At 34.7% G+C, this 144,179-nt stretch overlaps 2 protein-coding genes and 2 long non-coding RNA genes across 5 annotated transcripts; 2 read left to right on the top strand and 2 right to left on the bottom strand.

Moving 5' to 3' along the window:
* Window positions 1–2,105: 2,105 nt before the first annotated feature.
* LOC127858397 (uncharacterized) lies at window positions 2,106–7,767 on the bottom strand. The gene is made up of 3 exons (XR_008038882.1): window positions 7,717–7,767; window positions 7,040–7,105; window positions 2,106–6,012 (listed from the first exon to the last, which is right to left on the bottom strand). It is a non-coding gene; the product is annotated as an uncharacterized LOC127858397 (long non-coding RNA).
* Window positions 7,768–37,489: 29,722 nt separating this feature from the next.
* Window positions 37,490–57,854, bottom strand: LOC127857945 (uncharacterized). 2 transcript variants are annotated; one of them, XM_052394721.1, is made up of 13 exons: window positions 57,644–57,854; window positions 52,048–52,570; window positions 51,191–51,319; window positions 49,839–49,883; window positions 49,259–49,577; window positions 48,788–48,936; window positions 47,785–47,944; window positions 46,343–46,482; window positions 46,048–46,183; window positions 45,477–45,646; window positions 43,237–43,348; window positions 41,331–41,497; window positions 37,490–40,491 (listed from the first exon to the last, which is right to left on the bottom strand). In XM_052394721.1, exons 2-13 carry the CDS (start codon window positions 52,253–52,255, stop codon window positions 40,475–40,477), a joined length of 1,752 nt encoding a protein of 583 aa, XP_052250681.1. In that variant the 5' UTR covers window positions 52,256–52,570; window positions 57,644–57,854; the 3' UTR covers window positions 37,490–40,474. The 2 variants fall into 2 exon arrangements, with proteins under 2 accessions (XP_052250681.1, XP_052250682.1); XM_052394722.1 differs by lacking the exon at window positions 57,644–57,854 and adding an exon at window positions 57,581–57,623.
* A 2,788-nt stretch (window positions 57,855–60,642) lies between these two features.
* Window positions 60,643–109,875, top strand: LOC127857944 (erythroid differentiation-related factor 1-like). The gene is made up of 22 exons (XM_052394720.1): window positions 60,643–60,773; window positions 62,120–62,373; window positions 63,244–63,307; window positions 66,279–66,404; window positions 70,700–70,762; window positions 71,096–71,175; window positions 72,117–72,210; window positions 73,524–73,642; window positions 75,177–75,288; window positions 78,657–78,804; window positions 81,679–81,896; window positions 82,504–82,617; window positions 85,145–85,303; window positions 86,251–86,611; window positions 100,096–100,296; window positions 100,780–100,980; window positions 105,509–105,738; window positions 106,113–106,265; window positions 106,857–107,009; window positions 107,552–107,699; window positions 108,763–108,988; window positions 109,637–109,875. The coding sequence occupies exons 1-22, from the start codon at window positions 60,750–60,752 to the stop codon at window positions 109,818–109,820; spliced, it is 3,432 nt and encodes a 1,143-aa protein (XP_052250680.1). The 5' UTR covers window positions 60,643–60,749; the 3' UTR covers window positions 109,821–109,875.
* A 17,446-nt stretch (window positions 109,876–127,321) lies between these two features.
* LOC127858429 (uncharacterized) lies at window positions 127,322–138,564 on the top strand. Its single transcript, XR_008038887.1, has 3 exons — window positions 127,322–127,370; window positions 134,300–134,367; window positions 137,697–138,564. It is a non-coding gene; the product is annotated as an uncharacterized LOC127858429 (long non-coding RNA).
* The last annotated feature ends 5,615 nt before the right edge of the window (window positions 138,565–144,179 follow it).

The following is a 144,179-nucleotide window of genomic DNA, read 5'->3' as shown; positions in this document are numbered from 1 at the left end:
GTTGATGAAACTGATAGAGAAAAACAAAATATCAGATTGCTTTGTAGCAGCCTTTCAGATTATATTTTTTAATTCTTCTCAATTTTACTCTCGAAAATGGACGTAGATTTATGTAATTGTTATTCTGGGAAATACACTTGAGTGTAACGTGAAATAAAATTCTGCTTGTTTGATTTGCAATGCCTGCATAATTAATAATTCAATGAAAATAATTTACTCGTATTCTTGTTCGAGGTTTGAAATCGCAATCGTCTTTAATGTTTTGTATAAGGCCATATTGTGAAAGAAATTTAAAAAAACACATCGGGTGTCCAACATCAACTAAACTTGTATTGCAGTTTTAAGCGTTAAGATCATACACAAACTATTTAATTATATGTTTACATTGTTTAAATTGATATATGTTAACATCGGAACTAAAGAGTAAAACAAAAAAAAAATTTCATGAAAAGGAAAAAAAGTTTACCCGACTTGAGCTTTCACCACTCTCTATTGGATTAAAGGTATCCACGTTTTGTCACAAAATAAAACGTTAACGGCAGGGATACTCATTAAATCGTGTGTAACGCTTTATTATTTCGTCATTTTTTTAAATTATAATAACCGGTATTTATAAAACGATAATGTTTTTTTTACTATGAATCCACTTTATAAGTGTTATTTCTTTCACTGATGTTCATACTTCTTTTTGTGTATGAGTCTGAAGCAAAAAGTGTGGAAAGTGTCATTTTAACAACAGCGGGTTATGCCTTTTAAATGAATTGTAACCGAATATTATTGAAATCTTAATGAAACAGCAACACGAACGAACAATTATCAATTTAATTAGAATACAGTATGACAACTCAATAGGTCGATATTCAGCAGGGAAGCACAGTTAAACAATTTGACGGCCACCAACGCAAATCACGTTTTCATTGATGTTTTGTTTTTTGCTTTGGAAACAATTGACATCTATCACGATTGAACGTCCTTAATCTCTTTTAAATTAATATGATTCCAAAACCTCACAGTATGCCCAGATTTACTTTCAAATCATGTTTTTGTAGATAATTACTAACTTCATAGCATGATGATAAAAATAAAACGGCATTAAATAAGAAGTACAAGATAAGTATTGATGCAAAGCATCAAAGGGCGTCGGGAATTTCAGTATGAAAGGCACTCAATGAAGTTACATGGAACTATTTTTTTTCTAATGTAAATATTAATATATTGGCCGATTACTTTAAACAAAATAGAAAAAGATATGGTATAACCATTATCTATGATTTTGTGTTATAACCCCCAAATAACCAGCATCTATGAAGTTGTGTTATAACACCCAAATAACCATTATCTATGATTTTGTGTTGTAACCCCCAAATATTCCATAGTTTATTTGATTAACATTGGTTTCCTTTTTTACTGACATCCGTGTGCAATTTTCATTAATGGAACAGAACTGTGTAGGTTTTAAAAAATCTGCTTCATCTCACAAAATGCGCATTGATAGTGTCACCTAAAAAAGTCCATACCAAAGGGTCCATACCACCTGGATAGAAATACGTGTCGCGCTTCGCGCTAATTAAGGAACGGAAAGTGTCACAAAACGCGCATTGACAGTGTCACCTAAAAAAGTCCATACCAAAGGGTCCATACCACCTTGATAGTAATACGTGTCGCGCTTCGCGCTCTATATGTGGTTCTGAAAAAAAAACTCCGAGGAGTGCTTGGCTCTAGGGAAACGGGTTGCTGGGACACAGCTCCTCTTTGATAAGCGGCTGCTTACTTTACCACAACTCATTGTTACAATCAAAAATACGTGTCGCGCTTCGCGCTCTATATGTGATGGGGATAGTACTTAGGTCCTATGATAGACAACCATAAACAACAACAAAAATACATGCATAATAGATGTGTTGTTTGCATTTATTTGTTAATATAAACACACGTGTATTTTTTATAAGATATTTAAGTGATGTAAGAAATTTTAATTAACGGTGTCACCTCGCGGCATCCATTAATTTTAATAAAAATGTACTGTAAAAGTTTTAATGTGTTTACGACCCCCCCCCCACCCTCTCACACATATATTTCATAGGCATAATAAAAACAAAAAATGGTAACAATAAAACAGCATATTTATTTAAACTAAAATGTCTACATCAAAACAAAAAGTTAACATAGAACACAAATAAAATAATTTTATTATACAGGGGCTCGAACCTTGGACCTCTCACATGCGATGCGAGCGTGTAACCACTACACTACGGAACCGCTTGAAAAATCACCTTCTAACCAAGATATGTGGCTGGGAACGAGATTTTGACCCATCTGGTAAAAAAATGACGTTTTAGTTAGGCATATATTATGAAAGTGCTACATCTGACAAAACAAAATCTTAAATTTGAGCATCCAATTCCTAACAAGAGGCTCACGAGGGCCTGAATCGCTCTACTGATATGAACACTGTGCAAGTTTGGAAATAATAAGATGGAAACTGTGTACTTAAACGCGCAAACAAGGAATATTTTCTCAAATTCAAGGGGAGATTGTTGTGTACTTATTTCTCCGATACTGCTCATATATTCAATAGGGTTCAAGTCCTCATTGATATAAAGATACTGTGCAAATTTGGAAACAATCGGATGAAAACTGTGGAATTAATTGCGTAAAGAAGCGGAATTTCAAAATTTTCTCATATTCAAAGGGAAGTATTTCTGGACTTATCGCTTCGATATTGCTCTTTTTAAACAAGGGCTGTTTGTAAAACATGCATGCCCCCCATATGGGCTGTCAGTCGTAGTGGCAGCAGCCATTGTGTGAATACGTTTTTGGTCACTGTGACCTTTACCTTTGACCTGAATATCAATAGGAGCCATCTGCCAGTCATGATCAATGTACCTATAAAGTATCATGATCCTAGGCCTATTATGTCTTGCAGCTATTATCAGGAAACCATTTTACTGTTTTGAGCCACTGTGACCTTGACGTTTTACCTGAAAATTGATAGGTGTCATCTGCCAGTCATGATCAATGTACCTATGAAATTTCATTATCCTAGGTGTAAGCATTCTTGAGTTATCATCCAGAAACCATTTTACTATTTCGAGTCACTGTAACCTTGACCTTTTACCTAGTGACCTGAAAATCAATAGGCGTCATCTGCCAGTCATGATCAATCTTTCTATGAAGTTTCATGATCCTAGGCGTAAGCATTCTTGAGTTATCATCCGGAAACTATTTTACTGTTTCGAGTCACTGTGACCTTGACCTTTGACCTAGTGACCTAAAAATTAATAGGGGTCATCTGTCAGTCATGATCAATGTACCTCTTAAGTTTCATGATCCTAGTCGTAAGCATTCTTGAGTTATCATCCGGAAACCATTTTACTTTTTCGAGTCACTGTGACCTTGACCCTTGACCTAGTGACCAAATAATCAATAGGGGTCATCTGCCAGTCATGATTTATGTACCTATGCAGTTTCATGATCCTAGGCGTAAGCATTCTTGAGTTTTCATCCGGAAACCATTTTACTGTTTCGAGTCACTGTGACCATGACCTTTGACCAAGTGACCTGAAAAATTAATAGGGGTCATCTGCTAGTCATGATAAAGTTTAGTTTCAGTTTATTAGCAATCGGCAAAATATTTGCCTTTGGCCATTTACAAATACATAAAACTTATGGCAAAGACAATCATATACATATATACAAATACAATTTCTATTTAAACTAATTTCATATACATATAACAAAGAACACAACAGAATATTACATAACAATCAGAGAACAGTTAGGTTTTCAAGGGCATATTGTCTTAAACAGAGAGATTCTTTAATATATTTTGCAAGATTATACATACATTTTTTACTTTTTGTTGACATTTATAAAATGAATTTTTTTAACAGTAGGCCATGAACAATTTCCAATATATTTTGGATTTATACATCTATACTTTGAGCAACATAAAATTAAATGATATTCTGATTCTACAGCATTTTGACTACATAATTTGCACAATCTATTATCTCTTTCTATGTTAAAATATCTTTCTACTTCTATCTCTAGACTATGGGAACATAATCGTATACTTGTCAATAATTTTCGTAACTTGTCATTAGTTATAACATCAAAATATTTTTCAAAACAAAATTCGGTTTTATATTTGCAATAACTATCAAGTTTTGACATTGCATTAATACTATCATGCCATTCCTGTACAAATTGATCTCTTATTTTTGATTTCAACAAACTATAATAGTACACGCTATGATCGAAAAATAATCTGATATGTGCATAGCCTAGATGATCAACAATGGAATTTATTCTACTTGCCCAACAAGGCGTATTGACATTATCGCATAGATCATTATAGATAAATATACATATGAAGTTTCATGATCCTAGGCGTCAACATTCTTGAGTTATCATCCGGTAACCATTTTACTATTTCGAATCACTGTGACCTTGACCTTTGACCTAGTGACCTGAAAATCAATAGGGTTCGAGTCCTCATTAATATAAAGACACTGAAGAAGTTTGAAAAGAATCGGATGAAAACCGTGGACTTTATCGCGTAAACAAGAAAAAGTCTAACGCACGGACGAAAAAAAAACTCGCCATCCCATAACCTGTTCTAGCCTTTGGCCAGTAGAGCTAAAAATGACGAAGTTATGTCATTTTTTATGTGTCATGTCATAAACGCCCATAGCGCCATTTTTAATGAAATGACGTGTTAATTCAATAAGTATCAGTACATGTGATGTTGATCAGTACATGCTGATAATAACTCCATTATTCGCATATGTAGATTAACATAATTGATTACAAAATACACAATTAATTGTAGTATGATAAATCATAAATACTCGTGGTTGCCATGGAAACAAAAATGTTCTTTTTCCATATTTATTACCATTTTAAAGAATTTAAGAAAACATAACAGAAAAATAAAAAAATGCCCTAGACAGATATGTAACATCATAAATATGTTTATAAAAAAAATGTTTGCACATTTTCTTGAAATAGGTGTGTATTCAGTAATTGAACTGTTTGTATAGCTACAAATTTGAAACTAAAATAAATGACGGCTCATGATACAATTTGTGTTGTGCATCTATACTGTCAGACATTTTCTTAAATTAGCAATTCTAGTTTATTCAACAATTGATAAAATTAATTAGACAAATTTAATTAAGTTACTTTACAGCTGCTATGGAAACAGTACATTTTCAATTGCATATACATGCTATGTGTTATCAACAATATATTTATAGTTAATATATTATTAAACTCAGTATAAGTGTAGATAGAAAACAAATTTCACTCATTTCATATGTAGAGGTTCAAAATGACGATTTGTAACTTAAACAAAATTATTGCAATCAGCAAGACATATTTAATGGCACACATCATCATAGATTGAACGTTACACTTCTTAATTTTTGTTTACCGGTTAAAATAATATACATGTATACATAATTTGACTACATATATTTACATCACATATCTTGATGTCAATATGAACTACAACAGTAATTGTGATTTTATTTTTAGGACACATACCAGGCATACAATACAATTTATTTATTATACTGGACAGAAAATTTTATAGTGAGATCACTATGAGTGAGTTTTTCATCATTAATCATAAAACAGATTTTCGTGTATCTGATTTAGTTTGCAGAAACAACAAAAATGTATACATTATATTCCCTAAACATACTTAACATGCTTAATATGTTTACTTATGGATGACAGACTGTTAAAAAACCAACATAATTAACACATTGTTGATATAATGTACTACAAATTCATGCATATCAATGCAATTGTATTTTTGTTATTCCTTGATGAAAAATGACATGTTAAGTCTGGAATATAACACTTTATCTGATAAAAAAAACAGTCAATCACAACACAATATATTGTCCATATTATCATCTTCACAATGTCCAAAGTGACAGTAGGACGTAAATTTGGTAAGCTCAGGTTGCACCAGGATTGGAAAAATGCATTTTCAAAGATCTGCAATGATAAAAAATATATAAATAACTGATTACCTATAAGCACCCTTCTACGAACACATCAATAATACATCACACAATGGAGACAACATACTTGTCCACAATTTATTGAAATTATATTCTATATAACACGCAATATTTGTCAAACTTCATCGTTATTGTTCTTTTTTAAATTAATCTTTGCAAAAAAAGCATAACAAATTATTAATAAATTTATATCATTACGATGAAAATATTCTTGTGTTGTACATAATTCTCTCTGAAATCTGTCTTCAATACATCATTAAAATTCAATTGTGTATGCTTATATGTGTAAATATTTTTCCCAAACTGAAAAAAACACATTTATTTCTGTTCACACTATTTTTGCCCTTTCATAAATCAACCACATGTTAACATTCCCTTTTTTAATTTACTATGCAATGTCCCTCCAGGATAAAACACTTAAAATTGAGGCATGTGAAATTAACAACTGGCATGTAAATTATTTCTCCTCATAGGCCAGTCTGGCAAGAAAATTGTGACGGTCTTTCGCCATGTCTGCAAGACATGCACAGAGAACAGAAAATAGTCAATGTTCTAAATTAAAAAAAATACAAATAATAAAAGTATAATGCTTATTAATTAATATATCATACATGTATTTATTGTTGTCACCATAGTTTTGAAGACAAGGATGAACTTTGCTGGTTACATGCTAATCTCTTCCTTGACATGACTGCTTTATTAAAAGCATAAACTGTTGTCCATCCTGTTACATAATACACATTTCTTTAAATACATAATTCTCTGTTTTTAACAAAACATCCTTTGCATAAGATAATCTTTATTTATTACACAGAAAAAAACTGTTTAAAATCTTAACACATATTAGGTACAAAATGTAGTTTGTAAGTCTTCTTTTACTTCCAATCCAGCACTCCTCATGAATAGAAGATGTGCCGGCGCTTATAGGTTATGGGTTGAAAAATGTACAAAGGTGCTCAGTTTGGTGTTAATTTTAAATTATTTACATGGTCATATCATACCTGATAATAATTAGCACATCTTTTGGTGTTCGCACTTTGTCTTTTCGCTCAATCTGTATTTTTTGGCTGAAATAAATAAATGAAGAGTTGCAGTTTAAAACAAGAATTTAAATATTTTTAAATTAATCATGAACACATTCATTTATATGGACATAAGCAACTAGATCATCTGACAAGAAAAGAACATAAAAAATTATTCTATTAATTATCATTAAATAGAATGAATAACATAATACATTGCTGTCACATTGATTGTGTAGTCACTTCGATTAAAATTGTTATTGCTTACATGCTATTGTGTGATTGCACAAAGTTTTGCAACGATATTTTGAATGTTGATTATACAACCCTATCCAGTTCACTTTATCTTAAAGTACATAAAGTGATAGAATAATACTGAAAGGGTAATATATGGACACAACTTTTAAACGACATGTCATAACTTTCATTATTGAAAAGTTCAACAACAAATGTTAAATTGAGAAGTGTTTTAGATTTTGACAACTTTCGGGTAAAACACACAGACTTGACATAGCAATATCGTGTAAAATCTCCATTGTGACACCCACAAGGCCACAACGGCTCATACACACACCGTGATTGATGGAAGAGATTCAGTTTACCAACAAATTTGCAATTTGTTGAAGAAAAACAACTCAAAAAGTAAGAAAACTCACCTTTAAAAAAGCAGGAAGTTTATCAGAAAATGAACAATGTCGAACTGTGCCCTACTGTATTCATTCAATGTATAAGCTGAGGTTAATTTAAACCATATAAAAACCATAAGAAAATACGGAAAAGTATTGTTCCCTAAACTTAATTACCATGGTTTAGGTTATTCTTCAAAATTAAACTATTGTTTTATCTCAAGAAGTGTGTTAACAAAATACGCGAAACGGTCATCACAAGTTAAAGTCATTATGGAAACGACGTCAGCGCCTAATGGGTCAAACTCTCATTCCCGGCCACATAGTGCCTGTAGTGTAACGGTTATTAATAAAGCAATTAACCGTGTAATCGCTGACGTCTTGTAAAATTGAAGAAAATACGCGTTAACCAATACTTGAACAGCAAACGTCTGCGCTATTGTTAGAAAAACCACAAAATAAATATATTTTGATTATGTTTTGTTTTTATACAAAACCAGAAAGTTTCGCGTATTTGCCCAGTCCCTGTGATCTTTCCCCTGTGATCAGTTGTGGATAAAGTATTAATGAAAGCAATAATGTTGTAATAAATGTAATAGGCACAAATGCAGTACTTATTTACACTAATTTACACAAAAAATCACCACTTTGCAAGATATTCTTAAAACAAAAATATATATATTGATCCGTAAAATAACTTCTCCCCCATAAGCGAAAAAAAATTACATTACTCCAGTGCGACGCCAATAACGCTAGTCAGTTGTTACAGAAGTATATTTCAGTCGAATTACTCGTGTAATACCGTGTCAAACAAGAGAGCGAGTGCAATACAAATTTCCACAACCAACGACAACGGTACACAACATCGGAACACCACACAAATATTATATGAAAAACAACATGTCAAGTCACCGAAGCAACACACGATGTTTAAATTCAGAACATAAACATAACGTTTAATTAAAGGACACAACGTGGAAATTCTATCATGTCGTAATTAAATATGTAGATTAATAACGTCATTCAAAAGTCCGTTTTCCGGATGTTTATAACGGAGACAGATTTCAAACTGTGAGATACGGAATTCTGATAATTTCCTCTATATTTTATTCTTAATATACACCAATGTCAGCAAGATTATCTTTAGGAATATAAAAATTATACAGGTTTCAATTCTATCGTAATTTACATACATAATATTCTATAGTTATTCAGATCAACAGAACTTAAACTTTATGAGGCGTTTAAAACCTTAATTTTATTGACTCAATAATATTGACAGAACATTTTTTTGCACTCAAGCGTACACAAATATTATCAATATTCTGTTCATTTGTACATCGGTCATCATTAAAACAAGAACGAAAATTGACAATGCGTCAATAAATATTTGAAATCTCTGATTTTAATCAATATATTGACCGTGTCTTCAATATTATCCATTCACTATCATTTGTTTTGTCAATCTTCATTATTGACAATAAAATCGACAATCATATTGTGTGTGGATGGGCCGCTTTAATGAATGTACTGTATTTATTATTCTGTTTAAAGCTGATACGAGAGGTCACTTGTAACATAATTGCATATGGCAAGCATAGCCTACAAATAAGCGGTAGATGAAATGATTGTTTTGAAGTCAACGATTATGAATGGACTGCAAATCATCGTGCCACGTATTATTTGTGTTACTGGGCTTGTCAGATTAAATGAACCAGAAGATGCAATAAAAAAACATAGGCATTTGTAAACAGGGGTAATTATAATTGTCCTAATGGAAACAAACAAACTCTCGTGTCAATACATATGTGATATGTGTTTGCTGGACAACAGTTTCGATTCGACATTAATCAACAGCAATTCACAGCAAATTGAAGTGCATGGCATACATTAACGTCACTTTCAAATGATATGCATGTGTTACTGGAAGTAAGTTCATATACTGTCAGTTAAGGTCGCAACGGTGTCCAAGTTCGGTTCCACCGTTTGAACCTGGAACAAATCGGTAAATGTTGTTTCAATTGTTTGTAAAAAATGTTTTTCGTAAAGCTTTAACATTTGTTACCCTTATTTTAATATACGTGTTTTTCATTGCGGCAATAGCACTTACATAGTGACATGGAATCCTTGGAAGTAATCCCGGTTAAGGAACTGAATAAATATCACAGGAAATACTTATTCACCGACCATTTTCAAAGCACTTACCTCCATATTTACTACAGAATGACAACTATCTCCAAATGTTTAATGGAGATAAATGGGTCAATTTAAGTCGATACACGCACTGTGCATAATCGTGATGAACAATAAATAATAGCGTATCCCAATTTATTATTTTAAACTAATGTTCATAATTGTGTATAACTATGCGAGATAGAATGGACGTACGTTTTAACAAGAACATGCAATTGATATGTGTAGCACTTAACAGTACACGTTTTGGCAGAATTCGTACTAATTTGGCTCGTACATGTATCATTTTGGAATTCAAATAACTACACTGTATAATCTATATAGACCGTTTATGTATATAGCTACATATAGCAATTGTTTGATATAGATTTTCCAAACGACCATACACAGAGTTTAACGTTACCCACACGAAGTATGCGCATTCAATTAGTCCAACAAGTTAGAAGAATGCGTACAATTAAGGAATACCTGTGATACAGTTCACCTTAACACGAGCAAAGATAAATGGACGAAGAGCTAAAAGACAAGGTATTAATTGAAACGAATTTTGAACAGCGATATGATGTGACATGTTTGGTATGAAAATAAAAACCCGTGTCTTACAATCCAATAACCCAGTAATACAGTATGATAAGTTATGAAATAGTAAATTGGTCTTTAGCTTCATTATTTACTCTATGAAAATAATGAATATACCATAGGCACGAACCTTAATGTCTTAATATAAATAATTGTTTATTTCACTTTTTTAAAGTGCATTACATACGTAACAAAATATATAAAACTATTAAATTTCCTTGTGTCTGCAATCTGCTTGCTGATGATCATGATGTACTACAATTCAAAGCCTTAATTTACCAACATGAATCAACAAGCACTTATAATTTTGAGCTTTGTTGTTTCGTGCTACTTCGTATTCATGGTTTTGTGGCGTTGTTCCTGACTTCTATTTTTTAGTTTTTGCGAATCGCAATATAAAAATAATAAATCAAACCAATATAAATAACTAAAACATACCAGTGAATAGCATGGTAATATCTTTAATAAAACTGGAAGCATTAGAACTTTTAGGTGCATGAAATACTGAAGTATTTTACAATTCCTGCCGTTAACAAGTTCAACATCTTCGTCAACATATTTAGTTGACATACCTGAGTTACAAATAAGTGTTCGCCGAAAGAAGTAAGATGCAAAAATAAAAATATACAGACAAATACAAATATTTCGGGATATTATAACATCGACTAAGCAAACTATTTTCTTAAGTTATAAAAATAAATTGAATATAATCATTTGCAATCATCAATTTCGCGAAATAGTATATCAAAGTTGACAGCATATTGTTAAGTAATAACATATAATAACTAAAAATTTAGTTAACGAGATATGGGGGCGTTGTTCTTAATAACCTCAAATTATTTTTTTAGAAGTTTCACAAGTTTACATATTGCTTTCTCAGAAAAACACTGTGATTGCTCTTTTTTCAATGTCACACATCTGTAAAAATCACGTTTACCACCCCCATTAATTGACATGTTGTTAGCACTCTGGGAGAAATCTGTAACCAATAATGGGCTAAATAATGGACGTACTGTCTAACAGCAACTGTCGTCGTATATAAGAGGGCTGAAGCATTGGTTCAGAATTAGAACCTGAACGGCTAGGATTGTCAAATGAATGTTTAGATAACGGACAAAACAGTGATACGTATATGAAGCGCGATAAAGTTAACTATGCTCACTCTGTAGACTTGTAAAAAGTTATATAAAAAAAGTGGTAAGTTGTTATTGAAAACGACAATAGTTCACTGAGATGGGTTGTAAAGTTTCAACTATTGCCAACGCGAAATCCTCGTGCAAGATGATGTTAGAACCTTATCCGAATACTAACAGAACATCTGCGTTAAATAGCGCGTTTGATGAGTCAAGGATTAAGGAGGAGATTTCTCAGGAGGATATGGTGATTGTGAGACGCACTTGGCCGTACCTGTGCAAAAACCTTCAAGATAATGGGCTTCAGGTGTTTCTCAGGATTTTTGAAATTGCACCAGAAATTAAACATTTGTTCCACGTGGAAAACGTGCGGCATACGGAGTTAATAAAGAACGCGACTATAAAAGGACATGCATCGCGATTTATGAACGCGATTGGTGCGGCAGTAGACAATCTTGATGACCTAGACTCAAGATTTGCAAAACTGTTAATTACGCTAGGAGAACAGCATACTAATTATACAGGGTTTAAGGTCGAGTATTTTGAGACATTCTATGAAGCCATGATGTGGCAATGGGAACGCTGCCTTGGCTCGATGTTTACCTTCGATGTAGCAAAAACATGGAGTCACGTGTTTGCGTATATAATGGTCAAACTTCAACAGGGATATTACTCCGTTAGAAAAGGGCTCGAGTCGAAAGGAACAATGGCAACAGTAGTCAGGGTTATTAGCAGACATACTTTGAAAACCTCAGCATAGCAAGTTGTACGTTTTTCCATTCATATTATAACCAATATGCACGAATTTCAGAATAATGCACACATAAGGAGCGTGCTTCATTTAGTTCATTTTCCGATCTGTCGAACAACCCCTTGTGCAGTCGTCAAAGGCTTTTTATAAAAAAATGAATGTCAAACGGTGATAGGGACTTTATTATCGAAGTTATTGTATTTAACATCCTACGTGTCAAACAAAAACAATGCAGTCATCATGTGCATTTGATAAGTAAGTTCAAACGGTAATGTGGGCGTTCTTGGAGAAGAAACTGTATTTGAATTTTAAATCATGTGGTCGTATAATGCTAAAGGACGCGACTTTGGAGTAAACGCGTACTAGTTTGTCAACAATTGTAACAAGGTACATGACCAAGTGAAGTTATATTAAATGCTCGTTTTTTGTCTAATTTGTTTTGTTTCTCTTAAAATGTTTATACAAGTAAAACCTGACTTTTCTGTTAAAGATTTGGAAAATGTGGCTGATTGAGCTCATAATTGCTGTTGATTTTAATAATTAAAAAACTATTACTCATTTTTACCCTGTTTGTTTGTTCGTTAACCTTAACAAAGGACCTACAAATAAATTGTATTATATATAAAGTTATGTTGTGAATAAAAGTAATGTCATATATAAAGTTTATTGGGTTTTTTAATGTCGAATGGCTTATTGTTTCCTCTTCATTGTTGTAATTAAGGCAAGGTGTTCACAAGTCGCTCTAATTGCTCGATACTGTTTGTTATAATGATGGTGAGCAATTTTGAATTATACTTACTACAACTATAAGATTCACATGTTTATATTTTATACTCGTCATACAAAAAGTTAAGGTTCAAAAGTCTGATTGTTCGTAAACATCAATGGCAGAATTTAAGATAAATAATTGCAATGAAACCCGGTAAGGGTTTGATAATTAGTCACCATACCGGACAGGTTGGGTTACTCCTCGGAGTATTCCGGCTCCCTTACCCACAAAACAAGACCACATCAAAATAGAAAATCTTTTTTTTTGCAACAACAAATGGCTTGAAATTACAGCTATTAAGTATATATATATTTATACTTATTTATTTATGTATGTGGACCTAGCAAAATTTTAAGGTTCGGTCACACCCCGGGGCCGCACATAATGCAGCCTTAGGCTTGGAAGGACCTACATTACTTCGAAATGCATTCATACAACCCAGACATAAATGCAGTACTGTTTAGATAGCTTATCCGAAAACTAAAATGCGTAGCATCGTATCGTTGTGTGAAATTGTTATGGTAAGCACAAAATACAATTGTTATATGGCGCGTTGCAAAGTCGAACATGGGCGAATCAACCTATCAAAGATACAGAAATGTTTGATCTAGCTTAGAAACATCATAATGACATCATAGTCTTCGTGACTGCATTAATGGTTTGCTTTGATGTTATTAAGCCAGTTTTAACACATGACTGCAAGTGTTTTTTTGTAAAGAATGCGTCTGGAGAACAGCATTTAAATGTATTGTTTTAATGTGTATAACAATTTCTTGTCCATCTAGTTCAAAGCCTAGATGATGACCTATTGTTGTTGTTTGTAATCTATAACGGATACTAAATCAATTAAACAGCCACGCATATCATGCTCAAACTAATTCGATTATAGATAGCAATTTTGTTGCAACCTAACACCTCACGTTACCATATGACTTGTCATGTTAAGTATTTTATTTCAGGAACGTGTCATAAAGTATGTTTAAATGATCATCCCAATAGACACATGTACATTATTGAGCGCTTATCCGTTATCGCGCATTATGCATATTCTAATCAGGCGTGTGTCCTTAGTGTCCTTACTTTGACTTACCTGTGTAAGATACCTTCAAACGCATGATCGTAGTGACGCACGAAAGCTCGGAGTCTAGTATCATTTAACGTTCGTTAAAAATGATAAAACGAGACATAACAGCAATGGTATAAACAAGATTGGTGTCCGTTTTTTTCTTGTATTTACAACAAAGAATTCATTGTGGCGTATCTTATTTCTAAACATTGGCGTCAATGTAGGACAAAAGGACACGATTAATTTATGAAAACCATGCTGTTTTTCAGATGTGAAAAGCCGAGTTGTAAACGGTTTAACTGCAGGTTATCACAATCGATTAAACGGTTTATTCAGGATATTGCATGGAATTTGTAATTGACATGAAATGGTGACGTATATCCATCTGTCAACTAGGCTTGAGTAAGGTTGTTAACCTTAAACTTGACCGTAATAGCGGCGACAACCACACATTCAATTTGAAATCTATTAGCCATACATTTACTTCGCCTACTAGCGAGTGGATTTACTGAGATATCCATTAATGCTGAATTAACAGTGTGCTAAGGTGATACAAGTGGTTTGATGTTGTTTTACTGATATAAAAAGGAAGTTACATAAAGACATCTCAAACTGTGATTAAAAGCAATGTTTTGTTTTGTCCAACATTCACTGGCACTGTTATATTCAAAAGACTCTAATATTATCAATTATCTGGTGATAATAAAAACACGATACAAAACCATGTTTAAAACCTATTTACCAAAAGAGTTATTACAAAATTAATATTTTATCAACAAAATGTTTTAATTACACAACTAATACGTTCATTAAATTATTAATTTATAACATTTACATTTAAACAAATATATAATTTAAATGCAAATCTACTAAATAAGAAAATTAAAAAAACGTTTAGCTATACGTTTTCATGTACATCAAATATATCGTTTAGATCGCCAGTTTTCAGAGAAAACATCACAATGTTAATTTGAATAGAAAGACGGTGATAAAAAAGGAACTATTTAAAAAAAAGGAAATATATTATTGAAAATATTAAAACGTTATTTTGTTTTCAATAACTAATGTTAACATACCGGTACTCGTAATAAATATCTGTAGCTGCAATAAAGGACAATCAAAAATTTATGACACGTATGTATGTACTTAATTTCGTAAGTACTATTCCATACGCATCTTCTGTAACGACAAAAATAAATTCTCCGTGTGAAAAGTAACACGATTAACTTCATGACAAATTATCAAAAGAAAAAGGTGAATAATTAAACTTAAAACATCACGATGCACTTTAAGTACTCATAAGTACAACGTATTTAACGGAACGGTACTATTTAAAACAAAAACACTTTTCCGATAAACCAGATTCCGTATTGCAAGCTCAACATTTACTCGACCTGGGTCTTATAATATAAACAGCACGTGCTTAATGGAGACGTTGTCAAGCTTTGTCCGAAATTATTCATAACATTCAAGTCGAAACAAAACAGATCATCACGTTATTAAAATTAAAAAGATATGACAGAGAATACACTTTAATGTAATAACAATTTCACCACCTTATTGTTGGACACAAAGCAGAACACAAGTATATTAATTTTCTGAGGCAGGATAAAATTTAATAATTCTAAGAATATACTTTATCTTGTCTTTGATAATCAGCTTTTGAGACACAGCGTCATCTAGTTAAAAAATCAGATCATCGTAATGCAAAAAACGACTACCACGCACAATCTATTCAAATTATAGCCGTTAAGCTCAGAATTTGGATATAATCAACTCGATATTCAACTACAGCACTGATTCCCTTTAATTATCAAAATGCATTGAAAATGAAACACATTGACACAAAACAATAACCGAAATTGACACAACATGTATATAAAGCTCGGAAAACTATGTAAATATTCGCGCTACCGGTACTCAATATGAACATAATGACAATTTAAAACAACAAAACATAAGAACACAATTTATTAAATAACCTTAAATAAACGATAAATTCCATTTGCGTAGCAAGTAATTACACTCAATTGATGCATGCGTATATTATTTAGATAGTTACATTTTGATGCGAGATGATTTCCTGATATTGAACTGTGAATAATAACAATACAAAACCACAAAAACAAATGTTACATTTAAACTATGCATGACAAAAGATTACAATCATCTCATTTATCTGATGCATTTGTATACAGTTACAGTTTGGGGAAAGACGCTTTTCTTGCCGACCGAAGACGAGCGGAAATATAGAACATTTGCATAGAGATTATGAAGATTTGTTTACCAAGAAGAAATTACTGTGATATCATAAACAAATCGATGGGCTGCAACATTTGTTTCACAATCATGTTATTATTATATTAATGTATCTCGTCCGAGAAAGGAGCAACAAGCTGACGCCAGATAAACAGTGTAACAGCTATGTGTATTGGTGGCTCAAAGAAATGATGACAGAACATTTCTTGTAAACGCTATTTGTCAGAGTTTTGTTATAAATGACATAATTTTTTTAGAGAATCAGATTCAAGTAATCGTTGTTTTTTATGACAAAATAGCGCACTCAATTGCGTTTTCGCGTTCGAAACATAATCTTATTGTAGAACACAGATGGTAAAGCATGAGTTTCTTGCTTTTTGTAATAGTGTTTATTTCATATTTGCTTTTACATGTCACATTGAAGATTAAGTAGCAAATGGTATAAGATAATAACTTTTGAACGAACAGTTCGATGTATCATGAAACCTTTTATACATTTGTAGATGAGGCTTACATAACTATCTTGCAACTTGTGAAGGCAGTGGTTCACATTCACCGACAGCGATTGACATGTTTATATATAAATATACTCAACGTATTTAACAAATATTTACATCAATATTTGATTCAAATAAGGAAAGAATATTATATATAACTGTGTTCTCGTAAAAAACATTACCTATGCTAATCAATGGTGGATAATGGTATATCAACAGGACGTTACATACAACCGTGGACGCATCCCATAACACCATTAATGTGAATATGTCCTGTCTTACTAATGCAAGTTATATTTGCTCATAACAACAACTAACTGTTACGAGTGTTTTAGGTGACGCGCTCATATTTAGAAAACAATCACTAACAATCTTTTTTTGTGAAGTAAAAGATACACATTTAAACAAATTAATTAGTTAAATTAAATCTATGACACAACAAAGTGACGGTCTTTTTCTTCAATTCGTTTATCAAAATTTATGAAAATTTTCACTTGCGTAATATGTCTCGTCGAATACACCAGAATTCTTATTATTACCTCGTTGTGGAAATGGAGTTTAATTGACCCTTCCTATTAGACATACTTGGAAAGAACGGTCTATTTTTATTTTCAAATATTTAAAAAATGTGTTTCAAATATCATCGTTGCAATATCTGCTAGTATTTAATTCTTTTTGAGTGAAGTAGCTTGATTTTTTCATCGAGTTTATTTGTTCTTATGGTCACAAATTGAAGTCTCAAATTTAAGTTGTCTGGACTAATTCAAACTAAAGGAAAATAATTACACATTTTTGTGCATGGATTATTAATAAATGTCTACAGACTGTTTTCTTGTCAGAGATTGTTCGATAGCGTGTCATCTTTTACTAAATAATCAGCACTCTTTCCGCGTTAGATGACTGTTAAATGTATATGTGCGACGTCGTGTGTACGAGTATAATGAAGCTGTACATCGTTTGATGTGTATGCAAATAGCCATAGAGTTATTTTTAATCGATAAACACATCAAAACGGACAAAGGCACTTCGTTACTTGCGCGTCGTTTCGTTAGCGGCTCGTTTACAAAAAAATCGCTTTTAGCGGTCAGTTATTTTTGCGTTTAAGTTTAGATTTTCGTCAAGGTCAAGGAACGTGAAATACGTTTATTATGGGGAAGAGGCAGTAATAGTTCAAGGTTGTTGATTGTCAAAGGGTGGAATCTAGTTCTAGTGAATGGAAGCCTATATGTTGGATACAAACGCCATTAACAAACAGGTAAAATATATGTCCAAAATATACCTTAAATATACTGTCAACCTCACAGTTTTAGTCCATTAGCACAATGTACTAGCACTATTTGTGTACGTATATTTTTAAAGACGTGGAAATATAAGAGTTAAGTCAAATATTCTGATGTGCCGAGCTAGACAGAAATAAAATAAGTCAACAACCTCCATTAATGAATGCAGTACATGATAACATTTGTATAAATTTTAACAATGCATATTAGTTACTCAAATATAATAACGGTTTCATAAAATGTTCATTTAAACTTAATTTTGAAATGAATTGTTTTGTAAAAAAATCTTTTAGATGTACACAGATGATAGAATGTATTATTTTATACTGTTTTCTACTTAAAGGATTGTTTTATTTTACATGTACGATATGACAAAACTATGTAACAGTTCAGTATTAGTCAGGATATGGAGAAACAAACACTTTATGTAATATCTGCAAAACGCATAATTTGTCCGAAGCTTTGATACGACACTTAATGAGCACAGAGAAGTCGATTGCAATACCAGATATTGATGATGATGCAATCAGAGATACTTTTCAATTTTGTTACACGCATGCACACTTTCCAATGTGTATTTCATATGAAATCAATTTGTATAATGAAAACGAATACATCATGTAAGAGCTAAAACTGTGGTGCTCTTTCATTCTAATGACTAAAAGAACTATTGGAAAATTGTGGTGAATTACCAACTAATCAAAGTTTGTAAAATTAAGACATTTATTATTGGTTGACATTGTAGCGACCTTGCGCTTTAATATTCTTCATTGGTTGATTGAACACATATAATACAATTTTGTATTTATATAAAATACAAATTTAAGGTTTAAACTAATTAATTCAATTACTTTGCTCATTTTTAATGCAGTTTGTATTGCGCAATAAGCTGTTAATACTCACTGTGAATAAGGACGCCTAAGTTTCATATTTCAATGGCTATTTGTAAGCAGTGTTATGATTTAAACTTTAAAATCACATTGCAACATATACGTGATGATCTTGTGGACAGCAGAACGAAACCAAATGCATTTGGGATAAGCACTCAACAGATTCGGATCGCAGGTAGCGATGATATTAACTAATTATCCGCAGACGACCGTTGGAAATATTAAAAAACGTTTTTGTTGCTGACCCGTTTCCGGAGCAGATCATCAATGCAAACATTTTTCACTTCATGCACACAATTAGAAATATCGTATATTGACCGAAAAAATAATGCCAATGAAATTGTAAAAATCTTAAAAGAACTCCAAAATTGACGTGTGGATGGTACATATGGCACGTGCAAGGAAATGAATAAAAAAGCACAAAGCATACCACGCTACTTTACATATGTGAGTTGTCTTTTTTTCCTGTTAATGACAAACAAACTGTGATGCACAGTTGCTTCACCGAGATTTATAATCTATTCGAGTTCTAGCTTTTGAGCTAGTAAAACATGGATTGAACCAGACAAATATATATCAGTATCTTTAAAGTATCGTATAGAAACTTGGTTTGTAAATGTGTCGTTGCTCTTGCCACCAGTTAATGATACAGAAGGGCCATTATATTTTAGTACACAATTTAACTACTGTGATATGTTCTTGGTGTATACAACATGAATATTGAATAGGCAGTTAAGCGACCATTTTATATTCTTGATGCGTATACAGTGTAACAATCAAAATTATATTGCAGTTATGTTGAACATTACCTTAGTTTTCCGATAGTTATAACTTAGTTGTGCTACCTACTGAACATTGTGAAATAAATATAATTATTGAAAAATTATCAACATGTTACATAAAAAAATTTTCGTATATTTTGAAAATGCCATTAAGATTTATTGATGCTTTTATTATGGGCTCGAGATCTTACATTACAAATAACGAAATGCCATTCTCATTGTTGAGTAGCGCTAATAGGTATCGAACTAATGAATTTCTCACTTGGTCTGTTTTCATCAACTTTACGTACTAGAGATTCCCTGACATTGCTTATATTAAACACGGTCACAAAAAGCAAATGGTGGGCGACTGTTTTAGGAGTCGTCAGTAGAAATTGTAGATACTCTTGTATCAATACAAACCAAAGCGCGGTTTTAACAGGGAACTAGTGAACTAATGTTCAATTCTAATGACGAACTCACCATCCGTTGAAATTAGTTTAACTTTAAAGCGTTTGAAACGCTGCAATTTTGTGTCTTTTTATTGATTGTAATTGTAACTGTATTCACACGACAATCATACTAATTATGTCTTGATATAAAAGTACGTTATGTAACAGCATATATATGAGAGAAGTGCATATTCGTGTAAGTAGGCTATTCACAATCATCTTCAATAATATAAAATTGAGCGTAGTGTTTCATGACAAGGATGCACCCAAACTGCCTAACGTTTACTTACATCCAATACAATTCGAATATACAACTGAACCAAAATACACACCTATCAGTATGTTCTACACACACACAATTTCATATCCAAATAGACACGCACATTCTCAAAATCAATAACACAAATAAGTTAGATCTACATGCAGATCTAAATCCTTCGTCTCACCAGTTCCATCCGAAGGTATAAGATAATAACTTTTAAACGAACAGTTCGATGTATCATGAAACCTTTTATACATTTATAGATGAGGCTAACATTACTAACTTGCAACTTGTGAAGGCAGTGGTTCACATTCACCGACAGCGATTGACATGTTTATATATAAATATATTCAACGTATTTAACAAATATTTACATCAATATTTGATTCAAATAAGGAAAGAATATTATATTGAACCAGACAAATATATATCAGTATCTTTAAAGTATCGTATAAAAACTTGGTTTGTAAATGTGTCGTTGCTCTTGCCACCAGTTAATGATACAGAAGGGTCATTATATTTTAGTGAACAATTTAACTACTGTGATATGTTCTTGGTGTATATAACATGAATATTGAATAGGCAGTTAAGCGACCATTTTATATTCTTGATGCGTATACAGTGTAACTATCAAAATTATATTGCAGTTATGTTGAACATTACCTTAGTTTTCCGATAGTTATAACTTAGTTGTTCTACTACTGAACATTGTGAAATAAATATAATTATTGAAAAATTATCAACATGTTACATGAACTTTTTTTCTTATATTTTGAAAATGCCATTAAGATTTATTGATGCTTTTATTATGGGCTCGAGATCTTACATTACAAATAACGAAATGCCATTCTCATTGTTGAGTAGTGCTAATAGGTATCGAACTAATTAATTTCTCACTTGGTCTGTTTTCATCAACTTTACGTACTAGAGATTACCTGACACTGCTTATATTAAACACGGTCACAAAAAGCAAGTGGTGGGCGACTGTTTTAGGAGTCGTCAGTAGAAATTGTAGATACTCTTGTATCAATACAAACCAAAGCGCGGTTTTAACAGGGAACTAGTGAACTAATGTTCAATTCTAATGCCGAACTCACCATCCGTTGAAATTAGTTTAACTTTAAAGCGTTTGAAACGCTGCAATTTTGTGTCTTTTTATTGATTGTAATTGTAACTGTATTCACACGACAATCATACTAATTATGTCTTGATATAAAAGTACGTTATGTAACAGCATATATATGAGAGAAGTGCATATTCGTGTAAGTAGGCTATTCACAATCATCTTCAATAATATAAAATTGAGCGTAGTGTTTCATGACAAGGATGCACCCAAACTGCCTAACGTTTACTTACATCCAAAACAATTCGAATATACAACTGAACCAAAATACACACCTATCAGTATGTTCTACACACACACCATTTCATATCCAAATAGACACGCACATTCTCAAAATCAATAACACAAATAAGTTAGATCTACATGTAAATCTAAATCCTTCGTCTCACCGGTTCCATCCGATGGTATAAAATAATTACTTTTAAACGAACAGTTCGATGTATCATGAAACCTTTTATACATTTATAGATGAGGCTAACATTACTAACTTGCAACTTGTGAAGGCAGTGGTTCACATTCACCGACAGCGATTGACATGTTTATATATAAATATATTCAACGTATTTAACGAATATTTACATCAATATTTGATTCAAATAAGGAAAGAATATTATATTGGACCAGACAAATATATATCAGTATCTTTAAAGTATCGTATAAAAACTTGGTTTGTAAATGTGTCGTTGCTCTTGCCATCAGTTAATGATACAGAAGGGCCATTATATTTTAGTGAACAATTTAACTACTGTGATATGTTCTTGGTGTATATAACATGAATATTGAATAGGCAGTTAAGCGACCATTTTATATTCTTGATGCATATACAGTGTAACTATCAAAATTATATTGCAGTTATGTTGAACATTACCTTAGTTTTCCGATAGTTATATAACTTAGTTGTGCTACTACTGAACATTGTGAAATAAATATAATTATTGAAAAATTATCAACATGTTACATAAACTTTTTTTCTTATATTTTGAAAATGCCATTAAGATTTATTGATGCTTTTATTATGGGCTCGAGATCTTACATTACAAATAACGAAATGCCATTCTCATTGTTGAGTAGTGCTAATAGGTATCGAACTAATTAATTTCTCACTTGGTCTGTTTTCATCAACTTTACGTACAAGAGATTCCCTGACACTGCTTATATTAAACACGGTCACAAAAAGCAAATGGTGGGCGACTGTTTTAGGAGTCGTCAGTAGAAATTGTAGATACTCTTGTATCAATACAAACCAAAGCGCGGTTTTAATAGGGAACTAGTAAACTAATGTTCAATTCTAATGCCGAACTCACCATCCGTTGAAATTAGTTTAACTTTAAAGCGTTTGAAACGCTGCAATTCTGTGTCTTTTTATTGATTGTAATTGTAACTGTATTCACACGACAATCATACTAATTATGTCTTGATATAAAAGTACGTTATGTAACAGCATATATGAGAGAAGTGCATATTCGTGTAAGAAGGCTATTCACAATCATCTTCAATAATATAAAATTGAGCGTAGTGTTTCATGACAAGGATGCACCCAAACTGCCTAACGTTTTTACTTACATCCAAAACAATTCGAATACACAACTGAACCAAAATACACACCTATCAGTATGTTCTACACACACACAATATCATATCCAAATAGACACGCACATTCTCCAAATCAATAACACAAATAAGTTAGATCTACATGTAGATCTAAATCCTTCGTCTCACCGGTTCCATCCGAGGTAAGTAGTCCATAGAAAATGCACTTTTTCATAATTACATCCAGGATACATTAACACGTAACAAATGCGCGTCTTCAATGTGTTATTCTCAGACATCGCATAATAGTTTCGTGTACACCAAAAGATTACATCACATATTTTTTTGGAAAATGACGCAATAAGTATGTTATTTTATGACGCCATCAATCAGCTGATTCATTATACGGATGGCGAAAAATTATGTCCCTTGACTAGATCTAAAGGTTGAAGGTCGTATACTTTTAAAAATAAAGTTTTCTCGACTCAACAGATTTCTCATGAACAATCATTTAGTGGTAGAATAAAAAGTCCTCCGTGCACGCGACAGGTATATTCAACAAGGTGGGATACAGGGATACAGGCTAGTTTATTCCATGTGGTGTTATACTGTCAATATGTGTTTGAATCTAGAAACACATAATGCATCCTCAGGTGCGGAATAACCTACTACACTTCGAAATACATACATACAACCCAGACATTAATGCAGTACTGTTCAAATTGTTTATCCGACAACTTAAATACATACGTACGGAGTATCGTATTGTTGTGTGAAATTGTTATGTTAAGCACATAATGTAATTGTTATATTGCGCGTCGGCAAGTCGAATATGGGCATATCAACATATCAAAGATACAGAACTGTTTGCTCTCATAATGAAGAGTCTTTGTGACAACATTGACGGTTTGCGTCGAGTCCATGCTATTTTGCCAGTGTTAATACACGACTGCAAGTAATTTTTATAAGCAGGTTTATGGAGAACAGCGCTTCAAAGTATTGTTTTAATATTTATTCCAATTACTAGTCCGCCTAGTCCGAAGCATAATTTACACATCTAAAGAAAGGTGGCGCGCGTGATTAACGGCCCTAAAACATGTTTATTACCTGTTTTTAATCTCTTTTTTAGCAGCCACGTATATCATGCTCAAACGAATTCAATTATTGATAGTAATGTTTGTTGCATCCTAACATCTCATTACGTTACCTTATGACTTGTCATGTTACTTGGTCCAAATGAGGATTAGTCCATCAAATATATCAAATGTATGCACGTTCAAGGGTATTTTATTTCAGACCCGTGTCATAAAGTATTTTTAAATGATCATCCCAATAGACGCATGTACATAACATGATATAATTATGCGTGTGTACTTTGACAGAACTCTGTAACATACATTCCGGCGCATGATCGTAGTGACTCATGGCCGCTCGGACTCTAGTACAACGTAACGCCGATATAATTGGCTAAAACTCAACATAACATCAATTTATTAAACAAGATTGGTGTCCGTTATTGTCTTTTATTTACAATCAAGAATACAGTGTAGCGTATCTGATTTCTAAACATTGACATCAACGGAGGACAAAAAGGCAGGATTAATTTATGAAGACCATGCTTTTCTTCTAGATGTGAAAAGCCGATTAGTAAAGGTTGTAACTACAGGTTATCCTAATCGATAACACGGTTTATACAGGATATTGCATGGAATTGGCAATTGACATGAAATGGTGACGTATATCCAGCTGTTAGCTAGGCTTGAGTAAGGTTGTTAACTTTGAACTTGACCGTTATACAGCGGCAACAGATTTACTGAGATATCCATTAATGGTGTAATTAACAGTGCGCTTAAGTGATAAAAGTGGTTAACTGTTGTTTCAGTGATATAAAAGGAAGTTTCATGAAGACATCTTACAATGTGCTTAAAAGCAATGTTTTGTTTTGTCCAACATTTACAGTCACTGTTGAATTCAAAAGACACATTATCAATTATCTGGTGGCTATTTAAACACGATAAAAAACAATGTTTCAAACATATTTACCAAAAAGAGTTTTTACACAATTAAAGTTTCATCAACAATATGTTTTACTAACACAACCAATATGTACGTTAAATTATGAATTTATAACATAACATTTAAACACAAAAACATTTAATGTGAATCTTGAAAATAAGAAAATTAAAAATAACGTTAAACTATACGTGTACATCAAATCTATCGTCAAGATCGCCAGTTTACAGAGAAAACATCACGTTGAAAATTTGAATAGAAAGAATGTAAGAAAAAAGGAACTATTAATAAAAGAAAATATATCATTTAAAATATGTAAACGTTATTTTGCCTTAAATAACTTTAGTTAACATACCAGTACTCGTAATAAATATCTGCATTAAAAAACCATACAATGTTTATGAGCTGTGTGCATGTACTTAATTTCTTAAGTACTATTCCATACGCATCTTCAGTAACGCAAAACATGAATTTTCCGTGCGCAAAGTAATACGATTAACTTCATGACAAATTATGGTCTATAATTATACTTAAAACAAAAACGATGCAATTCATGTACTAATATGTACAACGTATTTAACAGAACGGTACTTAAAAACCCACTCTTTACCGATTTATCAGATTCCGTATTGCAAGCTCAACATTTACTCGACGTGGGTCTTAGTATTTGCTTATAATATAAATAGCATGTGCTGAATGTAGGCGTTGTCAGACTTGGTACAAAATTATTCATAACATTCAAGTCGAAACAAAACAGATGATCACGTTATTACAATTAAAAAGATATGACAGAGAATACAGTTTTATTTAATAACAATTTCAGCAGCTACATGTTATTGTTGGACAGTAAGCAGAGCACAAGTATAATAATTTTCTGAGGCGCAATAAAATTTAACCATTCTGAGAATATACTTCATCTTGTCTTTGAGAAAACAGCTTTCGAGACACAGCGTCATAAAGTAAAAAATTCAGATCATCGTGATGCAAATCGGGACCACCACGCACAATCTTTTCAAATTATAGCCGTTAAGATCACAATTTGGATCTAATTAACTCGATATTCATTTACAGCACCGATTCCGTTAATGTATAAAAATGAAACACACTGACCAAAAATACCCTATAATACACAAAACATGTATATAAAGCTCGGAAAATTATGTAAACACTCGCGCTACTCAATATGAACATAATGACAATTCAAAACAGCAAAACATAAGAACACAATTTATTAAATAAACGATGGATTACATTTGCGTATCAAGTAATTATTTTTAATTGATACATGTGTATATTATTAAATAGTTACATTTTGAGGCAAGATAATTTTTTTGTATTACATTGTGAATAATAACAATACAATACAAAAAAATGTTACTTTTAAACTATGTACTACATTCGCATAACAAGTGATTACGATCATCTGATGCATTTGTATAAAGTTACAGTTTGGGGCAAGACGATTTTCCTACCGACCGATGACGACTTGAACTATACTATATAGTACATAGACATGATGAAGAATTTGTGTTATCAATAAGTAATTAGTGTGATACCGTAAACAAATCGATTGTCTGCAACATTCGTTTCCCATTCATGGAATTTATTTATCTCGCCCGAGCAAGATGCAATCAGCTGACGCCAGATAAACAGTACAACTGCTTCATTTGTGTGTGTATTAGAGATTCAAAGAAATGATGACAGACCATTTCTTGTAAATGCTATTTGTCATAGTTTTGTTATAAATGGTATCATCTTTAGAAGGAAGATGCAAGTAACTGGAAGTTGTATGACAAAGTAGCGCAATCAATTGCGTTTTCGCGTGCGAAAAGGTATTAAAGGGATCTTTTCACGCTTTGGTAAATTGACAAAATTGAAAAAAGTTGTTTCAGATTCGCAAATTTTCGTTTTAGTTATGATATTTGTGAGGAAACAGTAATACTGAACATTTACCATGGTCTAATATAGCCATTATATGCATCTTTTGACGATTTTAAAACCTAAAAATTATAAAGCGTTGCAACGCGAAACGATTGAATAATTTGGAGAGTTCTGTTTTTGTCGTTAAGTTTTGTGAAACTACGAAGATTGCTTAAATAAGGTATAAAATACGTCTACTAAGTGTACTCGGCGGAATAGCTCAGTAGGCTAAAGCGTTTTTACTTCAGGACTCTGGCAGGACTCCAGGGGTCACTGGTTCGAAACCTGGTCCGGGCAATGTTCTTTTCCTTTTTTTACTTTTATTCTTGATTTTTTACTGGAGCTTTTACGATCCAATGTTTACATTTATCGATATAAAGCATTTAATGAATTAGTTAAAAAATGCCAAAATCTGTGAAAAGGCACCTTTAACATAATCTCATTGTAGAACACATATGGTAAAAAGTATGTTTCTTGCTTTTTTTGCTGTAGTGTTTATTTCATATTTGCTTGTACATGTCACATGGTAGATTAACTAGCAAATGGTATAAGATAATAACTTTTGCACGAAATGTTCGATGTATAGTGAAACCTTTTATCGATGTGGCTAACATTACCTACTTGCAACTCGTGAATACAATGGTTACGATTCACCGACAGCTATTGGCATGTTATACAAAAATATACTCAACGTATTTAACAAATATGTCTATCAATACGTGATGCAAATAATGAGAAAATAATATATATAACTGTGTATTGGTACAAACTTACATATACCAATCAATGGTGGATAATGGTACATTAACAGGTCGCTACATACAACCGTGGACGCATTCCATAACACCATTAATATGAATATGTCCGTTCTTACTAATGCAAGTAATACTTACTCATAGCACTAACTAACTGTTACGATTGCTTTAAGTGACGCGCTCATATGTATAAAACAGTGCACTAACAAACTTTTGTTTTTAAGTAAAATAGGCACATATAAACAAATTAACCAGTTACATTAATTGAATGGCACGGCGATGTGACGGTTTTTTTCTTCGATTCATTTATCAAAATTCAGAAATGTTTCACTTGCGTAATATGTCTCGTCGAATACATCAGAATCTTTATCATTACCTCGTTGTGGAAATGGTGTTTAAATGACTCTTCATATTAGACATATTTGGAAGAACGGTCTATTTTTATTTTCATTTTGTATTTCTATTTCTTGTTGGGGTCACTTATTGAAGTCTCAAGTTTAAGTAGTCTGGAACTAATTCAAACTACATGGAAAATAGATACACATTGTTTATGCATTGATTATTAATAAATGTCTATACTGTTTTCTTGCAGACATTGTTCGATTGCGTGTCATCCGTTACTAAATAATCAGCACCCTTACCCCGTTAGATGACCGTTAAATGTATATGTGCGACGTCGTGTGTACGAGGATAATGAAGCTGTACATCATTTGCTTTGTATGCAAATAGCCATTGAGTTAATTAGCATCGCTAAACACATCCAAAAGGACAAAGGCACTGCGTCACTTGCGCGTCGTTTCGTGAGCGCCTCGTTTACAAAAATTCGCTTTCATTTGTCAGTTATTTTCGCTCTTGATCCCACTTTTAACAAGTATAGATTTTCGTCAATGTCAAGGTACGTGGAATACGTTTATTATCCGCAAGGGGCAATAATAGTCCATGGTTGCTGATTTTCAAAGGACGGAATCTAGTTCAGTGTGAATGGAAGCCTATATGTTGGATACAAATTCAATTAACAAACAGGGGAAATATATGTCTTAATTATACTGTCAACTTCACAGTTTTAGTCCATTAGCACAATCTACTAGCACTATTTGTGTATGTATCTTTTTATAGATAATATTGTAATATAGGTTAAGTCAAATATTCTGATGTGTCAAGCTAGACAGAAATAAAATAAGCCAACACCCTCCATTAACGGATGCAGTACTTTATAAAATATATAATTTGTATAAAATTTGTATAAAATGTTATATTGCATTTTTCAAAAGTTACAACGATATAACTACTATTAGATTAAATGTTTATTTAAACTAAGTTTTGAAATGAACTAATTTGTAAAATAAATGTTTTAGATGAATACAGAGGATAGTATGTATTATTTAACACTGTTGTCCAGTTAAAGGAATGTCGTATTTTACATGTACGATATAACAAAACTATGTAACAGTTTAGTATTAGTCCAAAAATGGAAAAACAAAGACTTTATGTTATATCTGCCAAGCTCATCATTTGTTCCGAAGCTTTGCTACGAAACTTAATGAACACAGAGAAGTCGAGTGAAATGATGCTGATGCAATCAGAGACACTAATCAATTTTGTTACCAGTATGCACACTTTACCATGTGCATTTCATATGAAATCAATTTCTATGACTAAAACAAGAACTATTGAATATTTGTGGTGAATAACCAACTAATCAAAGTTAGTAAAATTAAGACATTTATGACTTGTATCGACATTGTGCTTTTATAATCATCGTTGGTTAATTGAATACATATCATTTAATCTTTTATATAAAATACAGATTTAAGGGTTGGACTAATTAATTCAATGACGTTGCTCATTGTTTTAATACAGTTTGTATTGCGCAATAATCTGTTAATTCTCACTGTGAAAATAACGCCTAAGTGTCATATATTAATAGCTATTTGTAAGAATTAAAGTGATATTATGGGCATCTTACAGTTTATAGGTGTATATCGCTTTGTTTATTTTTTATGTTTTCACCGCATATACACTTATATGTGTAATGCAGCATTAACATACTAAAACAATATCACGGAAAGAAAAAAATAATACATTTGAATATCAACCGTACTATCGTTTTGACAACTGACGATGTGAATCTAAATTACGTTTTAGTGCAGATTCGTTCATACGAACCAAAGACACTATTTTATTTTACTGATCATTTCGGCTTAGAGGACTCACCAGTCGTGTAAAATATCGAATATTATATAAAAAAAATATAAACAACTGGAAGCAAGATGAGCTGCAGATATTGGTCAGTAACCATGTTTTAACGAACTATTTTGACCTGTTAATTCGTTTCAGCTCAATTCAATAGTGAAAAATGCCCATAATATCACTTGAACTTTAAATCGCATTGCAACATATACGTGACGCTCTTGTGGACAACAGAACGATCACAAAAGCATTTGGGATAAGCATTCAGCAGACATTCAGCGGAAATATTTTACGGGTTTTTTTCTGACACCGTCGCCGGGGGAGATCAACAATGCAAACATTTTGACTTCATGCACACAATTAGAAATAGCGGTATTTTTGACCGAAAAAAAAATGCAAATGAAATTGTGTAAATCTTAAAAGAACTGCCACATGGGCGTGTGGTTGGTACAGATGGCACGTGCAATGAAATGAATAAAAAACACAATGCATTCCATGCTACTTTACATATGTGAGTTGTTGTGTTGTTTGTTTCTGTTAATGACACACATACTGTGATGCACAGTTGCTTCTCCGATATTTATACTCTATTAAATAGAGTTCTAGCTTTTAAGCCAGTAACACATGGATTGAACCACACAAATATATATCAGTATCTTTAAAGTATCGTATAAAAACGTGGTTTGTAAATATTTCGTTGCCACCAGATAATACTACAGAAGGACCATTATATTTTAGTGAACAATTTAACTACTGTGATATGTTCTTACTGTATATAACATGACAATTGAATAGGCAGTTTAGCGACCAAATTTAATTATTGATGCGTATATAGTGTAAGTATCAAAATTATATTGCTGTTATGTTGAACATTACCTCAGTTTTGCGATCATAGTTTTTACTTACTTGTGTTACTACTGAAAATTGTGAAATATATATATATATATATATAATTCTTGAAAAATTATCAACATGTCACATACACTTTTTTCATATATTTTGAAAATGCCATTAAGATTTATTTCTGCTTTTTTATGGACTCGAGATCTTACATTATAAATAACGAAATGTCATTCTCATTGTTGAGTAGTGCTAATAGGTATCGAACTAATTAATTTCTCACTTTGTCTGTTTTCATCAACTTTACGTACTAGAGATTCCCTGACACTGCTTATATTAAACACGGTCACAAAAACAAATGGTGGGCGACTGTTCTAGGAGTAGTCAGTAGAAAGTGTAGATACTCTTGTATCAATAAAAACCAAAGCGAAGTTTTAACAAGGAACCAGTGAACTAATGTTCAACTCTAATACCGAACTCACAATCCGTGAGTTAGGAAAATACTAAAAATAATAATTGCATGCAAGACTCAAAAAAAAAAATAATGACAGAAAGCTGAATTTTTTAATTGGTTTAGTAAATAGGAATATTGAAATTAGTTTGACTATAAAGCGTTTGAAACGCTGCTATTTTGAGTCGTGTTTATTGATTGTAATCGCAACTGTATGCACACACCAATCATAATAATTATGTCTTGACATAAAGGTACGTTATGTAACAGCATACAAATGAGAGAAGTGCATATTCGTGTAAGTAGGCTCTTCACAAGCATCTCCAATAATGTAAACTTGAGCGTAGTGAATCATGACAAAGATGCACTCAAACTGCCCGTGTTTCAAATTTGACCTATTTCAATTAATGTTAACACGCGTCTGGCGTGTTTTTATATCGACCGCCGTTAATGGGTTTTAATGATGCCGCGTAAAACCACAGGTGGTTAGCGTGTGGCTATGATATTAATTAGTGAAAACATCATTTTGAATGATAAATAATCATATTATAACGAAAAATTAACTTTTCTGAAAAAAAATATTTCACTATCAAATATATATATAACAAGGTATGCAACTCAAAATCAGCCCAAAACGGGGTGCATCGCTTTGAACAGCCATATCTTCATCAATTTTGCAGCGATTTTCACGATCTCGGTCTTATTCAACGCAGAAATGAATTTCCTTTCTGGAAATGTATATGTCTTGCAATATTTTTACAAATGCTGGGTCAACTTTTAAGAAATAACACGATACACAACACGCATGACCCAGTTGACAGTGATCATGTATTCTTTATGAATGAAATCTCCAGTTGTAAAGACACACCTCCGCATTGGACCAATGAAATCACTCGTATGTTTAAAATGTCAGTTAGTTGAAATGTATGTAAACAAAGGTTTCAAACGGCGCTGGACAGTTAGTCTTGATGCAGAATGTAACGACAAGAACGGTAATAATGTTTTTTCATACGTTTTATTGAATTATGGTATCGAACTACATGAACTTTATAGGGAAGTTGCCCTTTACTCCGTGAAGATTTCAGTCTTAAAGACAGCATGATCACTGTCAACTGGGTCATGCGTGTTGTGTATCGTGTTATTTCTTAAAAGTTGACCCAGCATTTGTAAAAATATTGCAAGACATATACATTTCCAGAAAGGAAATTCATTTCTGCGTTGAATAAGACCGAGATCGTGAAAATCGCTGCAAAATTGATGAAGATATGGCTGTTCAAAGCGATGCACCCCGTTTTGGGCTGATTTTGAGTTGCATACCTTGTTATATATATATTTGATAGTGAAATATTTTTTTTCAGAAAAGTTAATTTTTCGTTATAATATGATTATTTATCATTCAAAATGATGTTTTCACTAATTAATATCATAGCCACACGCTAACCACCTGTGCGTAAAACAACAGATGTCGGAGGACAACGCGCGATAATTTTCTTAGTAAAGAAGTTATTGTAGTTAACCAGTAATGGAGTGTGCTTTTTTTCTAATTTGCAAAATATCATACGACACCACACATAGATCCTTGATTTTCAGTTATCATCATGTTTCAATAATTACTAGTTACAGTTAACATTACTGTTGACTTTGACCGAATGTTCCCCATATGCAACACAAATAAAGTTGTTTTACTATGTTAATAAGCTTGGATCACAATAGCCCTATAGTTGTAAAGATATATAAAGCCAAAACTATATTTATATTATTAGTTACCTAAAGCATATACATTCAATGGATATAAGGAATCTATACACAACGTGCCATTACAATAGCTATATTTGTTTTAAAATTCTATAGTACAAACATCTATTTACTATTTACTAACAGTACGCATGACTTTGACCCCACACGCCCACTTTTGACCTGGTTATAAGGCATTTATGTACGTAGTTTCAATACAATATTCATTATTGCGTTATTGATCGTAAACCATCTGCAGTCCAAAGTGAGGGAACGAATAAATGTATTTAGTCACGTGAAAAAAAAAATCTCAAATTGTTTCTAAGCAGAATCAATTTATTATTTTCTGTAAGAGTGGCATGAACTTTACCTCGCGCTTGCCACATGCAACCCTAGCGAGGACTGGCCATACGGTTATGTTATGCATAGTGTCATTACCTATAGCTTAATTTATTATTGAGTTATTGGCAGAAACCATGTCACTTTATTAATTTAACATCACCTTGACAAACCCCACATTATATTCAATCGACCAGTCGCCAAATTATCGATCGCTCCGCCCACATAGTCACGTGGTCTAGTGATTAGAAAACTCCGACAAGCAGATCGCAATTATAGCGGATTACGTGAGGGAATTTCTATATTTGTAATGATGTATTATGCTCTTTTCTATAATATAAATTATTAAAGCCGCACACTAAACTAAACTGCTTTGTAAAACGTTAATACAATCATAAATACTTTAGAGAGAAATGGCGTAATCAAAATAAATGAGTTAACGGCAGACTGACTATCAGAAACGTTTCTTATACATATTATATAGGGAGTTGATGAAAAATCCGTTGTAAAAATGAGCATTTATTTCATATTGATTTTGAACTTGTATTCAACCGTCTGACAGTGAACCCGTCGGCTATTCATATATAATTTTGAAAATATTTTTATTAAATGCAAAGGACATATCCATATCATGATGGGTTTTTTGTTTATTAAAAATGTATAGATCTTTGTTTTATTGTGTTATTTTTAAAAAGACACCGACTTTTTTTATTTAGATATAATTTAAATTTTGATTGTAACCATAATTTAATACAGGCCTAATTTCGTGATTTCATTAACAGATAGTCTAATATGCATTTTATTTCATTTATGTTTTATGTGAACCTGTTACAGTTCACTATCAAAAAATGAAATGTTGGTATAACGATGCTGTTCACAAACATTCGAATTGAATACATTTAGCATATTATGCATTTGCTTATTTATAACAAGATGGCCCTTATATGTTAATGGCAATTTTCACATTTCTCCCCGTATCAATATATGTTGTATTAGAAATGTTGTTGTTGTATTATAAGCCGTACATTTTACACTTGAAGTCGCTTTAAGCTGACTAAGTCGAGTTGACATTATTTTAGTTAAAACAATATTTAAGTTAACAATTTATAATGATTTCCCTTGTCTATGATCCACAGAAAAAAAAATGGAAATCATTTAAGTAATTAAATAGTTTTCTTTTTTTGTGTACAGTACCTAACAATGCGTTAATGTTCCTTCATTCTGAAATCCACGCAACATACTGTTATTTATTAATCATCGACAATAACGCTGAGATTAATAAGCACGTGTGGCAATTATTATGTTGCCCAAACTGCTAAATAATATTGTGCATCAAACGGTATAACACGTTTTATAGAACACACACCTGGTGTGGTTAAACTATTTATTTTGTTTGTTTTCTCATTACTCGTTCATATGTTCAAGAAATAAAGATAAAATAATAACCTTTTATAAAGTATGTATAGCACCTACAATTGTGAATAATGATCGAGCAGTAATGATCATGCATTTGATATAAAATCTGTGTAAACTCTTAAAAATTACGTCCATTCCATATGTACGATACGCTTTGTTTGTCGGACAAAATGGCGGCCAGATAAGCGTTGCTGAGGGGTGTGCGAAAACTCGCGATCTGATTGGCTGATCGACAAAATGTGGGCGGAGTTGGCGACTGGTCAATACCATTATCGATCACAAAAGGTTAGGGCGTGGAAGTCTCGGTTGAAGGCATCTGTATAATGTGGGAAAGATATTTAAATGCATATTAATATTGCATTATTTATAATGATAAAGGTATAGTCCTTACAAGAAAGATGTGTTTCGCTAGATATACAAAACCTGATAAATTTATGTCTTATTACTTATAGTGATTGATATTTTTGTCTTATTACTTATTGTGATTACATTGTGATAATTATACAGTCATATACATATATCTGTCCTCTGTTGCAATCTTAATATACATAGTTAATTATGTAAACATTACATTATTAATAAATATTAAGGTATAGTCTAAAATAATGACGACCGACTGTTGGTGACTCAAGTTATATTTCTTCTTTGTATTGTGATTATTTAGAATGTAAAAAATATAATGCTATATATTATATATTTGACTGACTCTGTTACAGATTTCCTCATGTTCTTCACATATTCAATGCAAATTTGTAGTACATGCACATTTGTTGATATGTAATTTTACATTGATTATAGCTTGAAAGCAAGATATTTGTATTGTATCTAGCTTGTGGTGTAAAGTGTTATGCGTGTACATGGCTCTTCGATAACAGCACAGTTATGTACACAAGCTATGGTTTGCGTTAATCGAACCGTTGATAAATGAAGTATTTTATTTTTCTATTGTTTGTATATTGTAATTATAAGGTGATCGTTATACAATCTTTATACAGATTTACTTTTTATCTGTTACAGATTTACACACGCTTGTTATAAATTATGCAATTACTCAATGTGATATCCATTAATAAACTTCAATGATTCTATGTCAATCGTATTTTTGAAACCTTAACTATGATAAAAGTGTGTCTTCTATATCGAAAACCAATGCAATAGTCAACAGTAATTTGAATGCTATCCCAATTTCAATATATCCGAATACTAGTACAGTTTACTAAACATCGTAAATCGTGTGTGTGTGATCTCATTTGAAATATTTTTTGCGATAAAGTAATTTAATAGCATAACACTATAAAAAAGCGATTATTGGAAACTTTTAGCCCTTAAACTGGAAATAGAAGTATTTCGAAACTGTTACCATGGCAACCAAACACAATAAATTACATAATTAGAAAAAGAAGATCTCATATCATCAAAAAATGTTTTAAGAAAAAAACATAAAATCATGCGTTATGTTCTGAATTAAAATTGTTGTAACAAAGGTAAAAAATTGTAGTATTTGCAAACATAATTGACTAAACCTTATAATTACCCCACCCACCTTAAAATTGGAATAAGTCAACAATGCCGTGTCCGTTTTAGATGAAAACAGCATCTATGTAAAGAGTATTGATGCCCGTACACTAAACAGGTACTAAATTGAAATAATTAATAAAATTACAAGCAACAGAATTGAAAGTTTGCACTCACTTTCAATGTTTATGTCTTTTTTCGCATTTTTTGTCCTTTTTTTTTAAATACTTGTCAAAAAATATGTCAGAAAGTGACATATTTTGCGACAAAAACATGTTTTCCATTTTTTATTCAAGAAAAAATAATAATCTTATTCAAATTAAGAAAATTCAGACTGAAAAACAGATAACTGGATTTTTTTTTCATTTTTGGCGGCCATCTTGGACGCCATCTTGGATTACAAAAAACCTACCATCACGCGGCATGTCCAACCAAAATTTTCTGACACTATAGACATTTACCTAAAAAATTATATATAATTCAGCTTTCACTCTTTTTTGCACACTGGAGGTGCCCAGGGACTGTACTATATGAAGTTTGATGAAAATATATTCGCCTGATGAGCTGTTATCTGTCTAGGTAGCTTGTACATTAACTTTTTAGTGTATAAAGGCCATGACCCATGAAAAGGTATTCCGGAAATGAGAAAATAACAAACCGAAATATTCGACTTGCCTTTAAGAGTGTATATTCTAATGTCTCAGCTTAAATTGGCGTGTTAATATAACACAATTCGATACGTAACTAGAGTTACCACATTTGATCTAAGAACATAAGAGAACGCAAATTATGTTCGCCCTTCCATTTTACACAACACAAATCGAACTACACTGTAATACTCTGTAATTTCAATCTATTATAATACATATTTGCTCTGCGTGCAAACGGTATATTTTAAACGATCATTCTTTTGACAGGACATATCGAAATGGCCGATCATTAGTTTCAGTGTTAGTGCTGCGAAGTCTGAAAAAAAAAGTAATGTACGGGATTTGAATCGTTAAAATACCCTTACTAAAGACCTATTTTTTCACCCTCCGGCTACTTTATAATAGTTTCCAAGAATATTATGAAACAAAACCAAGTTCAGTTTCTTGAAGTTTATTTTGCGCCGAATAACAAGGTAAATATGTATACTGTGTAAGTATGAACAATGCAAACGGAAAACTAGAAATCTTTATCTGATTCTGAACCTTCCAGGCATATTGTGTGTTCGTGATGAATCGTCCCAGATTAGCCTATACATTCCATAAAGGGACGACACGTTCAACTTTTATTTATTTTTCCTTAACTTTAAAATTATCTTCTTTACAAAAACATTTATTCTAGGCAAATATTGTCTTCCCAAAGAAGTATATGCGGACTGCATAGATTATAAGCCCATTTTCTCAGAGAACCGCTACTATTATTTCGATTGGTGGCATTAACCGAATACAGAGTAACTTCTGTAATGACAGTTTTACAAACGCGATGGGCGTGCGATCAAAATGATGATTTTGTGGCATGAATAAACAACTACAACGCATTGGTGTCTGCGTATACTTTAAAAAAAGTTTCATATAATTATCATACAATTATCATATAAAGAACCTGCTGTACATGTCAATGTTATAATATATACACAATAACAAAAAGATAGTTACATTTAATAACAAATAACATGGAAAGTAAATTAATAAACTAGTGCGAATCAAACATTAAAAGCGTTATCTTCTGTCGAAATTGTGTGGTTCAACGCATGTAAGAAAATACAATAAAACATGTGGTTTCGTTCAAAGTGCAAAAATATTAAGTTCTTAAACGTGTGTTGATCCTGCAGCCTGATAATAAATTTTGGAACGAAACACAAGCATCTATATTAAATTATGCCAGATAAAATGATTTTTGTACGATTTTTGATTCAAAACATTTAGAAAATTTCATAATAATAACCCATTGAAATAAGCGTTTGTAAATATTCACCAACATCTTTAATATACAAACCGCGTCATGGGAAAATGGGTATTATGTCATATGCGACCAGCGTAGCTCCAGACCAGCCTATGCACCCGCCCATAGTTTACTTTATAACGGACGGTGTAGCTCCCGACCGGTCTGCATGGATGCGCAGGCTGGTCTGGAGTAACGCTGGTCATATATGGCAAATGACCCATTTTCGCATGACGCGCTTTATACAGTTCCATACTTTGATTTACAATTTGTACAAGCATGCATGAGCAAATTGTTCAATAGCACCTTCAAAAACGATAAGTTACAGTTCGATAGACTTTGAATACATAATTAAATTTAGTTTCAACATGAAAAAATAAACAACAAAATTAATACAAACAACAAAATTCGACCACTTTCTTTTAACGTTCAATAACTTTAAGGTTATGACTATGTTAACACTGATGACTTCGTAAGACACTGCAATGAAGCATTTCCATTTGTCCAGTTGAGGAGGGGTGTCGGATTTTCAAATAATACTAATACCGTGCAATTCATATTCGGTTTTGATGACATGTTACCATGCATGCAATATGTTTTAACACAGTTTATTTCTGCTGACGATCAATCAAATGCAGATTTACGTTGACCAGTAGTATATCGTGTTAATAAAACAAAATCAGAATTGACAAATGCTTATTGAATATAAAGAAACGTAACGTTTTTTTAACCATCAGACGTTATTTAATATTTAAAGTGATAGTATGGGCATTTTTCACACTTGCATTGAGCTTAACAGAATTAACAGGTCAAAAGAGTTAGTTAAAATATGGTTACTGACCAATTTTCTGCAATGCATCTTGCTTCCAGTTGTTTATAAAAAATATATTTTATATTCGATATTTTACATGACTGGTGAGTCCTGTAAGCCGAAATGATCCGTAAAACTAAATGGTGTCTTTGTGTCGTATGAACGAATCTGCACTAAAACTCAATTAGATTCACATCGTAAATCGAATTATTTCTGTCGTCAGTTGTCAAAACGAACGTTCGGTTGATATTCAATGCATTAATTTTCTCTTTCCATGATATTGTTTTAGTATGTTGATGCTGCATTAACTTTATAAGTGTATATAAAGTGAAAACACCAAAATTAAACAACGGTTGCGATAGACACCTATATACTGTTAGATGCCCATAATATCACTTTAACTGTAAACATAACCTAAAAAATAGAGCACAGTAAAGTTGTGAACATTGATAAATGGTTATTTGAAATTCTAGTCTGAACAACGGACAAGGCTTGTAATTTATAAAAACAAATTTTCATCGAAACTGTAGAATTCTTCAGAATTAATACAATCATTGAACTTCAATATAATGGTGTTTGTCTGCAACAGGTTTTAAGAGGCAATTAGTTGCGAAGAATACTTACAACATCGTGCGTTCTATAGATCTATCCCGGAAAAGCACGAGTTTAGAAAAACCCACTAATCACCCCGGTACAAACAACGCTGGTCCATTGAATCAACCAATGATAGCTTACTTGAAATTATAACGGTTGATACGGTGTGTGATTTTGAAAGGATTATAAATGGATCATGTTTATTTGTTCCAGCAGATTAGTGGGTTTTTCCAAAAAGTAGCTTTTTCCGGGATACATGTATTGCGCAGCCTCACGACATTGAAAGGAACAGTCGTCACTCGTGTTCAATGCTACGCACACAGTGTCGACCCATATGCAAGTAGATGTTCAATATTCTGGTATCATAGCACGACTAAATGCGCATTTGTAGCGTGCATTTAGTAACGTTCGTACTTTTCCCAACTGGCTCGTATTGGCGTTCTTTTTTGGTTACATTGGTTAAACGTGAAAACTCTTGAAATAAAACGTTTCAAGATTAAGACAGTTTTGTAAATACTTGCAATAACAAAGTAATGTCTAGCAAAGAACAAAAGCGCTGTAATGACACTTTATAAATGTAAAACAAAACAACATGAATCTCGCAATCGCTTTTTTATACCTCGATATGTGTTAATGTTTTCACTACGATATGCTTATAGCCGCACACCGGAAACAACCATGATGAAACATTGTCAGGTGGATGTACTTCCAGCTGCACCAAAACCCGCGTCTTGCTTTAAATATTACCTGCATCTGAAATGTATAATCACTTACAGAAATGTTTTTTTAAAGATGAAAATACGTAAATTACCCGCCATACTGGGAAATATCGAATTGTGTTCGGATCTGTTGATAAAAATGCCTGTATAATAAGCAGTATACCAATCTTAACGAAGAATTGTCGTTTGATGCTACATGTATCACATAAAATCTCGGCCATCACAAGAAAATACTACCAGATTTGGTAGGATGTTATTTTATTTTGTTTAAATATCATTTTATGAAAAGTAGTATCATTTTCTTTAATATTTTGAAAAAATGTGTACACATTTAGGTTAATTATAAAAAAATCCTAAATTAAAAAAAATTAATAATCATCACGGGAAAAAATGATTGTTCCACGTTGCTCGGCTTTCATCACATGGTTGGTTATGAATGCAAGGATTTGATTAAGCTATGCTGGTTCCAGTCAAATATGTGTGCGGAGGTTGGTAATATACAAGTTCATGGGAATATAAGAACGTAGTTTAGTAGAAGTGACTCTTAATCAAGCATTTATTAAAATCAACGGATTTGCATAATTACTGTTCATGGGAAGCTTTTAATGATAAAAGAATGTGACGCCATGTCTTTCGAGCACTAGTGGAAGCTATTTATAAAATATTTATTATTAACATAAATATAACAGCGATGCTGCAAATGAATGTCAAACATAAAAAACAAGTGATCTTTTCAGAAAACAAAAAATGCATAAATCACTCTGAAATTAATCATTTTAGTCATTTTCATTATATATTAAACAACAGGACATTAAAACCAGATTTACCAATGACTGACACTGTTTTAAGTTTAATATTGTAAACAATAATTACCTATACATGAGCTATTCTCGTTGTATTTCTGCACATCTATTGTGAATATTTTGTCGATGACACCAGATTGAGCGACGAGAGCGTCGTGTATATGTTTAGCTGTACAAGACAGCCCCAGAGTGTTCATGTACGTGGTTCCGCATGCAAACACGTAGCGGGACAAATACCTGCAAACATGAACGAGTCATGATAAGTTCTTAAAATGCTATGATACTTTTTGAATGTATCGTGAACGAGCCATATATCGTCTTATAAGTACTATTGTTCTTTAAGAATGTATCGAACGAGGACTTTAAAATGTACATGAATTTTGCCATCTGTACTTAGTCACTACTGACTTTCAATGGTATGTAAATCAAATGAAGAGCATGTCCTCAAATGTGAACTCCCAAAATATGCCTAATCTTTCATCAACACAACAAAAAAAGAAAAAAAAGCACGTTTTCATAGGGAACGGCTGCCCCCACATTCCTCTTCTGTTTAGAGTCCGGTTACCACTAATGTCACACAGAAGCTTTTTACGCCGAATATAACGGTTTACCTCAAAGTAGCAAAACATTTCAAAATTAATCGAACTATGGCAATCTTATATCTGAGACGTGGACGACGGAAAATCGACTTCTTTACGCCGCCTTATTCGAAGGAAGAACAAGGGACAAAATTGTCACAAAACCAGGTTTTCATTGTGAAAAAAAAATCTGATAAAGGGAGACAACTCAAACTGAACTTTTGAAATGAACAAAGAAAATTAACCCCCTTTGTAAGTTTGTTTTAAAATAAATCTAGTTTTAGTCGTGGCGACCTTGACATTGGAGATATGCACATGAATTTTTTTTTTGACCTTTGACCATGAAGGATGACCTTGACCTTTCACCACTAAAAATGTGCAGCTTCATAAGATACACATGCATGGCAAATATCAAGTTGCTATCTTCAATATTGCAAAAGTTATGAGCAACGTTAAAGTTTTCGGACGGACACACGGACGGACGGACGGACGGTCAAAATTTGTGTGCGTATGGAAAGGCGTTGTCCATATACACATGCATACCAAATATGAAGGTTATATCTCAAGGGACATTTATGGCCATTTTTGACCTTTGAACTCAAAGTGTGACCTTGACCTTGGAGATATCGACGTAATTATTTCGCGCGACACACCGTCCAATGATGGTGAACAAATGTGCCAAATGATTTTAAAATCTGACAATGAACGACATAGTTATGGCTCGGACAAGCTCATTTATGGCCATTTTTGACCTTTGAACTCAAAGTGTGACCTTGACCTTGGAGATATCGACGTAATTATTTCGCGCGACACACCGTCCAATGATGGTGAACAAATGTGCCAAATGATTTTAAAATCTGACAATGAACGACATAGTTATGGCCCGGACAAGCTTGTTCCGCCCGCCTGCCAGCCCGCCAGCCAGCCCGCCAGCCAGCCAGCCAGCCAGCCCGCCCGCATTCGCCAATCTAATAACCAGTTTTGGGAAACCTGGTTAAAAATAAATATGATCCCCGCTCCAAGAAAACATGGATTAATGCATGTGCGTAAAATGTCGTCCCAAAGTAGAATGTGCAGTCCGCAAAGGCTAATCAGGAACAAAACTTTCTGCTTTAATGGAATTATTCGGTAAAGTTAGTCTCTTCTTAGCGACAGTCCAATGTTTGGCATAAAGTGTCGTAGTGTATTAGCCTGTGCAATCGTCGTAGGCTAATCTGGGACGACATTTTTACGCACATGCATTAAGAACTGTTTTCCCAGAGCGCGGCCCATATCCACTTGTAATTTCCAAACAAAAATTACTATACTTTTGCATAATTATCATCATTAATAATTTAAATAATGTTAATACTTTTGAACAATACATATCATGAAACAACGTGTCGTTGATGCACTTACAAACACACGGTCTTGTCTGTCAAGTAGTTGAACTGCACATAGCATTTAGTGTCGACTATGGCTATCAGTTGTTCAGAGGCGCTACAAACATCGCGATGGACTGGAGGACGATCTGCGAGTAGCATGCATTCAACTTTTATAGCAAGGGATGTAGTGTACACAAATGATTGTTGTACAAGTTTTTCTAGTTTACATTTTCACTGAGATAATATGTGTAGCCCCAACAACAAGCGCAAATACAGTTAACTAGCGATGCGTCAGAGAGACAAGGATGCCCATATGCATAATATGAGCCGTGCTCTGTCAAAAGGGGTTTTAATGTACTAGTATGTGCGCGAAGTGTCGTCCCAGATTAGCCTATGCAATCGGAACAAGCTAATCAGGGACGACACTTTCCGCCTTAACTTGCTTTTTGCTAAGAAGAGACTGTCTTGAAACAAAAAAATACCATAAAGTGACGTCTCTGATTAGCCTGTGCGAACTGCAAAAGGCACATGCATTAAACCCCATTTTCGCAGAGCCTAGCTCATATATATCGTGGTACACAAAAACGAGTGTTATGTGCAAAACATAATGCGAACAATCAATACTGCATTTATGACAAGTCCTTTGTAACTGTTTCTACACAAAAGCATATTTAAGTTTACAGTAAATAACTGTTTTGTTTTTACAATTTGTCCACGATGACAAAATAAAACAGAACTAATATAAAACAAGAGCACCGCCTTGCGGGTGCAGACCGCTCATCTATTTTCTTTTTAAAGGTGAAGGGACTCTCAATTTCAATCACAAAAGAGGGAGGGGTGGAGTGAAGAGGGGTGTATAGTGTGGGGGTGTGGACATTTATTACATTATCTTCCAAAAATGCGGAAAAAATGCAAAAAAAAAATAATAAAAAATCGGGGGTGGGGTGGGTGGGTGGAGGGGGGAGGGGATTCTTGGGTGCGATGGTTGGACGGTATTTCAAAAATAAAATAATAAAAATAAATATTTGTGTTTTTTAACCGTTTCAAAAAAAAAATTGGGGGGGGGTGTGGGGGGTAAAGTGTGAGGGTGTGGTGGTCATTTGTGAGATGATCTTAAAAAAAAAAAAAATAGGGGGGGGGGGGAGGATTCGGGGGGGGGGGGGGGGGGGAGGGGGGAGGGCACGGGGGATGGTTTGGGTGGAGTCTATTGTGGTATGTCAGGTAAGAGTAGTTTTGTCAAAGTATCAATCAAATCTAATAATAAATAAAGAAGTTATGGCAATTTTAGCAAAATTTAATAATTTGACCTTGAGAGTCAAGGTCATTCAAAGGTCAAGGTAAAATTCAACTTGCCAGGTACAGTAACCTCATGATAGCATGAAAGAATTTGAAGTTTGAAAGCAATAGCCTTGATACTTTAGAAGTAAAGTGGATCGAAACACAAAATTTAACCATATATTCAAAGTTACTAAGTCAAAAAAGGGCCATAATTCCGTAAAAATGGCAACCAGAGTTATGCAACTTGTCCTTTTACTGTACCCTTATGATAGTTTGCGAGTGTTCCAAGTATGAAAGCAATATCTATGATACTTTAGGGGTAAAGTGGACCAAAACACAAAACTTAACCAAATTTTCTATTTTCTAAGTATAAAGGGCCCATAATTCCGTCCAAATGCCAGTCAGAGTTACATAACTTTGCCTGCACAGTCCCCTTATGATAGTTAATAAGTGTTGCAAGTATGAAAGCAATAGCTTTGATACTGTAGGAATAAAGTGGACCTAAATACAAAACTTAACCAAAGTTTCAATTTTCTAAGTATAAAAAGGGCACATAATTCTGTCAAAATGCCAGTCAGAGTCACATAACTTTGCCTGCACAGTCCCCTTATGATAGTTAGTAAGTGTTGCAAGTATGAAAGCAAAAGCTTTGATACTTAAGGAATAAAATGGACCTAAACACAAAACTTAACCAAAAATTTCAATTTTCTAAGTATAAAAAGGGCACATAATTCTGTCAAAATGCACGCCAGAGTTATCTAACTTTGCCTGCCCAGTCCCCTTATGATAGTAAGTAAGTGTACCAAGTTTGAATGCAATAGCATTGATACTTTCTGAGAAAAGTGGACCTAAACGCAAAACTTAACCGGGCGCCGACGCCGACGCCAACGCCGACGCCAAGGTGATGACAATAGCTCTTTTTTTTCAAAAAATAGATGAGCTAAAAACTAAAACAAGAGAGCCGTAAAGAAAAATAATTTGTTCGTGCCCACTTACCTAGACAAGTTTGTGCGTTGACTAATTTTGGGAGATTATTAACGTTTGCCGCCAAAGCTGCTACTTTCCACATCACTTTACGTAACGTTTCTTTCTTACGTTCGCACTCTTTAAAGCGAACACCTGACGGAATAGTGTTGTAGCTGCACTCGAAAAACGTATCGAACAGTCTGAAATTGCAGTAATGAGTCCGCGATTTGAAATTTTGTGCAACAAATGTTAAATATGGATTTTAATATTAATGGAGTAATTCTGTATGCTTTAAAAATGCATATAGGCGGTCTTGGCTTGAATAACCACCGCTCCAAATAAAAAACTTAAAGCAATAACTATCGTAAATTCATAAAATTCTTTAAAACTCTGGCATTTTCGTGTTTATGTCTTTTTACATTTAAATGCCTTAAGCATTTTTATATCCGGTGAAATAGTTAATATCATAGCATTGTTAAGCAGAAAACATTTCTTACAAATAAACATTATGGACATTCACCTAAGTACAATTTTATTTAAGATACTTATAGGAAGTTTGTAACCAGCCAATCAATGAGTTTTCTACCGCACGCATACTTACATGCAAGAATTACCCGTGGCGTTGGCAACCAATGCGGGCTGTTGTATCACCTGACCGCACTGGGTACTGATGGTGAACATGTTCTGGTAGAGTGTTGCCTCGCAGAGGGACGTAGTGACCAGCGCCTCAAAGACGTCTCATAAAAACAAGAACGCATTTAAACTTTTAATTAAGTTGTACTTCTTCATCAGTGTACATATGGCAACCTAAGTAAACTCACTTACAAAGTGATGCCAATGAGCACTAAAACCTTCAACTTTAATTTATACCCTCAGACGCATGTAGGTTTACTCACCTTTGCACCAAGAGGCGTTTACCCCCGCCAGACCCATACTGTCGGAAATATTCGTCTGGTACTCGGCCATCACGTGACTTATTTCGTCGACTGCGCATTTTAGCACGCTTGCCACACAACCCACAACGCCCCACTGCACTCTGTAATAAGTACTTATCTTTCATATCGTCCCTACAAAGCCAAAAGGAAAAAACGGTCTGTTTAAAAGGGGGGTCAACTGTATAAATGATGTTCATCATGCGGTTTGATGGACAGCCATCGATCCCGATGTCGCGTGTAATATACAGAATTAGCCGCGTTATGCGGAAATGGGCCTAAAGCCATGTTGCCAGCGCAACACGGTGCTTGTCGAACGATATTTCGTGGCGAACACAAATATACAGAACAGAAGTCGGCCGGATATTGGCAAGTTGTTGTTATTAAACTTCTACTGAGCGAAAAAAACAACGCTTGTTGCGAATACGGGCTCTCGTTTTTGAGAGGTGAAAATGATATATCTAGGGATAGAAAAAAAATCATATAAAAATGAACTTTAACGTCTTTTATGGTATTTATTTAGGCAAATATTTGCTCGAATGAATTAGTTGGTTGTATTAAAATACAACATTTAATTAACTGATTTTGTGATGCTTACGTACACATTACAGGAGTATTTTATTTAAATTAAGCGACAATGTTTAAGAAAACATTGACTGATCAAACAAAGGAGAACGTGTGTTCAAATGTTGTTGATTGACAACCGTGACTTGATGGGGTCAATTGTATATTAAATATCGAAAAAAAAAGTTCGATGGTTCAATTATGAATATACCAAGTTTTGACATCTTATTTTCACTCGATCTGTTTGTTACTTCTTACCTCGGGAAATATGCACACATTGAAAAAACAAAGATCCACATGTGCATGTATACGTGATGAAATATGTACCACGTATGTAAAGCCTTTCAAATAACTTGCAAAATGTCCACAAACATGATAACACAATGACCGATAGCCTAACAGTATTACATACGCATTAATTTTTCATGAACGTATATCAAATCCGTGAGAAAAGGATCTCTTCCTTATATACTGTGGTCGTTGCGACATTATTGTTAAGTTTTGATATGCGATAGTATCACATTCTGCGTAATATTAATACTCGCGCATATCTAGTTGTTTCCCTACAGAAATTCTGCATATTTCATATGGTGACAAAAGAGATTTAATTCTTCTTAGCGATGAGAAAACATTTTGTGTGTGAAGATAAAAAATCTTATCATATTATATGGTCATATCTCGAACGCTTCAATAAATTCTCATTCGTTACGATTTTCCGATGGGTCGTAATAATATTGTAAAACGAAAAAAGGAACGATTGCGCGAATCGTAACTAGGTCGTATTATGTAGCTAAGGATGGCTTTTTGAAAGGGTCTACTGGATAATACAACAGTAAACTTACCGGCATTGCTCCTCTTTTGTCATAGTTTCCATCTGCAAGGGGTAGTGAATGATACTGCAGTTAAACCGACCATACATCTTAACGGCGTCGGCACTCGAACACAAGCCGTCTAGCGTGGTCGGCAGGGCGCTGACGTTCGAAAGACGTAATGCGCCATTTTCTGTTAGAAAAGCGAATGGTTTATGTTATGTTGCTGCGATTTAAGGGACGCTGCGGCGATTCCACATGATTGCTTATCTCCCAAGTTTAGCCTAAAGAGTAATAACATAAGATTCCTTCAATCAAAAAAGTATGTTCAAAAAGTAGATTTCATCCAAAGTGTCTTTTGCTGCTATAGTGAAACACGTCATATCATAAGCAGTTGTCGACGTGTACTTTGTGGTTGCTTATTACTTTCATGGATTATATTGATGATGAATTTAAAGACTAGGAGAATGTTCTATAAAGAATGACAGAGATTAATTCCCATATGGGTTGGGACTCGAGCCTTGAAAGGTATGAGATTTGAAGGTTTCTCTTTCACGAATCACGATAATGCCCAAAGTGGGAGAAAGATCATTCCAACTTGGATGCGGATACTACCAAAAAGGAAGAACATTATTTCGCAGATGAAAGGTTCCAACACCAAACACGGAAAATCATGCCTACATGTCTGGCGTTCTCACGAGCCTGATGTAATCGTATCTGCCAAACATGAATAAATCGAGATATGCCGAGAAGATGATTATTCCGTTAAACTTTATGCCATCCATAATCGGGCGAAAATTCCACTCCTTACCCTTTGCATGCTGGGAAATTTGTCGTCTGCTAAAATGTCGTCTGCTGAATTTCTAAAGTTAGCATTTTCTTCGATTTTATTTTCAAAGAATACTATCAGAAAAGCAAACAGTTTGGATCCTGATGAGACGCCACGTTCTGTCTCATCTGGATCCAAACTGTTTGTAAAGGCCTTCAAAATTCGGTTCCAGCATTGAAAGCGCTAAAGGATAAATGCCAACTCTACCTCTGCAGACAAGCGGATCCCTAAATGAGTCCCAGGGGAGGATTTGTGTCAGATGGCGCTCCGCAACCGTGTCCAGCTCGACTACCGGAACTAGAACCCCCTGGCGGACACTCTCGAGGTATGCGCAAGTCACCATGTCTCGGTAAGACCTGCGTATGAATACTTAGTGAGTTCTTTTCCCTTATAAGTTTTCGAAAGGATAGTGATCGAATATTTATGTCATGCATATGACAAAAAATGTAGAAAAAAAAGTAAATTAGTAGAAAAAGCAGAATTTGGACAGGATTAAGGATATGTAAGAAATAAGTGCAATAAATTAAAATAATAATGTTAAAATGTGTGCAAGATATTATTTGGTATAGTTCGTGTTAATGTTGTTGGTATTCTGTAAAAAAACACCATCTACATGTATTGAGAAATGAAATTAAAATCTGCACATTACCCCTACCGGTAAATGTGTCCATAACTTACTGACACTTCTCGAAGACCGCCATCTGCAAGCGACACCTATTGAGGCGCTGTCTGACGAGCGCTATTTCAGCGTCACTTCCGGTATATGGGATCACCGGGGGCTTTGTCGGTAGAGGTGTCGTTGTCGTCGTCGTTGTGGAAGTGGTGGTGGTTATAGTTGTGGTGGTGCTCGTGGAGGTAGGTGTTGTGGTTTGAGTGCTAGGTATTTTCGTTGTAGCTTTGGTTGTTGTTGTTGCGGTTGATGGCGTTACGGGCATTTGTGTAGTTGTAACAGAAGTAGATGTAGATGTTGAGTACGGCGCAAATGTTATTTCATCCACTGAAAAAGTTAATTAACGGAAAGTCAGGCACATAAGAAAATTAAACATAAATTCAGAAGGTATGTTGCAATAGCATGTACCAACATTATTACAAAATTATAGTTATAAACTAAAAGTAGCTCACCAGAGATGGACATATGAGACGTCTTAGAAGCCATACATGGATTAAACACAATGATCTTAAAGTGAACATTAACACGTTTAATTTAAAAATAGATTAAACAAAAATGCAAATATACTTCAAGTTGTGTGTAACCTACCAACAAAATCGTGTTTCGGGTCATCCGCTTTTGATTTCCGCACCACTAAAACACAAAACAACCAGAGTGTAAAGCAACGAGATGTCATATACATGTACTTACATCCCTGTAAACATAATAATAATAATAATAATAATAATAATAATAATAATAATAATAATAATAATAATAATTTTATTTCATGAAGAATTCACATTAAGAAATAATTTCTTTTTTACAATGTGGTCTTCAGTAACATTACACTAGTATATATTTTTTAACATGCATACGAACATGCAAGGGAAAAAATGAACTATACAGTTAAATGTCATAGTAACTTCCTTATCAATTCCGACGACGTGGACGACGACGAAGACGACGACGATGATGACGATAATGACGATGATTATGATAATACAAAATATGATACAAAAATCAATTTTTCAAAATAAATCACATCAGACACATCACAACAAAGTATAAACATAAAATAATAATAACAAGCAAATTTGTCGAATTGAAATCCGCCGCCAATATGCTTATGGACACAAAAGTGTTATATTTGACACTCAAAAGCATTTTTTAAAGATACAAGGGGCCATAACTCCGTTATTAACAGATGGTGTACAGTGCCATTTGGCGTGCATCATCCTCTTATCCATATATATACTCATACCAAGTTTCAGTGAAATCCGCCTAAGCACTTCCAAGATATGGCTCCGGACACAAAAGTGCCGGACGGACGGAAAGACAGACGGATGGACGGACAACGCCAAAACAATATCCCTCCGCCTATGGCGGGGGATAATAATAACTCTGTAGGAAATACAAGTTTACCAAGTCAAACTGTAAACAAGAAAACGAAACCAAATGTATGTACTTCCCGAAATCCAAAATAGTTTTTGTCCCCGAGACTGTGTGCGCATTTTTAATCCATTTACTCTAGTTTGATCTAGATGACGGTTATACAAAGTCGGCCATTACTAATCAACCCCCGTTTGAAACTTGAACTGTGGCGAACCGTTAAAAAACGACCATGCAAAAGACATAATCATTGGGCATTATTAACTTTCTGTGTCATTATATACCGTAGAATATCGTAGAATCGTTGTTAGGCTCGCAATTAAAGATCAGTATCCTTTTAGTCTACATCTTCGTTATCTAATGATGACTAGACTTCTTTAGTACTAACTGTTTTTTTAAACACGTTCAGACATCAGATTTATTAACTATGCCTATGGAGACTGGACCATCTCGGCCCCTGTTTTTACACAAATATATTTAACAGACTCATACCTTAATACATAAACCTGCTACATAATCATTGAATATGCTAACAAATTGCATACGCATAACTGAAATGTGCTTCTTACCTCCAAAGTAGACGCCGAGGCCTATTGCTATGGCAACTATAATAACGATGCACGCGACTAGGACGGATATGACGACACAGCGCTTTCGGTCATGTAAACAGGATTGATGTTGACGATCGATGTCAGATTCTGTGAATTACAATTGTAACACAGTAAAAAAAATTAAGCACCGTTTGGATTTTTCGAGTGAATTTCATTGCTACAGAGCAGAATACATTTAAACATTTATCCAACAACATTGCTTGGCTATTGGTACAGGATTTATTTTAAAGGGGCCTTTTCACAGATTTTGGCATTTTTTTAACTTATTCATTAAATGCTTTATATTGATAAATGTAAACATTGGATCGTAAAAGCTCCAGTAAAAAATCAAGAAAAAAAAATAAAAAAAGGAAAAGAACATTGCCCGGAGCAGGTTTCGAACCAGTGACCCCTGGAGTCCTGCCAGAGTCCTGAAGTAAAAACGCTTTAGCCTACTGAGCTATTCCGCCGAGTACACATTCGTAACGTATTTTATACCTTATATAAGCAATCTTCGTAGTTTCACAAAATTTAACGACAAAAACAGAACTCTCCAAATTATTCAATCGTTTCGCGTTGCAACGCTTTATAATTTTTAGGTTTTAAAATCGTCAAAAGATGCATATAATGGCTATATTAGAGCATGGTTAATGTTCAGTATTACTGTTTCCTCACAAATACCATAACTAAAACGAAAACTTACGAATCTGAAACAACTTTTTTCAATTTTGTCAATTTACCAAAGCGTGAAAAGATCCCTTTAAGACCCCATAACTTTACAGTCAATTGCTCACTTTTGTCTGAATTTTCCTCGGTCATTTCGCGACTGGACTTACCTGAAACCCGCCAAAGTCTCCGAATACTTTGCTTCTTTTTCGACCTCTGCAGCCGTTTCTTGTTCCTGATATTATGCTTGTCGCTGGACGGTTTGAACTCTGTGAACACATCGTCTTTCGGTTCCGGTGAGTAACTGACCTGAAATTGCTCAGTTTCACCGAACGTGGGCCATTCCAGATCGTCGACTTTACCATTTTCACCACTCATTTTGTTTAGAGTATGCGTGTATGTCTCTTTATCCAGAAAAGGTAGGATGTGATTATATTTCAGAAGGAACAAGTTACATGCTAAGAACGGACTTTGATTTGCTCGCACCTTCTTTGAATACTGTCATGTATTAATGTCACGGACGGTTAATTTCAGGTCCTTTAAAAACTATATTCAATGTGTAAATAGACTGTTAATCTGTTATCATGTTATGATAATATTGCTGATTCATGTCATTGCCATCATTTTTAAAGTATACGGATGGTGGTGTTTGTAGACGCCATCCTTGATCTCAGTCAACGAGATGTTACTGTTCTGAAAACAAGAGAAAATACTAAGCGCTTACACGAACGAAAATCAGTGATAGTTTTTTTTTGCAATACAAAATGTTTGCATACCGCCATGCATACGCTTAAGTATTAGCATTTTGATCATCTTAAATATTCCATTTTTAATTAAAGTGAAATAAAGGAACAGTTTAAATCTTATTTTAGACAACAAACGTGTTTTGCAAATACTACTTGATGTCAATTAATGCTCATCTAGAATACGTTGACGGGAAAACTGATACGGCCTTGATATTTGAATGCTCGGGGATGAGAAATAAATACAATAGCGCGGGTAGTGAAGCGATAACAGTGTCATATAACCATAATAGTAACTGTAAATGTTGACCTAAGCAAGAGCTTGTTAAGCGTATGGTACTGAAAATAAAACATGTTTTCTGACTTGGCAAGCTTTATTCCTTGTGCGCATTTAGAGTTGAATCTCGTAGGCAACTGTTCAATAAAATTCAACGAAAAAAACCCGGCTCCTTTGTAATGCAAAGCAGTAACAACGCATGCGGTGTTCGCTTTGTGCTATATATTTACTGGAATCCGTTCGCTTTCCTCATAATTTCCGTTGCCCGCTAAAAAGATCGTTGCTTACCAGACCTCAATCGAAATCTTTTTGAACGCGAAGTGTGCTTTCGGTAGACATTCAACAGGTTTTTTTCCTTCTTTGTGACCCGCCGAAAAACGGCCCTTTCCCCTCGGATTTTTCCCCCAGATTTCTTTTTTTTCCCCCAATTTTTTTTAAACTTTAAATACATAAGTTAACCGGATCCAGTGTAGAAAATTGAACATATTGCATAATTAAATTATCTGTTGCCTTGAATTTGTTTTAAAAACAGAAAAATATTTTAAATTGATTATTTAAGACTTTCCTTATTTTCCCAAAAATCCGGCGTTTCGCGTGATTTTCCCCCAAAATCCGGCATTTCGCGCGATTTTTTTTCCCTCAAAAAAAGGCCAGGCCCTTTCCCAAAAATCAGATAAAAAAACCCGGCTGATTCGGTTGATAAGTAATACTCATGCAATAAAACCTTTGCCAGCCTAACGATTCCCTAAGGTATATAATGCAGTGAGTAGGGAATATATCATTATAATTATATATTTTTTTTAGGAACGGAACTTCTTAGTGTCTTGTCATTTGTTGCCATTAAATAACGAAAACTACAGAAAATCAGAGAGTATTGTTATGGACTGTGAGTAAAGTGTTAGAATTGTGCCATCCATTTCCAACGGTTAGACCAGAGATTTTTTTCATTCTTTTTAAGATACCCGTTTAAGATACTTCCCCAATCTACAAAACAATTAAAAAATTCTCATATCATATGCCTTCAAAAAAATCTTCAAAATAATGAAGGAGATTTGCGTCAAAGTATTTCCCAAACAGCGTTATCTGCACGTGAAATAATAAATTGAGCAGTTTTACTGAATATTTTAGTAAAAAGGTATGAACGAGAGTATTATGATGGGTTTGTGCAATTAAGTAAAAAGCATTTAAAAAGATTCGCACGTGTAATTCCAAATATGGAGATTTAATGACTTGTTTTTTTTCTGGGGTTTTGCGCTTCCCTAACTAGCTCGGTACATGTACTTTTTCAATTGGGCAAAACATCGCCGTTGGGTGTTTCTTAATTTGAAGGTTCACTCCGATAACTTAAACATGTTTCATCCGAGGAGCGCATATTTTCAAATGAATTATTAACACAGAGTCGTTCAGGGAACGATAAAGTGCATGGGTGACTAACAGGATTAGCTGTGACCGGTGTTGCCCAAATAATATTTGCGACATTTTAAATTACTTTAGTGTTGCTTTACTTTCTCTAAAGAATGGTAGACTTTTCACTGCACCACTTTCCCACATTAAACGCTGTCAGATTTTTTTCTGTTTAACATACCATCATATGCGCGCTTTAAAACTTAACTTCTGTACATGTATTTATGATTAAATAAGAGCAACTGAAACTGAAACTGACACTGGTTTATTTGCTAAAACGCCTATTTCTACATTTTAAACATTTTCAATGGCGTTGTACATAATCTATATAAATAAAACTATATAAATGACAAATAAAGTAAACAAATTAAAGAAATAAAATAAGAATTATATAAAACTAAAAACTAAAGTTGTCATATCACAATATCTTAAAACCAGTGTAATTATAGAATAATAATATTGATACAGATAAATATTAATCTTCTAGTTTACTATCACCAATGTTAACTATTTTTACAGTTCATTGACTTGTTAAAACAATGAGAAATAGTCTTTAAAAAGGTGCGTTTTCAGATTTCTTTTAAAACATTCAATGGAGGAGAGTTGTTTCAGGCTCAATGGTAGAGTATTCCACAGTTTGGGTCCAATTGTGCTAAAATTTCTGTCACTAAATATTTTTCGTTTATTGAATGGCACGGTGTAACACTCGGTGCAGGACTCTGATGATCTGGTGGAACGTCGTTGAACTTTTGGTGTTAACAGTTCAATCAAGTATGTTGGCGCATTTCCTGTATGACAATTGAACATGTAAGTGAGATTTTTAAAGTTAATTCTAGCTTTGATCGGCAGCCAATGTAAATCGTAGAGTGCCTGCTTAGAACTGTCTCTTCTTCTGCGATTCAAAACTAACTTAGCGCACATGTTCTGAATTCGTTGTAGTTTCGATAAATCACTGTCAGAAATCCCATACAAAATGACTTTACAATAGCCCAGGTGCGAAATTACTAAGGAGAGAACGAGGGTTTCGGTTGCATCTTCTGTCAGGTATTTGCGAATACTTTTGATCTTAAAAAAGTTCAACATTGCATTTCCGCACTTGATCTTTATGTGATCTTTAAACTCAAAGTGTCATCCAAATATGCCCCTAAGTATCTGATGGTATTATGTTTCTCGATTCTTGCACCACAAATGTCAATCTCCTGGATGGTTAACCTGTTCAACTGTAGGCCACTTCCAAATACTATATGTTCAGTCTTTGAAGAATTCATTTTGAGTGTGTTACCCTTCATCCAATCATTACACTCCGAAGCGAACTCCTCTAGTTCGTGAACGGCTTGAGCCTCAAGTTCTGGCTTGGGTAGAAAACGTTTGCTTGCGGTGTGATCGTCGGCAAAGCCGTATACAGAAATGTAAGGGGGGACAATGTCAAATATGGTTCCAGCCAAGGAACCAAGAGCCAAGGCCCTAAACAGATTCCCTGAGTGACACTACATTCTAGTTTACGCGCCGAAGACATCGTCTGGTTCACACTTACGCGGCAGCTCCGTGGCCGAAGGTACGAGTCCAACCAATCGAATGCATTCCACCGATCCCGTATTGACACTTCAGAACGTCCAAAAGGATGTCGTGGTCCACTGTGTCAAAAGCTGCACTAAGGTCTAATGTTATCAATGCAGTCACTTCCTGATGTTCCATAGCATCCAATAAATCATTTACAAGTCTAAGGAGAGCCAATTCACACGAATGATTTTGTCTGTACGCCGATTGGTTTTTTGGCAGAAGGTCGTGTTCATTTACATGTTCGTTCAATATGTACAAAGCTGCTTTTTCTATTAATTTGGACAAGAACGGTAAGTTATTCACTGGCCTGTAGTTGGAAAAAAATTTAATCTAGGCCGGCTTTTTTCAACAGAGGTCTAACAATTGCTTTTTTCCACTGCTTTGGGAAAACTCCTTGTGTCAATGAAAGATTAACAAGTCTAGTAATGATAGGGAGAAGCTCTTCCAAATATGATTTCAATATTTTTGTCGGTAAAACATCAATTTCACAGGACTTCGTTTGCATTTTATTTATGAGTTTTCGAACTTCATCTTCAGATAGTTCTCTAAATTTTTCAAACTCGGGCACATTTCTTACGTTTGGTTTATACTTTTCCAAATCTTTCCTTTCAAATCGTCTCTTATTTTTTGAATTTTTTCCATAAAATGATCGGCGAACTCATCGGCTAGGTCGTTTTTATTTTCAACAGACGGCATTGGATTCTCAGACTTGCCACCTGTAAGGTCATACACAAATCTATACAATTTCTTTGAATCTCCCTTGAATTTAAGCACTTTTTGGTTAAAGTTCTTTGCTTTCAAGTTTAAGTTCATGGTGGTATTTACTGAGATCAGTTTTAAATATTTCATAGTCTTCCGGGTTTTGGTACTTCTTCCATAAACGCTCGGATTTTCGCAAAACACGTTTCAGATGGTATATTCTCTCATTAAACCAGGGTTTTGGATTTCGGCAAATTTGCATTTTCTCTTTTTCAGGCGCGTGTTTATCGACAAGCCTTTTCATTTCATCTTCAAAAAGTTCCAAATATGTATCAATATCATCACTTTCCAGTTTTAATTCAGAAATATCACTTGCAAATTCTGAATGATCAATGTCTTTAAAATTTCGATAAGTAATGGACTTACTGATGATGTTTTCTTTTTTCACTTTTGTAATAACTCTAACTACACGATGGTCGGACAAGAATGGACAGGGTTCACATGAGATAAGTTCAACACCATTTGCGACCTCTGTGATCACAAGATCGAGACTCTGACCAAACACTTGTGTTAGAAAATGTACATGTTGTTGCAAACCCATAGCACATAAACACGGTTGTGATTGTTCGTTTTGATTGTACTTTTAACTGTATCAGAGATAAGAAAGAAAGATCTTGCAGAAATTCTCATTATATCGTTTATTTGATTCATATAGGTATATTTTACCAGGCATAAGAAAAAACATAATCAAATATGGCTAAACACGACTTGGCGTATTGTTAAACTGATGAGACAAATAAAAAACCTCATTGTCGAAAGATGTCCGTACTTGTAAAGACAATGATATACACCTTACAGTAGTATTACAAGGTTTATGTACAAGTTCATATTTGAAAGGTGTTAATAAATATTAAATTTAATATTACTCTTCTTCAAAAGAACAAGTGACATTTATATGTGAACGAGATATAATATGAATCAGTAACGGTATCATAAACACGCTCATGTCATGAGCCATACCATTAACATCGTAAATGTATTCTTCACATATAAGCGAAACAGGAAATGAAACGTTTAATTTACCTGCATAAAACAATGTACCACTCGCTCCTTCGGATGAACTCGTATAGATTCCTCTGTCGGTTTCTAAACAACTTCCGAACATCAAAATATTTGTATACTAACACAATTTAAATTTAAAACATTTTCTTGCAATTTCCCGTTATATGATTTCTTCGTAAAGTTTCGTTTGTTTACTCGACACCGTCGACACAGGTAAATCCCATAAAGTACAGTACGGTGACTTTATTTAAATATCTATTTATAGAATAGGTGACATTACCGCTTGAACAAAAAGATACACAATAATAGCGCGGGACATTTAAACTGAACCATACATTATATATGATATATAAGCTCGAATAAGCGTGAATGATCCCATATTATGAAAAGCACAATACGCGCGAATTATCTCATTCCATGTTTGATTAGTTGATAAATTATAATTGTATTATAACCGAATTGTAAAGCTCTTTACGCTGTATACAACATTTATAGCAAGCTATGGTGCAAACAAATTAAACTATATATAACTTTTTAGCTTAACATTGCTCTACGTACTTCGTGAAGTAAATTTCATTTAAGTTTAATGAAGCACAATTTCCATTCTTCGTTCTCCTTGATTGATTAAACAATCTTTCGGTATTTAAAAACATTATCACAAGTGAGTTTTTGCTAATGTTACCAACTCATCAGTGTTATTTCCCGCTTGGGTTAATCGAAGTCAAGAGACATCCTTTTAGATATTGGCCCGTATTGCGTATTAATTCTTAAGCTTTATCCTATGGATAAAGGATATATATTCTTCAAACTGATGTGTTCTAAACCTTCTCTTTTATTAAGTCTAACTTGACTTGTAACATCTTAAACTGCGTCATTCTTCATATGGATCGTATATTTTCTGTTATAACACAGCCACCATTAATAGCTTTCATCTATTCTCATTCAGAAGTATCATTCTGGATTCAATTTAATCACGGACGTAGAGTTATCTACGTCTCTGATTTCATTATGTATTCTTATTAAAACTGCTTGCCCTTGTAGGATTCTAGTTGGTTACCTTTTTCTTAATGCAAATTCGTTTATTTTCTTCATAGCGGACCTTTTTATGTATGATTCATCCAAAAATGTAAAAAAGAAAAACAAGACTAAACATCATAAAAATAACAATACTATTTGAATCGACCATCATCAAGTGGTGTGTAATCCCCACAGGTACTAATTTTTTTTTCAAGTACCTGTGGTAATGCCGGTATGGTTATGCTTGTTACCGGTCGTATCTCTGTGCGAAGTTTGCCAATAGCATACTTTAACATGTTTTTGCTTGTAGTTTTCTGTGTTTAAAGGGATCTTTTCACGGTTTGGTAAATTGACAAAATTGAAAAAAAGTTGTTTTTAGATTCGCAAATTTTCGTTTTAGTTATGATATTTGTGAGGGAACAGTATTACTGAACATTTACTATAGTCCAATATAGCCATTATATGTATCTTTTGACGATTTTAAAACCTAAAAATTATAAAGCGTTGCAACGCGAAACGATTGAATAATTTGGAGAGTTCTGTTGTTGTCGTTTGAATTTACGAAACTACGAAGATTGCTTATATGAGGTATAAAATACTTAACCTGTGTATATAATAGCCGGGATAGACGAAACGGCTAATGCGTTTTTACTACAGACTAACTATAGACTCCGAGGGTCACTGGTTCGAGACCTGGTACCGGCTACTGTTTTTCCTTTTTAAAATTTTATTCTTGATTTTTTACTGGAGCTTTTAAGATCCAATGTTTACATTTATCAATATAAAGCATTTAATGACAAGCTTAAAAATATGCCAAAATCTGTGAAAAGGCCCCTTTAAACGGTTGTTAATGGTTAAAATTTAAAAGTTAATGGTTTAATAATCCGCTCTCCGGCCCAATAAAAAATCCTGAGCCCACGCCTCAAAAGCACCATACTAGTTTATGCAAACGGTGTGTGCCTATTTTTATTACTGGACACTCCATGCACACATTAGGAAATTCAATATTGTTACCACCAGAAAGTTTTTTTTTAAGAAAACATAAAACAAAACAAAGATTACAACTTCGGCCACCGCCTCATAGCGACAAAATAAATACATTATTAATTACCGTTATACGCATGTTTATTATTTGAATTTGTACTGGCACCCTCTGTGAGGACACTTTACTTTACTGCTATATAAAAGTAGCTCTAAATCAATAAATAAAGTCCAGAGACGTAGATAACATGTTATCTACGTCTCTGATAACGTCAAATTATTTCGACTTTAGTCACAACACAGCGACTTTATTTTATGCTTTCCGGTGGTTTATAGAGAAATATCAGTGAAATAAAACTGGTATTACACTGTTTTAAACAGTGAAAAATAACAGTGAAAAATATCGATATTTTTCACTGATTTACTGCGAAATGACATCATTTTTTCGACGATATGACGTCATAAATCCAGCGAAATTATCCATTTAAACTCTTTTGCAATGTAAATAAGCGGTGAAAAAAGCATACAATAAAAAGAATTTTTTTTGGATTCGATGGAATATCGATTTTTATTCACTCGTGATCATAAAAAATACTTATTTTCACTCGTGGCTGCGCCACTCGTAAAAATATTATTTTATATGATCACTCGTGAAATAAAATCGATATTTCATCGAATCCAACAAATACCCTTTATCTTATTAACGGTCAGCACTGCACAGAAGCAGTAAAAACAATTCAGTTAACTTAACTTTTGATACTAAAGCTGAGAAGAAATCATGAAAATTAAGATAAAATATCTTATGATTGACCGATATAGCGAGTAGTTTACCCCATTAAGGAACCAGACAATCCTGAAACAATCCCTTTTACACCGAAAACGTGTGGCGAAATGGACAAGATGGAAACTACCATTGGGAAAAAACTGCTCGAACGCGAAACAAATGATATATATTATAACAATACCTGTGCGTAATACCACATAGCTATTATCGAAACCAATCATATCTTTACGCGGAGGATGAGGACCGCTAAACCGCATATTAAACAATTAATACAACAACAACTCACACGAAAGTTCCAGAAGTAAAACTGTTGCCAAGTTTTCATTAAAAAATATAAATGTTATCATGTCTGGGGATTTACAAAACAAGGTAATGTTGCACACATGCATACTGTCATTTAGTACAAGAAATATTCTCAAAATTTGCTGTGAAGCTTTTACTAAACGATAATAATATTCGGACAGATATTTCGGATTAGTGATTACTGCTATTTATTTTAAAGTTTCGACTTTTTGTTTGATTTTTTTGCATGAATCTTTAAAAAAAAAGAATATAAGAGATATACATAAAATGGGGATGTTATAAAACATACCTCAAATCTATTATTGTTGAAAAGAACTGTATGAATGTGTATCCATCAAAAACAAAAAATCAGGGGTATTTATAAGGGGGTAATAAATGATATAATGATATTTCTTTGAAAAGTTCATGAGTTAATACCCCTAGACTTAAAAAAATTATCTGGTACTAAAACTTACAGTGCTTACTTAGTTTAAGGATTAAAGTTTCAAGACTGAGAAAACCAATTTCAAAGAGTAAAGCTAATAATAATGTTTTCTTCAAAATTGAATAAAACTTGATGTTTTTGTTAATTCAAGGTTTATGCTAATTCTGAATGATAAATATAAATGGATGTGTACATTTCACGTTTGTTACTCACATTAGAAAAATATGCATGGTATGTTAGGAGCTGTAATTGGAGTCTCTCCATTTGATGATACAGATCTATTAATAATTCACAAGTGACTTATTTACTTTGTATAGCAGCGTTTTTTTTACCCAATAAGAAAAGTACTGGTACCAGCCAAATTGGGAAAAAATTGCGCAAGAAACCCGGAAATCGGGAAAGTCTTCACAAAGGGGAATTTGGTGTTTGAGTTTTTGCTTTGAAATACTTTAAAATTGATAACTAAGTGTTGATGTTGTCAATATTATATTAACTTAAACTCAAGCCATAGAACTTCATAAGGAAACTAGCTAAATATTGCACTAAACTTTTTTTTTTCTTTGAAACCTTCAGTTGGGAATTTTTTGGACATCAACTGGGAAATTTTATAGTTTTTCCCAATGGGAAAAGTGACGTTTTCCGGTTCTTTATAAAGAAGGAAAAAAATCGCTGTTTAGACAAACACATTTGCTGACTGTAGTGAGAACCTGCTACTGGCTATCTTGGTAACCAATTGTTCCAGTAGATGTGTCCCCCATTAGGTCTTAATATGTACATTAACATTTGTGTTGGGAATATTTTACATCATCAAAAATTTGTCAAATTAATGTGCCTGTCAATTAAGTATTTTTGTTTTACAAAGTACTTTTATTCTTCTGAACTCCACTTTAAGTTTTAGTTAAGTTTATTTGAGTCTCAGGTGAGTGGCTAAGGGCTAACGGCCATCTTGTTTTAATGCTAATATATATTGACTATGGTGTTGTTTCAGAATGACAAGCAGCTGGTGCCAGTCATGCAGAAGCCAGCAAGGAAAAGCACTGCAGTTGTCCCGTATAAAAGTGTCCGGTCAGAGGCCGAGGTTAAGCATGGGATAGTACACTTTGCCGCACCGTTCTCTCCACTCAGCATTCACACAGACCTGAACATTCCCCCATCAAACTGGCTTAGGGCTTCCTCAGAGCTAGAACAGCATGTGCGAGACTTGACCTGGAATACAGCCAGAACTCCCTCACAGTTTTCTAGGTGTAGATAAAAAGCAACTTTTTTGTTGTTGATAATATAACTGTGATAGTAATCAAGTCAGACGAAGCAACTGTATTCAAAGCAGTTTTTAGCTTGGCTGTTTTCAGAGAAAACCCGAGGTATTGTCATAGCCAGCTCGTCGTGTCCTCCGTCCCTGTCAAGGTTTGTAAAGGTTTTTAACATTGGCTCTAAAATCAAAGTCCTTCCACCTACAAATTTGAAACTTCATATGTAGATGCACCTTGATGAGTTCTACATGCCATACCCATTTTTGGGTCACTAGGTCAAAGGTCAAGGTCACTGTGACCTCTAAAAAAAATAAAAAATCTGACTAGCTTTCGCAGCTGAGCGTGGCACCCGTTATGCGGTGCTCTTGTTAAATTTAAGCTTATTGATGTTGTTATAGTTTTAAGATTAATCATAAGCTAATTGAGATAATTATTAAGTTTAAAGCAGAAGAGTATTCAATCATGCAATGCAGGGACAGCTCATTTTTAGCCTACCTGTGCACCATGTGCTCATGGTGAGCTTTTGTGATCACCTTTTGTCCAGTTGTGTGTTGTGTGGCGCCATCATTTGCCTTGTTAACACACTAGAGGCCACATTTATTGTCCAATCTGCATGAAATTTGGTAAGAAAATTCGTCTCAATGTTATCTTGTTTATGATTATTATTGTCATACAAATAATACATTTATAAGAATAAAAAATGTTTGTTGTTACAATATTCTTAAGTTACTGATTAACAATTTGAAACTTATTAAGTTTATCTTTTTTTAGAATTATTTACAATATTAAATTGTCGATTTCAGGATATGTGGTAAAATTATATAATTTGGTTAAGTGACTTGTATATTATTTTGTTTTGTAGTATTGATATGGCCCACAACTTTCCAGACTTGGCAGGGGAGGTGGATGTTATCACACATGCAGCAGTAAGTATACAAGTGGATTTCCACCAGTTTACATCATCAGGGTGCATGATCATGTGACTTTGTGGGGTTCCCATTTAAATGTTAATGGATGTTAACACAACAGTAAGTGGTGCTCTTTTCAAATACCTTTTAAAAACAATTTGTTAAAAAAAAATTCAACTAGTGCATAAAAGACATATTTTAATGCTGCTTATGGCAATGTGAAATACATCAAAATTACTTTATTTAATGAGCCTGTGCTCTCGTTTAAAAATTTGATTTACCCGGTATTCTACACAGTTTGGTTCACGCAATGTGAAATTTTGTCACTGATTTCAGATGTATTCAAGGATTTTTTGTTGTAGCAAAAGATATCGGCGCAAAGTGCAAGAAAAAAACTGTCTTTTTATGCACTAAAGATTTTTGCAAATGTATTTCCATAACCAGGGAATAATCTAGAATTTACTATCTATGGGTCCCTGAACTCGCAGATTTTAGACCAATAAGTCCCAGGCCAAAATTAATGAGTCCACCTTGAAAAAAAATGGGTCCCAAATTTTGAAAGATACCAAGTAGTGAAGAAAATGAGTCTAAATCACACTAGCTCAATAACTATATTTTGCAATAAACTTTTAATAATCTCAAAAACATGTTGAAACCAAAAATGCAAATTCAGGGTCATCACTATCTTGTTTGCCTTCACATAGGCTTTTAAATTATCTGTTACATGAATGTAACCTGTTACAACATTTCAACTTGATTCAAATCGATGATAATATTATTGTTAACATCCGAATTGCGAGCTTGATAATATTATTGTTAATGTCCGAATTGCAAGCCGTTGGCCTACCATTATTAAAGTTAAGAGTTGTTTGTTTTGGATTTAGCTTCAACACCTTATTTCGGAGGCATTTTTTCTGTATTATTTATGACTAAGTTACAAAAAGTTAAAGCAGATTTTCATCCAGGGACCATAGAAAATATCATAACACACTCTATTTAAATGGTCGATTCTAATTGGTTTGTATTATACAGCAGCGGCTCGACTAGAGCCAATCAAAAGACTTGTTGCAGTCTTCAAGCCTCATTTGGTTAAACTCAGCGTTCATCGCTACACTTTAGACTCATACCCAAGATGGTTCGTACTTAACGTGATTCGCGTATGTGTTAACGGATTCGTTTCAGCAATGCGTCTGAGTGGACGCACATATTTCAAAACTATGCGTCTATTTCCATATTTGTGCGTCATAGACGCGGGACGCACATGTAGATTATTCCCTGCATAACTTGAGATATTTGCAAAAACAAAGTTCTTCATACTGTCCAGCCCGTGTGTAAACTCCTGAAAACCCAGTTGAATCTGCACCCTGATCATTCTTAACACGTACATGTATGCATTTTGTAGTTCTTGTTCATAATTATTAGTTTTCATACTACAAAACATCTGCAATTGTTTAAATGATACAAAATAAAAGGTTAATAAAAAAGGTCTATCATGATAATCATGTTAATACTGTTGCAGATTATGATTAACACAAACTGTGGACATAAAAGTCAGGTGTACATGTTCCTTACCAAAAAAAGAATTTAATAGACTGTTGTGACACATGAACATGTTAGAGATTTAATTATTTGTGTCTTGTTCTGAGAAAACGGGGCGTAATGAATGTAGGTAAAGTGTCGTCCCAGATTAGCCTGTGCAGTTTGCACAGGCTAATCAGGGACAACACTTTCCGCTTAAACTAGATTTTCGGTAAAAAGGGACTTCATTTAAACGAGAAATACCATTAAAGCGGAAAGTGTCGTCCCTGATTAGCCTGTGCAGACTGCACAGGCTAATCTGGGACAACACATTACGCACATGCATTTTGCCCAATTATCACAGAACAAGACACATTTTTATGCCGCCCTTCGAAGAAGAGGGGGTATATTGCTTTGCTCATGTCGGTCTGTCGGTCGGTCTGTCGGTCCGTCCACCAGGTGGTTGTCAGACGATAACTCAAGAACGCTTGGGCCGAGGATCATGAAACTTCATAGGTACATTGATCATAACTCACAGATGACCCCTATTGATTTTGAGGTCACTAGGTCAAAGGTCAAGGTCACGGTGACCCGAAATAGTTAAATGGTTTTTGAATGATAACTCAAGAACGCATACGCCTAGGATCATGAAACTTCATGGGTAGATTGATCATGACTTGCAGATGACCCCTATTGATTTTGAGGTCACCAGGTCAAAGGTCAGAGTCACGGTGATCCAAAACAGTAAAATGGTTTCCGGATGATAACTCAAGAATGCATACCATAGGATCATGAAACTTCATGGGTAGATTGATCATAACTCGCAGATGACCCCTATTGATTTTGAGGTCACTAGGTCAAAGGTCAAGGTCACGGTGACCCGAAATAGTAAAATGGTTTTCGGATGATAACTCGAGAACGCATACGCATAGGATCATGAAACTTCATAGGTAGATTGATCATGACTTGCAGATGACCCCTATTGATTTTGAGGTCACAAGGTCAAAGGTCAAGGTCACGGTGACCCGAAATAGTCAAATGATTTTGGGATGATAACTCAAGAACGCTTTTGCCTAGGATCATGACACTTCATAGGTACATTGATCATGACTCGCAGATGACCCGTATTGATTTTCAGGTCACTATGTAAAAGATCAAGGTCACAGTGACAAAAATCGTATTCACACAATGGCTGCCACTACAACTGACAGCCCAAATGGGGGGCATGCATGTTTTACAAACAGCCCTTGTTTTTTCACAATGTAAGGGCAACATATTGTTCTGAAGAATTTTTTCATAACAGATCTATGTTTTTTTTGGAAGGTTTTCTGATCTTTCATGGTGTTTTTGTGCTTTGATAATTATTAAGCTTATTGTCTTTCACCAGGGTTACAGTTAATCCATCCATTGACAATTAACATTATCAGGGAACATCCAATGGTTTACTACCAATGATTTTGTTTTTCACTAGAACATTAAGAAGCTTCTGAAGATGCCGTTTGAGAAGTCACATGTGAGCATGATGGTGCACCGGGTGGGCAAGACACTGCTATTGGACGAGTTCGATATTCACAAGCACCTGCTCCGAACAGAACAGGTATGCGTCCAGTCAATATGAATACATGTACCAATGGAAGCTACTGCAGTACAAATCTAAGTGAAATTCGCTCCCTTTTAGCTGTTTTCTTCCTGTTCAATGTAGCGCTTTATTGTACAAATTCTCTTTGAACCGTGCTCTGTGAAAAAGGGGGTTTAATGCATGTGCGTGAAGTGTTGTCCCAGATTAGCCTGTGTTGTCCGCACAAGTTTATCAGAGACGACACTTTCTGCTTTTTTGTATTTTTTGTTTAAAGAAAGTCTCTTATTAGTAAAAATCCATTTTAGGCAGAAAGTGGGATGACACTTTACGCACAGTCATTGAACCCCTTTTTCACAGAGCATGGCCCATTTAAAAGTGAAGAGTTTACACCATTTAGGGATAGTGCATTGTCTTTTTCTGAGGTGTTTCAAAAATCACATTCCTAAAATTTGCAACTTGACTGCTGCCATGTTTTGTGAAATAATTTTTAGCTCGACTATTAAATATGAAATATATATTGTGGAGCTATCCTACTCACCCTGGCTTTAGCGTTAGCGTTCCCGTTAGCGTGCAAATGTTAAAGTTTTCGTACTACCCCAAATATTTCCTATGTCCTTTGACATATTGCTTTTATATTTTGCAGACTTACCAACATGACCCCAATCCATAAACAAGAGCAGACAACTGTACCAAGCATTTTGACAGAATTATTGCCCCTTTTATACTTAGAATATGCATATTATTGATAAATCTATGTTAAAGTTTGCGTACCCCCTCAAATATTTTCTATGTCCTTTGACATATTGCTTTCATATTTTGCATACTTCTTTACCAACATGATCCCAATCTATAAACAAGAGCAGACAACTGTATCAATCATTTTAACAGAATTATGGCCCCTTTTATTCTTAGATAATTGAACATTTTGCTTAAATTGCCATAACTTCTTTATTTATGATCACATTTGATTCATACTTTGACAAAACAACACTTACCTGACATACCACAATGCACTCCACCCAAACCATCCCCCATGCCCCACCCCAGAATCCCCCCCCCCCCCAAAAAAAAATTATTTTTTTCCTTATTTTTGAAAGATCATCTATTAAATGACCACACACCCACATTATACCCCCCCCCCCCTCCATGATGGCTTACGTTATACTGTAAAGCACTCGAATAGAGTGCTTAGTCTGTGCAGACTGCAAGGCTTATCTGGGATGTGTGCTTAGTCTGTGCAGACTGCAAGGCTTATCTGGGATGTGTGCTTAGTCTGTGCAGACTGCAAGGCTTATCTGGGATGCATGCTTAGTCTGTGCAGACTGCAAGGCTTATCTGGGATGTGTGCTTAGTCTGTGCAGACTGCAAGGCTTATCTGGGATGTGTGCTTAGTCTGTGCAGACTGCAAGGCTTATCTGGGATGCGTGCTTAGTCTGTGCAGACTGCAAGGCTTATCTGGGATGCGTGCTTAGTCTGTGCAGACTGCAAGGCTTATCTGGGATGTGTGCTTAGTCTGTGCAGACTGCAAGGCTTATCTGGGATGCGTGCTTAGTCTGTGCAGACTGCAAGGCTAATCTGGGATGCGTGCTTAGCCTGTGCAGACTGCAAGGCTTATCTGGGATGTGTGCTTAGCCTGTGCAGACTGCAAGGCTTATCTGGGATGCGTGCTTAGCCTGTGCAGACTGCAATACTTATCTGGGATGTGTGCTTAGCCTGTGCAGACTGCAAGGCTTATCTGGGATGTGTGCTTAGTCTGTGCAGACTGCAAGGCTTATCTGGGATGCGTGCTTAGCCTGTGCAGACTGCAAGGCTTATCTGGGATGCGTGCTTAGTCTGTGCAGACTGCAAGGCTTATCTGGGATGTGTGCTTAGTCTGTGCAGACTGCAAGGCTTATCTGGGATGTGTGCTTAGTGTGTGCAGACTGCAAGGCTTATCTGGGATGTGTGCTTAGTCTGTGCAGACTGCAAGGCTTATCTGGGATGTGTGCTTAGTCTGTGCAGACTGCAAGGCTTATCTGGGATGCGTGCTTAGTCTGTGCAGACTGCAAGGCTTATCTGGGATGCGTGCTTAGCCTGTGCAGACTGCAAGGCTTATCTGGGATGCGTGCTTAGTCTGTGCAGACTGCAAGGCTTATCTGGGATGTGTGCTTAGTCTGTGCAGACTGCAAGGCTTATCTGGGATGCGTGCTTAGCCTGTGCAGACTGCAAGGCTTACCTGGGATGTGTGCTTAGTCTGTGCAGACTGCAAGGCTTATCTGGGATGCGTGCTTAGCCTGTGCAGACTGCAAGGCTTATCTGGGATGCGTGCTTAGTCTGTGCAGACTGCAAGGCTTATCTGGGATGTGTGCTTAGTCTGTGCAGACTGCAAGGCTTATCTGGGATGCGTGCTTAGCCTGTGCAGACTGCAAGGCTTATCTGGGATGCGTGCTTAGCCTGTGCAGACTGCAAGGCTTATCTGGGATGTGTGCTTAGTCTGTGCAGACTGCAAGGCTTATCTGGGATGCGTGCTTAGCCTGTGCAGACTGCAAGGCTTATCTGGGATGCGTGCTTAGCCTGTGCAGACTGCAAGGCTTATCTGGGATGCGTGCTTAGTCTGTGCAGACTGCAAGGCTTATCTGGGATGTGTGCTTAGTCTGTGCAGACTGCAAGGCTTATCTGGGATGCGTGCTTAGCCTGTGCAGACTGCAAGGCTTATCTGGGATGCATGCTTAGCCTGTGCAGACTGCAAGGCTTATCTGGGATGCGTGCTTAGCCTGTGCAGACTGCAAGGCTAATCTGGGATGCGTGCTTAGCCTGTGCAGACTGCAAGGCTTATCTGGGATGCGTGCTTAGCCTGTGCAGACTGCAATGCTAATCTGGGATGCGTGCTTAGCCTGTGCAGACTGCAAGGCTTATCTGGGATGCGTGCTTAGCCTGTGCAGACTGCAAGGCTTATCTGGGATGCATGCTTAGCCTGTGCAGACTGCAAGGCTTATCTGGGATGTGTGCTTAGCCTGTGCAGACTGCAAGGCTTATCTGGGATGCGTGCTTAGCCTGTGCAGACTGCAAGGCTTATCTGGGATGCGTGCTTAGCCTGTGCAGACTGCAAGGCTTATATGGGATGCGTGCTTAGCCTGTGCAGACTGCAAGGCTAATCTGGGATGTGTGCTTAGCCTGTGCAGACTGCAAGGCTTATCTGGGATGCGTGCTTAGCCTGTGCAGACTGCAAGGCTAATCTGGGATGTGTGCTTAGCCTGTGCAGACTGCAAGGCTTATCTGGGATGTGTGCTTAGCCTGTGCAGACTGCAAGGCTTATCTGGGATGCGTGCTTAGCCTGTGCAGACTGCAAGGCTAATCTGGGATGCGTGCTTAGCCTGTGCATACTGCAAGGCTTATCTGGGATGCATGCTTAGCCTGTGCAGACTGCAAGGCTAATCTGGGATGCGTGCTTAGCCTGTGCAGACTGCAAGGCTTATCTGGGATGCATGCTTAGCCTGTGCAGACTGCAAGGCTTATCTGGGATGCGTGCTTAGCCTCAACAGACTGCAAGGCTTATCTGGGATGCATGCTTAGCCTGTGCAGACTGCAAGGCTTATCTGGGATGCATGCTTAGCCTGTGCAGACTGCAAGGCTTATCTGGGATGCGTGCTTAGCCTGTGCAGACTGCAAGGCTAATCTGGGATGCGTGCTTAGCCTGTGCAGACTGCAAGGCTTATCTGGGATGCGTGCTTAGCCTGTGCAGACTGCAAGGCTTATCTGGGATGTGTGCTTAGCCTGTGCAGACTGCAAGGCTTATCTGGGATGCGTGCTTAGCCTGTGCAGACTGCAAGGCTTATCTGGGATGCGTGCTTAGCCTGTGCAGACTGCAAGGCTTATCTGGGATGCATGCTTAGCCTGTGCAGACTGCAAGGCTTATCTGGGATGCGTGCTTAGCCTGTGCAGACTGCAAGGCTTATCTGGGATGCGTGCTTAGCCTGTGCAGACTGCAAGGCTTATCTGGGATGCATGCTTAGCCTGTGCAGACTGCAAGGCTTATCTGGGATGCGTGCTTAGCCTGTGCAGACTGCAAGGCTTATCTGGGGCGACATTATGCATTAAGCCTTCTTTTCACAGAGCACAGCCAAAATGTATATTACAATTTATACATGCATTAGAAACATAGTGGTCAAATCATCTATTCGTAGTTGACATACCTCATGAATCTTTGGCAATGATTGCATTCTAATTATGCCAGAAGTATTTCATAATAAATGCATGCTAATTATACCATACATGTTTCACAATGAATGCATACTAAAACATGTGTCACAATTAATGCATACTAATTATTTCAGAATGAATGGGGCTGGCTTAGAAGGTTCTACTATGAGTCTGTGCTGAGAGATATTGAAGAAAATGTAAGATGTTACTTTACTATGTAAAGCGTAACAAATAAAACTTTGTTACAACCAATGTTGTTCACTTAATCAAAATACTACCATTCATGACTGGTATGATTATTCTTATATTTCTTGGCTTAATTTTTTTCCAGAAAATAAATTCCACATTTTCAAACAACTTGTAATTATTATAAGCCAACTATTAGTTCGGCTACACATTGCAAATGTGCTAACCCCGGTAACCAGTTTATCCTGTTACATAAGAAATCAGTTAAAAAAAACTTATTTAAATTTATTGAAATATTGTTGAGGCAATATTGTTGCTTACACCTACATGTTCTATGTACTTAGATGAAGTGTGTACCTCGGCCCAGTAAGAGTAGGGACGACCTGCAGAGCAGGAACATGTACTCCAAGTTCCTCTATCATAGGTAAGCCTTGTTGTCCCATACCGGTGAAACCAGAGGGGACTTAGGGTTTTCGCTCTGTCCGTCAGTCCGTCACACTTTTCTGGATCCTGCGATAGCTTTAAAAGTTCTTAATATTTTTTTATGAAACTTGAAACATGGATTGATGGCAATATGGAGATTATGCACGTCATTTCATTTTGTTCATACGTCAAGAATTCTGGTTGCTATGGCAACAAATAATATATTTTTTAATTCTGACAATGGTGGAGTTTTACCCGTAGGGGACCATATTGCTTGGCAATCTTTGTAAAGTCTGCATTATTACTAATAATGTTCATGCCTCCCAATATAGTAGGCTATTTCAATGGCTGACAGTCTTCAAATGTTCTGTTCCAAGCAGGCCTTTTTTTGACGATTTCGGTAAGAATACAATTTCAGGATTGGGAATTTTATTGCCAAACACTTTCCTGATTACATCACATGATTAGAACAAAACCATGTGAATTATAATTAAATACTTTGTTAGATGTAATTTAAATAAAATTGAGATATTATTATAATTGAACTCTTCTTTTTTAATAATTGGGATATTTTTTTTATTGGGAATTTTGTTTACTATTTCGCTTTGGAAATGAATTAATTTAAGGGACCCATACTAGACATGGCCGACAATTGCCTGCCAAGTATTGTGTAACTTCCTAATTTAAGTATGGTTTGAAACCAAGCCTTACATAATGTTCATAGTTTAACTGTAGATTCTTTACAGCGTTTTAGTGTCAGTGAATTACCATCTCCTATTGTAACGGTGTTGCTATAACAGCATTATGTAAGGGAGAAAAGTTGTAAATTAATGCTTGCAAAATGATTTTTAGTTTTATCATGAAAGCATAAAGAATTGAACACAATTATTTGACTGGATTATTTTTTTACAAAGGGGATTGAAGTGAATATATTTCTTTCAGTCTGGGTGAGAATGAGACGGGTGTGGAAGCTGCAGACCTGAGAGAGATGCTGAACACTGACAACCAGTCTCTTATACCTGACCCTTTACCGAAGGTAGCAATCCTAAATAATTAGCTATATAATTTAGGATATTGTAATTATATGTATAACTGTTATTTCATATAATATATTCTTCGTCAAAACAATTCCAATAGCAGCCTCTTTCAGACACTATAAAAAGTAAAACTCAATGTTAGAAATTTGAATGACTTTATATTAAACTTTGTTGTTAATAGATACATAAGCATTTACTGTGTTCTATATGATGTGCTCTGTTCTATACACTACAAAGCCCTGTGTTCTTTATGATGTGCTCTGTTCTATACACTACAAAGCCCTGTGTTCTTTATGATGTGCTCTGTTCTTTACACTACAAAGCCCTGTGTTTTTTATGATGTGCTCTGTTCTATACACTACAAAGCCCTGTGTTCTTTATGATGTGCTCTGTTCTATACACTACAAAGCCCTGTGTTCTTTATGATGTGCTCTGTTCTATACACTACAAAGCCCTGTGTTCTTTATGATGTGCTCTGTTCTATACACTACAAATCCCTGTGTTCTTTATGATGTGCTCTGTTCTATTTACTACAAAGCCCTGTGTTCTTTATGATGTGCTCTGTTCTATTTACTACAAAGCCCTGTGTTCTTTATGATGTGCTCTGTTCTATTCACTACAAAGCCCTGTGTTCTTTATGATGTGCTCTGTTCTATACACTACAAAGCCCTGTGTTCTTTATGATGTGCTCTGTTCTATACACTACAAAGCCCTGTGTTCTTTATGATGTGCTCTGTTCTATACACTACAAAGCCCTGTGTTCTTTATGATGTGCTCTGTTCTATACACTACAAAGCCCTGTGTTCTTTATGATGTGCTCTGTTCTATACACTACAAATCCCTGTGTTCTTTATGATGTGCTCTGTTCTATACACTACAAAGCCCTGTGTTCTTTATGATGTGCTCTGTTCTATTCACTACAAAGCCCTGTGTTCTTTATGATGTGCTCTGTTCTATTCACTACAAAGCCCTGTGTTCTTTATGATGTGCTCTGTTCTATACACTACAAAGCCCCGTGTTCTTTATGATGTGCTCTGTTCTATACACTACAAAGCCCCGTGTTCTTTATGATGTGCTCTGTTCTATACACTACAAAGCCCTGTGTTCTTTATGATGTGCTCTGTTCTATACACTACAAAGCCCTGTGTTCTTTATGATGTAATCTGTTCTATTCACTACAAAGCCCTGTGTTCTTTATGATGTGCTCTGTTCTATTCACTACAAAGCCCTGTGTTCTTTATGATGTGATCTGTTCTATACACTACAAAGCCCTGTGTTCTTTATGATGTGCTCTGTTCTATACACTACAAAGCCCAGGGAGAGTCAGACTCACCGTGATGTGCTGTGGACTTTTGAAGACATAAGGATGTTGATTGGCACTGACCTACCCGTGTTTAGAGATGAGAGCTACTATGTCAGCCTCAGACTAAGGTTAGGAGTTCTTTAAACCCATTTATGCCTTGTGGACTCTCCCAACCTTCTTAATTGGATCAATTTATTTTCAAAATTAGGGATGTCTAGTATAAGACCTGCCCTAGAGCAAACAGCAAACCTCTGATGAGACGCCGCAACATGCAGCGTCTCATCTGGGTCTTCGCTGTTTGCCAAGGCCTTTTTCTAGACGCTAGGCATAAATGGGTTAAACCTGGTTGTTTTCTTTACTTGATTTTCACACACCCCTTCCCATTTTAAGAAGGTGGCATAAAGAAATCTGTGTGAAGCTTGCTGTCTCAACCATAACTTTTCCGTATATAGATTGATTTTGAAATGAAGTGGCACAAATGACAACTACCATAAGAAGGTGTGTCTTCTGTAATACCCTTCCCCCTACATCAAAGTTTAAGGTCACACTTAAGGAGCAAAGAACAAATTTGAGCATAAAATGGCTGGTTTTTTACATAAGTGGAATTGTAAGGTAAATATGGAATGTGCGGGTACATCTGCACTATGGAGACTTGTCTTCTTTTTTGAAAACAATTATGCAGATTTATGGAGTAGGTTATTAGTTTGTGTTCTTACATTCACAACACTCTAGCTTTATAATGTTTACCTGAAGATTGGTATTTGTGTTGTTGGTTCTTTAATTAAGTTTGTAAAAGTACATGTTTTTGCCAGTATATTGTTACGGCTATGTTTCTTAAAATATTTGGATGTTATTCCTGTTATTAAGAAAAAAAGGGACAGCAAACGTACCAAATTTGTTATTTTAAAGCAATCAATATCCTATATTATAATGAACATTATTTTGCAAGTGTGTACATTTTGTTAAGAAAAAAACAAAACAAATATATGACTTGTTATGTATGGCAATTTAAGTATTTACTCATCACTATACTATTGCTGTATGAAACTGTATAACTGTACATGGGCAATATATGAAAGGTGCCTTAAAGGGATCTTTTCACGCTTTGGTAAATTGACAAAATTGAAAAAAGTTGTTTCAGATTCGTAAGTTTTCGTTTTAGTTATGATATTTGTGAGGAAACAGTAATACTGAACATTAACCATGCTCTAATATAGCCATTATATGCATCTTTTGACGATTTTAAAACCTACAAATTATAAAGCGTTGCAACGCGAAAGGATTGAATAATTTGGAGAGTTCTGCTTTTGTCGTTAAATTTTGTGAAACTACGAAGATTGCTTATATAAGGTATAAAATACATCAAGCATGTGTACTCGGCGGAATAGCTCAGTAGGCTAGAGCGTTTTTACTTCAGGACTCTGGCAGGACTCCAGGGGTCACTGGTTCGAAACCTGCTCCGGGCAATGTTCTTTTCCTTTTTTAATTTTTTTTCTTGATTTTTTACTGGAGCTTTTACGATCCAATGTTTACATTTATCAATATAAAGCATTTAATGAATAAGTTTAAAAAATGCCAAAATCTGTGAAAAGGCCCCTTTAAGATTAAAAAAAATACAAATCAACATTTCCCTTAAACAACTTATTTTCTGGCCAATGTCAGGGACATGCGCACTCCAATCAATGTTCTTACTGGACTGGATTACTGGCTGGACAACCTGATGTGTAACGTACCAGAGGTGGCCATGTGCTTCCATATCGAGGGAATTGTACAGGTAATGAAAAGCTGGATGGGTTGGGCGTACAAGAAAACAAAAAAACAAACACGTCTTAATGCCGAGCTAAGCCTTTATTTGTCAGTCAGCATTCCGCTGAAACATGACTGGCATGTATGTGCCCCGACCCGGGATCGAACCCGAGACCTCTGGATTTCAGCAAGCGCCTTATCCACTGAGCTATGAAGAGAAATATCTGTGTTTCCAGTTAACTGTTCCTAGATAGTGTAAAACATCACAGCCTATGATTCTTTTCTTTTTATGTCCCCACCACTATAGTGGGGGACATATTGTTTTTGCCCTGTCTGTTGGTCTGTCTGTTGGTTTGTTTGCGCCAACTTTAACATTTTGCAATAACTTTTGCTATATTGAAGATAGCAACTTCATATTTGGCATGCATTTGTACCTCATGGAGCTGCACATTTTGAGTGGAAAAAGGCCAAGGTCATCCTTCAAGGTCAAAGGTCAAAATAACTAAATCAAAGCGGCGCAGAAGGGGACATAGTGTTTCTGACAAACACATTTCTTGTTTTAGGTGTTTTTCATAAATCAGAATGTGTCATTATTATTTTGTTTTGTGAAAGAGCTCTGTATGGATCCAGTGCCTAATTGTTTCTAATAGTTGTGAGACAATTACCCAGAACACTATTTTGTTTCCCACATCATGGCAACTCAGAATGCAAAGAGATGGTGACATTTGGCCATTATGAACTTTGATCAGTGTCTGAGCTCACTAACCCATTCTTTGACTAAAGAATATAGAAAAGACATAGTACTGAGGAATAGACATTCAGATTTTTGCTTATACACTTACTTACAATTGTGATTTTCCCACCATAATTTTTTTAGTCCCCTTCTGGTGAAACCGGAGGGGACTTATGGTTTGCACTCTGTGTGTCCGTCAGTCAGACTGTCACACTTTTCTGGATCCTGCGATAACATTAAAAGTTCTAAATATTTTTTCATGATACTGGAAACATGGATAGATGGCAATATGGACATTATGCACGTCATTTCATTTTGTTCCTACGTTAAAAATTCTGGTTGCTATGGCAACAAATATTTTTAAAAATCTGACAATGGTGGAATTTCTGACAATGGTGGAGCCGGTAGGGGACATATATTGCTTGGCAATAGTCTTGTTCAGAATTATGTGGTAAGGTAGATGTGTTAACTACATGAAGCAATCAATAAAGCTTTCATACCAGATCACAGTTTCATATTGTATGATAGTCATAAGATTCAATGGATTTAATAACAGTTTGGCAAAATTACAATTAAAAAAACGACATAATATATCAAACAAGCGAAATAACACTCCAATCTATCAAACAAGCGAAATGACACTCCAATCTATCAAACAAGATCATCAGTCAAAATTGTAAAAATTATAAAGCGTTTTTAACACATTTACTCCATAATTCAGAAAAAGTTTGTATCCATAAAATGGGGTGTTAACTATGCCACAGATTCTAAAGAATACATGGTGTAGTGGAAGCATGTACACTTTTGCTCCTATAGGTCCCAGATTAGATTCCCAGGAAAGACTCTTTTTTTTTTTCTGTTATTTTAATTATTTAAAAATATTTCAAATAAAACAGTTGTATAAGAAATTATATTTTTTTAAAAGAAAAATCTGTGACCAAGTCCCTTTAAGAATACTTTAGTGCATGCAGGTGATGTTGTTTTTGAAAGTTTATAGGAGGTTTTTGTGTGACGTCACAAGAGGGGTTTTCCGTTACTAAAAATAGATTGGCCGTCAACTTCTAGATCGCGGCCAATTACATTGTATCAGAGTAAAGGTCGTCGGAAGACTTAATACTTACAATTTCACAAAACAAAACGATAAATACCCGTATTCTTTTTTAAAATAAGAATTTAATAAATGATATTTCAAAAATAATAAAACATATAATAATTTTAATATTATTATAAGTGGTGTGGATGCGATAGTGTTATTTTTCATCATCGATTGAAATTTAGTGTAAGGGGTGCATTGAATCAGTTATAAAACAAAGCCCTAAAATAGCTCAATACATTTCAATCTTAAAATGTATTTTTAATTTTCTTTTACATTGAATGAATTTTCATTTCATTAACATTGAATGAAAATATTAATAAATTTAAGCATTCAAATTGAAAAAAACACCTGCATATTTTGCAAATTGAACTGTCTTTGCATGTACACGTATATTGAAAACTCGTCTGTAGTGATAATGAGCGATACAAATCTAGCAGTTTATGATACCATTAATCTACACATTTAATTTATTTAACGCAAGTATTTTATATCCCTATAATGACCAAACGCGATTGCTTGTTTTCATAATGATGTTTCGAACACTGCAGTAACGCACGATCTTTACACATTATTGCAGAGTTTACATTTGCAGGTATCCGTTAAATACGTTAATTGTGTAGCAGTAAATGTGTTCAATATTTTAAATGTATAGTTATTAAACACTTTATTATTATGTTTAAACTGGCTAATGTATATACTGAATAGTTCCTAGCTGTTAATCCATTTCGGACAAATGTCTATTTTTAAATTTGTTCAAATATTTTATTAAAGCAACTGTTAAGTTTTTGACTTAATATGTCGAGAGATGACATGGAGGTATCATAAATTGTGTTTAATGACCAGACACATGTGGTTTAAGCAGAGACCCCATACAGAGTCATACAAGTATAGGTCCCTGGGTTTATGACACATTGTTTTCTTAGTAATTGTCTGGAAAGTATCCGATCATATCGAGATAATTGGTTTGTGATAAAGAAAGGGGCAATTAAACACTGGGTTAAAATGCTGAAACAAAGAGTGTCAAAATTGGTGTGAGCAATTAAATAAAAAAACATTTACATTTATCAAGAGGATTAAGTTAATCTGTAACAAGGTAAGTTTTTACAGACAAATAGGTTCAACTCAGTTTCTATATGTTGATTACATAAAATCAATCAATTTGTTGTTTGTTTTCGTCCTCATTTGTGTTCGTTCATTGGATTCAATTTAATCTGAAAGAATTTCAATTTCTGAGTATTTTTTGTTCTTCAAAAGGGTCGCGAATATGTTTGTAACCTTATCAGGATGCGCTTCATCAATGCAAACAATAGCAGAATGGCCGCAGTTTTGACGGCCAAAATTTGAGCGTGCGCAAACGTGACGTCATTATCGGAATCCCCAAAACCTCCTATAATGAGAACAACAACAAACATACCCAATTATAATATTCTATGATAGATTTCAAAGAAAAACAAGTTTGTTTCAAATAAATTAATAATCTTAAGCAGACAGCAAATACCATGTGAAATGTCCTCTTAAAATGAAGTATTTTTTTCTTTTTATTCATATTTTTACATTTAATTTTTAGCAATATGAGATAATTAAGACGGAAGATATTCCCCATCTGGAGAACTCCAAGTTTGACCAGGGTACTGTGACAAACATAGCCAAGAATATTCTCTCCTTCCTCAAAAATAATGCTACCAAGGAGGGGCACACATATTGGTTGTATAAAGGTATGATAGCAGATTGGATTCGAAGGATTGGAATAAGGTTTAAGTCAAAGGTTTATATTTATGGGTGAAAGGATTGTGAGGAAAGGGTCTAAGTTGTAGGTTTGTATTTTATTAAGTGTGGGATGGTATGCTATGGGGTCTAAGTCACAGAATTGTTTTTTGTCTGGGAATAGCGTCCAAGTGATAGGTTTTTATTTTTTAGCTGACCTGAGCACAACGTGCTCATAGTGAGCTTTTGTGATCGCCTTTTGTCCGTCGTCCGTTGTGTGGCGTCAACATTTGCCTTGTTAACTCTCTAGAGGCCACATTTATTGTCCAATCTTCATGAAATTTGGTCAGACAATTGGTCTCAATGATATCTTGGATGAGTTCGAAAATGGTTACGTTTGCTTGAAAAACATGGCTGCCAAGGGGCGGGGCATTTTTCCTTATATGGCTATATATGGCTATAGTAAAATCTTTTTTTGTTTTTGTTTTTTTTTATCAAAAGATTTATCCCAATAATATCTAGGACGAGCTCGAAAATGATGCCAGTTGATTGAAATACATGGCCGCCAGGGACGTGGCATTTTTCCTTATATGGCTATAATAGTAAAACCTTGTTAACTTTCTAGAGGGCACATTTATTTTCCGATCTTCATGAAACTTGCTCAGAAAATTTATCCCAATGATATCTTGGAGGAGTTCAACAATGGTAACCTCTGCTTGAAAAACATGGCTGCCAAGGGGCGGGGCATTTTTCCTTAAATGGCTATAGTAAAATCTTGTTAACACTCTAGAGGCAACATTTATTGTCTAATCTTCATGAAACTTGGTCAGAAGATTCATCCCAATAATATCTTGGATGAGTTCGAAAATGATGCAGGTTGGTTGAAAAACATGGCTGCCAGGGGGCGGGGCATTTTTCCTTATATGGCTATAGTAAAACCTTGTAAACCCTCTAGAGGCCACATTTATTTTCCAATCTTCATGAAACTTAGAAGATTTGTCCCAATGATATCTTGGATGAGTTTATAAATAGTTTTTGTTTCTTTTAAAACCTGGCCACCAGGGGCAGGGCATTTTTCCTTAAAAGGCTATGTATGGCTTTTGTAAAACCTTGTTAACACTCTAGAGGCCACATTTATTGTCCAATCTTCAAGATATATAGTCAGAAGATTTGTCTTATTGATATCTTGGATGAGTTCGAAAATGATTACATTTGCTTTAAAAACATGGCTGCCAAGGGTCAGGGCATTTTTCCTTATATGGCAATATATGGCTATAGTAAAATCTTGTTAACACTCTAGAGGCCACATTTATAGTCCGATCTTCATGAAACTCGGTCAGAAGATTCATCTCAATAATATCTTGGATGATTTAAAAAATGATGCTGGTTGGTTGAAATACATGGCCACCACGAGGGCGGGGCATTTTTCCTTATATGGCTATTGTAAAACCTTGTTAACACTCTAGAGGTCACATTTATTTCCAATCATCATGAAACTTGGTCAGAAGATTTGTCCCAATGATATCTTGGATGAGTTCGAAAATGGTTTTGGTTGCTTTAAAAACATGGCCACCAGGGGTGGGGCATTTTTCCTTCCATGGCTATAGTAAAACCTTGTTAACTCTCTAGAGGTCACATTTATTGTCCAATCTTCATGAAATTTGGTCAGAAGATTGGTCTCAATGATATCTTGGATGAGTTCGAAAATAATTATGTTTGCTTTAAAAACATAGCTTCCAAGGGGCGGGGCATTTTTCCTTATATGGCTATAGTAAAATCTTGTTAACCTTTTAAAGGCCACATTTACTGTCCGATCTTCATGAATCTTGGTCAGAAGATTTATCCCGGTAATATCTTGGACAAGATAAAAAATGATGCCGGTTGGTTGAAAAACATGGCTGCCAGGGGGTGGGGCATTTTTCCTTATATGGATATAGTAAAACCTTGTTAACAATCTAGAGGCCACATTTATTTTCCAATCTTCATGCAGGGCCCTTGCTTCACTTTGGGGGATTGGGGCCGGGGCCCTTAGAGGGGAGAATTTCGCGTTGTTTTGGGCGAAAAGGGGACTTTAAGAATATCTTTTCACCAACCATTCAACACTTAAAATTTCTATATTTGAGTGTAATTTACATTAAAAAACATTTAATCAAAGGTTAATAGCACGATACCAGCTGGCAACAGAGGTATAAATGTAAAAAAAAAAATGAGGGGGGAGGGGGGAATTTTTAGCTGAAATAGGGGAAACAAGTATACTTTTTCATGGGGGAAAAAGTGCAAATCGAGGGCCCTGTGATGAAACTTGGTCAGAAGATTTGTCCCAAAAATATCTTGTTATCTCAGGTGAGCGACTTTGGGCTTTTCAGGCCCTCTTGTTTGGAATATATGATGGAGAATGCTGGTGTGTAAGTCATAGGTTTGTATTTTGTTGGATTTTAGGGTTGGGTCTAAGTCAGAGGATTGTAGTTTTTGAGGTGGGTATTGCTGGCTCTTAGTCATCTGTTTGTATTTTAGGGGTGGGGGGTGGGGGATTTGGGTCTAAGAATTGGTTTTTATTTTGTGGGGTAGGAAGATTACAAGGAAAGTAGTAAAATGGAAGACGATTTTGAAATTTGTAGGTGATTTTCAATGATATATACGTAACCCATTGTTTTTGTTTTAACATTTCCATACCTTAACTTATGCCACTGAACTAATTTCACATTTTTTCCTTGTTATCACATTTTTTCCTTGTTTGCCTTTATCCCATAGTTTTCATCATAAGCTTATTTTTGAAATACTGCTTCTTACCAAGACCACCGTTTTGTATGTCTTCATATCTGTTGCATCATGTTATCACCTGGTAAAAGTCTGCTTTATGTAACATTCCACCTTGTGACTGACAGGTAACAATGACGACGTGGTGAAACTGTACGACCTGACGGCGCTGTGTGGGGAGGTGAACTCAGAGCCGGAGCGCAACCCTTTTACGGTTCCCCTGGGCATGCTGCTGTACCGGGTAGCCCGTAGCATGTGGACAAACCGGACGCCCGGGCGGGAACCCCTTACAAGGACACTGCTGGAAAATTGCCTGGTCTTGCTAGATGAGACCAAACATGCCCAGGTACTTAGAGAATTATACTAGACAGTTTTTTTTTTGTTCAAGGAAAAGCCTAAAATTTGGCCATATTCTCAGTGTCAAAAAGTATAAATTTTCCCCAATGTGACTGCATGAAATTCAGTGAACTTAATTTAATTTACAAAATTCAAAATTTTGCTTTAACTAATTATTCAGCTCATTGTGTTGAATCTCAGCATATTAATATTAAAATACTGTTATTCTCAGTTTTATAGTATATGTAAGCAAAATACAAAATATGTAAATTTCTCAATACTCAAACTTTCCCAAACAACCTTATTTCTCACAATCCCAGCTGCATTCCCAAAATGATGAATGAAACCAATGCTTTATACATTTTACAATTGTTTGTCAACCAGTGTCAACCTTGCTTGGCAGTATACAGCATCCTTGTGCTTTGTGTGGACATGTGTGTCAATAAAAATCATGTTTTGTTTTGCTGTTAAAGTTTAGAAATATTATTATTTATGTTGGTCACTTGTTTGAACAGTATTTTATTGTAATGGCATTGTACAGAATGTTGGATAAATCCTCCTTTAAACATGAGTGCCATATTCTAATGTGACCTTTAAACAGCGGTATTTTGTTGCAGGTTTGCACATCTGCCACCTACTTGCTGTCTGACCTGTATGTACCAGACAGCTCTCTGGAAGATAATTGGTCGCTGCCTGGCAACTCCTCCAATGAAACAAGTGATGAAGAGCAGGTAAGTAATTGGAATGAACCCTGAAGTGAAAATACAGAAAAGACTCATTCCTGTATCATGGGACATGCACATACATCTTATGTCAAAATATGGCAATATCTTGGTGCATATAACAAATTTGAAATCCAAAAAATAGGGCTTATGAGGTGAAGGACACTGTTATTAAAAATGAAAAGATTTTCTGTTAAGTAACTTCAGTTTGAATGGAATTTTTTTATGGTCTTGCCTTACATGCAGACCTATGTTTGGAATGCATTTGGAGAAAATGTGATTAAGGTCACTTTTACTTTTACTTTAATATAAGCTCTAGTCAGGGGCAAGGTAATCTGCTGTAATTTGTTATCCCTTGCCCAAGGCAGAGGGATATAGATTTGGCATTGTCAATCCTTCAGACTGTCCATCAGTCCGTCCGTCTGTTAGTCCGTCCGAAAGTCTATTTGTCTTAAATATGTTTGAGCTATATCGTAGAAACTTTTTAAGATATCTAAATGAAACTCAATGGGTATAGCCATATCAATGGATAGAAGTGCCCTGCACAAGAACCATAACCCTACACATTCTTCAATTAGAATGATTTCCTTTGTTGTTTTTTTGTTTGATTTAACTTTTCAGGGCTATATCATGCACTACAAGATTTCAACATAAAACTGAATGGACATATAAATATCAATAAGGAAAATTGCCTTGCAGAAGAACCGTAACTCTACACTTGTAAAAACTAGAGTTATTTCCCTTCGATGTTTTTGTATGATGTAACTGTTCAGGGCTTTATCTCAGATATGCTCAAATTTCAACAAGAAATTTAATGAGTGTATATTTACCAATTAGGATAATTGCAATGCATAAAAACAATTACCCTACATCTAGTGATTTTTGTTAGGATTATATCATATTCCGAAGGATCTGTCCCATCCATTAACAATATTTATTTGGTGGGGGTTATCAATTCAAAGAATTTGCTTGTTATATGGGTATCTTACGTGTGTATATAAATACCTTTCTTGCTAAGTTAAAAAAAAACAGCTAATTAAATCTTTTTGTTTATATATACGATTTAACAACTTAATATATTCAACATCAAATATGTCTTTGAGGTCATTTTATCACATGATACACATTATACTATCAAAGTAGAAGTAAAGTCTTGCACAGCCTTGGTTGTTGCTATTTGATTCTTTAATTTAAAAAAATACTGGTTTTAAATTGTTAGTTTTTATGCTCCCCCAAAACTTATTTTGGGGGGAGCATATAGTTGCCGCTTCGTCTGTCCGTGTGTGTGTCTGTCTGTCTGTCCGTCCGTGCACAATTTTTGTCCAGGCTATTTCTCGGCAACTAATGACCGGAATTTAATGAAAATTTATGGGAAGCTTCAATACCAAGAGGAGATGTGCATATTATCAGCGGGTTCTGAATGGATAATTTTTCATAGAGTTATGGCCCTTTGAAATTTTCCATTAACTGAACATATAGTGCAATTCTTGTCCGGGCTATTTCTCAGCAACTAATGACCGGAATTCAATAGAACTTTATGGGAAGCTTCACTACCAAGAGGAGATGTACATATTATCAGTGGGTTCTGGTCAGATGATTTTTAAAAGAGTTATGGCCCTTTGAAATTATATATAAAAAAAATCTTGTCCCTCCCAACTACTGTGCCCTCAAGACGTTTCCTTTTATTTGAATATAAAGTGCAATATTGTGACAAAAAAAACGTTTGGGGAGCATCACCCTTCTCCGACGGTTTCTTGTTCTAAATCTTTATTAGTCCCCTACCGGTTTCACCGGAGGGGACTTATGGTTTGCGCTCTGTGTGTCCATCAGTCAGTCAGTAAGTCTGTCACACTTTTCTGGATCCTGCGATAACTTTTAAAGTTCTTAATATTTTTTCATGAAACATGAAACATGGATAGATGGCAATAAGGACATTATGCACGTCATTTCATTTTGTTCCTACGTCAAAAATTCTGGTTGCTATGGCAACAAATAATATTTAAAAAAAATTCTGACAATGGTGGAGCTGGTAGGGGACTTATATTGCTTGACAATAGTCTTGTTCCTAATTTGTTTCTTAAATTCTTTACTCACTTGTTGACTTCGTATTTGAATCTGACTTGTATGGCATGTGTCCCAATATTGACTGTTATAAGCATCTGCTGACCAGAATTATATCAGGCTTCTTTTGATCAGGTCTTAATAAGCATCCTGATATGAGATGTGTCTTGTTCTGTGAAAATTGGGCTTCATTCATGTGCGTAAAGTGTCATCCCAGATTAGCCTGTGCAGTCTTCACAGGCTAATCTGGGATGACACTTTCCGCTTTTATGACATTTTTCGTTTAAATGAAGTCTCTTCTTAGCAAGAATCCAATTTTGGCGGAAAGTGTTGTCCCTGATTAGCCTGTGCAGTCCGCACAGGCTAATCTGGGACGACACTTTACACACATGCATAATGCCCAGTTTTTTCAGAACAAGACATATATGATCATTTTATATTTTGTTCTCATGATTTATTCTGTATGTTTATCTAGGATTCAGAGGAGTTTAGTGAAAGTGACACCAGCAGCATTCGAGTGCAGACCCTCTCAGATAATGGAAGTGTTACGAGGTCTGGGGACCTCCTTCGACTGAAACCTTTCCAAGAAACATCTGAACAGCGTTGTTGTGAGGCTGTGAAGTTTATTTGCAAGGTAGAGTATATCTCATTAGTGATGGAATAAGGTTAAAATAAAGATTCTTTATTTTGCTGCAAAATAACATGATATATCAACACAAAAGCACAAACTCTGCAAAGAAATGTTCTGAGAAGACCAAGTGTTAACATATTTATTTGACAGCTCATACAAGCTTGTGGTAATTTAATTTGGCTGATTGCTCACAGTTTTAAGCAATCTGTATTTTATTTGTTAAGTGGACAACACAAAAAAGACTTGTCATGTGAACTTAGATAATGCAGCACTGTTAGATTTTATTATCCCAAAATATTTTAAGTCACATGCCATTCCCTGATTCCCATGTTATATAACCATGTTGAATATTTTTATATTACACATGTGTAATATACTTTTTAAGCGTTTTCATTGGCTTATTTTTGTTCCATAGACCAATCGCATTTTGTTATTTTGCTGAAACGATGTTGCAACTTCAAATGACATCACAAAATGTAAACAACATTCGGGATTTATCTTTATGTTTGCGTTAATATTTATTTAATTTGCTCATTTAAAAGCATGTGATAAAAAAGATCTGACACCTGTTGTCATTTCATACCATATTTTATTAAACTCGTCCAGGGAATTTGTTAGTAAGCTCGCCCAAATCTCGCTTACTAACAAAATTCCTGAACTCATTTAATAAAATATGGTATAATATGACAACTTATGCCAGATCCTATATATATATATATATATATATAAAGTAATTAAAAAAAAAGCCTAATCAAAGAAGATCAAAAGTATCCATTGATTGCTGCATCATACAAGAAGATTCTCCAAAACAAGTAATAATTATTAATAATTAAAGTATAAATAAACATAAACAAATTAAAAAATTTGACAGCAATAAATGTATTATCACTATTCATAAATGATAACATTCAGCTGTAAATTACACTGTTCTTTGTGTGTGTCTGTTACAGGGTCTAAAGTGTTTACAGTTCGACTTAGAGCATGGCGCTCACAGGCCGAGCAAGATCATCGAGGAACAAGTGCGGTGTAACCGCGATGAGGCCATCCCGCTCCACTACGAACCGCTGAACAAACCGTCCAGTCAGGAACAAAGGCAGAGTCAATCAGAAGAGAAAAGGTCATTGGCTGACCTTCGTGTGACCTCCAAGAGTCCAGAGGTGGAAGGTCAAGGTCATGCCTGGCATCTTGTTTCAAAGGGCCTGCTGTATAGGAAGGCTGCTTATACTTTCTTAGCCTTAGCGAAGCCATGCGTACCTAGAGGGGAGATGTTAGAGACACTGCGCTACCTGAGGCTGGCCTTTGCCTGTTTTGGTAAGCACATTTGTTCATCTGTCTTCATGATCGTTTTCATTCATGCTTTTGATAAATTGTATAAAAGTTATGTTTATTGTCTTTGGTCATGAACTGTGCATAGTGTATATTGGTATATAGTTTATTTTTTAGTTAAGAAGAAAATTGGCAACCTAACTTACACACCACTTTGTAACACATTGTTGGTCTATTTGTACGAACATATACTAGTATCATGGACAATCTTTTGTAATAAAAACATTAATTTATCATAAAATTGAACATTTTTTCAGGTTTAAGTACACATATACTCTGGCATACAAGATAAAAAAATTAAATGCCAAGATTGACAACTCTTGTTTATTTTTCAAATCTATATACTTGTAGTGATGTCCCTTTATTTATGAAAAAAGATATCACTCATAAGTCATATTGTGTGGAGAAATTCTCTTAAAGGTACTCACAACATGCATAATTATAATGATTTTAATAAAATAAGCGTACATATAATTACAACAATTCAGTGAGGATCAAGTATGCATGAAGATCTAACAATTATCTGGCGTAAAGGTAGTGTGTACATATGAGTTAAACCATGTGAATTTAAGTAGAAACATTTTATGATAAATAAAGTTAACAAGCAGGGGCGTAGCTGCTATAAGGCACAGCAGGGTCGGGCCTACAATTTTTTTTTAAACATGAAAAAAATAAAAATTCTTCAACTTTTAAAAACGCATTAAAATGTTGACCCTGATTGGGGGGGAGGTGTTAGAAATCTGCATTTCATATTGACATAATCCTCAGACAATGGATTCTGGTTGTTTTCAAAGTTTTACACTCAACACGTAACGAAGCCATTAAAGACATGCAGACAGTATTATTGGAAAGAATTCTCACGGTTTCACTTGTAAATAAGTGGAGTGTTACACTTTTCTCTGCTCCATGTTGTTTTACAATTTAGATCTTTGGAATAAAGATAATACAGAAAAATTTAGTTCTCTGACATTGAGATAAAAACAGTAAAATATCGAAGAAAAACAGGCCAAAGTCTTATATTTTCTTATCGTATTATTTGTATAGATATGCTTTAAATCTCACCACGGGCGTTATTGGATTTAAAAATGTTCAGGGGGAGATATGCATGATAAACACACACACTCATAAATACATTTTGCATTTGTTTGATGTTTTAAATAAATAGTTAACTGTTAAAATACACCACGTCCAACATGTCCTCAAATTCCAGAGAGTTTAAATAAAACTATGTCACAGAAATGACGTCACACGATGTGCTACGTAATATACAGGGGTTTCCTTTTTGGGTGCGCGTAATGTGGCATCTTTAAATGGGTCGAAGAAAGTAGTACGGCTAGTATGGTAATACGGAATCGGAAACAGCGAGTAGCATAATACAGGATTTATTTCAACGATTGATACAACCTGTATTTTGTTAAAAGCATTAAACAGGTATATAATAAAAGTGCATAGCGCTTTTGTATTAGGGTGCTCCCAAAAGTATCAGGATATTGTTATCCAACACAACATTACAAGATGCTAGTTAGAGAAAAGCTGTTAAAAAGATCTTTTAAGTTTTTTAATTCAAGCTGCATTGAATATATAGGCATATACTGACAGAAGTCATCACCTGGTATTGCATTTTTAGCTCGACTATTACATATGAAATATATATAGTGGAGCTATCCTACTCACCCCGGCGTCTGCGTGAGCGTGATCGTGCAAATGTTAAAGTTTTCGTACTACCCCAAATATTTCCTATGTCCCTTGACATATTGCTTTAATATTTTGCATTCTTCTTTACCAACATGACCCCAACCTATAAACAAGAGCAGACAACTGTATCAAGCATTTTGTAAGAATTATGGCCCTTTTTTCACTTAGAATATGCATATTATTGATAAATCTATGTTGAAGTTTGCGTACCACCTCAAATATTTTGATTGTCCCATGACATATTGCTTTCATATTTTGCAAACTTCTTTACCAACATGACCCCAATATATAAACAAGAGCAGACAACTGTATCAAGCATTTTGTAAGAATTATGGCCCTTTTTTCATTATAATATGCATATTACTTTAGTTACATTGCCATAACTTCTTTATTTATGAACAGATTTTATTAATACTTTGACAAAACACTTACCTGAATACCACAATGGATTCCACCCAACCCCACCCCTCAACCCAGAATCCCTGCCCCCCCCCCCAAAAAAAAAAATAAAAAAAAAATCCTTTTTTTATTTTTGAAAGATCATTTAATAAATGACCCCACCCCACATTATACTCCCCTCTCAACCCCCCTACCCCCTTTCCTTTTAATATTTTTGAAAGATTGTCTAATAAATTATTGAATATGAACAATTTCCCCATAATGGCTTACGTTAAACTGTCAAGCACTCGAATAGTCCTCTGACAGCTTTGTTTTTTTATGTTATGTGAAAACCCTAGTTCTATACCAGTGATTTTCGTGTGGATTTTGAAAATCAAATTAGTAATAATTCATTTAAAGCAATATTATTGCATTTACATTTTTAATAAATAAGAATTTATTAATGACTTTTGTCAAAGTATATATTTATAATTAATATAATATATTATACTTTTTTACATTTTGGTAAATGTGTTGAATGATGATTCTAACAGATTGTAAGCTAAAAGCATCAAAGTATTGGAAAAAAACGATAGTTTACCCCACAGTCAAGACTAGTTTAATCTAAGATTCACAAAATTCTCGCAATGATCTCAAGTCAAACTTGTTAAGTCTTAATTTAACAACGTTTATCACAATGTTCTTTGGTCAAGACTAGAAAAGTCTTACATTCAGAGCATTTCTCAAAATGTTCTCAGGTCAAGACTAGTTAAGTCTTACATGCAGAATGCGTCGTACATTCAAAGTGTTTCTCACAATGTTTTTAGGTCAAGAGTAGTTAAGTCTTTCATTCAGAGCGTTTATCACAATGTTCTCAGGTCAGAGGTAGTTAAGTCGTTCATTCTTAGCGTTTTCACAATGTTCTCAGGGCAAGAATAGTTAAGTCTTACATTCAGAGCTTTACCCACAATGTCCTTAGTGCAACACTAGTCTTACATTCAGAGCCTTTCTCACAATGTGTTCAGGGCAAAACTAATAAAGTCTTACATTCAGAGTGTTTGCACAATGTTTCAGGTCAAGACTAGTTAAGTCTTACGTTCAGAGTGTTACTAACAATATTATCAGGGCAAGACTAATAAAGTCTTACGTTTAAGAGTGTTTGCACAATGTTTTCAGGTCAAGACTAGGTAAGTCTTACATTCAGAGCATTACTCAGAATGTTATCAGGGCAAGACTAGTAAAGTCTTACATTCAGTATGTTTGTTCAATGTTCTCAACTCAAGACTAGTTAACTCTTACATGCAGAGTGTTTCTCACAATGTTATCAGGTCAAGACTAGTAAATTCTTACATTTGGAGTGTTTTCAGATTGTTCTCAGGGCAAGACTAGTAATGTCTTACATTCAGAGCATTTCTTACAATGTTCTCAGGGCAAGATTAGTTAAGTCTTACATTCAGTGTGTTTTTCACAATGTTCTCGGGGCAAGACTAGTAAAGCGTTACATTCTGATCATTTTTTTCAATGTTATCAGGGCAAGACTAGTAAAGTCTTACATTCAGAGAATTTCTCACAATGTTCTCAGGGCAAGACTATAAAGTCTTACATTCAGAGCTTTTCTCACAATGTTTTCAGGACAAGACTAGTAAAGTCTTACATTAAGAGCATTTCTCACAATGTTCTCAGGGCAAGACTAGTTAAGTCTTACATTCAGAGCATTTCTCACAATGTTCTCAGGGCAAGACTATAAAGTCTTACATTCAGAGCTTTTCTCACAATTTTCTCAGGACAAGACTAGTTAAGACTTACATTAAGAGCATTTCTCACAATGTTCTCAGGGCAAGACTAGTTAAGTCTTACATTCAGAGCATTTCTCCCAATGATCTCAGGGCAAGACTAGTTAAGTCTTACATGCAGATTATTTCTTTCAATGTTGTAAGGGCAAGACTTGTAAAGTCTTACATTCAGAGCATTTCTCACAAATGTTCTCAGGGCAAGACTAGTAAAGTCTTACATTCAGAGCATTTCTCACAATATTCTCAGAGCAAGACTAGTTAAGTCTTACAATCAGAGTATTTCTTATTATGTTTGCAGGGCAAAACTGGTCAAGTCTTACATTCAGAGCATTTCTCACAAATTAATGTTCTCAGGGCAAGACTATTTAAGTCTTACATTCAGAGCTTTTCTTATTATGTTCTCAGGGCCAGACAAGTTAAGTCTTACATTCAGAGCATGTCTCACAATGTTCTCAGGGCAAAACTAGTAAAGTCTTACATTCAGAGCATTTCTCACAATTTTCTCAGGGCCAGACTAGTTAAGTCTTAAATTCAGAGCATGTCTCACAATGTTCTCAGGGCAAGACTAGTAAAGTCTTACATTCAGAGCATTTCTCACAATGTTCTCAGGGCAAGACTAGTTAAGTCTGACATTCAGAGCTTTTCTTATTATGTTCTCAGGTCAAGACTAGTAAAGTCTTACATTCAGTGTATTGCTCACAATGTTCTCAGGGCAAGACTAGTTAAGTCTGACATTCAGAGCTTTTCTTATTATGTTCTCAGGGCAAGACTAGTTAAGTCTTACATTCAATGCATTGCTCACAATGTTCTCAGGGCAAGACTAGTTAAGTCTTACATTCAGTGCATTTCTTACAATGTTCTCAGGGCAAGACTAGTTAAGTCTTACATTCAGTGCATTTCTCACAATGTTCTCAGGACAAGACTAGTTAAGTCTTACATTCAGAGCTTTTCTTATTATGTTCTCAGGGCAAGACTAGTTAAGACTTACATTCAGAGCATTTCTCACAATGTTCTCAGGGCAAGACTAGTTAAGTCTTACATTCAGAGCTTTTCTTATTATGTTCTCAGGGCAAGACTAGTAAAGTCTTGCATTCAATGCATTTCTCACAATGTTCTCAGGGCAAGACTAGTTAAGTCTTACATTCAGAGCTTTACTTATTATGTTCTCAGGGCAAGACTAGTTAAGTCTTACATTCAATGCATTTCTCACAATGTTCTCAGGGCAAGACTAGTAAAGTCTTACATTCAGAGCTTTTCTTATTATGTTCTCAGGGCAAGACTAGTTAAGTCTTACATTCAGAGCATTTCTCACAATGTTCTCAGGGCAAAACTAGTTAAGTCTTACATTCAGAGCATTTCTCACAATGTTCTAAGGGCAAGACTTGTAGCCTTCATAACACTTCACAAACAAATGTGTCTAAAGTTACTTTGATGTTCAAAGAGGTATAGGGTTTTGCAGTACATATTTGGTTAATTGATTTTAAGATGATACAGCATATATACTAAAAGCATTACAGTTTGGGAAAAAAAACTACAATGTGCCCAATTTTGATAACAAATCAATATACTACTTGTCCACTCTAGACCTTAAACTTATCAAAGTCAAAGAAGGTTTGAAATTATTCAGTTACCGTTATTTTCTTAGATGACTCATTTAAAGGCCTTTTAATTATTAATGGTTATTTGTGCCCTGTCAATGTTATGTATGTCAACATTTCACTTCAAACATATCTGAAGATTATTTTTGTGATTTTGCAATACAAATCAATGTTCCAGGAATGACATGACGTATTTTTTCATTCATAAGATTATTAAATTCTAGTAAGAAAATGAAGGCCAGTTTTATTAATCAACTACAGAATTAACTATGTGGTGTTCCTTCATTCATAAAGGTTATAAGAATTTCCATTTATGAAACATTAATCTCCCAGACTTATTACATTTTTTTTAATTTTACATGTACATTAGAGCATATTTTCTCTCTTTTGCTACGGGGATTTGAGATTTATTTCATTGTCATTATTAACGTAGATTAACCCAACTCTTCACCAGTGTGAAGCTTTAATTCACTGACTAATCCTATTTTCTTTATTTGTAATAGTATTAAGATTTTTTAATGTCTTCAGTAAGATGTAAGTCACCAATCCTAGAGATATTTCTATGCAGAAACAATAAGTTATTTACAAAAAATGTACAAAAAACTGGGGATGGGAAGGAAAATATTATTACATGAAAATTGGCAGAATATTGGAATCCAAATTTCCATTTTGAATATTTGATTTGTGTTCAAAGTTGCAATAATGATTTTTATGCCACTGGTAGCGTGGCATATATCTAGCAGTCGCACTGTCTGTCTGTCCATCTGTTTGTCCGTCCGTCTGTCTGTCCATCACATTTTTTGTGTTAAAGTTTCGAAAAATGCTCATAACTTCTATGTCTCTTCAGATGTAACCTTCATATTTGGTATGCATGTTTATATGGACAAGGCCTTTCCATATGCACAGAAATTTTGACCCTATTGACCTTGACTATGAACTAAGGGTCTGCCTTTAGGTTTCAAATCTGCGTTTAGGTTTCGAAAATTTTTTTTTCGGGGGCATATGTCTTCCAATGTAGACAGCTCTTGTTAGAATTCAGATTTGCAGAATATTTTCATGTATCAGTCGTTTATTGATGACAACTGCCTTCAAGTGAGAAGATGACATTTGCATAGAGGAGGCTTTAAGCGGAGGTGAAGTTTCTCTAATTGTTTTAACTGGCAGTATGTAAAGATGTTAATACACCATGTTTAATCTGTTTTTCACGATAATTGACATGTTATTAACAGTTCAGCATCGCCCAAATCAGTAAACAAAAAAATTATAGAACTTATTGTCATTTTCTGAAATAAATGAAGATAATGTAAAATAAATTATACCAGATGAAAAGAAGTTTTAAGTGACAAAGGACACGCATCATAATGAATGCTTTCAAACATATTATAATACATCTCTTTCCCCTTTAAAAAATGCATGTAAAATCTGATTTATATTTCAATCTAAGGTTTGAAAATTAAATTATCAAATGTATTAATGAAAAACAAATATTTTAATATAATTTCTGTATGTGTTCTTGTCTTTAAAAAAACAGCAAAGTCATGTTTGTGGTGATGATACGTGTTTTTATGTTTTGCTAGACACACTTTTTGGCACAGACATTCTTTACAAAAAGAATTGAAAGTTTGGTACCTACCAAAGAATCTGCATGTTCTGACCAACAAGGAGCTTTCTTATAGGCCGTTTAATTTATTTATACCTTTTTGCCTTCTGTGATTACCCGTTGCTGTGATTACCCTTTGCTGTGATTACCCGTTGCTGTGATTGCCCTTTGCTGTGATTGCCCTTTGCTGTGATTGCCCTTTGCTGTGATTGCCCTTTGCTGTGATTGCCCTTTGCTGTGATTGCCCTTTGCTGTGATTGCCCTTTGCTGTGATTGCCCTTTGCTGTGATTACCCGTTGCTGTGATTGCCCGTTGCTGTGATTGCCCTTTGCTGTGATTGCCCTTTGCTGTGATTGCCCTTTGCTGTGATTGCCCTTTGCTGTGATTGCCCGTTGCTGTGATTGCCCTTTGCTGTGATTACCCTTTGCTGTGATTACCCTTTGCTGTGATTACCCGTTGCTGTGATTGCCCGTTGCTGTGATTGCCCTTTGCTGTGATTGCCCTTTGCTGTGATTGCCCTTTGCTGTGATTACCCTTTGCTGTGATTGCCCTTTGCTGTGATTGCCCTTTGCTGTGATTGCCCATTGCTGTGATTGCCCTTTGCTGTGATTGCCCTTTGCTGTGATTGCCCTTTGCTGTGATTACCCGTTGCTGTGATTGCCCTTTGCTGTGATTACCCGTTGCTGTGATTGCCCGTTGCTGTGATTGCCCTTTGCTGTGATTGCCCGTTGCTGTGATTGCCCTTTGCTGTGATTGCCCTTTGCTGTGATTGCCCTTTGCTGTGATTACCCTTTGCTGTGATTGCCCTTTGCTGTGATTACCCGTTGCTGTGATTACCCTTTGCTGTGATTGCCCTTTGCTGTGATTACCCTTTGCTGTGATTACCCTTTGCTGTGATTACCCGTTGCTGTGATTGCCCGTTGCTGTGATTGCCCTTTGCTGTGATTGCCCTTTGCTGTGATTACCCGTTGCTGTGATTGCCCTTTGCTGTGATTGCCCTTTGCTGTGATTGCCCTTTGCTGTGATTACCCGTTGCTGTGATTGCCCGTTGCTGTGATTGCCCTTTGCTGTGATTGCCCTTTGCTGTGATTACCCTTTGCTGTGATTACCCGTTGCTGTGATTACCCGTTGCTGTGATTGCCCTTTGCTGTGATTGCCCTTTGCTGTGATTACCCTTTGCTGTGATTACCCGTTGCTGTGATTACCCGTTGCTGTGATTGCCCGTTGCTGTGATTGCCCTTTGCTGTGATTGCCCTTTGCTGTGATTGCCCTTTGCTGTGATTACCCTTTGCTGTGATTGCCCTTTGCTGTGATTACCCGTTGCTGTGATTACCCTTTGCTGTGATTGCCCTTTGCTGTGATTACCCTTTGCTGTGATTACCCTTTGCTGTGATTACCCGTTGCTGTGATTGCCCGTTGCTGTGATTGCCCTTTGCTGTGATTGCCCTTTGCTGTGATTACCCGTTGCTGTGATTGCCCTTTGCTGTGATTGCCCTTTGCTGTGATTGCCCTTTGCTGTGATTACCCGTTGCTGTGATTGCCCGTTGCTGTGATTGCCCTTTGCTGTGATTGCCCTTTGCTGTGATTACCCTTTGCTGTGATTACCCGTTGCTGTGATTACCCGTTGCTGTGATTGCCCTTTGCTGTGATTGCCCTTTGCTGTGATTACCCTTTGCTGTGATTACCCGTTGCTGTGATTACCCGTTGCTGTGATTGCCCTTTGCTGTGATTGCCCTTTGCTGTGATTACCCTTTGCTGTGATTACCCGTTGCTGTGATTGCCCTTTGCTGTGATTACCCTTTGCTGTGATTGCCCTTTGCTGTGATTGCCCTTTGCTGTGATTACCCGTTGCTGTGATTGCCCTTTGCTGTGATTACCCTTTGCTGTGATTGCCCTTTGCTGTGATTACCCTTTGCTGTGATTGCCCTTTGCTGTGATTGCCCTTTGCTGTGATTACCCTTTGCTGTGATTGCCCTTTGCTGTGATTGCCCTTTGCTGTGATTACCCGTTGCTGTGATTGCCCTTTGCTGTGATTACCCTTTGCTGTGATTGCCCTTTGCTGTGATTACCCTTTGCTGTGATTGCCCTTTGCTGTGATTACCCTTTGCTGTGATTGCCTGTTGCTGAATGTGGATGCAACAGGATGTCACTATCATTAGTCTAGTTAAGCATGTCATCTTCTGCAATGGTCTGTGAAATAGACAGAGTGAATAGGGCTTTTGCATATTTGGAGAGGCATGCAATAAGTTTTCCAAAGCTTTTCTTGTTATAAAATCATTCATCTTTTAAGGTTTATCTCAGCAAACAATGCAGTTCTCGATGAGCTTACACTGCCAATTTACATACTGTTTTATTTACCAGTAGCACATTATGAGGTGTTGCGGAAGGTTATGTGTTTTTTCCCAATAATAGATTATTGGGAAATTTATCTGTCGATAGTATTACAAATACTATGTAAACAACGAAATAAAAACATATGATCCCCAAATTTTTGTTAATTTTCTTTACTATTGTCAACATGCACGTATCCATTGAAACTAAATAATTTCTGCATGTGTGAAAACTAAATTTTAATTTCTGATTGAGAGTGGCAAAATGTTGGTAGTTTGTTACCTTTGTTAGCTTTAGTACTTAAATTCATATGGATTGAAAACATTGTAACAAATAAAATGAATTTTGTTACATAAATGAGAAGAATTAAGTTTTTTTTATACATTCTACATGACAGATAAAACAATAAAATGTTACCAATAGAGCAACAGTTGTTAATGATGGAATTTTGTCTTACTTGGTAAGTGTACTTTTCTTAATGTACTCATAATAAAAAAAAAGATGAAAAATAAAACTTTTCCTACAGGTGATAATTTACAAAAACAAGCACACAATGCCGCCATCTAAAATGCAAAGTGCGTGTGTTTTGGTCCAATGTGTAAATCAAGGGATTTACACCAATCAAATAACAAATTGGGGGGGGGGGGGGGGGGGGAGCGATCAATTCAATGAATTTGCTTGTTTTAAAAATTAACATTTAAAAAATAAAAAAACTCCACGTTCCTTCAAATCTGAAATAGTGTATCTTGGCCGAAATAATGTGTTTGGGTTTAAGTACAACATTCAATTGTTTTCAATGTGGTTTTGTATTTGCATGTCATCATTTCAGTGGAAACGATAATTATAAACATTATGCAACATGTTTTGATGTTTACCCACTTTCTTTTAAATAAATATGCTAAAGACATCTGGAATGTTCCTTCCAACAACTAGTTCAACATCACTATTTCCGATTTGAAATGTTCAATTAACATCTGTTACTATGGTGATCCAGTTTCATTGCCATTCAAAACATGATGTTTAACCTTAAAGAGGCATTATTTATGGACAAAGACATCAGATTTAAAATGTTCAATTAACATCTGTTACTATGGTGATCCAGTTTCATTGCCATTCAAAACAGTAACCAACAGTTGTCTTAAATCACGAATAAGCTATTTTCCTCAGGAGTTATATTTTTGTTTTGCATGCAATGTTGCCAAATTAATTATAAGTATAACATTCTGAAAAAATGTAAGGGCAAGTAGAGACACAACATTTCATTCTTTCAATTTAAATGGGTGACTTGATGCTAAGTATTGTAATTTTCTATTCAATAATTATAAATAAATATCCTGTGACAGTTGTTAACATCTATGTCTTTGTCCTTAAATAATGCCTCTTTAAGGTAAAAATATCATGTTAGCAGTTATATCCATGAACATTTTAATATTAATTGATAATAGGTTCTTTCAGTGTAATTGGTGTTTAACAGTAAAATAACAAACATGTATTAAAATGATCGCAAAATTATGTGTATGGACATGTATGTTTTGTTTCAGTAAACAACAAATTTTTAACAGCTATCTACAACAGAATAATATTTCTTTGTAACTAATGTATTTTCTTTCGAAATAATTTGTTTTGTTTTGAAGGATGCAACAATAAATCATATTTGATTTACCAGTTTGCTGTATCAGCAGATCAATACATAACCCTTTTAAGAAAAAACAAATATCCTTAATTAATGTTTTTTAATAATGAACAATTGTTAATTTAGGTTTGGAATATTAAATAAAGAATCAGTTCGTTATTAACTTATACCCTTTTGTTTGTTAAAGATATGATGCTAAGAGGCTAAGCAGGTTCTTTACTACATATATTCAGTTGAAACCTTATGCAGATATGACAGGAGTGATACAAAAATAGGTCTTATGCCATATTTGAACAGTGTAGCTCCAGACCAGCCTGTGCATTAGGACAGTCTAGTTGGTAGCTACCCTGTTGCTAATGTGAAGACCAGCCTGTGCATTAGGACAGTCTAGTTGGGAGCTACCCTGTTGCTTATGTGAAGACCAGCCTGTGCATTAGGACAGTCTAGTTGGGAGCTACCCTGTTGCTAATGTGAATGGTGCATTAGGACAGTCTAGTTGGGAGCTACCCTGTTGCTAATGTGAAGACCAGCCTGTGCATTAGGACAGTCTAGTTGGGAGCTACCCTGTTGCTAATGTGAAGACCAGCCTGTGCATTAGGACAGTCTAGTTGGGAGCTACCCTGTTGCTAATGTGAAGGGTGCATTAGGACAGTCTAGTTAGGAGCTACCCTGTTGCTAATGTGAAGGGTGCATTAGGACAGTCTAGTTGGGAGCTTCCCTGTTGCTAATGTGAAGGCGAAATCTTGTATTATTTTATAACAGTCATGGCAGCTTCTGACCAGACTGTGTGACTGCTCAGGGTGTTTGAGTGCTATGCTTGCCCCATATGGCATAAGACCTATTTTTGCATGACAAAGATCATATGTCTTCTGGGACATTCTATTAGGTAAATGACCAAGGACAATATTTTGGACACTCTGACCCTCAATTTTGCAGAATAGGGCCTGATCTTGAACATCAGGTTAGCCCTTATAGTGCTGGAACCCAATTTTGAAGGCCTTTGCAAACAGTTTGGATCCAGATGAGATGCCACAGAACGTGGCGTCTCATCAGGATCCAAACTGTTTGCTATTCTGATAGTATTCTTTGAAAAAAAATCAAAGAAAATGCTAATTTTAGAAATTCAGCAGACAGCATTTTAGCAGACGATAAATTTCCCAGCATGCAAAAGGTTAAATATTATGTGTATCACTCTGTAAGCACTATGTAGTGACTACTGCATAATTTTTAATTAGCACATGTTTTCATGGATATTTTGTATGACCCCTTGCATATGTCCTCATGAACTGAACCAATGCTTTAGCAGAATTACACCCTTTTTGTACTTACCAGTATTCAGCATCAAGTTTTCTTGAATATACACATTTATCAAAAACTATCAGATATGTCAATTAACAAACTCCATCATCTTAAGGTTGCTGGCTGAAAATATGTTTATCATCAGTTGAGAGCAAAGCACAAAGAAGTTTGTTGTACTAACGCTCCATTTGTGGTTGTTTTCATAGTGTGCAATTATCTATTGTTTCATGTGCGAGGACAGGCTGACTGGGAGGGCACTGTAATGCCTGGAGGACCAAAGGGATCTGTGCTTATTTAGGCTTCCTTGCATGAAATTTAAAAAATAACATTGACTTAATAACACACCTAACACATTTCAGGCTTTTTCTGCCCTATGCCACGGGTTCGAATATCGGCCCCATTCCCAATGCAAATCTGGTTGTTTTTTTCCCAATTGAAAAAAAAATCCAAATTCCAAAAAAAATTGTTTTAAAAACAGTAAAATATGTTACCTTGATTATTACGACTTGCCTTAATTTCCCCAAAAATTCGGGGTTTCGTGTGATTTTTTTCCCCTCAAAAAAGGCCAGGCCCTTTCTCCAAAATCAGATAAAAAAAACCTGCACTTATCACACATGTTCATAATATTGTGTAAAATTTTAATAATACGTTATCAAAATAGTCGTTATTTACCAGTTAACGGCTTCTTTGAAATATAAGAAACACTATTTACATGGGATTACTTTTCCCAATTGAGCCAGTTTTGCGATTACATTTTGTCCCAAAATGGGGCTTTTCACGACACGAAATTCCCAAAATTCCAGTGTGGCGTTTTCCCAAAATGGATCGGAAAAGGCCTGCATTTATCTAAAAGTTGTCTTGGCGTAGTGGATATGGTGTCCACCTAGGGACTGGGAGGTCATTTGTCCGACCCAAACTGTGGGAGCATTCTTTAGATCTCCCTCAAAGACACCAAGTAATGGTTCTACCGAGGAAACAGACAATAGAGCATTTCAATAAGCCTTCAGCTTTTGATTCAATTGTGCTAAAATAAATAGGTTTAGACTGAGCGTTAATTAAGCAAAAGAAGAAACGCAGTTATGTCATATATATACTGAATCAAATAGTCAGAGAACTATATGATCTCCTAAACCTACTTTCAGGTATGTTGAAATCTCTACTGCCAAACAAGGTGAAAGAGAACGATGCCCTTCTGTCGAGCATGTATGGTCTCCTTGGTGACTGCAGACTTGGTTACCTGAAGAGTAGACTGCCACCAGTTGACTGGGGCACAGTCTGGAACGCAGGGATGCCAGAGGAAGGCACGCTGATGGAGCTGATAGAGAAAGAGGGGGAGCATTTTGGTTCGTGCTTTCTTAATGAGAATGATGTTTGTATTTGTACGGCTCCAACAAAGAAGCTGGTCATGGGGTATAGTGGAGTCACTCTGGTTTGTTGGTCAATTTCTTTGTTGAATGGCAGCCATGCCTTTGACAAAGAAGTGAGAGGGTTTATGATCCCCATTTATTATGGACTATGGAGGTGTAGTTCAAGTGAAAATATTTTTGAAACTAAAGCTCAGTTTAGTTCTTATTGTAACTCTTCAACTATATCTTCACCAACAAAGTAGTGCATAATTTTAATGTAGAATTTTTTTCTCATGTGAAATTTACTGAAGTAAAGTAATAAAATGTTTAATTACAATTTGTATTGTATGAAACTTTATAAGCATGGATTTACGAATTTATGTATCCTAGCGTATTAAAGTGTTATGCTGTAACAGTTATGTCAATAATTTGCAGATTTTGATTTTGTTTTAATTTGAATTTTACGCTTTATATGTTTAGAATTCGAGGACCTATTCAATTCAAGCTGCAAAGATGACATCATTCTCGAGAGCTGTGTGCAATGCTATACGGAGGCACTAGCACTGACATCAAAGAAAAATGCCAGTGTATACACAGCACTGCAGAAGCGAAGGGGCAATGCGTTGAATGAGCTTGGTGTCTGCCTCATGTTGATGGCGCAAAAACACTTGGAAGGGTCTGGTAAGTGTTGTATGTACTGTCATATATTCTTCGGGCATTAGTCAATTGCTTGGGATTAAAAAGATGAGCCAATGAAATCAAGGTTTATTCTTGTGATACATTTTCTTGTGTTTCATTATTTATTCCATTTTGGCCTTTCCCAGATCTAAATGACTTTTCTTTGAAATTATCAATTTTTATTGTAAATATGTCATTACCCAAAGTTCATAATCATGGACTTCCAGGTTTTTTTTTTCACAGCCATTAATTTTAAATACGTCTTTATTATCCATCGTGTAAATTACTTTTAATGTACCTTTATTATAACAATTTCAGACCATATTAAATCATATTTGTGGTTGTTAGCATGGTAATAAAACATAATTTCAAAGTCATGAAACATAGGTTCTTATCATTATATGTTTCATGTACGGGTAATACTTTTGACATGATAGGTACATATCACAGAGTAGGAGCTACACCATAAATAGTCCATCAACTTTCCGTCTCAAATTTATGTAAATCAAACAAACAATTATTGTTTCCTTTTGTGCCACTTGTTGTTTCCCCAGACTAATAACCATCATCATACTTGTATAATTGTACATTATAAATGGCGTAAATGCAAATATGTAAGATTTTACATTTCATGGAAATAAAAAACAAAAATCCTTACTGTTTTAGAGCAAAAATAAATAAATAAATTGTCTGAACAAAAACTAGTCATTGTACATGCTTGTGCTTGGCACTTACATTTCTATGTCCCCCAGTTTATACTGTTTTTTCCCTGTCTGTTTGTTGGTTTGATGATTTGTTTGCGTCAAACTTTAACATTTGCCATAACTTTTGCAGTATTGAAGATAGCAACTTCATATTTGGCATGCATGTGTATCTCATGGAGCTGCACATTTTGAGTGGTGAAAGGTCAAGGTCATCCTTCAAGGTCAAAGGTCAAATATATGGCGGGACTTAGTTTTTCCCAAAAACATATTGTATAATTAGATTTTCAATAATGAGGGTACTTTCTACTGTGTATATTACAAGAAAAAACAAGATGAGTTTGTGAAACACTATGCCCCCCCCCCCACACACACATATTTGACCTTTGACTTTTTGCAAACAGTTTGGATCTAGATGAGACGCCCCAAAACGTGGCGTCTTATCAGGATCCAAACTGTATGCTATTCTGATAGTTCTTTGAAAAAAATTGAAGAAAATGCTTATTTTAAAAATTCAGCAGACAACATTTTAGCAGACGACAAATTTCCCAGCATGCAAAGGGTTAGTACTGATTTGAGTTTGTGCAGGAGCTGACTGACATTCTAAATTTCAGATGTGTAAAAACTTATCAGTGGTATTCATACTTGTAACATGGATGCAAATATAACCATGGTTAACTCAAGGAACAAATACAATTTTCATTTACTGGATCCAGGATAGTAATCTGACTATCATACACAATGAGGCCTTTACTACGGCATGCGACTGAAGACCCGGCAAATTTGCACTGTGCATGGGTGAAAAAATGTGTTTAAAGGTTTACTTTTTGTACTCTTAATTATTAGCAAGACATGTTTTTTGCCAAAAACATTGTGAACATCTAGCTTTTGTTTCATTTTGTGGTAAATACACAATGTTTATGTTACCACCTTGATTTCACAAATTGACCAGATAGTAGTAAATGAAACAAAAAATATAGAAATGCAGAATATAATAATCAATAATTTTTGGAAGGGCAGGGCGGGGCTTTGGAAGGGCAGGGCGTGGCGCCTTTCCATTTAGGACAAGCTGGAGCACTGTATTATCGAGCATTGACCTAATCATATCACACTGTCTCAGAGACAAGCACCTGCTACAAAATGTAGGGGTTGACAGATTTGACAGTGAAGTTGCTGTGAAATGGATAAAAATTTAAGCCACCTTTTTTTGTGGGCAAGGACAGACGGCGGAGATAACCACATAATACCCACGCTTTTTGAAAAGCGTGGGGATAATAACTTTGTCATTAGAACTTTTAGCACTGCAGCACCTATTAATGTCCTTGGAATTTATGGATACCATTTTGTTCTTGTAAGTGTGAGCTCCTTTTTAAAAGTATTATTTTCATCCAGTGGTTTAAGTCAAGCAAGCTGTGTTATGGTTATTGTCAGTCAGTTATGTATCTATTTACGTAGATTGCCATATGGCCTAGGTTATTAGTGAGTGATTTATGCGTTTGTGTGAAAGAGAAATACGATATGACATCCACCGTTTTGTTTATTTAAGACGAATTATTAGTTGTAAATATCAGGTTGGTTGTCTGGTAAATTATTTTTATGGCATCCTGTTTGGAAAGGTAGGTCCATCTGTAAATATTCAGACTATTTAGCCTTCCTTAATAAATTTTTCAAGTTGTACACTGGTGTATGTTGCCAAGTTGTTCTTCGTAAGTAAAAGGGAGTTGCATACGGCAAACAGTCGATGTAAACGCTGATGTCTTTATTTGATTAACACCTTCGTAAATTACTAGAAAATTAAGTAGAAATACTAATTATAACATCAGCTTTTGCAATAAATGGGGTTATACTGGATTCGCCACGGACCTTAGTCCGTCCATCTGCCCATCAGTCAGTCTGTGTCTGTCTGTCTATCTGTTTGTCCACCATAGACCAAAACTTGTCTCAAGATGTTCCAATTTGCAGGCATTGTTCGGCATGATGGAGTTGTGCTTGTGCGGTGTTTTTTTCATTTTTGATATTCAAGGCATTAAAATAATGTTATATAGATAAACTTTTGTTGGTTTTAGGTGCTTATGGTGAGCTTTTTTTATTGTCTTTTGTTCTTCGTCTGTCGTCAGCATTTGTCTTGTTCACAATTTAGAGGCCACATTAATGGTCCGATCTTTATGAAACACAGTCAGAAAATTTGTCCCAATGGTAGCTTGGCTGAGTTTGAAAATTGTCATGTTTGTCAAAAAATATTACCATCATGGGGCAGGGCATTTTTTTCTTTTATGGCAATTGTAAAACCTTGTTATTAAGCACCCTAATAGGCACATTTTTTTGTCTTATTGTCATGAAACCTCGTCAGAACAATTGTTCTAATGTGATCTTGGCTGAGTTCGAACATGGTTCCTGTCTGTTGAAAAGCATGGCCTCCAAGGAGGCGGGGCTATTTTCCATATATGGCTATTGTAAAACCTTGTAAAACCTTGTAAACTCACTAGAAGTCACATTTATGGTCCAATCTTTATGAAACTTTTGTTCTAATGATAGCTCGGCTGAGATAAAAATGGTTCAGTTTTTTTTTCCGAAAAATATGGCCACCAGGGGGAGGGGCATTTTTCTTTATATGGCTATAGTAAAACGTTGTTAACATTCTATAATTCACATATTTTTTCCAATCTTGATGACACTTTGTCAGAACATTTATTCTTCTGATATCTGGGCTGAGTTTCAAAATGATTCTCATCTGCTTGAAAACATGGCTGCCAGGGGGCTGGGCATTTTACCTTATACGCCTATAGTAAAACCTTTTTAACTCTTTAGTAGATATTTTTGGCAAGTTTGAAAATGGTTTTAAAAAAATCTCAAAAGTTGCTGAGAGCAGTTCAGTTTTTTGAAGTCTCAGGTGAGCAACTGTGGCCCTCTGACCATCTTGTAAAGGTATATCAAGCATCTCTTTAGTGTGTAAGTAAACATAATGTGCTTCAGCTAATTTTAAGTTTATTTTGATTTTCATGGAATTAAAAAATAACATCATCACACACAAAAAAACATTAATGTGATAAAGTTACCTTAAGGTCACTTTGATTTTCAAGGAACTGAAAAGGTTCTGCAGCACATAAAGTACAGTGGTATGACTCAGCTAATCTTCAGGTTGTTTAAAGAAATACTTCAGCACAATAGTAGCAGTAGCAGGACTCGGCTTAAAAAAAAGATTAACAAGGAATCGCTCCAGCACATAAGTGACACTATTATGACCCCGCTTATCTTTATTCCATAGTTTCTAGCTCACCTCAGCCCTTACTGCACATGGTAAGCTGTTTGATCACTCAATGTCCAGCGTCTGGCATTGTCAATTTTGTGAAGTGTGTCGTCAACTTTTAGCATGTTACCATGATACATGTTACTTCTAGTTTGAAGATATTCTTGCATGGATGAAAATTACTATTTTGACCACATATGCCCACATGTGTTTTTTAGTACTTGAACAAACAATTTATGTTCTTATGCCCCCAGATCAAATGATCGGGGGTATATTGTTTTTGGCCTTATGTCTGTCATTGTGTGTGTCTGACTGCCTTTCCCAAAAGTTTAACCTCGGTCATAACTTTTGCAATATTGATATCCCATAGAGCTGCACATTTTGAGTGGTGAAAGGTCAAGGTCATCCTTCAAGGACAAAGGTCAAAATTTATGGCTTCAAAGCGGCGCAGTAGAGGGCATTGTGTTTCTCAAACACAGCTGTTTTTTCTCTCAGAAAAGCCAGGACAACTTTTATGGGCCAAGGGTTGGCTCATGATTATTGGTATCACTGTGTTTTTTTTGTTTTTTTATTTATTTAATAGATCTAAGTGACTCAGGCCTTCAACACATGGAAGATCTCTGGCATCGATCCCTCTCAGTATTCAATGACGGCATCGCAGTGTTTGAGGATGCGAAAGACGTGGCCAATCAGGCGCTTCTTAACTGTAATGCTGGACGACTGATGAGACTGGTTGCTCAGACGCACACTAAGGTTGCCCTGAAAGGAAATCTTCACGAGTTCACTCCGTTGGAGAGGGAATATTACAATAAAGTAAGTAACCATCTGACCAGATATTTTTGTATTAAGACAAGCATTTAGGGTATTTATATAATGCTTGAATATAGTGCTTATATAAACTGGCCAAACATTAATTTTGAAACATATACAAGTACCTGGTAATACCATATAATATTTTATATTTTAACTTTGGTCAATGTTCAATAAAAAAACAACTGTCAAGGTAGAAATAAAAAAAAATCTTTATTTGAGGAAATGAAATTCTTAGTAGAAAAAGTATACTTTATTATTTTTTTGATTGGTTTAAATACTTTGAATGCAAAGTACATAGGAGTTCAAACAGTTCTTCATTTGATTGATACAAAGAAAACTATGAAACAAACCAAATGTAATGCTTATTTCCGTAGGCGATTGACAGGTATAAGACAGCACTCAAGTTGGGTACCCAGGGATTCAAGCATATCGTGGAGTCTGTCAAGTGGGAGCTCTCTACTACATATTTTAATATGGCTGCACTGCTGCAAGACTACGCCCCTCTTTCGTCACGGAAACAAGAAGAGGTATACTTTTGGTTTTTGATGTTAGTTAACAAAAAATAATTCTATGGAGAAATGATCTTAGTTAAATTTTGTGTCAAAGTGTCATATGATGTAAGATATCTGATGTATTTTTAAATGTTTATGTATTTTTGTTGTCAACTATTGAGTTAAAACAAATTAAGCCAATGATGTCTGGATTCATTTCCAATATTTGTATTAAAGCACTGCTTGATATCATAATAAAGGGTGTAATTTAGCAGATCTTTGGCAATCAAAGTTATTCATTCTTAATAGAATACATGAGACAAATACTGCCATGTGGGATCATACGTACTGTTGTTTGTTTTTTTAACAAAAAAGTCTTAATAAAAAACAATAAAAAAAAATCAATGAATTTTGTATGTTTAAGGGAAAATAAATGGTCTTGAAATAATATGCAGTGACTGATTTTAAGTGTTTGAGAATGTTTTTCCACCATTGTCTTACAAAAAAAATATTAATGTTTATGTCTAAAGCCCATGATGGCTTATAAAATCTATAGCAAATCCTTTTAGTTGTTTCATACAAATCTGTCTAAAACAAATTGCCATAGGTTATGTTTCTTTTTAACAGGTGGAGAATGAAGTGGTGAATCTTATGTTCCAATCACTTCATTTCTGTAACAAAGGTGCTGAGTCTTTTGCAACACAGACGATGTACCAGTTCCGTGCGGCCACCATTAACCATCGCTTGGCATCTCTGTTCCACAATACTCTAAGGCAAGAGGTAAACGATATTAAGGATTTACACAAATCGTAACATTCACTTTAAGAGGGTTCAATTCCATACAAAATTATCATGCTAATTATTATGATTGGGGGTTACTTTCGAGTTCACTGGCGTTTTCTATATATGCTTTCAATTCCCAGAGCAAAATAATTTTGAAAAACACTTGCGTGTTCGTCGTTAGAACTTGCAAGTTACAGTAGTCTTTTTTTAGTCAGTAACAACAACCTACTATGTATACATGTACCATACTTGCTTATGGTAATCTGTATTAAAAAAAAACAACCTTTCAAAGCAAAAAGTAGAGGTTACTTTCACAGTGGTCTTTGCTCAAATAATGTATTTACTTTCTGTACAGCTTTTTCTAATTGTTGAAATGTTCTGTGATTTTTCTGTTATTTCGGTATTTTGATAGTTGAAGGCGTAGGTCAGTTTATCATTCACTGGGACAAGCACTTGTTACAGAATCGGCCAAGCACTTGTCATGCAAGTCTCTTTCATCAGCTCTGAAATTCCTAAAAACTGCCTTTTTGTTTTTACAGTGTAAGGAGCATAAACGAAAACACTTGCACACGTTGTCAGAGAGGCACTACGTACAGGCACTGAATCTCTACCAGCAAATGGACTGTCATCTGGAATACCTGCAGACAAAGCTAGAGTTTGTTGCATTGTTAGAATTAGCCGGAGCTGGTGAGTTTGAATAAATGTGATGATTGCTTATAAACATAGTGTGATGACATAATTAATGGTCAGTCTTATCGAGGAACTGTCTGTATATGTGAAGGTATCTGCAAACTCAGCTAGAGTTTGTGGCATGGATATACCATGCTGTAGATTGTGAGTTTGAAACCACCTCAAACAATTTATTTGTTGACTGTTTTGATAGTGAATTTCATGTACCCTACAATCTTTTGGACAACAACATCAAACAATCAAGTTATCAACTTGTGCGTTACAACCCAAGCAACAACATACTAGTTATTCTCTATAATTTCCATGTAACTGGTGGAAAGTATTGATACTTTTTACCATTTAAATACTGTAAACACATAATAAATGGTTAATTTTGTGGGTTGACTGATCAAAGAATTAAACAAAAACCAAAATGAAAATGACTTACATAAATTTCTCATTTTCCCCCCAAAATCAGATCTATACACACATTTAGGTGTCTGCAATTATTTTTTGTTTTTAAACCACGAAATTTCATACGGTCAAATATTTATGATTGTATGTATGTTTTGAAACTGCAGAATATAGTTTCATGAAAAAGTGTAAAATTTTGTGAGTATGATGATTATCAACATTTATCTCAAGTACAAGCCTTGCAGTGGCAAATACACAATGAGCATGCTTTTATGTTCAGTTTTATGCAGAAGGGCTTTTGACGATTTCTTCATCCTTAGTTAGATTAATATCAAATTTCTGGATTTTTTTTTATTCAACTGCTGTTGTTAGTGAATGAATTACTGGTAGTTATTTTTAGATGTCCTGAAATTATGTTTCAATACTTGTTATATTATCTGAAGAATTTCCTCACCATTTGCGTCACAGTGTTGAGTCTATTCACGTCATCTCACACTCTTAGTAAACCAACTGTTAATTTACCATACCATGGTGTTTTTCTCTGATAAAGGATCAGTCCTAGACCTTAAGTTATACAAAAAGTTCACGACCATTATTTCACCCTACACTTTTTCTGTTATGTGTTCCATAAATTCATGTCTTTCGTGTTACACTGTTTTGTTTTCAGGTGCGTCATCAGCGCGAAATCAATTAAGATGCCAGTTACAAATAGTGCACTCTCTATCAGAATGTTCTGAATCATTAAGCAGCTTGGCAAATCTTCTGAAGGAATCAGAAAAAACATCAAATGTTTGGAAGGAGGGGTTGACAATTACGAAAATTATAGAAGATAAAATCCAGTCTGGTCTTTTGCACCTGGTGAAACTTTACAAACAACTACATGTAAAAAAGAGGTACATGTATTTTACTCTGTTTGCTTTTTTTTAACCAAATGATTTTAATGGATCTTTTGCGCTTGTTATGCTAATTATTTAAAAAATATTTTAAATATTTTTTTTTAAGTAGTTTCATTTAGCAACTTTTCTAAAAAAAATCTTTGAATCCCTTCAAGTCAGGGCATGTGGAGGATCCTGTTTTGAAAACTGATGTCCATAATGGTTTGTTTTTCTCAAGATTTAGGTTAAAGTTAGTTTATGGATCACTACGTATACAAGCTTGCATTTGGTTGTCATGTTATGAGCAAATTACTGATAATCATGAAACTGGGTATACCTACACAGAGCAGTGTGGCGTTTTTGTGCAGCACTTTCATCAGAAATCAAACGTCTGTTAAACTATGAAATATTTCACTGCACAGACCAATATGAAATGTTAGGCAACAAATTTATATGAGAAGGAGTTTGTTTCAGTAGAAGACTCGTGTTTTGCTTACAATATTTTCAAAGCCATTGCAGACATTTGTTTTTGTCTTAAATTTAAAAAAAGCTGGATCTTACAAGAAATTTATTTTGAATCTAGGGTTTGAGCAATTGATTGCAAATAGTATCCTGTCATTGATTTATGGTAACATTAATATATAATATTCTTTGTAATATTTTCAGCTCAACCCAGGAACTACCCATGAAAGCTGAAAGGCTAAAACGATTTTATGCAGCAAGCCTAACAAATAGAACTGTGGGTAAAAATGACGATATTTTAATTGAAAGATGCTCTATATTACACATGTTTCTTTCAGAAATTGCTCAATTTTATAATAATGTTCTTGCTAAGGATTTGCAATCTTGATAAAAATCTACTTATTGTTAATAATTTGTATTGCTATTAAAAAATTGTGTTTAAATGATGGTTGTTAGTTTGCTACAAGTTTAAACCAAATTTTTTTGCAGTAATAATTCCAACTTTTATCATGATTTGTCATCATAATCATATGAGTCGCGTTCTGAGAAAACTGGGCATAATGCTTGTGCGTAAAGTGTCGTCCCAGATTAGCCTGTGCAGTCCGCACAGGCTAATCAGGGACGACACTTTCCGCTTTTATGAATTTTTTTTGTTTAAATAAGGTCTCTTCTACGCAAAAATCCAATTTAGGCGGAAAGTGTCGTCCCTGATTAGCCTGTGCGTCATAGAATACGGTACACCTCAATAATATGGCTATGCCGGATAAGTTTATATCGACTTACTGTGAAATAACATGGTTTGTCGTCATAGTTCTGCAGGTTTTTCCCTCTTAATTTTACTCCCAATAACGAACTTTAAGTTTAAGTCTCGAAGTAAATGTTTCCGGCTTGTCCCGGAAAAATATTTGGTCGACATGATATAAGTCGACAAATCAACATAATTTTTGGGGTCATGCCCTTGTGAAAATGACTTGTCATCATAGTTTTAGTCGACACGTTGATTTATTTTTTACGCCGTGACACCTTTTTCATATCATGCCGTCATAGAATGTTGACATCATCGCATCATCGGTGTACCATATACGCGTCTATACCATCGTATTTTCAGTCGACGCGCAGGGCTCAACATTAACAGTTGTCCTATTGCCCCTGGCAAGTAAAAGTTGGGTCTGCGCAAGTTATTTTATAATCTAGTTGTCCGCCCGGAAAAGTGCAAAAAAGAACAAAGAGCATTTAATTTAGACATAATTGTTGTAATCATTTTGTTAAATGTTCAAAAATAAAAAAGGTTTTATGGTGTATCATTTTGTTTTATTAAAATATATGAGGTTTACAGTTGATGTGATATTGCATGTTTGGGCAAGTGGCTTTACGTTCAGGGCAAGTAGATTTTCGAAGTACTTGCCCGGCAAGGCAAGTTGGTTTTTCGGTTAATGTTGAGCCCTGACGCGTTAAGTTATTTTTTTAGGCCATGTCACCTTTTTCATATCATGCGGTCATATAATTTTGACAGCATCAGGTCGCACCATCTACGTTTCTATAAATTCCGGGTCATATGACCTGCCTACAAAATGATATTACAACTTCCTATTGACATGGTACAAAAAGATCGCAGGCAGGGTTATATCCACAGGTGTTGGGTGTGTGGCAAATTCACTAAAACACTATCAATATAACTTAAAACAACATTTTCATCACTTTGACGAAACAATAATTCTGATAATATAATTCTGTTTTTTTTTCGATGCTTGTAGATATTTATTGAGCTGAGTTTTGGTATGCAAGCCTACAAACATGCTCTACAGATGAAATGTTAAATTGATGCCGGTCCGTTGAATTTTGGCGTAGTTATGGGCCTTGGACTTCGGAATTTTCTATATCATAAATGTTATCCGTATTTTTTTTTACACAAGGCTCTCAGATATTTAGCTGAAGTTTGGTATGCGAGTCTACCTACATTACCTACATATGAAGTGTAAAATACTTACCAGTCCATCGATTTTTTGCGAAGTTATGGGCCTTTGACTTAGAAATGTTTTCTATAATAACCGCTTTTCCGGAGGTTTTTTTTTTCGCAACGCTTTCAGATAATGCGCTCATTTTTGGTTTGTGAGTCTACCTAAAGGACTTAGATAAAATGTGAGCATCGTTATGTCCAGAATGATTTTTATTTGAATGTGCTCTTATTTTTAGAAGCAAGTATACAAAAAATGGTTACCGGTATTGTTGCCTATTGCATTATTTAAGTTAATGGCTATGATAATTTTTTCGTATATAATTTATATATTTTAAACTGGGCCGGTTTAAAGGCTCTATAAAGGTGACTATCCGTAATTATTTGCCGATTTTTAAATAGTTGTTTTCATATTTTATTTATAAAGCTTATCAACAAACAATATATATATATGCTATTGGACATTACCATAAAAAATGAGCAATACAACTTGTTTTGAGCTCAAAATACAGTGTCCTTCAAGTCAATTGTGTTTACAAACAATCAGTTTATTTACATCGCTGTTTACTCGGAAAAGTAAAAGTGAAAATGACTCGGGTCACCAAAAATATATCGTTGATTTGCAACGTTTTCCGGTATCACTCACTATGTAGGTCTCTTCTTAATGGTTAAAACGTTTGTAGTGATCTAATAAGTTACTTTCTGCTGGTAAAAAGTTGTTTAAAATAGAATTAAAATTCAATTTTCTTTCGGCTGTTTTTAGCATACGTAACCGCTTTTAGGCTACACATCACGTTAGTTGCAAAGTTGTAAACATTTCTTCCAATTATGAAACGGGTATATCTTCCATAATGTTTGACAACGTTGCACCTAAGCTGTGTTATAGGCATTTTTTATGCAAGGGTAACTGAAATCCTGTAAAAATTTGACCAGATTATATGCATAATAAGTGGATTTGTCACCTTTATAGGGCCTTTAAGCTGTTTTGGGGCTCAAAGCTGCACATGTCACAGGGTCCCCCTTCCCTCTGGCCCCTTTCTGTATATTGAAAATCATACTTGATACTACAACTACAAAGATCAGAAAACTTGCATTTGTACACAGTTGACAGTTACATTATATATGTAGCAAAACAAGTTAAACAATGTATAACTATTTTATAAACTGAACTTAACATACATGTTACATGTAACAGATATGAAACCTGTAAGTCTCTTCCACGACACTTCAGCTGGCCAAAGTCATCGATCAGCTGTGTGAAGTCACGTTCTCGGAGAACTTGACATTCAAAAGACAGTAGCCCAAATTCTGTTAACCTTTCCTGACACGTGGTGTTTTTCAGATAGTTTTTCACGCGTGATAATGTTAAAAATGACCTCTCACCTCCATGGCCTTGACAGTTATTAACTGGAATTGTGAGATATCCTTGTGGCACATGTCCGTAATCCGATAAGTCAGTGAAATATCCTATAGGTAGGTGTTGTAATAAGACCGTAGACTCGTCGAGGAATGGTGCGTGAATAAAATTGTGCAGGTTATAAACATAGGGTAAATTGAGCTTCAAAACCGTTACACAACATAAAGAAGCCAGTGATTGGATGCGCTACAATTGGATATACATCAGAGGCCCGATAATACAGAGAAGCAATGTTTGTGCTACATCTCTTAAGAGGCCCCCACTGGTGCATCCAGATAGCATAGTAAATCAAAGCGAACTAAACGGTCCAGACGTTGTCATTACCATACGGGAAAGTCGTATAATATACAGATAAACTAATGGTTCTGAATAGATATACAACACGGAAATAAAAAAAATTGATAGAATAATAAACCAAAGCGAACTAAACGGTTACAATTCGATATACATTGGGGAAAATGGTAAAAAAAAACACAGACAATTTCTAATGCAATCCCGATAGAGTCGTTAAATGGCGTACTAGAAAAGATCATATATTGGGAAACTGGCCTGTCGTTGGGGAACCCAAGGATGCAGCCTTGTTAGCCTAGTTCTTAAACCGGGCCTGATTATAAATGAAGAAATTACATATAATATTTAATTATAATTAGAATTAAACTGAGCACGTATATGTATAAATGGTTTATGATGACTGTTTTTTTTTATGAAAAGAAATATAAAATTACTGTACTAACCTGTTATAAAAGATTGAAAAAGAATACACGATCGAGCCACACAATAATTCGTCAAAAATGCTGTGTATCCTTGATTTGTGATTTGCATTTTTCTTATTTGCTTTCTTGACGACAATGCGATAGTTAAAAAGCATCGATGTTTAATTGAATATTTCATGTAAGCAAAAGTGTAGGGTTGTCACCAAAATTAGGATCGGTCGGGTCAGTGAAAACAAACAACTTATTATGTAAAGCCGTAGTTGCTGTTGCGTTGCAGATGCGATGTCCTCCACGCTTCCGCGTTCGAGAGGTCCGGATTAGACCCCTACTCTACATCTAGATTTAAACTAATACATTAGTTCATTCACTTACTCGTTCAATCGGAATCAAGAATGACATGCAGCAATCGTTTCAAGGTATTGAATGCAAATGTCCTTGTACTACCACACCCCTGTCTTTGCATTCTATTTTACACTGTGTCTAGGGGGTCATTCTGTGTATCAGTTAAGTGGTATCAGTCAGCATGGCTCTATTGGTCATTGTCGGCTCGGGTACTACTTACATGTACCCCGGGTACTCTTAAAGGGGCCTTTGCACAGATTTTGGCATGGTTTGAAGTTTGTCACTATGCTTTATATTGATAAATGTAAACATTAAATTTTAAAAGCTCCAGTAAAAAATCAAAAATAAAATTTAAAAAAGGAAAACAAAAGTAGCCCGCGGTCTTTCTATGCGGTCGATGTTGTCAGGTGTAAATCTAAATCGTCGACGTATTCTCCAGGGTTGTTAGTCTCCGTAAATCTGTCATTTCGACGAAATTGTCTTGGTCGTCTAGCATTCGGTATGTCAATGTCAGCCATTTTGTCAGCGCGTTCTTCATTCGGATAAAGATAACCGAAGTCAAATACCTTGGCTAAATCTTATCCAAAACTTATCCAAAACGCGCGCTTGTTCGGATAACTATTTTTTTTTTATACAATCGCTAACCGAAAAAGATATCCTAAAATTAAAGATAACCAAAAGTTATTTGCTGGATTAAAGTTATCCACGTTTATACAATTGGCTGCTGATATCTTTCAAATCACAGGTGGTTAGCGTGTGGCTATGATATTAATTAGTGAAAACATCATTTTGAATGATAAATAATCATATTATAACGAAAAATTAACTTTTCTGAAAAAAAAAATTTCACTATCAAATATATATATATTTGATAGTGAAATTTTTTTTTTCAGAAAAGTTAATTTTTCGTTATAATATGATTATTTATCATTCAAAATGATGTTTTCACTAATTAATATCATAGCCACACGCTAACCACCTGTGTTTCAAATCGAGACAGTACATGTAAGTAGGAAGAAAATCGCCATGTGGCGTTATACAGGAAAATAATGAATGCAATCAAATAAAGAAATGAACATTACGTGTAATAAGTTTACAATGCCAATGTGTTGTTTTTTTTGTGGCTGTCAGATGTGCTGTTGGTTTTGGATTGGCTGCAGCTGCTGGATTTACTGTTTTACAAATATAAATGTGCACTTCCGCCTTAAAGGGACTGTCAACCACGAATGACGAAAAAATAAAAAATAAAAGCTCTAAAAAACCGTATTTTTTACCATTATTAGTTTATATTTATTAAAATTTCACGACTGGTATATTACATTACTTGAAAAAGGTCCTATTTTCAGTATATTCGGTAATAAAATTTCGCGATGTGAAATCGAAAGTACATTGCGAAAATAGGTGACATAACGATATACACACAGTAAATAATGCAAGTAGATCGATCATTATATATATATATATATATATATATATATATATATATATATATAATATATACAATTCACTACGCATGCACATTTTGCATTCCTGGGTTTACCACGTGACGATGATGATCAATCTACTTGCGTTTTTTATAGTTAATTGCTCATATCGAGATCTTGGTAATAGCCCGTATAAAAACATGCCATCAATTAATATTACGGTAAATGGTGTTAAGAAACTCCTACTCAAACTGAATCCTTACAAGGCCGCAGGGCCAGACCAAATCAAACCCAGAATCTTACGGGAATGTGCAAATGAAATTGCACCTATTTTAACAATTCTTTTTAACAAATCACTTATTTCTGGTTTTGTCCCTTCTGACTGGTCCATGGCTTTTGTAGCTCCTATTTTTAAAAAAGGTGAAAAGTACCAAGCTAGTAATTATAGACCAGTCTCATTAACATGTATTGCTTGTTAATTGCTGGAGCATATCGTTGTTAGTAACATCTTAGACCATCTTGACAACTTTAATATCCTGGTGGTCAACCAACATGGCTTTCGAGCCCGGCGGTCTTGCGAAACCCAACTTGTGGGTTTTATGATGAACTTTTATCCATGACTTAGCTTCTACCATGCAGAGAGACCAGATGGATGTTGCCATCATGGATTTTAGCAAAGCCTTCGATGTTGTACATCACGGTAGATTGTTGCTGAAACTAGCCCATTATGGAATCACGGGCACTACACACTCTTGGATTAAAGCTTTTCTTGGTAACCGTAGTCAACAGGTTGTTGTAGATGGGGCAACTTCCACCATGGCCCCTGTAATTTCTGGCGTACCCCAGGGATCAGTTCTTGGGCCTCTTCTGTTTCTGCTCTACATTAATGATCTACCTTCGTCTGTGAAGTCAAGCGTCCGTCTATTTGCGGATGACTGTGTCATGTACAGATCCATAAAAACTTTGGCTGACACTATTCAGTTTCAGAGAGATCTAGATAGTCTATGATTGTGGGAGCTGAAATGGAAGATGTCTTTCACATAGAAAAATGTCATATCATGCATGTTACGAGAAACCGTAAACCATTAAAAACAGCCTACACTCTTCACAATCAACCTCTGTCTGTTGTAAACCAAGCCACTTATCTTGGCGTTGAAGTAAGCTGAACTTTAAACTGGTCACCTCACGTAAATAAAATAAGTAGTAAAGCAAGCCAGAGCTTAGGATTCTTTAAACGAAACATTCATTCTTCTAAAATGGAAACTAAGGCAGCGGCATATAACAGCATTGTTAGACCATCCTTGGAATATTGCTCTAGTGTGTGGGACCCTTACCATCAGAAAGATATTGATAAAATTGAAAATGTTCAGCGTCAAGCTGCCAGATTTGTAACGAATAATTACAGCAAGACACCGGGCACGGTCACAAATATAATTAAGGATTTGAATTGGAATACATTGCAATCAAGAAGACAACAAGCCACACTCATTTTGTTATATAAAATAGTATATAATCATGTTGACGTCAATCCCCTTCACTATCTCACTCGATACATTAGACACTCACGCCATCACCATCACACGGCATACCAAATACCACCAAGTACAGCTGATTACCACAAATTTTCTTTCTTTCCAAGAACAGTTGTACAATGGAACACACTTCCATCTTATGTAGTCAGCGCTGATACGATCCCTGGATTTAAATCAGTGCTGTCTACATCAGTGTTCCTTCCTTAGATCACATGTTTCTGCTTTTATCCTGTTTTTAACTCGACTAATATTCTCACCACATGCACAGTTGTATATGTATATATTTAAGTCTTAAGGGCTTAAGGTGTTAGGTTTTGCACCTTTTTTATCACTGTTGATAGGATTTTCCTGAGTGGATTGAGTAACTCGGGAAACCTATCAATCTATTTCCTTTTAACCCCCCACGCATGGCCATAATGTATCAGTATTGAACATAGCCATTATTATAAAAGAAGAAGAAGAAGAACTGGTAGCTACCTGGTAGACATACCCAGTAAAATTTATTACCGAATATATTGAAAATATGAAAACTTAACAACTTGTTTCAAGTAATTTAATATACCAGTCGTAATATTTTAATCAATATAATCTAATATAAACTAATAATTGTAAAAAATACGGTATTTTACAACTTCTCTTTTTTCGTCGTCGTGGTTGACAGTCCCTTTAAGCTAATTCTAAATAAAGCATCATTAGCTTTTTTTTTCAATGGGATGGACGTTTTAAATTCATTCAAAACAGCAAAAACGAGCTTTCTCAATTCAGGAAATTATACTGCTACATCCACACAATTCGATATATTATCTATAATTCAATAAAAAAAGAAACCTCTGTGCTAATGGTGCGACTGTTGAGTAGAGCTTTATGAACTAACGGCCGCGTAATATTAATTTAATTACCGATCACGACGCTTTTAAGCTTACTAAACATATTATTTATCAAAATGTCGGAGCTATATTTGGTGATTTAATCAAATATTTCGGACAACAGCATATCAGCGTTTCCCCAGTTAAAGCATCAATAATATTTATTTGATAATAAAATAACAGCGACCAACCCACCCACTGTAACAGGTACGGGACTTGTTTGCAACACTGGCTTGGCACTACGATCTGAAATAACAAATATTATCCAATTGTAAACAAAGACTAAGAGAAAGAGCGAGGTTCCCGGCCTGCGCGCGCTTTTCAAGCGGGGTGACAGCGATTTAATTATGGGTAATGACGCACTTCCGTTGCTTTAGAAAATGGCGAGTACCCTACATTGTCAATATCTATATACAAAGTGGAACATTCTTTTTTTAAGAAGACGTTTATCTGAAGATTTGTATTGATTTAGTATGTGTATGCATTATAATTAACAACGGGTAATTAAAAAAAATACTTATAGATAAATAAAAACATTGCCATCGAGCGCCTGTGGTTTGTTAGTTATTCGTTCTGCTATAAGGGATTGTCATTTTTGAAGGTTTATCAAATTGATATCAGTCTTAAACAATAATAAAACGTGTGTCATTCAAATTGATTATATCATACAGATAAGCGTATACCATCGGACTACAAACTGGTTAAATATGACAACAAAAGTCAAAATTGTCATAAGAACGCAATGCGTATTTTTTATGGTCACACGTGACGTCATAGTTAATAACGTGATATGTGGTATTTCTACTCTTCCGTTGTTTAACTGATTTCATAGATACGCGGCAATTACCACGTTACGTTATTAACTCTAACTCGTCCTGGAAGGTTGCAATATAAATGGAACAAGAGTCATGTTAACATGACCATCCCCGCCGAAATGTGTTTGTTTTTATGAGAACATTCTTTATAGAGAGTTACGATGAAATAAAATAAATGGAGATAATTAAAAAAACAACGACCGATAGAGTAATGGTTCATGTTCACTACATTTCTCCTAATTGCCATCTGTTTAAATTTTTTGTTTCAAGTAAATCCCTTTCGTAGATTAAGCGTTATGCTCCGGAAAAAAATACTTTGAAATTATATGAAGGGAGATAATTCAAAAACTAAGGTAGTTAAAGTTATGGTTCTTAGTCACTGCACTTCTCCTAATTGCAATCTGTTTATATTTCAAGTTTTAAGTAAGTCCCTCAGTATATTTTGAGTTATGCTCCGGACAAACATTTATTTTAAAATTATATAAAGGGAGATAATTCAAAAAATAAGGTAGATAGATTTATGTTTATTGGTCACTGCACTTCTCCTAGTTGCCATCTGTTAATATTCTAAGTTAAAAGTAAATCCATTAAATAGATTTGGAGTTATGCTCTGGACAAAGTTTCGGACGGAAGGACGTATGGACAGACGGTCGGACGGACGGAGACTTTTACTATATCCCCTTCCGAAATATCGGCGAGGATTAAAAAAACACGCGTGACGGTATACATTACATTGATAGAAATAATGTCCCTGTTTTATTAAGTTGTTTGCAATTTGGAAAATGATAAATGTTACTTAAAATACCTGATGATATAAAAATCTGAACTATTTAGTTTATATACGCGCATAGAATGGGCATGTCGTTTTCTTCTGTATGATTGTACGTTTTTATCCATGTGTCTGTTATATTTAACGCTTAAATCCGCTCCATAAACAATTATAACTGTACTCAATTTTAGTCAGAGCTTTGGTTAGATGATACTTATTTACAGTCAATAATATATCGTATTTTTTATTTGTTATTACGCCATCCTTTATAACAACAAGTTTTTACAAAAGTTTTTTCCGCGTTATTTTTTAATGCCCCCGGTAGGATGCCATATAGCAGTTGAACTGTTAGTCCGCTGTCTGTCAGTCTGTGCGTCCGTCCGAAAACTTTAGCATTGGCCATAACTTTTGCAATATTGAAGATAACAACTTGATATTTGGCATGCATGTGTATCTCATGGAGCTGCACATTTTGAGTGGTGAAATATCAAGGTCATCCTTCAAGGTCAAACAACAAAATCGAAGGGAAGTAAAAAGCTTTAAAGGGAGATAATTTCAATTTTATACCACTTGGCAGGTACATATCATTTTCACAAGGAAAGTAATATTCGTTAAAGGGATATAATCAAAGCTTTTTTATATTTGAAGCGGCGCAGTAGGGGGCATTGTGTTTCTGACAAACACATCTCTTGTTTTTTAATGAAACAATAACGCAACATGAAGGCGATTGATACACGTATGATGTATTATATTTGACATGCTGCCGTCTTCGTATAAGTGCATTAAATTTCATTACATCTTTCCCGATTTTCGATGTGCGTATAAAGGATTGAAATATCGCAAAGAACTGCATATGAGTAATTATCTGGTAGTAAACTACACTTACAAGTAAGAGTGTGTATTTGTAACGAACATTATCTATGTATAGAATCTATTGTGTGAATTTCTGTCGTTATCACATTTGGCCATTCCGGTTGTTTCCAAATTGAGACACTGTATTGAAGTTTACAGGAAATCCTCGATCGTGCGTGGCAGCTCTAATTAACAATTATAAAATCATTTGGACGCTATATCCGTGTACGATTTCCATTTGTTTGCAAAGTCGATTTAATTAAATACATCATTGCTGTGAATGTTAGAACAGAACAGAACAGAAAGTGTATTCATATAACTTGAGCATTTCCAGTTCATCGTTGCATATACAAAACTGAAAATATATAAGGAATAAGCAAAGTTAGAGAAAGCAAATACATAAAATTCAAGTATAAACACACAAGTGCAATTACGACATCCTTTCTATTGGTTCAACCTGACAATATGAAATCAAGAACAAAGTCAACGCAAAGGCTGTTCAGTGATGCTAACGTCAAAGTTTGTTTTTTCCCCACAGTTTATTTCAAGATTTCAAACAAATACATATACAATATGGACAATAATACAATACTGTTATGTAATCAGAGATTAAATGAAAAAAATGCATCACATATTTAGCAAGTTATATAATGCATGTAATTTTGTGTTAGAAAACATTTAACGTCAAAGTTATAAATCTCCATTGATGCTCGCTCAACAAACACAATTTTGTTTAGGACAAATGCGAATGCATAAGTTAGTTCTGTTGTATGTTTCTGATTTCACAATTTTAGATATTTTGTTCAATTATAAATCGCAAAAACTCCACAATGTAAATTTAAACAAAACTGATACAATTTTAGGATACTAGAACAAGTTAGCAATGGTTGTCGTGCAAACAGTTCCTAGAATATTTTAAATCGTTAAGTAACCAAGATGTCCAATTGGCTCAAACGGATGACAACATTTGTATTAAAATGGAAATTTATGAAAGTTGTAATGAACTTGAAACGACAAAAACTTTCGCTTAAACTGAATTGTTCCTAATAAGAGACTTTTTTCAACATAAAATATCATAAAAGCGGAAAGTGTCGTCCCTGATAAGCCTGTGCGGACTGCGCGGCTTAAATAAAAATTACTTCAGTGAAGGCTACATTTCATTAGCACAGGCTAATCTGGGACGGCACTTAACGCTCATGCATTAAAGCCCCTTTTTACAGAGCACGGCCCATTCATTTGTGTTGCCAATCCACCCACGTTACTATTCAATTTGTTCGAGAACGAGCGCTAATTTTAGAAACACAATCAAACTTAATTACAAAGTAGTGTTGACATGGGATTACCTTTCATGACATTGTTACGTGACATTTTCAAAACCCTTACCGAAGCAACACGTTAAGACCTTTATATTATTTTGCGAAATTAACCAATCCTCTTATCTCATCACTATTTCGGGCGATTAAGCAGCATCAGATTTATTTGATTATAAAAAATACTCACCAGGGGATTATCATTCATTCAATGGCACACAGTCGGGGCGGAATGTTTGTTGATGAAAATAAGCACAGTTATGATGATTCAATGGCACACAGTCGGGGCGGAATGTTTGTTGATGAAAATAAGCACAGTTATGATAAAAATAGACAGCAGTTCGAGAATCATCAATTCACGATCGGGATTTTGCAATTGTGACATTTCAATGGCATAGAAAGGAGACAGAATCTAAATTATCTTTACTGGAAGTTGAAAGAGATTGATTAAATATGCTTCGATGACTTTTAATAAATTTTTAATTAATTGTATAGTTATTGTTGATTGTTATTTGTTAATCCAATGAACAATTAAATATTTAAACAATAACATGGGTTCATGCACTGGAATATCGGTTTTAACATTAGAAATCTATTGCAACATATACACTGTATTTATAATTTTGTTGTACTTGTCAAAATGCAAGGGTCGCATTGTTTTGTCAATCGGGCTAATGGCAATATACGGTATGCCTGATGGTTAACATTTTGGGTAAGGTATCATAATCTTGCAAGTACTAAAAACAATTTGACACTTTGTCAAAATTTACTAAATACAATATAGTGCATCTATAAATGTTCTCAGACCAGCACTATTTGTGGTACTATTAGTTTGTATAGATAGACTAAATACTTTATATCTAATTGTTTTTTGATGTACTAATACTACTCTAATGTATTGTCTTTTAGAATGGCATTCGCAGTTGTAAAGTAGTGCGCCTATGAAAGTGTTCTTTAGTGAATTATATACTGCGAAATATTATGTTCATAAATCGTAAAGTACAATAAACCTGTATTTTTTATGTATATTGACGTGTATTAAGATATGTAGAAATACCGTTTTGTTTTGTTTCAATTGAATCGTGTACACAACGGCCCTATTTCATTCAGCGAATAAGTTTTTCTTGTTCAATTTCTTTGTTTTTTTATCTAATATATGCTCTGTACAAGCATCACTACTAGTATTACAACTTGAAAAAATAAATACAGAGTAATACAAAAAAAGATTTTGTCATCCCGAAATAAAATGCTTTGCGCTTTTGTCGTTGAAACATTTGGACCTTCCAAATGCTTCCACATTGACAGAATATATTGAAATACGTAACATATTGCCGGATTGTAAGACGTTTCTCTAATTAATACACATATTTAAAAAGAAATCTAAGAATGATGTATTCCCGTACGGTTGCTTGTAATGACAATACAAATGTGCGTGTCGGTCTTTAACAAAAACATGTAAAAACTTATGTGTTTTAGCTCACCTGAGCACAATGTGCTCTTAGTGAGCTTTTTGTGATCGCCTTTTGTCCGTCGTCCGTTGTTCGGCTGTCAACATTTGCATTATTAACACTCTAGAGGCCACATTCATTTTCCAATCTTCATGAAATTTGGTCAGAAGATTGTTCTCAATGATATCTTGGATGAGTTCGAAAATGGTTACGTTTGCTTGAAAAACATGGCTGCCAAGGGGCGGGACATTTTTCCTTATATGGCTATATATGGCTATAGTAAAATCTTGTTAACACTCTAGAGGCCATATTTATTGTCCGATCTTCATGAAACTTAGTCAGAAGATTCATCCCAATAATACCTTGAATACGTTTAAAAATGATATGGGTTGGTTGAAAAACATGGCTGCCAGGGAGCGGGGCATTTTTCCTTATATGGCTATAGTAAAACCTTGTTAACACTCTAGAGCCAACATATATTTTTTGATCTTCATGAAACTTGGTCAGAAGATTGGTCTCAAGGATAGCTTGGATGAGTTCGAAAATGGTTACGTTTGCTTGAAAAACATGGCTGCCAAGGGGCGGGGCATTTTTCCTTATATCATGGCTAAATATGGCTATAGTAAAACCTTGTTAACACTCTAGAGGCCACATTTATTGTCCAATCGTCATGAAACTTGGTAAGAAGATTCATATCAATAATATGTTAGACGAGGACAAATATGATGCTAGTTTGTTTTAAAACATGGCTGCCAGGAAGCGGGGCATTTTTCCTAATATGGCTATAGTAAAACCTTGTTAACACTCTAGAGCCCACATTTATTGTCCAGTCTTCATGAAATTTGGTCAAAGTATTGGACTCAATGGTATCTTGAAAGAGTTCGAAAATGGTTACGTTTACTTGAAAAACATGGCTGCCAAGGGGCGGGGCATTTTTCCTAATATGGCTAAATGTATAAATGTATATAGTAAAACCTTTTTAACACTCTAGAGGCCATATTTATTGTCCAATCTTAATGAAACTTTGTCAGAAGATTCATCCCTATAAAATCTAGGAACAGTTCGAAAATGATGCCAGTTGGTTGAAAAACATGGCCGCCTAGAGGCGGGGCATTTTTCCTTATACGGCTATAGTAAAATCTTGTTAACACTCTAGAGGCCACATTTATTTTCCAATCATCACGAACCTTTGTCTGAAGATTTGTCCCAATGATATCTCGGACAAGTTCGAAAATGGTTCCGGTTGCTTAAAAAACATCGCAACTAGGGGGCGGGGCATTTTTTCCTTATATGGCTATAGTAAAATCTTGTTAACACTCTACAGGCCACATTTATTGTCCAATCTTTATGAAACTTGGTCAGAAGATTCATCCCAATGATATCTTGGATGAGTTCGAAAATAGTTTCGGTTGCTTTAAAAACATGGCCACCAGGGGCCGGAGCATTTTTCCTTATATGGCTTTTTATGGCTATAGTAAAACCTTGTTTACACTCTAGAAACCATATTTATTGTCCAATCTTCAAGAAATGTGGTCAGAGGATTGGTCTCAATGATATCTTGGATGAGTTCGAAAATGGTTACGTTTGCTTTAAAAACATGGCAGCCAAGAGGCTGGGCATTTTTCCTTAATTGAAAATATGGCTATAGTAAAATCTTGTTAACACTCTAGAGGCCACATTTATTGTCCGATCTTCATGAAACTTGGTCAGAAGATTCATCACAATGATATCTTGGATGAGTACGAAAATGGTTCATGTTGGTGGAAAAACATGGCCGCCAAGGGGGCGTGGCATTTTTCCTTATATAGCTTTAGTAAAACCGTGTTAACACTCTAGAAGCCTCATTTATTGTCCAATCATCATGAAACTTGGTCAGAAGTTTTGTCCCAATGAAATCTTGGACAAGTTCGAAAATCGTTCCAGTTGCTTGAAAAACATGGCAACCAGGGGGCGGGGCATTTTTTCTTATATGGGTTCATGAATCTTCATTAAACTTTGTCCGAATATGTGTCTAAATGATATCTAGGATGTGTATGAAAATGGTTCTGGTCTGTAGAAAAACGTTGCTTCCAGGGTGTTCACTTGTCATGAAAGTTGGTGAAAATATATGTTCTAATGACATTTTGGGCTGCACAGAACAGGTCAGTACCTTTGAATCTCAGGTGAGCGACTTTGGGCCTTTCAGCGCCCTCTTGTTATTGAACAACATCAGAACGTATTATAGCAATCAAAATTGTCTCCCTTGTATTTTGTTTCTCCTTAATTTTAAATATCAATTACGTTTCAAAATATGAATTACATGTTTAAAATTTTCAAAACAATAATTGCTAGTAAGAGGACGATCTGTTTTAACGTAAGAAATTTTTGATTAAATTAATACTTGTTATTGTGATTAATGAGCAGTGTGGATTTTCGGTTGCTATAAATATCCGTTTGTTCAAGGGAGGTAATTCACATTTGTAAATCTGTAAATGTTTACAAGTTGGTTATTGTAGTTAAGCATGCCACTTCTTATTATATAGCACAACAAATATTTCATATTAAAACAAGAAATTATTTGATTACTTGGTGATTATTTGAATAGACCTGCATTTATATACCCCTGATAGCATATTTATTAATGGCTTGGCTCTAATGCTTGCTTTAGGGGCTACCAACTGTGGTACGTGTTACCATGATTATGGTCCTTGGGAAGGTCTGAGACTAAGGTCATCAACCCCCTAGCAGGGGGCACCCAGAAATCGGGGGTGGGGGCTGAGAATCTTGCCCCTGAGTAATGACTGTTGCATGAGATGTCCACCATGGATTGATGCACCATTGCCCTGGGTTGTAATCTCCCATGACCAGCTTGTAAGTGTAATTTGCAAGGTGGCTTGTGAGCCATAACTCAATTCAGACTACTCTAGAGCCAGGTACCTTTTGTTTTACGTGTGTATGTGCCAAAACGTCAGTCTGTCCATCCGTCTGTCACAAAATTTGTTAGGGCTAAATCTCAGAGACTATAAAAGATATTAACATAAAACTACATAGGTGTTTAGATATCAATGAGGAGAAGTGCCATGTACAAAAACCATAAACATAATATTTCTTTAGTAAGAGTCGTTGGCCTTTGTTTGCTTTTTATATGATATTACTTTTCAGAGCTTAATCTCAGATACCATGCATGACTACAACATGAAACTTCATGGGTGTATTGATATTTATGAGGAGAAGTGGCATACTTAAGATACATAACTTTTTTACTTTCTAAAATAAGAGTGATTGATATTTGTATGTTTGTATAATGGAACTTTTCAGGGCTATATCTCACATAGGATATAACATTTCATCATGAAACTTTATGGGTGTGTAGAAATCAATATGTAGAAGTGCCATGCACAAGAACCATAACCCTGCTCTTTGTGACTAAGAGTTATCGCACTTGTTGATTTTTGTATGATGTAACTTTTCAATGCTATATCTCAGATACGCTACAAAATTTCAACATGAAACGTAATCCGTATATACTAGTAGATATCAATGAGGAGAATTTGAATTAATCAAAACAATTACTTAGTTTTTTCGCTCACCTGAGCACAATGTGCTCATGGTGAGCTTTTGTGATCGCCTTTTGTCCGTCGTGCGTTGTGCGTCGTCCGTTGTGCGGCGTCAACATTTGCCTTGTTAACACTCTAGAGGCTACATTTATTGTCCAATCTTCATGCAATTTGGTCAGAAGATTGGTTCTAATGATATCTTGGATGAGTTCAAAAATGGTAACAGTTGCTTGAAAAACATGGCCGCCAGGGGGCGAATTTTTTTCCTAAAATGGCTATATATGGCTATAGTAAAACCTTGTTAACACTCTAGAGGCCGGATTTATTGTCCGATCTTCATGACACTTGGTCAGAAGATTTGACCTAATATTATCTTGGATGAGTTCGCAAATGGTTCCGGTTGGTTGAAAAACATGGCCGCCAGCAGGCGGGGCATTTTTCCTTATATGGCTATAGTAAAACCTTGTTAACACTCTAGAGGCAACATTTATTGTCCGATTATCATGAAACTTTATAAGAAGATTGGTCTCAATGATATCTTGGACGAGTATAAAAATGGTTCTGGTTGGTTAAAAAACATGGGCACCAGGGGGCGGGGCATTTTTCCTTATATGGCTATAGTAAAACCTTGTTAACACGATAGTAAATTGGAAATATAATTGCAAGGTGAGTCTGAAAATAGTTTATGTTTGTTTAAAAACAAGGCTCTCAGGGGGGGGGGGAGTTTTTTTTTGTATGTGTAGAGTTGTGTGGTAAAATTTAGCTTTATCATTACTTAATACTTATTTTATTTTGTCATTTTTCACAATAATCTGATAAGACATAATGTTGAAGAAAGATGACCTGTACATACCTTCTTATATTTAACTCCCTTGTTTAACCTGCTTACTCAGATTCCTAATCTATTTTTAGTTCATCTCTGGAATTTGCTACGCCCCCTGGTTTCAAAACACTTAAAGGGTAAATACTTTCAAAATGCATGTGTTCCTATTATTATGACATTTTTTGCTAAGTTGTAATTTCTTTTGTTAATCTGTACTTATTGTTTTGTTACATTTAACAACATTTAACATTTGTTATCAGTTTTTAGCAAATTAATCTATAATGGGAACTATTACTGATAAGCCATCTTTGAGAAAACACCTACAGAGTTCCCCAGAGCTAAGATATTGATCATTGATTATTGGTGTGTATTTGATAGCTGAATGCATGTGTAGCTTGCACATTTTAGTAGAAGTATGTTGGTTATGTTCAATTTAAATAATAGTGTTGATATGAGTGTTTTTATTATGTTTTTAGTCTATTGGTGGAGATTATATTTTTAACCAATCAAAATGTCTGTAAATGAACTGTTCTGAGGGAAAATAGACTGTTCTGCCAGTGCTCTCAGAACTGTATAATATAAGCTGTTTTGGCTGATACAGTCACTTCTTGATGCTTTCTTGAAAAGGTAACACCTCTAGAAAAAGGTGGGAATTTTGAAATAATTAAACTCTTAATTATTGTAACACCAGCATCAAGACATTTTGGCATTATTTTCCAAATTATCCTCATTATTTAGCTAATTTTTATTTGGCATTTTCTAAATGAGAAAGATTCTTTTGATTGAAATAACTTTTGTAAATTCTTCTTATTTTTTACATTTGAGTCACTGGAGTTTCCCGCTCTCCATACATTGTGTTCTTTAGATTAAGTTAGACTTATTTTATAAACTTAATTTTTGAAGCAACTTTTAGTCTAACAGTAACTAATATTTATATCAGGTTTTTTTGACAGATTGTGAACTTCTTTTTACATTCATCAAGGTGTTTGTTGTATTTGTTCATGTTTAACGAAGCTTAGATTCTTTAGACTTGGCTGGTACCTGTTATTAATTCTCTGCCATTGTTCTTCATTTCCTAGTTCTTTAAATAAAAAATAGTTATTATCATCAAAGCTGCTTTGGTTTTCATTTAAAGATTAATTCTTTGAGTGTATTCAGGCGTATCTGACTGGAAGTTTTTAGTTAATTGAATAACAACCAGTCAGTGGTGTCATCCGGACCGAAAATAAGCGTTTTTTAATTAGACTTGATAAATATTTCCGTATTTCATAAGTGCTCACAAAGTTACATAACTCGTAACCGTCCCGTGACTGGTTCACTTGCGTAAGCGAACGAGACCGCACTACCACAGTTGTTTATAGTGAAACATAGTGAATATTTTCAGTCACATTTTAGTTGAATCTGAATGACACTTGCTGATCTTCACACATGGTGATAATCTTTATGAGCATACTATTTTTTGCTGATGGTAAACTTTTTTATTGTGATCACCTTTTGTCAATTGTTTGTTTTCCGTTATGCGTCATGAATATTTACCTTGTTAACACTGTAGAGGCCACATTTATTGATGGATCTTCATGAAACTTTGTCAGAAGATTTGTCCCAACAATATCTTGGACGAGTTTAAAAATGGTTCCAGTCTGTCGAAAACATTGCCGCCAGGGGGCCATTTATTGTTCATTCTTAATGAAACTTAATTAGAACGTTTGTTCTATTGATATCTTGGGCTGCAAAGAACAGGTCATTTCATTTTATCTCAGGTGAGCGACTTTGGGCCTTTCAGGTCCTCTTGTTTGTGTATTTTAATCAGCCCATATTAAAGGCAATTTAAAAAAAAAGACGGTCGCGACATGAATAATTTGCTATCATGCAGAAGTTTACATTTTTGATAAAATATTTGCGCACAACATTTAACCATAAACTGTTCAATAGAACCATAAAATATATTTTAAAGGATTTTCCGAAAAATTACAAGGAAAATTTTGAATAAGTTTGTTATAACAAAACACAAAAAGAAACTTGCATTGGGAAACAAGAGAGTTCTTTGTAGGTGTTAGGGGATGGCTTTTTTTTGAGTGAACGAGTACATTTATTGCCTGTCGTAAGTACATGTTAACTGTACGGTTGCTTTCACAATCGCTACAAATTATTGAAGTTACAATAAAAGCACGGATGGAGATCGAAGTAAAAACAAAGAATAAAAAATGCAGGAGAACACATTTCCACGCGTAAGCCTTTTGATTGTTTCGCTTAGGGATTTTTATTGATACAAATTTGGTAGCATCCCTCTTATTTTGGAGTGCTAGAAAAGCTGTACATTAATATTAATCTAACACGAAACTGTGAAGTATTTCTTTATGGGATGACAGTTACATAAGTTATCCTCAATAACCAAACTTCAATTCTAAGACAAATTGAAAATGCCCTGTAACTGTCACACTTCTCGATTGGATACAATCTATTATATAGCAGTGTCGGTTGTCGAACAAATTGTTTTATAAATAGTACATATAGCTCTTTTTGTTTAAGTTAAACCCAAATGCGTGCTTATAAAAAATAAATGTTTACAATATAAAAATAAAAATTGAATTGTTTTTAGTAAACAGCTGACTGAACAAATCTGGAAACTTCTACAAAATCATCAACTCTACATAAGGAAAAGGTCTTGGGTTAATACCAAAATGACATTTTTATCGTCGAATCTCCCAACTGTATTCATTACATCATGGTTAAATGTGTTTATTTTATACCATCATCAATTATTCATGTTTTTTTTTAAATAACGTTTCTCTTAACTCGACATAAAATCACCAATTAACGCATGGATATTGAATAACCTTTAATAGCGTTTCCAAGTTATCGCTCAAATGCCTACGTCAAACAATTGCGTTTACTGGAAATTATCAAGCGGTATATTACCATCCTCATGTCTGCTCTAACAACCCGAGCCGGGATGATCTGCTTCATACACACAGGATGAGTATACTATTATCGGCATTGCGTCGGCTCAAACTTACTGTTGAAAAGAAAATATGCACAAACAAGATGAAATATAAAATGATTCTTTTATCGTTATTTCTGACGGCGAAATTGCGGATAAATTCAAAGTGCATCGGTGCACATAGGGCAACAATTGAACTCATTTATGCCTAGCGTCTAGAAAAAAGGCCTCGGCAAACAGCGTAGACCCAGATGAGACGACGCATGATGCGGCGTCTCATCAGGGTCTGCGCTGTTTGCTTAAAGGAATTTCTGTAAGAAATATTCTAAATATAGAAATAAATATAATAGACATCCCTAATTTTGGAAATAAATTGATCAAATTTAGAAGGATGGGAGAGTCCATTAGGCTTAAATGGGTAAATGCATTTAATTGTTCAATTTGAAATCTTTACTGAAGAGCTGCAGTATAATCAAAGAAAATAATGTTTTAATAATTTAAAGGAATCTTTTCACGGTTTGGTAAATTGACAAAATTGAAAAAAGTTGTTTCAGAATCGCAAATTTTCGTTTTAGTTATGATATTTGTGAGGAAACAGTATTAATGTATATGTATATCTATCTTTTGACGTTTTGAAAACCTAAAAATTATAAAGCGTTGCAACGCGAAACGATTGAATAATTTGGAGAGTTCTGTTTTCGTTTAAATTTACGAAAATACGATGATTGCTTATATAAAGTTTAAAATACTTAAACTGTGTTTACCCGGAGGAATAGCCGAGAGGGCTAATGCGTTTTTACTTCAGACTTACTCCAGGATTCCGGGGGTCACTGGTTCGAGCCCTTGTACCGGCTACTTTTTTTTCCTTTTTTAAATTTTATTCTTGATTTTTTACTGCAGCTTTTAAGATTCAATGTTTACATTTATCAATATAAAGCATTTAATGACAAACTTCAAAATATGCAAAAATCTGTGAAAAGCCCCTTTTAAGTATATTGTTTTAACCCCCCCCCCCCCCGGTTATTTAGACACGTTGTTTTATGAATACCGCAGTCGTTAATATGTACTTATAATAAGCAATACCTATGACGTCTCAACATGTAGTGAACCCAAAAGAACACATCGAACAGTATTTAATCGTTAAGTTTATGTAACGCTTCTTAAAACTATATTTCTATTTATGATAAATGTGATAACTAAAGCAAAATGTATTATAAGTACATGTCAACGTCCTTGGTCTTATTTCGCATCCTAGCGTACAGGTTTCTTTTATTTTAAGAAACATTTACAATTATTTGGAAAATTTAGTTAACCTGAAACAATTCACTATATAGATGTAACCTAAGCATGGATTTTTTTTCATTTTTTGCAAAAAGAAACACCGCCAATAAATCTAGAGGACAAACATACATAACTTCGACACTGCATGGAACTATTAATGTACAGCTTTATATTGATCGGACTTTGACAAATAACTTGATATTGAGCTTGCGTGACTTAATCACGCAATATGCAAATCGTCGTAATGCCTTACACATTATAATAAATGACCATGCATTAAAAGGGTATAGACAAACACTGCTTCAAGAACAAGGTTAATCTTGAAGGTAAAACGTATAAACCTTCATCCTTATTTTCTACACCTTTAGAAGACTAGAAGTCTTTAAATAAAACATGGATTATATATTAAGTACCCTGCGACGATGTACACACGTCATGAGTCACGCTATCTCAAGGTCAAGTTAAACCGGAGTTTCAATAGTTTTAACCTCTTTGTTTGTGTCAGCTCCATATTTGTTATGCCTTTTGAAGAATTTGTTTGACACTTGGACAACACGTTTCGTTAAGTGAGAAAATTTAAAGATTACATGGGTTGTGTGTAATAGTTAATATCACACTGGCAGATAAATAAGTGAACATCCAATTTGTATGGTCGGTGGTAAATATCCAATACAAATAGAAGGATGTAAATGAAAAGTTATTTACCAGATTTATGAAAAACAACATCAATGATATCCGTCCCAATCTCATTGTTACCTCATAAAATTAAACAAAATGATATTGTGGTTATAGATATCTATTTGACTGATGGGCACCATCAAAGTTTCGCAAATGCTTCAAGTATTGACTGTCAGTAGAGTTGGTACTAGTTTTGCATATCGGTGCTTATTGCTGTAATTATGAATATAATGCGTTTTATGAAATTCTTGATTAAAGAAACTAGTAATAGCATTGTTTTGTGATGTGAATACTTTTGTATGTAACTTAGCTCAGTAGCAATCCTTTTAGTAAAAAAGGTCGAAATCGGACTTGGAAAACTTCAGCAGCAAAATCAGGTTTAAAAAACAAGCAAAATTAGCACCTTCAATTTTCCGGTTTCACTTATGGCTATTTGTCGGTGCTGAAAACTGATAGTATTTTTTAAACAAAATACACTTGGATCGTCTGTTGGAAAACATTCATATAAGACCTTATCCTGTCTGAATCGCTATATATACTTCTCAAAATTTGCTAAGGACCACTATTTATTTTCACATTATTTTGGATTACGTTCATTTTAAATTGTTAATTTGCAGAAACAAATAAAAATTGAATTGTTTTTAGTAAACAGCTGACTGAACAAATCTGGAAACTTCTACAAAAACATCAACTCTACATAAGGAAAAAGGTCTTGGGTTAATACCAAAATGAACTTTTTATCGTCGAATCTCCCAACTGTATTCATTACATCATGGTTAAATGTGTTTATTTGATACCATCATCAATTATTCATGTTTTTTTTTAAATAACTTGATCAAATTTAGAAGGATGGGAGAGTCCATTAGCCTTAAATAGGTAAATGCATTTAATTGTTCAATTTGAAATCTTTACTGAAGAGCTGCAGTATAATCAAAGAAAATAATGTTTTAATAATTTAAAGGAATCTTTTCACGGTTTGGTAAATTGACAAAATTGAAAAAAGTTGTTTCAGAATCGCAAATTTTCGTTTTAGTTATGATATTTGTGAGGAAACACTATTAATGTATATGTATATCTATCTTTTGACGATTTGAAAACCTAAAAATTATAAAGCGTTGCAACGCGAAACGATTGAATAATTTGGAGAGTTCTGTTTTCGTTTAAATTTACGAAAATACGAAGATTGCTTATATAAAGTTTAAAATACTTAAACTGTGTTTACCCGGAGGAATAGCCGAGAGGGCTAATTGCGTTTTTACTTCAGACTTACTCCAGGATTCCGGGGGTCACTGGTTCGAGCCCTTGTACCGGCTGCTTTTTTTTCCTTTTTTAAATTTTATTCTTGATTTTTTACTGCAGCTTTTAAGATTCAATGTTTACATTTATCAATATAAAGCATTTAATGACAAACTTCAAAATATGCAAAAATCTGTGAAAAGCCCCTTTTAAGTATATTGTTTTAACCCCCCCCCCCCCGGTTATTTAGACACGTTGTTTTATGAATACCGCAGTCGTTAATATGTACTTATAATAAGTAATACCTATGACGTCTCAACATGTAGTGAACCCAAAAGAACACATCGAACAGTATTTAATCGTTAAGTTTATGTAACGCTTCTTAAAACTATATTTCTATTTATGATAAATGTGATAACTAAAGCAAAATGTATTATAAGTACATGTCAACGTCCTTGGTCTTATTTCGCATCCTAGCGTACAGGTTTCTTTTATTTTAAAAAACATTTACAATTATTTGGAAAATTTAGTCAACCTGAAACAATTCACTATATAGATGTAACCTAAGCATGGATTTTTTTCATTTTCTGCAAAAAGAAACACCGCCAATAAATCTAGTATGACGAACATCAAATGTTCAAATATTAATAAAAGTAAAACTTCGTTGCATCTGCATAACATAAGCCACACCATAAAAATGACAAGGAACTAACTGACAAATAATGTGACACTGGGCAAACGCACTAGACTGGACATTACACAATCGCAACAAACACGAAATGAAACATGTTTGACATATAGATATCTGTTCGATAAAGAATGATGTATCATTGCTAATAAAACTGCAATTTTTGCCTAACCTATACATGTACACATTTTCAAACCAACATACGTCCTTTATGATTATAGAGTTTGCATTTTATTTTCCAGCTTCATATATATGCGGGCATGGTGTTGCTTATAAGAGAGAGATACCACATTTACTGCTAAGCAATCAGGTAAATTGAGTGGTTTCCATAAAAGTGAACTGATTGATGACATTGTGATGATGCTTTGGTTCTATCCTAGAGGACAAACATACACAACTTCGACACTGCATGGAACTATTAATGTACAGCTTTATATTGATCGGACTTTGACAAATAACTTGACATTGAGCTTGCGTGACTTAATCACGCAATATGCAAATCGTCGTAATGCCTTACACATTATAATAAATGACCATGCATTAAAAGGGTATAGACAAACACTGCTTCAAGATCAAGGTTAATCTTGAAGGTAAAACGTATAAACCTTCATCCTTATTTTCTGCACCTTTAGAAGACTAGAAGTCTTTAAATAAAACATGGATTATATATTAAGTACCCTGCGACGATGTACACACGTCATGCGTCACGCTATCTCAAGGTCAAGTTAAACCGGAGTTTCAATAGTTTTAACCTCTTTGTTTGTGTCAGCTCCATATTTGTTATGCCTTTTGAAGAATTTGTTTGACACTTGGACAACACGTTTCGTTAAGTGAGAAAATTGAAAGATTACATGGGTTGTGTGTAATAGTTAATATCACACTGGCAGATAAATAAGTGAACATCCAATTTGTATGGTCGGTGGTAAATATCCAATACAAATAGAAGGATGTAAATGAAAAGTTATTTACCAGATTTATGAAAAACAACATCAATGATATCCGTCCCAATCTCATTGTTACCTCATAAAATTAAACAAAATGATATTGTGGTTATAGATATCTATTTGACTGATGGGCACCATCAAAGTTTCGCAAATGCTTCAAGTATTTACTGTCAGTAGAGTTGGTACTAGTTTTGCATATCGGTGCTTATTGCTGTAATTATGAATATAATGCGTTTTATGAAATTCTTGATTAAAGAAACTAGTAATAGCATTGTTTTGTGATGTGAATACTTTTGTATGTAACTTAGCTCAGTAGCAATCCTTTTAGTAAAAAAGGTCGAAATCGGACTTGGAAAACTTCAGCAGCAAAAACAGGTTTTAAAAACAAGCAAAATTAGCACCTTCAATTTTCCGGTTTCACTTATGGCTATTTGTCGGTGCTGATAACTGATAGTATTTTTTAAACAAAATACACTTGGATCGTCTGTTGGGAAACATTCATATAAGACCTTATTCTGTATGAATCGCTATATATACTTCTCAAAATTTGCTAAGGACCACTATTTATTTTCACATTATTTTGGATTACGTTCATTTTAAATTGTTAATTTGCAGAAACAAATAAAAATTGAATTGTTTTTAGTAAACAGCTGACTGAACAAATCTGGAAACTTCTACAAAAACATCAACTCTACATAAGGAAAAAGGTCTTGGGTTAATACCAAAATGAACTTTTTATCGTCGAATCTCCCAACTGTATTCATAACATCATGGTTAAATGTGTTTATTTGATACCATCATCAATTATTCATATTTTTTTTAAATAACGTTTCTCTTAACTCGACATAAAATCACCAATTAACGCATGGATATTGAATAACCTTTAATAGCGTTTCCAAGTTATCGCTCAAATGCCTACGTCAAACAATTGCGTTTACTGGAAATTATCAAGCGGTATATTACCATCCTCATGTCTGCTCTAACAACCCGAGCCGGGATGATCTGCTTCATACACACAGGATGAGTATACTATTATCGGCATTGCGTCGGCTAAAACGTACTGTTGAAAAGAAAATATGCACAAACAAGATGAAATATAAAATGATTCTTTTATCGTTATTTCTGACGGCGAAATTGCGGATAAATTCAAAGTGCATCGGTGCACATAGGGCAACAATTGAACCCATTTATGCCTAGCGTCTAGAAAAAAGGCCTCGGCAAACAGCGTAGACCCAGATGAGACGACGCATGATGCGGCGTCTCATCAGGGTCTGCGCTGTTTGCTTAAAGGAATTTCTGTAAGAAATATTCTAAATATAGAAATAAATATAATAGACATCCCTAATTTTGGAAATAAATTGATCAAATTTAGAAGGATGGGAGAGTCTATTAGGCTTAAATGGGTAAATGCATTTAATTGTTCAATTTGAAATCTTTACTGAAGAGCTGCAGTATAATCAAAGAAAATAATGTTTTAATAATTTAAAGGAATCTTTTCACGGTTTGGTAAATTGACAAAATTGAAAAAAGTTGTTTCAGAATCGCAAATTTTCGTTTTAGTTATGATATTTGTGAGGAAACAGTATTAATGTATATGTATATCTATCTTTTGACGTTTTGAAAACCTAAAAATTATAAAGCGTTGCAACGCGAAACGATTGAATAATTTGGAGAGTTCTGTTTTCGTTTAAATTTACGAAAATACGATGATTGCTTATATAAAGTTTAAAATACTTAAACTGTGTTTACCCGGAGGAATAGCCGAGAGGGCTAATGCGTTTTTACTTCAGACTTACTCCAGGATTCCGGGGGTCACTGGTTCGAGCCCTTTTACCGGCTACTTTTTTTCCTTTTTTAAATTTTATTCTTGATTTTTTACTGCAGCTTTTAAGATTCAATGTTTACATTTATCAATATAAAGCAATAAATGACAAACTTCAAAATATGCAAAAATCTGTGAAAAGCCTCTTTTAAGTATATTGTTTTAACCCCCCCCCCCCCCCCGGTTATTTAGACACGTTGTTTTATGAATACCGCAGTCGTTAATATGTACTTATAATAAGTAATACCTATGACGTCTCAACATGTAGTGAACCCAAAAGAACACATCGAACAGTATTTAATCGTTAAGTTTATGTAACGCTTCTTAAAACTATATTTCTATTTATGATAAATGTGATAACTAAAGCAAAATGTATTATAAGTACATGTCAACGTCCTTGGTCTTATTTCGCATCCTAGCGTACAGGTTTCTTTTATTCTAAAAAACATTTACAATAATTTGGAAAATTTAGTCAACCTGAAACAATTCACTATATAGATGTAACCTAAGCATGGATTTTTTTTCATTTTCTGCAAAAAGAAACACCGCCAATAAATCAAGTATGACGAACATCAAATGTTCAAATATTAATAAAAGTAAAACTTCGTTACATCAGCATAACATAAACCACACCATAAAAATGACAAGGAACTAACTGACAAATAATGTGACACTGGGCAAACGCACTAGACTGGACATTACACAATCGCAACAAACACGAAATGAAACATGTTTGACATATAGATATCTGTTCGATAAAGAATGATGTATCATTGCTAATAAAACTGCAATTTTTGCCTAACCTATACATGTACACATTTTCAAACCAACATACGTCCTTTATGATTATAGAGTTTGCATTTTATTTTCCAGCTTCATATATATGCGGGCATGGTGTTGCTTATAAGAGAGAGATACCACATTTACTGCTAAGCAATCAGGTAAATTGAGTGGTTTCCATAAAAGTGAACTGATTGATGACATTGTGATGATGCTTTGGTTCTATCCTAGAGGGCAAACATACATAACTTCGACACTGCATGGAACTATTAATGTACAGCTTTATATTGATCGGACTTTGACAAATAACTTGACATTGAGCTTGCGTGACTTAATCACGCAATATGCAAATCGTCGTAATGCCTTACACATTATAATAAATGACCATGCATTAAAAGGGTATAGACAAACACTGCTTCAAGATCAAGGTTAATCTTGAAGGTAAAACGTTTAAACCTTCATCCTTATTTTCTACACCTTTAGAAGACTAGAAGTCTTTAAATAAAACATGGATTATATATTAAGTACCCTGCGACGATGTACACACGTCATGAGTCACGCTATCTCAAGGTCAAGTTAAACCGGAGTTTCAATAGTTTTAACCTCTTTGTTTGTGTCAGCTCCATATTTTTTATGCCTTTTGAAGAATTTGTTTGACACTTGGACAACACGTTTCGTTAAGTGAGAAAATTTAAAGATTACATGGGTTGTGTGTAATAGTTAATATCACACTGGCAGATAAATAAGTGAACATCCAATTTGTATGGTCGGTGGTAAATATCCAATACAAATAGAAGGATGTAAATGAAAAGTTATTTACCAGATTTATGAAAAACAACATCAATGATATCCGTCCCATTCTCATTGTTACCTCATAAAATTAAACAAAATGATATTGTGGTTATAGATATCTCTTTGACTGATGGGCACCATCAAAGTTTCACAAATGCTTCAAGTATTGACTGTCAGTAGAGTTGGTACTAGTTTTGCATATCGGTGCTTATTACTGTAATTATGAATATAATGCGTTTTATGAAATTCTTGATTAAAGAAACTAGTAATAGCATTGTTTTGTGATGTGAATACTTTTGTATGTAACTTAGCTCAGTAGCAATCCTTTTAGTAAAAAAGGTCGAAATCGGACTTGGAAAACTTCAGCAGCAAAAACAGGTTTAAAAAACAAGCAAAATTAGCACCTTCAATTTTCCGGTTTCACTTATGGCTATTTGTCGGTGCTAATAATTGATAGTATTTTTTAAACAAAATACACTTGGATCGTCTGTTGGAAAACATTCATATAAGACCTTATCCTGTCTGAATCGCTATATATACTTCTCAAAATTTGCTAAGGACCTCTATTTATTTTCACATTATTTTGGATTACGTTCATTTTAAATTGTTAATTTGCAGATTTTGATATTAGAATGTGTGTTGTTGATTTATTTATATGTATTGATTTATCTTTGATGCGTGACGCTTGCTGAATCTAGCTTTAATTACACATACTATAAAAAGTGATCCTTAGCAAATTTTGAATATTGTTCCACCCACCCTAGTGGACGAAAATTAAGCTATGACCATCGTCGACTTATTTAGAGGTGTAAATTTACAAACTACCTATTAATGGATACAAATTCAATTGTATGACGCCTACCCGCTAACCGTATCATTACACGTATTCGTTCACACATACAAATGTTAAAAAGAAAACGGCGGTGAGAATGGAAAAAAAATGGAATATTTTCTGGGTGCAAAGTTGGCGTAACAGGCCTTAAACAAAGTGAAGGGTATGAACCAAGCCTTCCATGACATTTAATGCAAATGCAAGTGTTATTTGTGTAATAATTTATACTATAATTGTATCCTTTTTATCTGTTATATATGTTATTAACAAATTGACGTCAATGACGCCTGGACAATGGTCCAAATGATACGAGGTGCTAAATTAACGTGCGCCAAATGTTTTGGTTTAATTTAATTTCAGTATGTTTACCATCTAACCTCATCATTTCCGTCATATTGATTGTATAAATAAAATAAGTAAAAAGTCAAATGCATAAATAGAATGTAACCCTATGCCCTCATGATTAAATATATCACTTTACTTTTTATTTGTAAATTATCAATATTCAATGAATGGTATTCATAAACATATGATTAATTTTGCCATTCGACATCATGTTTGTTTGATAAACACAATTTATTCTTTCTTTTTCCATGGTGTCATGTAAAGGCAAATAAATTGCAAACAAAGTGGAAGAAAACCAAACAAACATAATTTTGTTTCTAGTAGAGGAAAGTAATATATATCTGGAAACAATTGTGTCAGTTAAAGTCGTTATCAACATTGGAACTTCCAGATGCTTCCAAATTGAGACCATTAATTGAAGGGGCCAGGAATTGACTGATTGTATGTGGAGGACTACGTCTCTATACCTTTTTTAACCTGTACACATATTCGAAAAACTTATTTGAATTTAAACACATATAGTGACGTATAACATCGTTAAAAATGTTGATCTTTTATTATTTAAGACACGTTTACAAACTGACTGCCTTCTGGTGCAATGCTGACTGAATGAATTCTTCATGTAATTATTTGATAATCATCAAAACTTTTCGTTAATTGCGGTTAAGGAAAATGCAAGTTGTGCTACTGTTATAATTATGATCAGAGTAGAGCATGATATGCTTCCCATATATTAATAACAGAAAACCTTAACTGCATCATTCTACGTCGTCTTTACTGAGCTCTTTCGTTTGTTGTTTGTTTGCCGTCATTTGTTTTGGAACGTGTTTTCAATCACTAGTCAGAATATACCATATTTAATCGCTTGTGGAAAATCCGTATGCCCAGACATGATATTGTATGTCCAGACATGATATTGTATGTCCAGACATGATATTGTATGTCTCTCCGTAATCGCGGATGTTTCAGCGAAGTAAACATCAAACGAACCTAATAGACTTATTATAAAATACATATGCGAGCGATTGCCAGTGACTTCACTCCGTTTCTTGTAAATAATATTACACATGACTTATATTTAATGCCACTAATGAAGTTGTGTCCTTAAGAATGATCACTTTAAGTATAATAACCGAATTAACAGCAGACAGTTAATAATAGTAATGTGTACAGTGTGTTGCAGACAATAACTCAGCACATGATAATAACAAACAAGAATGTTAATTTGTAACGATGGACGGGTTAAATTAACGACTCGAGTAAGGTGCGTTAGAATGTACTGTTGTTGTGTTTTTTTTTAATCGTAAAAAGGAATAAATGAGTAATCACTTAAAGTGTTACGAAGCTGTTATTTCATAGTTGTACGAATCCCATACAATAACACATGTGTATATGTCTTCGTCCGTTTATTATTTCCAATTTGCACTTGACTGTATTTACTTATTAGCCTTGTAAAACCAATGATGAGTATGGTGTTAAAACAAACAAAATGCATTGAATATCAGACGCCTTCTTTATCGCCATGAATTGAGCCTTCTTCTGAGAAAACTGGGCTTAATGCATGTGCGTAAAGTGTCGTCCCAGATTGGCATGTGCAGTCCGCACAGGCTAATCAGGGACGACACTTTCCGCTTTTAGGACATTTTTCGTTTCAATAAAGTATCTTCTTAGCAAAAATCCAATTTAGGCGGAAAGTGTCGTCCCTGATTAGCTTGTGTGGCTAATCTGGGACGAAACTTTACGCACATGTATAATGCCCAGTTTTCCACGACAAGACTCAACTGTATTGGTCCACCCACAATATTGACGTCAATATCGCTTTTACAATGGTTCATATGTTCAGAGGTGCTATATGTTCGCACAGCTTATTTATAGGATTTAATTAAATTTAATGTGGCGCTTTACCGCGTACCGGGTAACTTGTCCTCTGGGATCAACCTAAAAAGTTTGTGATGTAAAATATATAATTTTCTAGTGATTATAGAGCGGAAATAAAAGTATAATATCAATATGAAATATGGTACGCTGTCGGTTTTTAAGAGTGGTTTATATCATTATAATTATCCAATATTAATAAAGAATATAGTTTCTATTAACACAAACTGTTCCATTTGACTAAATGAAGTATTTTGAATATACGTAATATGTATTGCATTTGGGAACTGTTCTTATCTTTACATTAATCTCTACACATTATTTTATGTATTGAATTACATTTAACCGCATTGGAGCATGTCTTCTTCGTTGCCTATACCAATTAATTGCATTAATAACATTATACTATAGATCGGTATTACATAATTTCATTTTCTTTGCTTTTATAACACTAAGGGGATACAGATTATATGCATAAATCAATTCATATAACATACGCGCAATGGGATGTAAGATTATTGCAATTTATAGGTGGTGCTTTAATCGGCAATAAGTCTGATCAATTGATTGTAATTTAAAGTAACTACATACACGATAACAAAATTCTTGCTCATGATGAGATTGGTCTGAAGCTATTTGAACACATATTTTAGTTTTCACGTTAAAAGCAAATGTAACCTTGTCTAACCTTGTGAAACTAGAGGAAACCAGTTGCCATGTAAACAGACTGTATGCCCTTGTTTTGGGATCTTTAATCAAAGTTGACCTGTTGACACTTAGTTCTTAGGCGGTAACATCGCGTGTTAGTCTTCAAAAAGAGCTTATGTTAATATTTTAACCATGACCATATATGATTTATGCTGCGCTTCTTTTGTCTTTCCCCGCAACCTCATGCATCTGCATATCCTCATGCTGGACAACAATTTGAAGCAAAGTTATGCAGGTAAGCATGTTTTATGATATTCATACGTAACCGTAAACTTGTCTTATTTTATAAACATTGTTTTACAGACTTCTAAGTATTAACTGTATTAGCCAAACATTAGTTTATACACTTTTTTCGGGCGTGTCTATTCCGAATGTTCTAGAATCATCTATGCGAACTAAAAATGATATACAGTATTAAAGTTTTGTTTTTCAAAACGTTACTTGCACTTCGGTCAATTGTGTATCATTAAATTATAAATGAGCATATCAATATTCGTTCAATAAAACAACTTGATATACACAAGTGGTTAACATGGGCTATAAATATAATATAACATACGTATTACATATTGAATAACATTACAACTTAGCATGGTTATTTATGAAAAGGTCATGATTTATTTTTGGAAGCAGGAATGTGCATTTGTGTCGCTAGCATATTTCAGATTCTAGATTGTTTCGGATAGGAGACTTATGTAAGCTACTAGAAAACCAATCCCTGCAAGGCGGAGCTATTATTTCAACAATTGAACAAGATCATTAGAACGAAAAATTGGTCTATCACTGAAATGTGCTTAAAATAACGCTCCGTCAATTACTCCGTACTGCTATTCCTATAAACATTTACACTTGGGGTTAAAACATTTTTTTAAATAATTAAACCGATAACGAGCCAGTATTGAATTTTTCCACCCACAAAAGTTGACAAAATGATTCCAAATCCAGTCTACAATTGTGACAATTGTTCCATTTGTTTGTTCTTTGAAAATAATATACGATCTTTTTATAGATATGCTTGGTGCAAATCCTGCGAGTGTGTTTCCAACTAATTAATGCAGCTGCTGCTACTGCTCTGTCTATGAAAGATGAACTGTTCTATTCATTAAAACAACAACAACATAATGTTGTTTAAATATACGTACATCTTCAACGGTATTGTTTATTTGAAAGATATATATGTCGGTGAATTTATGTTGTATTCATCAGTTTTTGACAATGCTTGCAAAATAAAAGTACAAGTGTCGCATTTTTATCTGTGCAAATTTAATCAATCAACGTTTTTTGATAACGGCCCTAATACAGGTTTTATTTTGAATGTTTATCATTTCTCAATACTGCTGGTATTGCGTCAAATAACTAGGGACAACAAAATATTAAAATATTATCACATATCTTGAAATCCGATTTGTGTAAAACTGCTCGAAGGTCTTCGCTTACAATTAATGCAAAATCTATGTAATGAAAGAGCTCTTCCTTTCTGACCTTTATACTGTAATCATTATTAGGAATACTATTTATGAAATGTAACTTCAGGGGATGATAACGTATGAATATCCTCAAAGCATACTTCAAAGGATAACATTAATAACGATTGACTGTGATGGAGGAGTATTAATCACATCATTTGCTTACAATATAACGTCTTTTTCAAAGTTGGCGGCTTCACTCCATTCATACTTTCTACATTTAATTGGATGGATTTTAAACAGTTATGGTCCGATTAAGTATATCCATAATTTTGATTAAAATAAACAAGATTTCCTGGGAATAAATTGCTAAATTTGATGAAAATGAGCTTATGTCATTTAAAAATGGCGCAGTAGCAAGCGAGAACTAAGCATATGGTAATTTCATTACATAGTCAATGTCGCGGGAGTAACACTGTTTTATGATAACTTGGTATATGCGAATTGCTTTACGCATTTGATTAAACGAAAACATATCACTGTGTCTTTACATATACTATTGTAATGACATCTTTTCGCAATCATTTCTCAAACTCATTTATTGTCTGTATAATACAG

Source organism: Dreissena polymorpha, chromosome 14, assembly GCF_020536995.1.
Source record: "Dreissena polymorpha isolate Duluth1 chromosome 14, UMN_Dpol_1.0, whole genome shotgun sequence".
NCBI lineage: Eukaryota > Metazoa > Mollusca > Bivalvia > Myida > Dreissenidae > Dreissena > Dreissena polymorpha.
Note: the sequence above shows the minus strand (reverse complement) of the source record. Positions and strands in the feature narration are given on the sequence as shown.

What these genes read in the sequence shown, in the direction of transcription:
- LOC127857945 (XM_052394721.1), bottom strand. Translation starts at nt 52,255, where the DNA reads ATGAGTGGTGAAAATGGTAAAGTCGACGATCTGGAATGGCCCACGTTC. An exon ending in ACAAAAGAGGAGCAATGCCG is followed by an intron (nt 46,483 to 47,784) that starts GTAAGTTTACTG and finishes TACTTATTACAG; the next exon opens with AGTGCAGTGGGGCGTTGTGG. An exon ending in ACAGACAAGACCGTGTGTTT is followed by an intron (nt 41,498 to 43,236) that starts GTAAGTGCATCA and finishes TCATGTTTGCAG; the next exon opens with GTATTTGTCCCGCTACGTGT.
- LOC127857944 (XM_052394720.1), top strand. Translation starts at nt 60,750, where the DNA reads ATGTCTGGGGATTTACAAAACAAG. An exon ending in CTGGGGATTTACAAAACAAG is followed by an intron (nt 60,774 to 62,119) that starts GTAATGTTGCAC and finishes GTGTTGTTTCAG; the next exon opens with AATGACAAGCAGCTGGTGCC. An exon ending in GTTAGAATTAGCCGGAGCTG is followed by an intron (nt 107,700 to 108,762) that starts GTGAGTTTGAAT and finishes TTTTGTTTTCAG; the next exon opens with GTGCGTCATCAGCGCGAAAT.